We start from the raw sequence: 144179 nt of genomic DNA on the forward strand, positions 1-144179 counted from the left end.
CTTTCTAGACACAGCAGCCTCTCCTCCCTTCCCTCATAAGGCCATTTCCCCTTTGCTTGAAGATGTGGTGACTGCCTTGTCCCTCAGGTGCCCTACTGCCACCCTTCATTGTTTCAGACCAACACTTAGAGTCAGACCCACCTTGACAAAGCGGGTCGGGTACAAAGTCAGGTCTGTCAGAAAAGACTTACACAGCCAAAGGAACAGAAGATTGTTAATTTTCTCTGTAGCTGTGAAGAATACGTGTGGGAGATTCTGAAAGTCCCAAACCAGGAAGAGAAGAGCGTAGTTTCAAATGAGGCTGAATCTATTGACGTGGGTCCACTGGCCAGAACTTGTGGATTCTCTGAGCGAGCTCAAGCAGCTGGGAGTGGTTTCACTGTGTGTTTAGCTAGTCATCTGGAAACAGACGGAATTCGGTGTGGTAGGTGCTCAATGAAAAGGTAGGAGAAGCCAGAAATGAGCTCCCTGGGAGATGAGTTGGGAGGGTCCTGCAATGGGAACAGTTGCCATGTGGGTAGCAGAGACTTCAGAGTGGGCAGACCCAGAGACCTTTGGCAATAGCTAATTGATCACAGGGTGCCTTGGCCAAACAATGGGGCAGCTAAGAAAGATCCTACATCTGCTTTATTTGTATAACTGGGAAAAACAGTCCTTGAGGAGCCGGCCCAGTGGTGTAGTGGTTAAGGTAATGTGCTCTGCTTGAGTGGCCCCAGGTTCGCATGATACGTTGCGTGGTGGCGTTCCACATACAAAATAGAGGAAGCCTGGCACAGATATTAGCTCAGGGTGAATCTTTCTCACCAAAACAACAACAACAACCCTTGAGGCCACCATCCTAGACAGTCATGGCCACTGGTGAACGTAATTCATAGACCCAGAGCCTCTCAGAATGATTGGCGGTGCTGGTCCTGGGTTCAGTTCAGGAGGAATCCTGCGATAACATCACAAATAGAGACTGCAAATCTCCTTCTGAGTCTTCACCAAATGGCCTGTCGATAATACTTAGGAAATTGTGCACTGGAAAGGTAAATAGACCTTTCTGGGAGTATTGACACTGGTTATAGGCGAAAGCAACTCCCCGACCTAACCTTAGATGGGGCTTTCAGGAGTCACATGACCAATGGAGCTTTCATCCTGGGTTTGCCTCACGCTAGGTCCCTGGGACCACAAACCTTCTATGGTCATCCTTCCAGTAGCTAAGTGTAAAATTGACATGAATATCCTCCCACCTGGCAGAATCCCCACACTGGCTTTCTGATCTGTAGAGGAAGAACTATTATGTTAGGATTAGACAAAGGGAAGCCCCTGCCAAAATAGTAAACCCAAAGCAATTCTGCCTCGCTGAGTCGAATCACAGAGCTTGGTGCAACCAGAAAAGATTAACAAGATGTAAGAGTGGTGATTTCTGTGACATTCCCATTTAACTCCTCCGTTTGGTCAGTGCAGAAGATGGCGGGGCTTTGGAAGATGACAGTGGATCATTCAGGATGATTCCGTGTATTCAGCAGGGGCCCTTCAGTGCAGCTCGTGTTCCAGAGGTGGTCTCCATACTGGAACAAATCTGTGCACCTCCTAGAACCATATTTTACCTTCTTTTATTTTTTTTAAAGATTTTATTTTTCCTTTTTCTCCCCAAAGCCTCCCGGTACATAGTTGCACATTCTTATTGTGGGTCCTTCTAGTTGCGGCACGTGGGCCCCGTCTCAGCATGGCTTGATGAGCGGTGCCATGTCCATACCCAGGATTCAAACTGGCAAAACCCTGGGCTGCTGCAGCAGAGCGTGTGAACCTAACACCTCGGCCACGAGGCCGGCCCCTACCTTCTATTAAATTTCACTTGAGATTTCTTCTTTGACTTATGCGTTATTTAGAAGTGTGTTGTTGTTTAGTCTCCACATATTTTGTTATTTGCCCGGTTGTCTTTCTATTATTTATTTCTAATTTAATTCCATTGTGGTCTGAGAGGAGACACTGTATGCCTTCTCTTCTTCTAAGTTTCTTAAGGTGTGTTTTATGGCCCAGAATGTGGTTTATCTTGGTGAATGTTTCATGTGAGCTTGAGAAGTGATTCGCTTTTAATAGTCCAGTCGACAATGTTTTATTTTAAACCTGTTAAGCTAAGTTCCCTGTAATATAAATCACAACAATAGTACCAGATCTGGTAATGTTTAAAAAAATATGGCATCCACTCACGTCATAAAAGTAGAAGTACATTGTAAAAGCAATACCCAGGAATGAAAAATGTTACCCAAATGCTGCCTATAACAGTTATTTAGTGATCTGACATTGTGTACTACAAACCAAGTTTTCTAGTTATCTATGTGTATAGTAGATATCTTATCTTAAATTCTACTTTTGAATAAAATGCACGCTTCAACAAATTCACTAAGACCAGTCGTGCTATAGATACTTAAGACTGAAGTTAAGGAATAGAACTATTAAAATAAAACTCCTAAGCACATTCATTAAGATCACCAACAGGGGAAAATCAGTTTTGTTTCCTAAAATGTTCCTGAGGTTTGGGGACAAAAGCCTTCACTAGCGTGGTCACTAGAGTGGTCACTAGCGTGGTCACTAGCGTGCTTTGAGTTGGAGGTTGATTTAGATATCAGTGTTGACTCCCCTCACCCGCCCCTCAAAAACTCAGCAAGAACTGAGGTTCTCCAAAGCCAAAAGGTGAACTGTGCACCAATTTCTTACACAACCAAAAAAATTAAAAAACCCAAGAGAAAACTTATACTTATAAATACATACTTTTACAAAAGTAACTTTTCCAACCAGAAGACAAAAAATCAAATCCAAGGCTTTGGAAGCAGGAAGCCTATAATTAACAGGAACTAAAAACTGAGTGGTTGCTTATGGCCTCTGCTATTTGGCAAATGGTGCTTTCAGTTCCATTAGTTTTGGTCCAAAGCTGCCATCACGTTTTCAGTGAGTGTTTACTGTCAATATTCTGTTGGCACTATAAGGAGCAGGCCAATGCTACCCTCAGTATTTATAGGGAAGCCATAGTTGCTCCCGGACAGGCTGTGTGGGGTAGGCCAGTGTTCACAGCACTTCCCGATACACCAGATGCCAGGAAGAAGATTGGGTAAGAGAGAAGAAATAATGTCAGGAAAAGGTGAGATTCGGTCTCTCTGATTGATATCCCTTTGTTGAGCCTTTAGAAAAATCGTCAAGCTGACTTGGGCTTCCTTGTACGCAATCCTCATAAATCAATTACTGCATGAGAAATGTTTGCACAGGCTTTCTGTGAGTTTTTAAAAAACCCCATAAATCCATAAATGGTGGCATTCATTTCTCTAACTTATTGTGAACATTCCTCCTAACAGGATAAATCCCACAGTTACATTTGTTATGGTGTTTGTCCTCATTAGAATCAGACAGCATAGCATATTAAGTCATATTGCAAACGGAAACGAACAAGCCCTTTCTCCTCCCTTCCCCTACTTCCTTTTCTCAAGCTAGAGTGTTTCCATTAAACCGTGAAACCTATAACGAATTTATAGAAACTGCGTTAAAGCAGTGGTGATAAAACGAAACTGCCAATAAGAAAGTTATAACAAAACCAGCTGCCACTTGAAATGCCCCTTTGTGATCTTCGGTCCTGGAACAGTGTGAGCTAAGCACTTGATTTTATCCTGGGAGTCACTATGCAGACATGAAACAAACAAGGAAGGAGGGGCATGGGGAAAGGAAGGGAAGGGAGACGGAGACGGAGAGAGAGATGAAGTGGAAAAAAATTTCACATGCAACAAACTTCACAAAACAGAAACAGAAGTTTCAGAAAATAGACTGAAAAACATTTTACCCATATAAAATGGGTAAACATACTACAAACATACAGATAGCCAACAGGTACATGAAAAGGTGCTCAACATCACTAATGCAAATGAAAACCAAAATGAAATCTCACTTCGCACCTGTTGGAATGACTAGTATCAAAAAGACAAGAAATAACGAGTGTTGGTGAGGATGTGGAGGAAAGGGAACCCCTGTGCACTGTTGGTGGGAATGCAAACTGGTGCAGCTGCTATGGAAAACAGTACGGAGGTTCCTCAAAAAATTAAAAATAGAACTGCCATATGATCCAGCAATCCTGCTTCTGGAAGTTTACAAAGCAAACAAAAACACTAACTCGAAAAGATGTCTGTACCCCCGTGTTCATTGCAGCACTATTTACAACAGCCAAGGCATGAAAACAACCTGTGTCCATCCATGGATGAATGGATAAAGATGTGGTGTGTGTGTATATATATATATGTACACACACACAATGCACATCATTCAGCCATTAAAATGGAGGATATCCTGCCATTTGTCACACCACGGATGGACTTGAGGGCACGCTCAATGAAATAACTCAGAGGAGAAAGACAAGTACTATATGATCTCACTTATGTGTGGAATCTAAAAAACCCCCAAACTGAACTCATTGATATGGAGAATAGATTCATGGTTGCTAGAGGTGGGGGGTGGAGGGTGGGTAAAATGGGTGAAGGTTGTCAAATGGTACAAACTTCCAGTTATAAAATAAATAAGTAATGGGGATGTAATGTACAACGTGGTGACTTTAGTTAACAATACTGTATTGTATAACTGAAAGTTGCTAAGAGTAAATCTGAGAAGTTCTCATCACAAGAAAAACAATGTGTAGCTATGTCAGATGATGGATGTTAACTAGGTTATTGTGGTGATAATTTCACAGTATATACATATATTGAATCATTATGTTGTATATCTGAGACTAACATAATGTTATGTCAATTATATCTCAATAAAAACAGAAGAAAACAAACATACTACAGGATATTTCAATAACCCACAAGAGCACACTGTCAATCCTCAAAGTATCTTTGGAAACATTAAAAATATAGTGTCCATGAGGATAGGGTTGAACAATTTGTTTTTTAAATATAAATTTGTAAAAGCTCTTTATGTATGACAGATATTAACCCATTATCTGTCATTCACATTGCGAATAATTTTCCCCAATCTATTCTTTGTCTACTTTGTATTGTTTTGGTACCTTTCCCTCACAAAAATGTTACTTTTTTAATATAGGTAGTAGGTTATGTTGAATTCTGTTTTTTATAGCTTTTGGGTTTCTCATTTTGATTAAAATAGTTTCTTCAGCGCGCAAGTTAAACACATAGTCTCCTAAATTTTCCTCTAGAACTTAGTTTTTTTCTTCTGTCTTTGATTTAATTTGCTTTAAAATTTAATATAAGACAAAGATCTAACTTTATTTCCTGCAATGTGGACAGTCAGTTGTGTTATTAAATAAACCATTCTTTCATCTGAATTAAATTCCACTTCTATTGTATATTAAATGGATTTATTTCTGGCTTTTCCATTTTGTTTCATGGATCTGTTGCTTATTCTTATGGCAACACTATAGTGTTTGGATTGCAATAGCTTTATAGCATATCTTAGTATATGACAAAGTGAGCCTTCTCACAATTTTCTAGTACATTCTTAAACATTTATTCATCTACAGGAACTTTAAGGTAATTGTATCTATTCAAAAAAAAAAATTCAACCCTGTTGGGATCTTAATTAAAACTGTATTAAATGTATACATTAATTTTGGGGGACTTGACTTTTTTTTGTTGCAAAAATCTTTATACTCAAGAACTTGACACATCCTTTCCATTTATTTACATCTTGCTTTATGCCCTTGAATAAAGTCTTATAGATTTCCTCATACAAGATATGTTCTTTCTTATTAAATTTGTTCCTAAATATTTTTCTACTTGAGTTTCTATTGTGAATGGAACACTTCTTCCAACTTCTTTTTCTAGCTGTTTATTTCTAGAATGGAGATAATTATTTGTTTTATATTATATCCAGCCCACCTTATCAAGGCCTCTCATTAGTATAGTAGTTTTCTTTTCCCTACTAGCATCATTGAATTTTCTAATTATACAACAATTTAGTTGGCAAAAATTGGGACATTAAACTTTTTTCTATTGTTTATGCCAAGAATTTCTTTTTATTTTTTGCCTTATTACACTAGCTAAAACTCCCAAAACAATGTTGAAATAATAATGGCAATAGCGAGCATCTCTGTCCTGTTTCTGATTTCAATAAAAATAGCCTGAATATTTTATTATTGAGAATGTGATATGTTACAGTCTATTCTCTTATTTTTTTGGAGAAACATAGTGTGCATACAAAAGTGTGGAAAAGACATACACACACAATTAAAGGACAACAATAAAAGAACATCCATGTATCCACTACCCAGCTTAGGAAATTGAACGTCACGTACTTTAGAAATGCCTAGATGCCCCTCACCAATTGCACACACTGCTTTCTTTCATAACTGCTATCCTGAATTTTATATCAGTAATCACCTTGATTTTCTTTATGGCATTATGAGACATATATGGAATCTGAACCAAAATATTGTTTAGCCTTTAAAAATTCATACGAATGGAGTAGTGCTGTATGTATTTCTCTGTGAATTGCTTCATATCCTCCATATTACCCTACTTCCTGATTTTAAGATGTGAAAGATCATGTTCTACCATCTCGCACCAGTACAAAAATCCCTTCCATTACTGTCTTATTTCTTCCACAAAGTGTCCAGAAATGAGCCCAGGGGTTACCATCCCAGCTTCTCACATCACTCCACCTACTGACGCAAGATGCAGTGTTGAAGGCACGTCCTTCCCATTGATAGTGATCACTGCCAATACCTCCATGAGTATGTTGCCAAATCTCAGTTCTGGGGGACCTCTCCTCCTTTTTCTAAAGTAACTGCAGTGTCTAGTGTCTCCAGTATAGGAGTTTCCCCTCCAACAATGGGTAGTTCTCCAGCATGCTTGACTACTGGGGTTGAGCCCGCTTACACCCCAATTGATCCTCCTAATGCCACCATCACAGGGATCCTCCCCACTAGCACAGATCTGACAAGCACACAAAGACCCGACAGGTGTTCCATCCTGCCTGCCAGTGTCACTGATGGGATATTTTTTCCTCTTCAATTATTTTTTTATCGAGTTCCTAATAGTTTACATCAATGTGAAATTTCAGTTGTATATTATTTCTTGACTTTCACCAATAGGTGCTCCCTTTCACCCCCAGTGCCCCCCAACCCCCGGTAACCATTGAACTGCTATCTTTGTCCAAGTACTTGTTTATATTCCACATATGAGTGAAATCATATGGTGTTTGTCTTTCGCAGTCTGGCTTATTTCGCTTAGCCTAATTCCTTCTAGGTCCTTCCATGTTATTTTGGGATGATTTTGTCTTTTTTTATGGCTGAGTAGTATTCCATTGTATATATACACCACATCTTCTTTATCCAATCATCGGTCAATGAGCACTTGGGTTGCTTCCATGTCTTGGCTATTGTGAATAGTGCTGCAATGAACATAGGGGTGCATATGTTACTTTGGGTTGTTGATTTCAAATTGTTTGGGTGGATACCCAGTAGTGGGATAGCTGGGTCATATGGTAGGCCTGTTTTCAGTTTTTTGAGGAATCTCCATACTGTTCTCCATAGTGATGGCACCAGTTTGCATTCCCACGAGCAGTGTGTGAGGGTTCCCTTCTCTCCACACCCTCTCCAACATTTGTTGTTTTTAGTCTTAGTGATTATAGCCATTTTAACAGGCGTAAGGTGGTGTCTTAGTGTAGTTTTGATTTGCATTTCCCTGATGATTAGTGATGTTGAACATCTTTTCATGTGTTTATTGGCCATCTGTATATCTTCTTTGGAAAAATGTCTGTTCATCTCCTCTGCCCACTTTTTGATTGGGTTGTTTGCTTTTTTATTGTTCATTTGTGTGAATTCCTTATATATTATGGAGATTAACCCCTTGTCAGATATATCATTTGCAAATATTTTCTCCCAAGTGGTGGGTTGTCTCTTGGTTTTGATCCTAGGTTCTTTTGCATTGTAGAAGCTCTTTAGTCTGATGAATTCGTACTTGTTTATTTTTTCTTTTGTTTCCCTTGCTGAGAGGACATGGTGTTTGAAAAGACCCTTTTTAGTTAGATGTCAAAGAGCGTACTGCCAATATTATCTTCCAGGAGTTTTATAGTTTCAGGTCGTATCTTCAAGTCTTTGATTCATTTTGAGTTTATTTTTGTGTATGCCATGAGGTAGTGGTCTACCTTCATTCTTTTGCATGTAGCTGTCCAATTTTCCCAACATGATTTATTGAAGAGACTGTCTTTTCTCCTTTGTATGTTCTTGGCACCCTTGTCGACGATTAACTGTCCATAGAAGCGTGGTTTTATTTCTGGGCTTTCAGTTCTGTTCCATTGATCTGTGTGCCTGTTCTTGTGGCAGTACCACGCCTTTTTGATTACTATGGCTTTGTAGTACATTTTGAAGTCAGGGATTGTGATACCTCCAGCTTTGTCCTTTTTTCTCAGGATTGCCTTAGCAATTTGGGCTCTTTGATTGCCCCATATGAATTTTAGGATTCTTTGCTCTATTTCCGTGAAGAATGTCATTGGGATTAAGATAGGGATTGCCTTGAATCTGTAGATTGCTTTGGGTAGTATGGAAATTTTAACTAGGTTTATTCTTCCAATCCATGAGCAAGGAATCGCTTTCCACTGATGGGATCTTGATGAGCATAAACCATAACCACTGCTGGGATCCCAGCTGTGGTAGGTTGTGTTATTGCTCAACATACATACATATTTGCTTTCCCTCCCTGTGGCGAATTATAGCTCCCTGCCCCAATGATATCAAGCTTGGTGTCAGACTTGTGGTGCTTCTCCTGATGAAGAATTTTACATCCATGTCTTGTCCAACTCAGGGTCAATCATGTGACTTGCTTTGGCCAACAAAAGGTGGTTGGAAGGGACACATGTCATCTCTGGAAAGAAGCATTAAGAGCCAGCTCATGGTTTTGCCATCTGTCATTTCTCACTGCCATGAGACTGGCAATGTCCCAGATAGGAGGTGCTTCATCAGCCTGGGTCACCCAGTGAAGATGACATAGAGGAGAGCATGGATCTTGATATGGGCAACTGGCATGAATGAGAAATAAACTTCTACTGTTGTAAGCTACTGAGCCTGTAGGATTGTTTGTTACCTCAGTATAACCTGACATCCCCTGACTGACATACCAAATGTCATTGACTTCCACTTGTCCCAAAGCCAAGTATGAGCCATCATGCACATTGTCGTCCCCTACCCTACTCACCATGACTTCAGAGGCAGCTCTAGTCAACAGCTCAACTCTTACCACCTGACAGCATCAGTGACAACTGAACCACAATTCAGATCATGATACAGCGGAGAGGATGACGAGCACACTGGCCTAATGTTTGCAGCCTCCCCTGACTCATTCCTATTCCCTGGCCTTGTCTTCAACATGTTGTCCTTAATCCTTGACATTTGGGGGATGGTCCCAGACTGTGCTTTCCTGGATTCACATCTTCCCCCAGGTACCTGTGACAATGGTGGAACCTTGGAGAGAAGGCAGTGCTCTTCCTTGTCCCCCCACGAAGCCCACTTTAATGTCACCTGGCCTGTGGAGTGAGGTGCTGGGAAAGCACCCAGTGGTGGGTATCACTGATGATTGGGCCAACCTCTCCATCCTCAGTCCCCAGTCGTCCCACCTCTGCCCCTTTCTTCCCCCTAGCAGCCCTCTTGCCCATCTCAAACTTGAGCTGGGACCACATTCATTTCTGGAGCCACCTCTTGGTCTTGGCTGTCCGTGGATAGCCTACAGAAAGGCTGTATCTGACACTTACAGCAGTGGTTTCCAGCCCCAATGTAGCACAGTGGGGTAAGCAGCTGAGGTGCTTGCTGCTGTCTCCTTCCATCCCCTTCAGCTTCGCCATGAAGATGGACCCCCATGTGGGGGTGGGGCATTCTTGGACAGCAGCAAGAGGACTCCAGCAGTCTTAGCTTGACCATCTCCTCCCTGAGCAAGGTGAGGCCTCCCCTGGCTCTGGAGGCAAAGAGGCCACTGCCCTAGTTCGGAATGCAAAGGTATTACCTTCCCCTCCTCATTCTGGGCAGGCATTGAAATGACTGTAATACCTGCCACTAAAACATAATTAAGTGCCGTGGGAGAGGTATTAAGTGCTATTAAATTTCAGATGTGGGAGAGGTCACTTCCTGATCGCACAGGGCTTCTTGGTGGAGGAGAGAAAGGAGCAAAGCAGTAAAGGATGGTAGGATTTTCACAGGCTGAGAGAAAGAGAATGGGAGATGCAGGGGGCCTTCCTGGTATAGCAAACAGCTCAGGTAAAGGCTTGCAGGTAGGAAAGCCTGAGGCGAGGAGGCCTGTTGGCAGGAGCAGAAGGAAGTTTGGGCAGTAGAGGGAGATGACGTTAAAAAAGCAGATGGAGAGGAATCAAAGATCTGAAGTTGCCTTGGGATCCATCTTCCCAGGAGCCAGGTGTCCATTACCACAGGAGTCCATTCACATCTGTGTCCCCAGCACTGTGACTGGCATTTCGTGCTTTGTTTCCAGCATCTTGGTCAGCCCTGGTGCTTGACCACATAGCCCCAGTCCCACAGAGACTCCTCTGAAAAACAACAACAAAGCTCTTTCAAAGCAAATATTTTAATGCTGTGTCAACTGGTCCAATGTGTTAAGCAATCAAAGTGGAGGACCACAAGAATGGCCCAGCCCTCTGTTGGCGCTCTCTCCTGAGCCGCACCTGCTATGTCACTTTCTGGCTCTGGGCTCCACCTCCTCTGGATGCTTTATCTTTTGATTCCTTTGTCCACTTCCCCAGCTTGACCACACACCCTCTGAGGCCAGGGCAGTACGATGTATCCCCCAGATGGCTGAGCATCTTTTCATCTGGTTCTTGGCATTTCCTACATTTTCTTTGGGGAAATGTCTATTCAAGTCCTTTGTCCATTTTTGAACTGGGTTGTCTGCTTATTTGTTGTTGAGTTTTAGGAGTTCTCTATATATTCAGGACATTCATCCCTTTTCAGATATATGCTTTGCAAATATTTTCTCCTATTCTCTGGGTTGCCTTTTTATTCTCCTGTTAGTGTCTTCTGATACACAAATTTTAAAAATTTTCATGAAGTCCAGTTTCTTTAGTTTTTCTTTTGTTACCTATGTCTTTGATGTCATATCCAAGAAATCATTGCCAAATCCAATGTCATGAAGCTTTTGCCCCATGTTTTCTAAAAGAGTTTTGTTGTTTGAGGACCTTGATCCAGTTTGAGTTAATTTTTGTATATGGTGTTAGGCAAGGGTTCAACTTCATTCTTTGCATGTAGATATCCAGTTTTCTCAGTACTACTTGTTGAAAAGACTATTCTTTCCCCAGCAAATGATCTTGCCAGACTTGTCAAAAATCGTTTGACCATATATATGAGGGTTTATTTCTGGGCTCTCTATTCCATCGCTCTATGTATCTGTTTCTGCCAGGACCACACTGTTTTGATGACTGTGGCTTTGTAGTAAGTTTTGAAATGAGGGAGTGTGAGTCCTCCAGTTTTGATCTTGTTTTTCAGGATTCATTTGGCTATTCAGAATCCCTTCACATTCCATATGAATTTTAGCATGGGTTTTTCTATTTCTGCAAAAAATCTCATTGCATTTTGATGGGGACTGCAGTGAATGTGTAGATCGCTTTGTGTAGTATTGACATTTCAACAATATTAGGTCTTCCAATCTGTGAACATGGGATATGTTTCCATTTATTATGTGTTTTAAAATTTCTTTCAGTAGTGTTTTGTATTTCTTCTTGTACAAGTCTTTCACCTCTTTGGTTAATCCAATTCCTAAATATTTTATTCTTTTCAATGTTATTGTAAATGAAATTGTTTTTATAATTTCCTTTTCAGTTGGTTCATTATTAGTGTACAGAAATGCAACGATATTTTTTTGTGTTGACTTTGTACCCTGCTACTTTGCTGAATTCATATAGTAGTTTTTTTTTTTTAAAGATTTTATTTTTTTCCTTTTTCTCCCCAAAGCCCCCCAGTACATAGTTGTATATTCTTCGTTGTGGGTCCTTCTAGTTGTGGCATGTGGGACGCTGCCTCAGCATGGTCTGATGAACAGTGCCATGTCTGCGCCCAGGATTCGAACCAACGAAACACTGGGCCGCCTGCAGCAGAGCGCGCGAACTTAACCACTCGGCCAAGGGGCCAGCCCCCATATAGTAGTTTTAACAGCTTTTTGTGGAATCTTAGAGTTTTCTACATGTAACATCATATATAATATGTATAATATATGATACATATTAATTATGCTATATTATCTATTACTACAAACAGAGATAATTTTACTTCTTTCTTTCCAATTTGGATGTCTTTGACTTCTTTTTCTTGCCTAATTTCTCTGGCTAGAACTTCCAGTACTCTGTTGACTAGAAGTGGTGAAAGGCATCCTTGTCTTGTTCCTGATCTTAGAGGAAACACTTTCAGTCTTTCACCACTGAGTATGATGTTTGCTGTGGTTTTTCTGTATGGTTTTTATTACGTTGGGGTATTTTCCTTCCATTCCTAATTGTTGATTGTTTTTATCCCGGAAGGGTGTTGAATTTTGTCCAGTGCTTTTTCTCGATTTCATCAATTGAGATGATCAGGTGTTTTTTTTCCCTTCATTCTGTTGCTGTGGCGTATTACATTGGTCAATTTTTGTATGTTGAACCGTTCCTGCACTCCAGGGGTAGTTTTCTTCTCTTGTATTGTCTTTGGTATCAGGGTAATACTGGCCTCACAGAATGAGTTAGTAAGTGCTCTCTCCTATTCAATTTTTTTGGAAAAGTTTAAGAAGGATTGATATTAGTTCTTATTTAAATGTGAAATCATCAGGTATAAGAGTTTTCTTTGTTGGGAGATTTTTGATTACTCATCCAATCTCTTTACTAGTCATAGGTCTCCTCAGATTTTCTTTTTTCTTTTGTTTTTATAAAGATTTTAGTTTTTTCCTTTTTCTCCCCAAAGTCCCCCAGTACATAGTTGTGTATTCTTCGTTGTGGGTCCTTCTAGTTGTGGCATGTGGGATGCTGCCTCAGCATGGTGTGATGAGCAGTGCCATGTCCGCGCCCAGGATTCGAACCAACGAAACACTGGGCCACCTTCAGCGGAGCTAGCGAACGTAACCACACGGCCACAGGGCCAGCCCCAAGATTTTCTATTCACAGTTTCACCTAGGTAGGTTCTGAGTATCTAGAAATTTGTCCATTTCATCTACGTTGTCCAATTTGCTGATATACAGTTGTTCATAAAATTCTTATAAATCCTTTTCATTTCTGTAATATCAGTAGTCATGTCCCCAGTTTCTGATTTTAGTAATTTCAGTCTTGTCTCTCTCTTCTTTTTCTGAGTAAGATTTGCCCTGAGTTAGCATCTATTACCAATCTTCCTCTTTTTGTCTGTGAGCTGCCGCCACAGCACCGCCACTGACAGATCAGTGGTGTGGGGTCGCACCTGGGAGTGAACCTGGGCCGCCAAAGTGGAGTGCACCGAACTTGACCACCAGGCCACTGGAGATGCCCATTGTTTCCATTTGTTTTCAGTCCATTTAGCTAAAGGCTTGTCAATTTTGTTGATTTTTCCAAAGAACCAACTATTGGTTTTGTTGATTTTCTCTATTGTTTTTCTATTTTCTATTTCATTTACTCTGCTCTAATCTTTATTATTTCCTTCCTTCGGCTAGCTTTGGATTTAGCTTGTTCTTTTTATTTGTTTTTTCTAGTTCTTTAAGTTGTAAAGTTAGGTTGTTGATTTAAGATATTTCTTATTTTTAATGAGTTCATAGCTATAAATTTGTTCTTTAGCACCACATTTGCTGCGTCCCCTAAGTTTTGGTACATTGTCTTTTTGTTTTCGTCTATCAGTATTTTCTGAGTTTCCCTTGTGATTTCTTCTTTGATCCACTGGGTGCTTAAAAGTGTATTGTTTAATCAGGATCAGGTGGGATTCATACCAGGGACACAGGGATAGTTCAACATCCGCAAATCAATCAATGTGATACACCACATCAACAAACTGAGGAATAAAAACCACATGATCATCTCAATAGATGCAGAGAAGGCATTTGACAAGATCCAACAGCCATTTATGATAAAAACTCTGAACAAAATGGGCATAGAAGGGAACTACCTCAACATAATAAAGGCCATATACGACAAACACATAGCCAACATCATACTCAATGGGCAAAAACTGAACCCCATCCCCCTGAAAACAGGAATGAGACAAGGATGCCCTCTATCACCACTCTTATTTAACATGGTACTGGAGGTCCTGGCCAGAGCAATCAGGCAAGAAAAAGGAATAAAAGGAATCCAAATATGGAGGGAAGAAGTGAAACTCTTGCTGTTTGCAGACGACATGATCTTATATATAGAAAACCCCAAAGAATCCATTGGAAAACTCTTAGAAGTAATCAACAACTACAGCAAAGTTGCGGGGTATAAAATCAATTTGCATAAATTAGTAGCATTTCTATACTCCAGTAATGAACCAACAGAAAAAGAACTCAAGAATACAATACCATTCACAATCGCAACAAAAAGAATAAAATACCTTGGGGTAAATTTAACTAAGGAAGTGAAGGACCTATATAATGAAAATTACAAGGCCTTTCTGAGAGAATTGGATGACGACATAAGGAGATGGAAAGACATTCCATGTACATGGATTGGAAGAATAAACATAGTTAAAATGTCCATTCTACCTAAAGCAATCTACAGATTCAACGCCATCCCAATCAGAATCCCAATGACATTCTTTACAGAATTAGAACAAAGAATCCTAAAATTCATATGGGGCAACAAAAGACCCCGAATTTCTAAAGCAATCCTGAGAAAAAAGAACAAAACGGGAGGCATCACAATCCCTGACTTCAAAACATACTACAAAGCTACAGTAATCAAAACAGCATGGTACTGGTACAAAAACAGGTGCACAGATCAATGGAACAGAATTGAAAGCCCAGAAATAAAACCACACATCTATGGACAGCTTATCTTTGACAAAGGAGCTGAGGGCATACAATGGAGAAAAGAAAGTCTTTTCAACAAATGGTGCTGGGAAAACTGGACAACCACATGTAAAAGAATGAAAATTGACCATTCTTTTTCACCATTCACCAAAATAAACTCAAAATGGATTAAAGACCTAAAGGTGAGACCTGAAACCATAAGGCTTCTAGAAGAAAACGTAGGCAGTACACTCTTTGACATCAGTATTAAAAGGATCTTTTCGGACACCATGCCTTCTCAGAGAAGGGAAACAATAGAAAGAATAAACAAATGGGACGTCATCAGATTAAAGAGCTTCTTCAAGGCAAATGAAAACAGGATTGAAACAAAAAAACAACCCACTAACTGGGAAAAAATATTTGCAAGTCATATATCTGACAAAGGCTTAATATCCATAATATATAAAGAACTCTCGCAACTCAACCACAAAACATCAAACAACCCAATCAAAAAATGGGCTGGAGACATGAACAGACATTTCTCCAAAGAAGATATACTGATGGCCAATAGGCACATGAAAAGATGCTCATCATCGCTGATCATCAGGGAAATGCAAATCAAAACTACACTAAGATATCACCTTACACCCGTTAGAATGACAAAAATATCTAAAACTAATAGCAACAAATGTTGGAGAGGTTGTGGAGAAAAAGGAACCCTCCTACACTGCTGGTGGGAATGCAAACTGGTGCAGCCACTATGGAAAACAGTATGGAGATTCCTCAAAAAACTAAAAATAGAACTACCATACGATCCAGCCATCCCACTACTGGGTATTTATCCAAAGAGCCTGAAGTCAGCAATCCCAAAAGTCCTGTGCACCCCAATGTTTATTGCAGCACTGTTTACAATAGCCAAGACGTGGAAGCAACCTAAGTGTCCAGCAACAGACGAACGGATAAAGAAGATGTGGTACATATATACAATGGAATACTACTCAGCTGCAAAACAGAACAAAATCATTCCATTTGCAATAACATGGATGGACCTTGAGAGAATTATGTTAAGTGAAATAAGACAGCGAGAGAAAGATAATCTGTGTATGACTCCACTCATATGAGGAATTTAAAATTATGGACCAAGAACAGTTTAGTGGGTACCAGGGGAAAGGTGGGGTGGGGGGTGGGAACAAAGGGTGAAGTGGTGCACCTACAACATGACTGACAAACATTAATGTACAACTGAAATTTCACAAGATTGTAACCTATCAATAACTCAAAAAAAAAAAAAAGAAAAAAAGTGTATTGTTTAATTTCCACAATTTTTTGAATTTTTCTGCTTTTCTTTTTGTCAGTAATTTATAACTTCATCCTGTTGTGGTTAAAGAAGATACTCTGCATGATATCTATCTTTTAAAGATTTTATTTTTTCCTTTTTCTCCCCAAAGCCCCTCCGGTACATAGTTGTATATTCTTCGTTGTGGGTCCTTCTAGTTGTGGCATGTGGGACTCTGCCTCAGCATGGTTTGATGAGCTGTGCCATGTCCGCGCCCAGGATTCGAACCAACGAAACACATGGCCACCTGCAGCGGAGTGCGTGAACTTAACCACTCAGCCACGGGGCCAGGCCCAATATCTATCTTTTAAATTTTACTGAGACTTAATTTGTGGCCTAAGAAATGGCCTATCCTGGAAATGTCCCCTGTGCACTTGAGGAGAACGTGTATGCTGTTGTTGGGGAGAGTGTTCTGGACGCGTGTATCAGGTCTAGTCAGTGTACTGTGTTGTTGAAGTCTTCCGTTTCCTTATTTATCTTCTGTCTGGTTCTATCCATCATCGTAAGTAGGGTATTGAAGTCTCCAACTATTGCTGTAGAACTGTCTATTTGTCTCTTCAATTCTGTCAGTTTTTGCTTCCTATAGTTTTCTGGTCATTAGGTGCATAAATGTTAATAATTGCTATATCTCCTTGCTGTATTGAACCTTTTATTTTTTATTGAGGTAACATTGGTTTATGACATTATATAAATTTCAGGTGTACATCATATTTTGACTTCTGTGTTGAAACTTTTATTAATATATATAATGCCCTTGTTTGTCTCTTGTAATCTTTTTTGATTTAAATTCTATTTTGTCTAGGATTAGTATAGACACTCCTGCTTTCTTTTGGTTACTATTTGCATGGAATCCTTTTCCATCCTTTCACTTTCAGCCTGTTTGTGTCTTTGAATCTCAAGTGAGTCTCTTGTAGACGGTATATACCTGGATCATGTGTTTTATCCATTCTGCTAATCTCTGTCTCTTGGTTAGAGAGTTTTATCAATTTACATTTAAAGTAATTAATGATAAGGAGGGGCTTATTTCTGTCATTGTTGTTTTTGCTCTCTATATGCTGCAGAGCTTACTTGTCCCTAATTTCCTGCATTGCTGAATTTTTTTGTGTGTGTTTAGTTGATATATTTCTTTATTCCTCATCTGCTCAGTGTGGTAATATGACCTTCCCAGACCACCTAGGACTTGTGAGAATGTGGTGTAATGAAACTTAAACACCAATGATTGGAGTGAAAAAGGATTTTTTTGGTAGCAAAATGTTTAAATTGCTTCTTAATTTCCTTTTCTGTATATTTTACAGCTATCTTTTTTCTGTTTATTTACCATAAATTTACATCTAACATCCTAAAGTGATAACACTCTCATTTGAATTTATACCAGCCTAACTTCGATCACATTCAAAAACACTGCTCTTTTACAGGTCCCTCCCCACCTCTTTTCCGTTGTTGATATCACAAAATTACATCTTTATACATTGTGTGCCACAAAACATAAACTAAAATTTCTTTTAAATGCATGTCTCTTAAATTATGTAGAAAAGATTTGGAGTTTCAAACCACAGTTACAGTAATACTAGTTTTTACCTTTAAAGAAAAAACGCCAATTACGAGTGTATCAGTTTCTTAAATCATGTAGAAACCAAAAAGTAGTTACAAACGATTGTCACAATAATGCTAGCTTTTATAATCGCCCAAGTATCTACATTTATTGAGATCTTTATTATTCCATATAGCTTCGAGTTACTCTCTATTGTCCTTTCACTTCACCTTGCAGGAATCCTTTGAGCGTTTCCTGCAGGGCAGGTCTAGTGGTCACTAACTTCCTCAGCTTTTGTTTATCTGGGAATGTCTTAGTTTCTCCCTTACATTCAAAGAACAGTTTTGCTAGATGTAGGAATCTTGGTTGATGGTGTTTTCCTTTTAACCCTTTGACTCTGTTAGCCCACTGTCTTCTAGCCTCCAATGTTTCTGATGAGAAATCTGCTGATGATCTTATGGAGGACATCTTATGTGTGACAATTGGCTTCTCTCTTGCTACTTTCAAGATTCTCTCTTTGGATTTGGCTGTTGAAATTTTGATTATGGTGTGTCTCAGTGTGGGTCTCTTTGAGTTTATCTTGTTTGGAGTTTGTTGAGCTTCTTGGATGTTTATATTCCTGTCTTTCATCAAATTTGGGAAGTTTTCACCAGTATTTCTTCAAATATTCTCGCTGCCCATTCTCTCTTTCCTCTTCTGGGACTTCCACAATATGTATCTTGGTCTGCTTGATGGTGTCCCACAGGTCCCTTAGGCTCTGCTCACTTTTCTTCAATGTTTTTTTCTTCCTTTTTCTCAGACTCAGTAATTCCCATTGTCCTATCTTCAAGTTTGAAGATCCTTTCTTCTGCCTGCTCAAATCTGCCTTTGACTCCCTCTAGTGAATTTTTTATTTCAGTTATTGGACTGTTCAGCTCCAGAATTTCTTCCTGATTTCTCTTTAGGTTTTCTTTCTCTTTATTGATATTTCCATTTTGTTCACACACCATTTTCTGGACTCTCCTCACTTCTTCCTGTAGTTCTTTGAGCATCTTTAAGTCAGTTGTTCTAATGTCTTTGTCTAGTATATCTGCCATTAGGTTTTCTTCCGGGACAGTTTCTGTTGATTTATGTTTTTTCCTTGAATAAACAGTACTTTTCTGTTTCTTTGCATGCTTTGTGATTTTTTGTTGAACACTGAACCTTTGAATCTAATAGTGTGGTAATTCTGGAAATCAGATTCTCGTCCTTCCCCAGGGTTTGCTGTTTTCTGTTATTGCTTTTGTTTATTTATTTATTTGACTATTGCAGCCCGTCTGTGTGCCAAAGAGCAGCATGACGTGTAAACGAAGGTCTTCTCGGGTCTTTTCTAAACCTTTCTCTGGGCATGCACAGTCACTTCTAATTTTCCCTATATATGTGGTTGTTTTGAATCTTCTAGTCTTTAATGTCTTACTCCCAAAAAGGGAAAATGCAAAAAAATGAAAGGGGCGAAGGGCACTGGCCCTTTAAATGCTCCAGAAGTCCTTTCAGGGGGAGGGGCAGGGTCTTGAAAGAATGTGGGAGAGCTGCAGTAACAATGGCTCTGTGCCTCTTCTCCTGCACCTTCCTGAGCAGAAGCGGCACTCACTGATCAGAGCACAGATTCCTGATATTTGAGCACATGGTCCATAGTGCCAGCCTAGCTCCTACAAGCAGTGTGCAAGCTGCTCCAGGAATACACGCAACGCTGCAGGCCATGTGGCTCTGGGTGTTGGACGGGTAGCTGCTACTGTGCTACAAGCCAAAGATGACCAAAATTAATTGCAGTTTACCATCCAGGTCTTCCACTGGAAGTTGCAAGCCTTCAACAGACTCTTAGAACCTGAAACTGTTACAGTAGACAGATTCCGCCAGTGCAATTGTTGTCTGGGTGGGAGGATGGACTCCTGGTGTGTCCTACTGGGCCAGATTCCCAGAATCCTCCTCTGAGTTATTTTTTAATTACCTTCAAACGCATAATATATTCTCCAAGTTGTTAAAGATAAACCAAGAAAGACACTTGTTAATGTGGTAAGAACAAATTTTAATCAGTAAGATACTATTACAGTAGGGAAAAGAGTCCAGTGTGAACTGAAGGCCACTTGGATTTGCACAGAGGTGATTGGGCATTTTAAATGGAGAGTGAGGGAGGAGGGAGGGGGGCGAGCAGGGGCTCAGGAGAGTCAGGGAGGTGAAAAATTACAAAAAGAGGAGGGGTTTTGGTGTGAAACCCATCTGGGCTTGCTAAGTGGCACTTATCAAAATTAGGTTCCCATCCCTCCACAGAGGCTGGGAGATGGGCCCCATCTTCATGTGTTGCTGGAACAGACAGTGAGTTCTCTTGCACCCTTGAGTTTTCTCAGGCAGGCACTTTAAGGGGGGCTGTGGTCATCCTGGAGGTGAGGTTTTGAGCTGTTAGAAACCTTGTTAGTGTTTGTTCAAGTCTTTATAGACCAAGGTTGAGGCCTGTTTGCGAAGAGGGCTCAGAGAGCCTGGCTAGAGTTTGGTCAAGGACAGAATCTTCGTTAAAGTAAAAAGTAAAAACTACAGATAGAGCTCAAGTTCCCTGACCATCATTCCAGTGCGTCTCTGAGCTATCCTTACCCCTGTTGTTGGGGTAGGTGAGCCTCTTTCCAAATTTTGAATGCACTTGCATATGTGTGTGTGTGTGTGTCTGTGTGTGTGTATTTACAGGAAATGTATATGTTGTGGGCTTTAACAAAACTGTGTCTACTGGTTTCCTTCAATAAGACATTCTGAAAGTCTTTCCACCATGGTATCATTTTGATTTGAGCATGGTAGCCTATAGGGTGATTTTTCCATAGTCGTTCTAGTTTCCTATTAACAGTTATTTGGGTTGTTTCAAACTCTATTGGAATTGCAATAAACTGGACGGCAGTTAACATCCTCATGAATGCCTCCTTGAAGTGCTTCTTGAACACAGAGATGGAACAGTGGAATTACTGCGTCCTTGAGAGTGTATTTAAAATTTTAATAGATGCCACCAAATTGCCTTTTTAAAGCCCAACCCACTTACACTCCCACCAGCTGGATAAGGAGTGTTTATTCTTCACACCTTTCCCAACACTGGAAGGATTCAAATGTCCTAATAGTTGCTAATCTGCTGGGTCAAAGCTAGTCATTCAATTGATTGTTTCCATTGACCATCCATATTTTTCTTTTCTGGGACCTGGCCCAAATCCTCAGATATTAAAATGACTTCTGATTGAATTCTTCCAGAAAGCATTGCTCCCACGGCTTTGATATGGGGTCACAGCCCCAGAGCTGTGCTAAGGGCAGGATGGAGAGAGGGAAGAGCAGAGGCAGTGAAGGAGAGAAAGGTTCCACCTCTCTCCTCTGCGGCTGGGATTGAAATGAAGGAGAGGCTGTGAGAGGTGGCCCCAGACTTCAGAGTCCAAGGTCTTGGCCAAGTGTAACCTCCATCCAGTTTTGCTAGCTCTTGGTTGGGGGCAGAGGAGGGGAAGGGCAGGGTCCTGGAAACTGCTCCGAGTGGGCCAGGCAGGCTGGGGGATGGGCCACCAGCAGCTCTCTCCATCTGACACCCCCTGGGCTTGTCCTACCTTCTCTGTGTCTTCCCTCCCCACACCAATGAAGTCAGACATAGGGAGAAGGGGGGAAGAGGGGTGCGGTGGGGCGGTGCACAGGTGACGCTGTGCGTAACCCCCACACCCAGCAGGGTAGATAACCACGACTTCCAGTTTGGGCTGGGTGCTGCTGCGCACACCGTGGCTGGCTCCCTGCTGCTGTCCCCTGTGCTGACGTCTGCTCGGCTCTCAGCCACCACTGTACCAGGCCCATGCAGCTGCTCGGGCTCCTTGGCCTCCTCTGGATGCTCACAGCCTCTCCTGGGACCAGAGGTGAGGGGGTGAGGTACACGGAGAGCTGGAGAGACCCTCCTGATGTTCCAGGGCAGGAGTGTCGGGGGTGGCTCCGAGGCCTAAGGGGAGACTGAGGAGGGGTCTCTCAGACCTCTGTGTGCACAGAGAAGTGACGTGGGGGAGGAGAGGGAAGCTGGGTCCAGCTGGTCCCGCTCTCCGCCCAGCACCCAGCAGGTTGCAGGCGTTGGCTCTCTCGCATCAGGACAGTGGGTGAACCCTCTTTCTGGAAGAGTGCTCTTCCCACTTTGGTTCAGTTTTCTGAGCCTCCCTCCTCTTCTGCTGTCCCACTTCCTCCAGCCTCGGTGCTCCCTCCACCCTGGATTCTGTTTCTCCCTTTATTTCCACCAGTGCTGCCCTCCTGAGAGTCCCAGCCTCTGCCTCTGGGGCGACCTCTTCTCCCTGGGGCCTCTTCGCCTTTGGTCCTGGTGCCCCCTCCTCCAGCTCTGCCCTGTCTCCCAGCCCCCAGCCGGTCACGTTTCTGGGTACAGCTGTCATTGGCAGGGCCGGGGTGGGGAGATCCGGATTACTCCGAAAGGGTGGATCTGAGACCACCCAGTGGGTGTGGGTTCCCAGGCCTTCTCTCTCCTGCCCCTTGGAAACCCTGCAATTCCTCTTCACTCGCCTTCCCTCTGCCTCCCCGTGTCTGCTCCTGACCCCCAATCCTAGACCTTCCAAACCCAGAGGCCCACAGTCCACACCCTCTCACTTGCCTCCAGGGCCACCTCCTGGCTCCAAGGGCTCTTGCCCAGCCATCTTCATAATCTCCGCCCCTCCACCTCCATAACACCCCCACCCTGGCTGAGAAGTGAAACCCCAGCTCTCAGAGGGAAGAGGTGCTGGGTCAAGGTGAGGAGGAGGCTGACACTGAGTGGGCAGGAGGTGTCGGGGCTCCCTGCTTACAACCGCTGTGGCTCCCGAGTCATCCCGGCCACTCCCTCCCCGCTTTCAGAGATCTCTGACCCTCACTCTTACCATCTGTAATATGTCTACAGAGCAACAGATGTCTATCTGTAAACTAATAACCCTGTGGATGAAACAGAGTAGGTGATAGAAAATATGTCTATTTTTATTATTAATATTGATAAACCTTATGGGATTCATGCTTGCCTTCCGAGGCACCACTTTCTGGAAGTTTCCTTGTCTGTCCTGTCCCTCAGCCTGTCACTGTGGTCCTCTCTCCTTGTTCCCAGTCTCAGTAGAGTCTGGGCTTCAATCTCTGTTTTCCACTTTGCTGTTCTCTATGCCGGCTTCCCCAGTCTGACCCCTGGTCTCCTGGGGTCCATGATGTGTCCCCACCCCAGCCCGGCCTTAGCTGGGTTCTCTTGTCAATGAGGAGCGTCAGCCCAGACAGCAAGGGTCAGAGGGAGAGGGGCAGAGGTGGGCCAAAGGGTGTGGGCAGAGAGCCAGCAGAGCAACGACTTTGGGCAGCTGGTGGAGGAGAGGGCAGGGAGCAGGGGAAGGGAAGAGCACGTGTGCCAGAAGCAAGGGATGGGGTGGCGAGCAGAGGAGGCAGGAGCCTCAGCTGAACCCACATGCTCAGCCCAGGCCATCCTGGGGCTGGAAGGTCGGTCACTCAGACAAGGTGCGCAAGGGACCGAGGCACCCCCACTCCCCTTTGAGAGACAGTGGAGTGCGTCGAGGAGTGGACAGATGTTGGCCTTCAGAATCTGAAAGGCCCCAAAACCAAACTGCCCGTGATGGGGAATAAGTGATGGAACTTCCTACCTTTTGTGATACGTATCTGGAAAATGGGGTGGGAGTAAGCTTGGTGGTGTTCTATGGGGTGTGAAAAACCTTTGTGGTATTATGGAGACAACGCAACCTAGAAATGAATTCCTGTCTCCTACCAACACTACAGGAACTTTGCCCATGGCCACAGCCAACTGTACTGACCTTTTACCCAAAGGAGGAGTACCCAACACTGCCCTGAGCAGATCCTCACATTCGAAAGGCACAGGAGCGTGGCCAGTCATCACACACAAAATCACTTTGCCCGCTCCCAGGAGGACGGAAAACAAACCTATGAATCTGACCACATCTCCTTACATGAAACCCATTTCTGAAACATTGCTGCAATCTCCAAAAACCTACGCAACCAGCAAAGTCACATCCACACTAGCTGCCTCCAGCCCCTCGGCGGCCCCCACGCACGCGGTCCCTTCATCCCCCGCCAGCCTACGTACAGAAACCACGCCCGGTGGCACCACCACCTCAGCCACGACGCCCCCTCTGCCGCACACGCTCACCAGCACCCCTCGCCCCCCTTCTCCGTCCCCCTCCACCACTATTCCGGCCACGTCCGCAGGCTCCTCTCCCGGCACCACGCACCCAGAGGGCAGCACCCCGCCTGCAAGCAGCACCCTCACCCGGCGCACAACCGCGGGATCCACCCCGCCACCCACTCCCACCCATGCCTACCCGACCTCCACCCCCGCCACGGGACCACCCTCCTCCACCGCAGCCACCACGCACACAGGCAGCCCGACCGACACCACCTCTCACGCCCCATCCACCTGGAGAACCACACTGCCTCCTACCCCCGCCCTGCCTCCAGAGGCTCTCACGACAGCCCTCACTGCTCCTGCCCCCGTCACGTCCTCCCTCGCTCCCACCAACACCAATGCCGTCTCCTCCCCACCGTCCCCCACCTCGCCTCCTCCGGTGACCTCCAGCACCTTCGCGCCACCCACCGCTCCGCCTGTGTCCTCTCCGCCTCCCCCGGCCACGGGACCCGTCTCCACTTTGGCCACCCTCGCTCCCCCTCCTTCCGCCCCGCTTACCACGCTGCCTGCCACCCACGCCACGTCCACCCCTGCCGCTGCCTCTGCCTCTGCCTCTGCCCCTGGCCCTGGCACTGTCAGCCCGGCCAGCACCTCTGAGAGCAAGGCTCCCGCTGACACGTCCAGCCCGGCCCCCTCCGTCACGGCCCCGGCCCCCACGGCCTCCACTCCACACACAGCCAGGGCCGCTCCCACGAGCATGGGCACCACGCCCGCCCCTGCAACACCACACAGCCCGCCCGGGGCCTCTTCCTCCACCCTCTACTCCACAGCCAGCGCCACCACATCAGCAGGAAGCCCGCCTCCGCCGACCTCCCACACCGCGCAGGCATCCACAGTCCTCGCCCCGTCCTCAGCGGTCAGTACAGGCCACCCGACCACACCACCGGCCACCATCACCCCCACCTCCGCGCCGACCACCGGTGCCTTGGCCGCCACCACCCACCTCACCTCCACACTCGCTGCCTCCAGCCCCTCGGCGGCCCCCACGCACGCGGTCCCTTCATCCCCCGCCAGCCTACGTACAGAAACCACGCCCGGTGGCACCACCACCTCTGCCACGACGGCCCCTCTGCCGCCCACGCTCACCAGCACCCCTCGCCCCCCTTCTCCGTCCCCCTCCACCACTATTCCGGCCACGTCCGCAGGCTCCTCTCCCGGCACCACGCACCCAGAGGGCAGCACCCCGCCTGCAAGCAGCACCCTCACCCGGAGCACAACCGCGGGATCCACCCCGCCACCCACTCCCACCCATGCCTACCCGACCTCCACCCCCGCCACGGGACCACCCTCCTCCACCGCAGCCACCACGCACACAGGCAGCCCGACCGACACCACCTCTCACGCCCCATCCACCTGGAGAACCACACTGCCTCCTACCCCCGCCCTGCCTCCAGAGGCTCTCACGACAGCCCTCACTGCTCCTGCCCCCGTCACGTCCTCCCTCGCTCCCACCAACACCAATGCCGTCTCCTCCCCACCGTCCCCCTCCTCGCCTGCTCCGGTGACCTCCAGCACCTTCGCGCCACCCACCGCTCCGCCTGTGTCCTCTCCGCCTCCCCCGGCCATGGGACCCGTCTCCACTTTGGCCACCCTCGCTCCCCCTCCTTCCGCCCCGCTTACCACGCTGCCTGCCACCCACGCCACGTCCACCCCTGCCGCTGCCTCTGCCTCTGCCTCTGCCTCTGCCTCTGCCCCTGGCCCTGGCACTGTCAGCCCGGCCAGCACCTCTGAGAGCACCGCTCCCGCTGACACTTCCAGCCCGGCCCCCTCCGTGACGGCCCCGGCCCCCACGGCCTCCACTCCAAACACAGCCACGGCCGCTCCCACGAGCATGGGCACCACGCCCGCCCCTGCAACACCACACAGCCCGCCCGGGGCCTCTTCCTCCACCCTCTACTCCACAGCCAGCGCCACCACATCGGCAGGAAGCCCGCCTCCGCCGACCTCCCACACCGCGCAGGCATCCACAGTCCTCGCCCCGTCCTCAGCGGTCAGTACAGGCCACCCGACCACACCACCGGCCACCATCACCCCCACCTCCGCGCCGACCACCGGTGCCTTGGCCGCCACCACCCACCTCACCTCCACACTCGCTGCCTCCAGCCCCTCGGCGGCCCCCACGCACGCGGTCCCTTCATCCCCCGCCAGCCTACGTACAGAAACCACGCCCGGTGGCACCACCACCTCTGCCACGACGCCCCCTCTGCCGCCCACGCTCACCAGCACCCCTCGCCCCCCTTCTCCGTCCCCCTCCACCACTATTCCGGCCACGTCCGCAGGCTCCTCTCCCGGCACCACGCACCCAGAGGGCAGCACCCCGCCTGCAAGCAGCACCCTCACCCGGAGCACAACCGCGGGATCCAACCCGCCACCCACTCCCACCCATGCCTACCCGACCTCCACCCCCGCCACGGGACCACCCTCCTCCACCGCAGCCACCACGCACACAGGCAGCCCGACTGACACCACCTCTCACGCCCCATCCACCTGGAGAACCACACTGCCTCCTACCCCCGCCCGGCCTCCAGAGGCTCTCACGACAGCCCTCACTGCTCCTGCCCCCGTCACGTCCTCCCTCGCTCCCACCAACACCAATGCCGTCTCCTCCCCACTGTCCCCCACCTCACCTCCTCCGGTGACCTCCAGCACCTTCGCACCACCCACCGCTCCACCTGTGTCCTCTCCGCCTCCCCCGGCCACGGGACCCGTCTCCACTTTGGCCACCCTCGCTCCCCCTCCTTCCGCCCCGCTTACCACGCTGCCTGCCACCCACGCCACGTCCACCCCTGCCTCTGCCTCTGCCTCTGCCTCTGCCTCGGCCCCTGGCCCTGGCACTGTCAGCCCGGCCAGCACCTCTGAGAGCACCGCTCCCGCTGACACTTCCAGCCCGGCCCCCTCCGTGACGGCCCCTGCCCCCACGGCCTCCACTCCACACACAGCCACGGCCGCTCCCACGAGCATGGGCACCACGCCCGCCCCTGCAACACCACACAGCCCGCCCGGGGCCTCTTCCTCCACCCTCTACTCCACAGCCAGCGCCACCACATCGGCAGGAAGCCCGCCTCCGCCGACCTCCCACACCGCGCAGGCATCCACAGTCCTCGCCCCGTCCTCAGCGGTCAGTACAGGCCGCCCGACCACACCACCGGCCACCATCACCCCCACCTCCGCGCCGACCACCGGTGCCTTGGCCGCCACCACCCACCTCACCTCCATACTCGCTGCCTCCAGCCCCTCGGCGGCCCCCACGCACGCGGTCCCTTCATCCCCCGCCAGCCTACGTACAGAAACCACGCCCGGTGGCACCACCACCTCTGCCACGACGCCCCCTCTGCCGCCCACGCTCACCAGCACCCCTCGCCCCCCTTCTCCGTCCCCCTCCACCACTATTCCGGCCACGTCCGCAGGCTCCTCTCCCGGCACCACGCACCCAGAGGGCAGCACCCCGCCTGCAAGCAGCACCCTCACCCGGCGCACAACCGCGGGATCCACCCCGCCACCCACTCCCACCCATGCCTACCCGACCTCCACCCCCGCCACGGGACCACCCTCCTCCACCGCAGCCACCACGCACACAGGCAGCCCGACTGACACCACCTCTCACGCCCCATCCACCTGGAGAACCACACTGCCTCCTACCCCCGCCCGGCCTCCAGAGGCTCTCACGACAGCCCTCACTGCTCCTGCCCCCGTCACGTCCTCCCTCGCTCCCACCAACACCAATGCCGTCTCCTCCCCACTGTCCCCCACCTCACCTCCTCCGGTGACCTCCAGCACCTTCGCACCACCCACCGCTCCACCTGTGTCCTCTCCGCCTCCCCCGGCCACGGGACCCGTCTCCACTTTGGCCACCCTCGCTCCCCCTCCTTCCGCCCCGCTTACCACGCTGCCTGCCACCCACGCCACGTCCACCCCTGCCGCTGCCTCTGCCTCTGCCTCTGCCTCTGCCTCTGCCCCTGGCCCTCGCACTGTCAGCCCGGCCAGCACCTCTGAGAGCACCGCTCCCGCTGACACTTCCAGCCCGGCCCCCTCCGTGACGGCCCCTGCCCCCACGGCCTCCACTCCACACACAGCCACGGCCGCTCCCACGAGCATGGGCACCACGCCCGCCCCTGCAACACCACACAGCCCGCCCGGGGCCTCTTCCTCCACCCTCTACTCCACAGCCAGCGCCACCACATCGGCAGGAAGCCCGCCTCCGCCGACCTCCCACACCGCGCAGGCATCCACAGTCCTCGCCCCGTCCTCAGCGGTCAGTACAGGCCACCCGACCACACCACCGGCCACCATCACCCCCACCTCCGCGCCGACCACCGGTGCCTTGGCCGCCACCACCCACCTCACCTCCACACTCGCTGCCTCCAGCCCCTCGGCGGTCCCCACGCACGCGGTCCCTTCATCCCCCGCCAGCCTACGTACAGAAACCACGCCCGGTGGCACCACCACCTCTGCCACGACGCCCCCTCTGCCGCCCACGCTCACCAGCACCCCTCGCCCCCCTTCACCGTCCCCCTCCACCAGTATTCCGGCCACGTCCGCAGGCTCCTCTCCCGGCACCACGCACCCAGAGGGCAGCACCCCGCCTGCAAGCAGCACCCTCACCCGGCGCACAACCGCGGGATCCACCCCGCCACCCACTCCCACCCATGCCTACCCGACCTCCACCCCCGCCACGGGACCACCCTCCTCCACCGCAGCCACCATGCACACAGGCAGCCCGACCGACACCACCTCTCACGCCCCATCCACCTGGAGAACCACACTGCCTCCTACCCCCGCCCTGCCTCCAGAGGCTCTCACGACAGCCCTCACTGCTCCTGCCCCTGTCACGTCCTCCCTCGCTCCCACCAACACCAATGCCGTCCCCTCCCCACCGTCCCCCACCTCGCCTCCTCCGGTGACCTCCAGCACCTTCGCACCACCCACCGCTCCGCCTGTGTCCTCTCCGCCTCCCCCGGCCACGGGACCCGTCTCCACTTTGGCCACCCTCGCTCCCCCTCCTTCCGCCCCGCTTACCACGATGCCTGCCACCAACGCCACGTCCACCCCTGCCGCTGCCTCTGCCTCTGCCTCTGCCCCTGGCCCTGGCACTGTCAGCCCGGCCAGCACCTCTGAGAGCACCGCTCCCGCTGACACTTCCAGCCCGGCCCCCTCCGTGACGGCCCCTGCCCCCACGGCCTCCACTCCACACACAGCCACGGCCGCTCCCACGAGCATGGGCACCACGCCCGCCCCTGCAACACCACACAGCCCGCCCGGGGCCTCTTCCTCCACCCTCTACTCCACAGCCAGCGCCACCACATCGGCAGGAAGCCCGCCTCCGCCGACCTCCCACACCGCGCAGGCATCCACAGTCCTCGCCCCGTCCTCAGCGGTCAGTACAGGCCACCCGACCACACCACCGGCCACCATCACCCCCACCTCCGCGCCGACCACCGGTGCCTTGGCCGCCACCACCCACCTCACCTCCACACTCGCTGCCTCCAGCCCCTCGGCGGCCCCCACGCACGCGGTCCCTTCATCCCCCGCCAGCCTACGTACAGAAACCACGCCCGGTGGCAGCACCACCTCTGCCACGACGCCCCCTCTGCCGCCCACGCTCACCAGCACCCCTCGCCCCCCTTCTCCGTCCCCCTCCACCAGTATTCCGGCCACGTCCGCAGGCTCCTCTCCCGGCACCACGCACCCAGTGGGCAGCACCCCGCCTGCAAGCAGCACCCTTACCCGGCGCACAACCGCGGGATCCACCCCGCCACCCACTCCCACCCATGCCTACCCGACCTCCACCCCCGCCACGGGACCACCCTCCTCCACCGCAGCCACCACGCACACAGGCAGCCCGACCGACACCACCTCTCACACCCCATCCACCTGGAGAACCACACTGCCTCCTACCCCCGCCCTGCCTCCAGAGGCTCTCACGACAGCCCTCACTGCTCCTGCCCCCGTCACGTCCTCCCTCGCTCCCACCAACACCAATGCCGTCTCCTCCCCACTGTCCCCCACCTCGCCTCCTCCGGTGACCTCCAGCACCTTCGCACCACCCACCGCTCCGCCTGTGTCCTCTCCGCCTCCCCCGGCCACGGGACCCGTCTCCACTTTGGCCACCCTCGCTCCCCCTCCTTCCGCCCCGCTTACCACGCTGCCTGCCATCCACGCCACGTCCACCCCTGCCTCTGCCTCTGCCTCTGCCTCTGCCTCTGCCCCTGGCCCTGGCACTGTCAGCCCGGCCAGCACCTCTGAGAGCACCGCTCCCGCTGACACTTCCAGCCCGGCCCCCTCCGTGACGGCCCCGGCCCCCACGGCCTCCACTCCAAACACAGCCACGGCCGCTCCCACGAGCATGGGCACCACGCCCGCCCCTGCAACACCACACAGCCCACCCGGGGCCTCTTCCTCCACCCTCTACTCCACAGCCAGGGCCACCACATCGGCAGGAAGCCCGCCTCCGCCGACCTCCCACACCGCGCAGGCATCCACAGTCCTCGCCCCGTCCTCAGCGGTCAGTACAGGCCACCCGACCACACCACCGGCCACCATCACCCCCACCTCCGCGCCGACCACCGGTGCCTTGGCCGCCACCACCCACCTCACCTCCACACTCGCTGCCTCCAGCCCCTCGGCGGCCCCCACGCACGCGGTCCCTTCATCCCCCGCCAGCCTACGTACAGAAACCACGCCCGGTGGCACCACCACCTCTGCCATGACGCCCCCTCTGCCGCCCACGCTCACCAGCACCCCCCGCCCCCCTTCACCGTCCCCCTCCACCAGTATTCCGGCCACGTCCGCAGGCTCCTCTCCCGGCACCACGCACCCAGTGGGCAGCACCCCGCCTGCAAGCAGCACCCTTACCCGGCGCACAACCGCGGGATCCACCCCGCCACCCACTCCCACCCATGCCTACCCGACCTCCACCCCCGCCACGGGACCACCCTCCTCCACCGCAGCCACCACGCACACAGGCAGCCCGACCGACACCACCTCTCACACCCCATCCACCTGGAGAACCACACTGCCTCCTACCCCCGCCCTGCCTCCAGAGGCTCTCACGACAGCCCTCACTGCTCCTGCCCCCGTCACGTCCTCCCTCGCTCCCACCAACACCAATGCCGTCTCCTCCCCACTGTCCCCCACCTCGCCTCCTCCGGTGACCTCCAGCACCTTCGCACCACCCACCGCTCCGCCTGTGTCCTCTCCGCCTCCCCCGGCCACGGGACCCGTCTCCACTTTGGCCACCCTCGCTCCCCCTCCTTCCGCCCCGCTTACCACGCTGCCTGCCATCCACGCCACGTCCACCCCTGCCTCTGCCTCTGCCTCTGCCTCTGCCTCTGCCCCTGGCCCTGGCACTGTCAGCCCGGCCAGCACCTCTGAGAGCACCGCTCCCGCTGACACTTCCAGCCCGGCCCCCTCCGTGACGGCCCCGGCCCCCACGGCCTCCACTCCAAACACAGCCACGGCCGCTCCCACGAGCATGGGCACCACGCCCGCCCCTGCAACACCACACAGCCCGCCCGGGGCCTCTTCCTCCACCCTCTACTCCACAGCCAGCGCCACCACATCGGCAGGAAGCCCGCCTCCGCCGACCTCCCACAACGCGCAGGCATCCACAGTCCTCGCCCCGTCCTCAGCGGTCAGTACAGGCCACCCGACCACACCACCGGCCTCCATCACCCCCACCTCCGCGCCGACCACCGGTGCCTTGGCCGCCACGACCCACCTCACCTCCACACTCGCTGCCTCCAGCCCCTCGGCGGTCCCCACGCACGCGGTCCCTTCATCCCCCGCCAGCCTACGTACAGAAACCACGCCCGGTGGCAGCACCACCTCTGCCACGACGCCCCCTCTGCCGCCCACGCTCACCAGCACCCCTCGCCCCCCTTCTCCGTCCCCCTCCACCACTATTCCGGCCACGTCCGCAGGCTCCTCTCCCGGCACCACGCACCCAGTGGGCAGCACCCCGCCTGCAAGCAGCACCCTTACCCGGCGCACAACCGCGGGATCCACCCCGCCACCCACTCCCACCCATGCCTACCCGACCTCCACCCCCGCCACGGGACCACCCTCCTCCACCGCAGCCACCACGCACACAGGCAGCCCGACCGACACCACCTCTCACACCCCATCCACCTGGAGAACCACACTGCCTCCTACCCCCGCCCTGCCTCCAGAGGCTCTCACGACAGCCCTCACTGCTCCTGCCCCCGTCACGTCCTCCCTCGCTCCCACCAACACCAATGCCGTCTCCTCCCCACTGTCCCCCACCTCGCCTCCTCCGGTGACCTCCAGCACCTTCGCACCACCCACCGCTCCGCCTGTGTCCTCTCCGCCTCCCCCGGCCACGGGACCCGTCTCCACTTTGGCCACCCTCGCTCCCCCTCCTTCCGCCCCGCTTACCACGCTGCCTGCCACCCACGCCACGTCCACCCCTGCCGCTGCCTCTGCCTCTGCCTCTGCCTCTGCCTCTGCCCCTGGCCCTGGCACTGTCAGCCCGGCCAGCACCTCTGAGAGCACCGCTCCCGCTGACACTTCCAGCCCGGCCCCCTCCGTCACGGCCCCTGCCCCCACGGCCTCCACTCCACACACAGCCACGGCCGCTCCCACGAGCATGGGCACCACGCCCGCCCCTGCAACACCACACAGCCCGCCCGGGGCCTCTTCCTCCACCCTCTACTCCACAGCCAGCGCCACCACATCGGCAGGAAGCCCGCCTCCGCCGACCTCCCACAACGCGCAGGCATCCACAGTCCTCGCCCCGTCCTCAGCGGTCAGTACAGGCCACCCGACCACACCACCGGCCTCCATCACCCCCACCTCCGCGCCGACCACCGGTGCCTTGGCCGCCACGACCCACCTCACCTCCACACTCGCTGCCTCCAGCCCCTCGGCGGTCCCCACGCACGCGGTCCCTTCATCCCCCGCCAGCCTACGTACAGAAACCACGCCCGGTGGCACCACCACCTCTGCCACGACGCCCCCTCTGCCGCCCACGCTCACCAGCACCCCTCGCCCCCCTTCACCGTCCCCCTCCACCAGTATTCCGGCCACGTCCGCAGGCTCCTCTCCCGGCACCACGCACCCAGAGGGCAGCACCCCGCCTGCAAGCAGCACCCTCACCCGGCGCACAACCGCGGGATCCACCCCGCCACCCACTCCCACCCATGCCTACCCGACCTCCACCCCCGCCACGGGACCACCCTCCTCCACCGCAGCCACCACGCACACAGGCAGCCCGACCGACACCACCTCTCACGCCCCATCCACCTGGAGAACCACACTGCCTCCTACCCCCGCCCTGCCTCCAGAGGCTCTCACGACAGCCCTCACTGCTCCTGCCCCCGTCACGTCCTCCCTCGCTCCCACCAACACCAATGCCGTCTCCTCCCCACCGTCCCCCACCTCGCCTCCTCCGGTGAACTCCAGCACCTTCGCGCCACCCACCGCTCCGCCTGTGTCCTCTCCGCCTCCCCCGGCCACGGGACCCGTCTCCACTTTGGCCACCCTCGCTCCCCCTCCTTCCGCCCCGCTTACCACGCTGCCTGCCACCCACGCCACGTCCACCCCTGCCGCTGCCTCTGCCTCTGCCTCTGCCCCTGGCCCTGGCACTGTCAGCCCGGCCAGCACCTCTGAGAGCACCGCTCCCGCTGACACTTCCAGCCCGGCCCCCTCCGTGACGGCCCCTGCCCCCACGGCCTCCACTCCACACACAGCCACGGCCGCTCCCACGAGCATGGGCACCACGCCCGCCCCTGCAACACCACACAGCCCGCCCGGGGCCTCTTCCTCCACCCTCTACTCCACAGCCAGCGCCACCACATCGGCAGGAAGCCCGCCTCCGCCGACCTCCCACACCGCGCAGGCATCCACAGTCCTCGCCCCGTCCTCAGCGGTCAGTACAGGCCACCCGACCACACCACCGGCCTCCATCACCCCCACCTCCGCGCCGACCACCGGTGCCTTGGCCGCCACCACCCACCTCACCTCCACACTCGCTGCCTCCAGCCCCTCGGCGGTCCCCACGCACGCGGTCCCTTCATCCCCCGCCAGCCTACGTACAGAAACCACGCCCGGTGGCACCACCACCTCTGCCACGACGCCCCCTCTGCCGCCCACGCTCACCAGCACCCCTCGCCCCCCTTCACCGTCCCCCTCCACCAGTATTCCGGCCACGTCCGCAGGCTCCTCTCCCGGCACCACGCACCCAGAGGGCAGCACCCCGCCTGCAAGCAGCACCCTCACCCGGCGCACAACCGCGGGATCCACCCCGCCACCCACTCCCACCCATGCCTACCCGACCTCCACCCCCGCCACGGGACCACCCTCCTCCACCGCAGCCACCACGCACACAGGCAGCCCGACCGACACCACCTCTCACGCCCCAACCACCTGGAGAACCACACTGCCTCCTACCCCCGCCCTGCCTCCAGAGGCTCTCACGACAGCCCTCACTGCTCCTGCCCCCGTCACGTCCTCCCTCGCTCCCACCAACACCAATGCCGTCTCCTCCCCACCGTCCCCCACCTCGCCTCCTCCGGTGACCTCCAGCACCTTCGCACCACCCACCGCTCCGCCTGTGTCCTCTCCGCCTCCCCCGGCCACGGGACCCGTCTCCACTTTGGCCACCCTCGCTCCCCCTCCTTCCGCCCCGCTTACCACGATGCCTGCCACTAACGCCACGTCCACCCCTGCCGCTGCCTCTGCCTCTGCCTCTGCCCCTGGCCCTGGCACTGTCAGCCCGGCCAGCACCTCTGAGAGCACCGCTCCCGCTGACACTTCCAGCCCGGCCCCCTCCGTCACGGCCCCTGCCCCCACGGCCTCCACTCCACACACAGCCACGGCCGCTCCCACGAGCATGGGCACCACGCCCGCCCCTGCAACACCACACAGCCCGCCCGGGGCCTCTTCCTCCACCCTCTACTCCACAGCCAGCGCCACCACATCGGCAGGAAGCCCGCCTCCGCCGACCTCCCACACCGCGCAGGCATCCACAGTCCTCGCCCCGTCCTCAGCGGTCAGTACAGGCCACCCGACCACACCACCGGCCTCCATCACCCCCACCTCCGCGCCGACCACCGGTGCCTTGGCCGCCACCACCCACCTCACCTCCACACTCGCTGCCTCCAGCCCCTCGGCGGTCCCCACGCACGCGGTCCCTTCATCCCCCGCCAGCCTACGTACAGAAACCACGCCCGGTGGCACCACCACCTCTGCCACGACGCCCCCTCTGCCGCCCACGCTCACCAGCACCCCTTGCCCCCCTTCACCGTCCCCCTCCACCAGTATTCCGGCGACGTCCGCAGGCTCCTCTCCCGGCACCACGCACCCAGAGGGCAGCACCCCGCCTGCAAGCAGCACCCTCACCCGGCGCACAACCGCGGGATCCACCCCGCCACCCACTCCCACCCATGCCTACCCGACCTCCACCCCCGCCACGGGACCACCCTCCTCCACCGCAGCCACCACGCACACAGGCAGCCCGACCGACACCACCTCTCACGCCCCATCCACCTGGAGAACCACACTGCCTCCTACCCCCGCCCTGCCTGCAGAGGCTCTCACGACAGCCCTCACTGCTCCTGCCCCTGTCACGTCCTCCCTCGCTCCCACCAACACCAATGCCGTCTCCTCCCCACCGTCCCCCACCTCGCCTCCTCCGGTGACCTCCAGCACCTTCGCACCACCCACCGCTCCGCCTGTGTCCTCTCCGCCTCCCCCGGCCACGGGACCCGTCTCCACTTTGGCCACCCTCGCTCCCCCTCCTTCCGCCCCGCTTACCACGATGCCTGCCACAAACGCCACGTCCACCCCTGCCGCTGCCTCTGCCTCTGCCTCTGCCCCTGGCCCTGGCACTGTCAGCCCGGCCAGCACCTCTGAGAGCACCGCTCCCGCTGACACTTCCAGCCCGGCCCCCTCCGTGACGGCCCCGGCCCCCACGGCCTCCACTCCAAACACAGCCACGGCCGCTCCCACGAGCATGGGCACCACGCCCGCCCCTGCAACACCACACAGCCCACCCGGGGCCTCTTCCTCCACCCTCTACTCCACAGCCAGCGCCACCACATCGGCAGGAAGCCCGCCTCCGCCGACCTCACACACCGCGCAGGCATCCACAGTCCTCGCCCCGTCCTCAGCGGTCAGTACAGGCCACCCGACCACACCACCGGCCACCATCACCCCCACCTCCGCGCCGACCACCGGTGCCTTGGCCGCCACCACCCACCTCACCTCCACACTCGCTGCCTCCAGCCCCTCGGCGGCCCCCACGCACGCGGTCCCTTCATCCCCCGCCAGCCTACGTACAGAAACCACGCCCGGTGGCACCACCACCTCTGCCATGACGCCCCCTCTGCCGCCCACGCTCACCAGCACCCCTTGCCCCCCTTCACCGTCCCCCTCCACCAGTATTCCGGCCACGTCCGCAGGCTCCTCTCCCGGCACCACGCACCCAGAGGGCAGCACCCCGCCTGCAAGCAGCACCCTCACCCGGCGCACAACCGCGGGATCCACCCCGCCACCCACTCCCACCCATGCCTACCCGACCTCCACCCCCGCCACGGGACCACCCTCCTCCACCGCAGCCACCACGCACACAGGCAGCCCGACCGACACCACCTCTCACGCCCCATCCACCTGGAGAACCACACTGCCTCCTACCCCCGCCCTGCCTGCAGAGGCTCTCACGACAGCCCTCACTGCTCCTGCCCCTGTCACGTCCTCCCTCGCTCCCACCAACACCAATGCCGTCTCCTCCCCACCGTCCCCCACCTCGCCTCCTCCGGTGACCTCCAGCACCTTCGCACCACCCACCGCTCCGCCTGTGTCCTCTCCGCCTCCCCCGGCCACGGGACCCGTCTCCACTTTGGCCACCCTCGCTCCCCCTCCTTCCGCCCCGCTTACCACGATGCCTGCCACTAACGCCACGTCCACCCCTGCCGCTGCCTCTGCCTCTGCCTCTGCCCCTGGCCCTGGCACTGTCAGCCCGGCCAGCACCTCTGAGAGCACCGCTCCCGCTGACACTTCCAGCCCGGCCCCCTCCGTCACGGCCCCTGCCCCCACGGCCTCCACTCCACACACAGCCACGGCCGCTCCCACGAGCATGGGCACCACGCCCGCCCCTGCAACACCACACAGCCCTCCCGGGGCCTCTTCCTCCACCCTCTACTCCACAGCCAGCGCCACCACATCGGCAGGAAGCCCGCCTCCGCCGACCTCCCACAACGCGCAGGCATCCACAGTCCTCGCCCCGTCCTCAGCGGTCAGTACAGGCCACCCGACCACACCACCGGCCTCCATCACCCCCACCTCCGCGCCGACCACCGGTGCCTTGGCCGCCACCACCCACCTCACCTCCACACTCGCTGCCTCCAGCCCCTCGGCGGTCCCCACGCACGCGGTCCCTTCATCCCCCGCCAGCCTACGTACAGAAACCACGCCCGGTGGCACCACCACCTCTGCCACGACGCCCCCTCTGCCGCACACGCTCACCAGCACCCCTCGCCCCCCTTCACCGTCCCCCTCCACCAGTATTCCGGCCACGTCCGCAGGCTCCTCTCCCGGCACCACGCACCCAGAGGGCAGCACCCCGCCTGCAAGCAGCACCCTCACCCGGCGCACAACCGCGGGATCCACCCCGCCACCCACTCCCACCCATGCCTACCCGACCTCCACCCCCGCCACGGGACCACCCTCCTCCACCGCAGCCACCACGCACACAGGCAGCCCGACCGACACCACCTCTCACTCCCCAACCACCTGGAGAACCACACTGCCTCCTACCCCCGACCTGCCTCCAGAGGCTCTCACGACAGCCCTCACTGCTCCTGCCCCCGTCACGTCCTCCCTCGCTCCCACCAACACCAATGCCGTCTCCTCCCCACCGTCCCCCACCTCGCCTCCTCCGGTGAACTCCAGCACCTTCGCGCCACCCACCGCTCCGCCTGTGTCCTCTCCGCCTCCCCCGGCCACGGGACCCGTCTCCACTTTGGCCACCCTCGCTCCCCCTCCTTCCGCCCCGCTTACCACGCTGCCTGCCACCCACGCCACGTCCACCCCTGCCGCTGCCTCTGCCTCTGCCTCTGCCCCTGGCCCTGGCACTGTCAGCCCGGCCAGCACCTCTGAGAGCACCGCTCCCGCTGACACTTCCAGCCCGGCCCCCTCCGTGACGGCCCCTGCCCCCACGGCCTCCACTCCACACACAGCCACGGCCGCTCCCACGAGCATGGGCAGCACGCCCGCCCCTGCAACACCACACAGCCCGCCCGGGGCCTCTTCCTCCACCCTCTACTCCACAGCCAGCGCCACCACATCGGCAGGAAGCCCGCCTCCGCCGACCTCCCACACCGCGCAGGCATCCACAGTCCTCGCCCCGTCCTCAGCGGTCAGTACAGGCCACCCGACCACACCACCGGCCTCCATCACCCCCACCTCCGCGCCGACCACCGGTGCCTTGGCCGCCACCACCCACCTCACCTCCACACTCGCTGCCTCCAGCCCCTCGGCGGTCCCCACGCACGCGGTCCCTTCATCCCCCGCCAGCCTACGTACAGAAACCACGCCCGGTGGCACCACCACCTCTGCCACGACGCCCCCTCTGCCGCCCACGCGCACCAGCACCCCTCGCCCCTCTTCTCCGTCCCCCTCCACCACTATTCCGGCCACGTCCGCAGGCTCCTCTCCCGGCACCACGCACCCAGAGGGCAGCACCCCGCCTGCAAGCAGCACCCTCACCCGGCGCACAACCGCGGGATCCACCCCGCCACCCACTCCCACCCATGCCTACCCGACCTCCACCCCCGCCACGGGACCACCCTCCTCCACCGCAGCCACCACGCACACAGGCAGCCCGACCGACACCACCTCTCACTCCCCAACCACCTGGAGAACCACACTGCCTCCTACCCCCGACCTGCCTCCAGAGGCTCTCACGACAGCCCTCACTGCTCCTGCCCCCGTCACGTCCTCCCTCGCTCCCACCAACACCAATGCCGTCTCCTCCCCACCGTCCCCCACCTCGCCTCCTCCGGTGACCTCCAGCACCTTCGCACCACCCACCGCTCCGCCTGTGTCCTCTCCGCCTCCCCCGGCCACGGGACCCGTCTCCACTTTGGCCACCCTCGCTCCCCCTCCTTCCGCCCCGCTTACCACGATGCCTGCCACTAACGCCACGTCCACCCCTGCCGCTGCCTCTGCCTCTGCCTCTGCCCCTGGCCCTGGCACTGTCAGCCCGGCCAGCACCTCTGAGAGCACCGCTCCCGCTGACACTTCCAGCCCGGCCCCCTCCGTCACGGCCCCTGCCCCCACGGCCTCCACTCCACACACAGCCACGGCCGCTCCCACGAGCATGGGCACCACGCCCGCCCCTGCAACACCACACAGCCCGCCCGGGGCCTCTTCCTCCACCCTCTACTCCACAGCCAGCGCCACCACATCGGCAGGAAGCCCGCCTCCGCCGACCTCACACACCGCGCAGGCATCCACAGTCCTCGCCCCGTCCTCAGCGGTCAGTACAGGCCACCCGACCACACCACCGGACACCATCACCCCCACCTCCGCGCCGACCACCGGTGCCTTGGCCGCCACCACCCACCTCACCTCCATACTCGCTGCCTCCAGCCCCTCGGCGGCCCCCACGCACGCGGTCCCTTCATCCGCCGCCAGCCTACGTACAGAAACCACGCCCGGTGGCACCACCACCTCTGCCACGACGCCCCCTCTGCCGCCCACGCTCACCAGCACCCCTCGCCCCTCTTCTCCGTCCCCCTCCACCACTATTCCGGCCACGTCCGCAGGCTCCTCTCCCGGCACCACGCACCCAGAGGGCAGCACCCCGCATGCAAGCAGCACCCTCACCCGGCGCACAACCGCGGGATCCACCCCGCCACCCACTCCCACCCATGCCTACCCGACCTCCACCCCCGCCACGGGACCACCCTCCTCCACCACAGCCACCACGCACACAGGCAGCCCGACCGACACCACCTCTCACGCCCCATCCACCTGGAGAACCACACTGCCTCCTACCCCCGCCCTGCCTCCAGAGGCTCTCACGACAGCCCTCACTGCTCCTGCCCCCGTCACGTCCTCCCTCGCTCCCACCAACACCAATGCCATCTCCTCCCCACCGTCCCCCACCTCGCCTCCTCCGGTGACCTCCAGCACCTTCGCGCCACCCACCGCTCCGCCTGTGTCCTCTCCGCCTCCCCCGGCCACGGGACCCGTCTCCACTTTGGCCACCCTCGCTCCCCCTCCTTCCGCCCCGCTTACCACGCTGCCTGCCACCCACGCCACGTCCACCCCTGCCGCTGCCTCTGCCTCTGCCTCTGCCTCTGCCTCTGCCCCTGGCCCTGGCACTGTCAGCCCGGCCAGCACCTCTGAGAGCACCGCTCCCGCTGACACTTCCAGCCCGGCCCCCTCCGTCACGGCCCCTGCCCCCACGGCCTCCACTCCACACACAGCCACGGCCGCTCCCACGAGCATGGGCACCACGCCCGCCCCTGCAACACCACACAGCCCGCCCGGGGCCTCTTCCTCCACCCTCTACTCCACAGCCAGCGCCACCACATCGGCAGGAAGCCCGCCTCCGCCGACCTCCCACACCGCGCAGGCATCCACAGTCCTCGCCCAGTCCTCAGCGGTCAGTACAGGCCACCCGACCACACCACCGGCCACCATCACCCCCACCTCCGCGCCGACCACCGGTGCCTTGGCCGCCACCACCCACCTCACCTCCATACTCGCTGCCTCCAGCCCCTCGGCGGCCCCCACGCACGCGGTCCCTTCATCCGCCGCCAGCCTACGTACAGAAACCACGCCCGGTGGCACCACCACCTCTGCCACGACGCCCCCTCTGCCGCCCACGCTCACCAGCACCCCTCGCCCCTCTTCTCCGTCCCCCTCCACCACTATTCCGGCCACGTCCGCAGGCTCCTCTCCCGGCACCACGCACCCAGAGGGCAGCACCCCGCATGCAAGCAGCACCCTCACCCGGCGCACAACCGCGGGATCCACCCCGCCACCCACTCCCACCCATGCCTACCCGACCTCCACCCCCGCCACGGGACCACCCTCCTCCACCGCAGCCACCACGCACACAGGCAGCCCGACCGACACCACCTCTCACGCCCCATCCACCTGGAGAACCACACTGCCTCCTACCCCCGCCCTGCCTCCAGAGGCTCTCACGACAGCCCTCACTGCTCCTGCCCCCGTCACGTCCTCCCTCGCTCCCACCAACACCAATGCCGTCTCCTCCCCACCGTCCCCCACCTCGCCTCCTCCGGTGACCTCCAGCACCTTCGCACCACCCACCGCTCCGCCTGTGTCCTCTACGCCTCCCCCGGCCACGGGACCCGTCTCCACTTTGGCCACCCTCGCTCCCCCTCCTTCCGCCCCGCTTACCACGCTGCCTGCCACCCACGCCACGTCCACCCCTGCCGCTGCCTCTGCCTCTGCCTCTGCCTCTGCCTCTGCCCCTGGCCCTGGCACTGTCAGCCCGGCCAGCACCTCTGAGAGCACCGCTCCCGCTGACACGTCCAGCCCGGCCCCCTCCGTCACGGCCCCTGCCCCCACGGCCTCCACTCCACACACAGCCACGGCCGCTCCCACGAGCATGGGCACCACGCCCGCCCCTGCAACACCACACAGCCCGCCCGGGGCCCTTTCCTCCACCCTCTACTCCACAGCCAGCGCCACCACATCGGCAGGAAGCCCGCCTCCGCCGACCTCCCACACCGCGCAGGCATCCACAGTCCTCGCCCAGTCCTCAGCGGTCAGTACAGGCCACCCGACCACACCACCGGCCACCATCACCCCCACCTCCGCGCCGACCACCGGTGCCTTGGCCGCCACCACCCACCTCACCTCCACACTCGCTGCCTCCAGCCCCTCGGCGGCCCCCACGCACGCGGTCCCTTCATCCCCCGCCAGCCTACGTACAGAAACCACGCCCGGTGGCACCACCACCTCTGCCACGACGCCCCCTCTGCCGCCCACGCTCACCAGCACCCCTCGCCCCCCTTCTCCGTCCCCCTCCACCACTATTCCGGCCACGTCCGCAGGCTCCTCTCCCGGCACCACGCACCCAGAGGGCAGCACCCCGCCTGCAAGCAGCACCCTTACCCGGCGCACAACCGCGGGATCCACCCCGCCACCCACTCCCACCCATGCCTACCCGACCTCCACCCCCGCCACGGGACCACCCTCCTCCACCGCAGCCACCACGCACACAGGCAGCCCGACCGACACCACCTCTCACGCCCCATCCACCTGGAGAACCACACTGCCTCCTACCCCCGCCCTGCCTCCAGAGGCTCTCACGACAGCCCTCACTGCTCCTGCCCCCGTCACGTCCTCCCTCGCTCCCACCAACACCAATGCCGTCTCCTCCCCACCGTCCCCCACCTCGCCTCCTCCGGTGAACTCCAGCACCTTCGCGCCACCCACCGCTCCGCCTGTGTCCTCTCCGCCTCCCCCGGCCACGGGACCCGTCTCCACTTTGGCCACCCTCGCTCCCCCTCCTTCCGCCCCGCTTACCACGCTGCCTGCCACCCACGCCACGTCCACCCCTGCCGCTGCCTCTGCCTCTGCCTCTGCCTCTGCCTCTGCCCCTGGCCCTGGCACTGTCAGCCCGGCCAGCACCTCTGAGAGCACCGCTCCCGCTGACACTTCCAGCCCGGCCCCCTCCGTCACGGCCCCTGCCCCCACGGCCTCCACTCCACACACAGCCACGGCCGCTCCCACGAGCATGGGCACCACGCCCGCCCCTGCAACACCACACAGCCCGCCCGGGGCCTCTTCCTCCACCCTCTACTCCACAGCCAGCGCCACCACATCGGCAGGAAGCCCGCCTCCGCCGACCTCCCACACCGCGCAGGCATCCACAGTCCTCGCCCCGTCCTCAGCGGTCAGTACAGGCCACCCGACCACACCACCGGCCTCCATCACCCCCACCTCCGCGCCGACCACCGGTGCCTTGGCCGCCACCACCCACCTCACCTCCACACTCGCTGCCTCCAGCCCCTCGGCGGTCCCCACGCACGCGGTCCCTTCATCCCCCGCCAGCCTACGTACAGAAACCACGCCCGGTGGCACCACCACCTCTGCCACGACGCCCCCTCTGCCGCCCACGCTCACCAGCACCCCTCGCCCCCCTTCACCGTCCCCCTCCACCAGTATTCCGGCCACGTCCGCAGGCTCCTCTCCCGGCACCACGCACCCAGAGGGCAGCACCCCGCCTGCAAGCAGCACCCTCACCCGGCGCACAACCGCGGGATCCACCCCGCCACCCACTCCCACCCATGCCTACCCGACCTCCACCCCCGCCACGGGACCACCCTCCTCCACCGCAGCCACCACGCACACAGGCAGCCCGACCGACACCACCTCTCACGCCCCATCCACCTGGAGAACCACACTGCCTCCTACCCCCGCCCTGCCTCCAGAGGCTCTCACGACAGCCCTCACTGCTCCTGCCCCCGTCACGTCCTCCCTCGCTCCCACCAACACCAATGCCGTCTCCTCCCCACCGTCCCCCACCTCGCCTCCTCCGGTGACCTCCAGCACCTTCGCACCACCCACCGCTCCGCCTGTGTCCTCTCCGCCTCCCCCGGCCACGGGACCCGTCTCCACTTTGGCCACCCTCGCTCCCCCTCCTTCCGCCCCGCTTACCACGATGCCTGCCACCCACGCCACGTCCACCCCTGCCGCTGCCTGTGCCTCTGCCTCTGCCCCTGGCCCTGGCACTGTCAGCCCGGCCAGCACCTCTGAGAGCACCGCTCCCGCTGACACTTCCAGCCCGGCCCCCTCCGTCACGGCCCCTGCCCCCACGGCCTCCACTCCACACACAGCCACGGCCGCTCCCACGAGCATGGGCACCACGCCCGCCCCTGCAACACCACACAGCCCGCCCGGGGCCTCTTCCTCCACCCTCTACTCCACAGCCAGCGCCACCACATCGGCAGGAAGCCCGCCTCCGCCGACCTCCCACACCGCGCAGGCATCCACAGTCCTCGCCCCGTCCTCAGCGGTCAGTACAGGCCACCCGAGCACACCACCGGCCACCATCACCCCCACCTCCGCGCCGACCACCGGTGCCTTGGCCGCCACCACCCACCTCACCTCCACACTCGCTGTCTCCAGCCCCTCGGCGGCCCCCACGCACGCGGTCCCTTCATCCCCCGCCAGCCTACGTACAGAAACCACGCCCGGTGGCACCACCACCTCTGCCACGACGCCCCCTCTGCCGCCCACGCTCACCAGCACCCCTCGCCCCCCTTCTCCGTCCCCCTCCACCACTATTCCGGCCACGTCCGCAGGCTCCTCTCCCGGCACCACGCACCCAGAGGGCAGCACCCCGCCTGCAAGCAGCACCCTCACCCGGCGCACAATCGCGGGATCCACCCCGCCACCCACTCCCACCCATGCCTACCCGACCTCCACCCCCGCCACGGGACCACCCTCCTCCACCGCAGCCACCACGCACACAGGCAGCCCGACCGACACCACCTCTCACGCCCCATCCACCTGGAGAACCACACTGCCTCCTACCCCCGCCCTGCCTCCAGAGGCTCTCACGACAGCCCTCACTGCTCCTGCCCCCGTCACGTCCTCCCTCGCTCCCACCAACACCAATGCCGTCTCCTCCCCACCGTCCCCCACCTCGCCTCCTCCGGTGACCTCCAGCACCTTCGCGCCACCCACCGCTCCGCCTGTGTCCTCTCCGCCTCCCCCGGCCACGGGACCCGTCTCCACTTTGGCCACCCTCGCTCCCCCTCCTTCCGCCCCGCTTACCACGCTGCCTGCCACCCACGCCACGTCCACCCCTGCCTCTGCCTCTGCCTCTGCCTATGCCTCTGACCCTGGCCCTGGCACTGTCAGCCCGGCCAGCACCTCTGAGAGCACCGCTCCCGCTGACACGTCCAGCCCGGGCCCCTCCGTCACGGCCCCGGCCACCACGGCCACCACTCCACACACAGCCACGGCCGCTCCCACGAGCATGGGCACCACGCCCGCCCCTGCAACACCACACAGCCCGCCCGGGGCCTCTTCCTCCACCCTCTACTCCACAGCCAGCGCCACCACATCGGCAGGAAGCCCGCCTCCGCCGACCTCCCACACCGCGCAGGCATCCACAGTCCTCGCCCCGTCCTCAGCGGTCAGTACAGGCCACCCGACCACACCACCGGCCACCATCACCCCCACCTCCGCGCCGACCACCGGTGCCTTGGCCGCCACCACCCACCTCACCTCCACACTCGCTGTCTCCAGCCCCTCGGCGGCCCCCACGCACGCGGTCCCTTCATCCCCCGCCAGCCTACGTACAGAAACCACGCCCGGTGGCACCACCACCTCTGCCACGACGCCCCCTCTGCCGCCCACGCTCACCAGCACCCCTCGCCCCTCTTCTCCGTCCCCCTCCACCACTATTCCGGCCACGTCCGCAGGCTCCTCTCCCGGCACCACGCACCCAGAGGGCAGCACCCCGCCTGCAAGCAGCACCCTCACCCGGCGCACAACCGCGGGATCCACCCCGCCACCCACTCCCACCCATGCCTACCCGACCTCCACCCCCGCCACGGGACCACCCTCCTCCACCGCAGCCACCACGCACACAGGCAGCCCGACCGACACCACCTCTCACGCCCCATCCACCTGGAGAACCACACTGCCTCCTACCCCCGCCCTGCCTCCAGAGGCTCTCACGACAGCCCTCACTGCTCCTGCCCCCGACACGTCCTCCCTCGCTCCCACCAACAACAATGCCGTCTCCTCCCCACCGTCCCCCACCTCGCCTCCTCCGGTGAACTCCAGCACCTTCGCGCCACCCACCGCTCCGCCTGTGTCCTCTCCGCCTCCCCCGGCCACGGGACCCATCTCCACTTTGGCCACCCTCGCTCCCCCTCCTTCCGCCCCGCTTACCACGCTGCCTGCCACCCATGCCACGTCCACCCCTGCCTCTGCCTCTGCCTCTGCCTCTGCCTCGGCCCCTGGCCCTGGCACTGTCAGCCCAGCCAGCACCTCTGAGAGCACCGCTCCCGCTGACACTTCCAGCCCGGCCCCCTCCGTGACGGCCCCTGCCCCCACGGCCTCCACTCCACACACAGCCACGGCCGCTCCCACGAGCATGGGCACCACGCCCGCCCCTGCAACACCACACAGCCCGCCCGGGGCCTCTTCCTCCACCCTCTACTCCACAGCCAGCGCCACCACATCGGCAGGAAGCCCGCCTCCGCCGACCTCCCACACCGCGCAGGCATCCACAGTCCTCGCCCCGTCCTCAGCGGTCAGTACAGGCCACCCGACCACACCACCGGCCACCATCACCCCCACCTCCGCGCCGACCACCGGTGCCTTGGCCGCCACCACCCACCTCACCTCCATACTCGCTGCCTCCAGCCCCTCGGCGGCCCCCACGCACGCGGTCCCTTCATCCCCCGCCAGCCTACGTACAGAAACCACGCCCGGTGGCACCACCACCTCTGCCACGACGCCCCCTCTGCCGCCCACGCTCACCAGCACCCCTCGCCCCTCTTCTCCGTCCCCCTCCACCACTATTCCGGCCACGTCCGCAGGCTCCTCTCCCGGCACCACGCACCCAGAGGGCAGCACCCCGCATGCAAGCAGCACCCTCACCCGGCGCACAACCGCGGGATCCACCCCGCCACCCACTCCCACCCATGCCTACCCGACCTCCACCCCCGCCACGGGACCACCCTCCTCCACCGCAGCCACCACGCACACAGGCAGCCCGACCGACACCACCTCTCACGCCCCATCCACCTGGAGAACCACACTGCCTCCTACCCCCGCCCTGCCTCCAGAGGCTCTCACGACAGCCCTCACTGCTCCTGCCCCTGTCACGTCCTCCCTCGCTCCCACCAACACCAATGCCGTCTCCTCCCCACCGTCCCCCACCTCGCCTCCTCCGGTGACCTCCAGCACCTTCGCGCCACCCACCGCTCCGCCTGTGTCCTCTCCGCCTCCCCCGGCCACGGGACCCGTCTCCACTTTGGCCACCCTCGCTCCCCCTCCTTCCGCCCCGCTTACCACGCTGCCTGCCACCCACGCCACGTCCACCCCTGCCTCTGCCTCTGCCTCTGCCTCTGCCTCTGCCTCTGCCCCTGGCCCTGGCACTGTCAGCCCGGCCAGCACCTCTGAGAGCACCGCTCCCGCTGACACTTCCAGCCCGGCCCCCTCCGTCACGGCCCCTGCCCCCACGGCCTCCACTCCACACACAGCCACGGCCGCTCCCACGAGCATGGGCACCACGCCCGCCCCTGCAACACCACACAGCCCGCCCGGGGCCTCTTCCTCCACCCTCTACTCCACAGCCAGCGCCACCACATCGGCAGGAAGCCCGCCTCCGCCGACCTCCCACACCGCGCAGGCATCCACAGTCCTCGCCCCGTCCTCAGCGGTCAGTACAGGCCACCCGAGCACACCACCGGCCACCATCACCCCCACCTCCGCGCCGACCACCGGTGCCTTGGCCGCCACCACCCACCTCACCTCCACACTCGCTGTCTCCAGCCCCTCGGCGGCCCCCACGCACGCGGTCCCTTCATCCCCCGCCAGCCTACGTACAGAAACCACGCCCGGTGGCACCACCACCTCTGCCACGACGCCCCCTCTGCCGCCCACGCTCACCAGCACCCCTCGCCCCCCTTCTCCGTCCCCCTCCACCACTATTCCGGCCACGTCCGCAGGCTCCTCTCCCGGCACCACGCACCCAGAGGGCAGCACCCCGCCTGCAAGCAGCACCCTCACCCGGCGCACAACCGCGGGATCCACCCCGCCACCCACTCCCACCCATGCCTACCCGACCTCCACCCCCGCCACGGGACCACCCTCCTCCACCGCAGCCACCACGCACACAGGCAGCCCGACCGACACCACCTCTCACGCCCCATCCACCTGGAGAACCACACTGCCTCCTACCCCCGCCCTGCCTCCAGAGGCTCTCACGACAGCCCTCACTGCTCCTGCCCCTGTCACGTCCTCCCTCGCTCCCACCAACACCAATGCCGTCTCCTCCCCACCGTCCCCCACCTCGCCTCCTCCGGTGACCTCCAGCACCTTCGCGCCACCCACCGCTCCGCCTGTGTCCTCTCCGCCTCCCCCGGCCACGGGACCCGTCTCCACTTTGGCCACCCTCGCTCCCCCTCCTTCCGCCCCGCTTACCACGCTGCCTGCCACCCACGCCACGTCCACCCCTGCCTCTGCCTCTGCCTCTGCCTATGCCTCTGACCCTGGCCCTGGCACTGTCAGCCCGGCCAGCACCTCTGAGAGCACCGCTCCCGCTGACACGTCCAGCCCGGGCCCCTCCGTCACGGCCCCGGCCACCACGGCCACCACTCCACACACAGCCACGGCCGCTCCCACGAGCATGGGCACCACGCCCGCCCCTGCAACACCACACAGCCCGCCCGGGGCCTCTTCCTCCACCCTCTACTCCACAGCCAGCGCCACCACATCGGCAGGAAGCCCGCCTCCGCCGACCTCCCACACCGCGCAGGCATCCACAGTCCTCGCCCCGTCCTCAGCGGTCAGTACAGGCCACCCGACCACACCACCGGCCACCATCACCCCCACCTCCGCGCCGACCACCGGTGCCTTGGCCGCCACCACCCACCTCACCTCCACACTCGCTGCCTCCAGACCCTCGGCGGCCCCCACGCACGCGGTCCCTTCATCCCCCGCCAGCCTACGTACAGAAACCACGCCCGGTGGCACCACCACCTCTGCCACGACGCCCCCTCTGCCGCCCACGCTCACCAGCACCCCTCGCCCCCCTTCTCCGTCCCCCTCCACCACTATTCCGGCCACTTCCGCAGGCTCCTCTCCCGGCACCACGCACCCAGAGGGCAGCACCCCGCCTGCAAGCAGCACCCTCACCCGGCGCACAACCGCGGGATCCACCCCGCCACCCACTCCCACCCATGCCTACCCGACCTCCACCCCCGCCACGGGACCACCCTCCTCCACCGCAGCCACCACGCACACAGGCAGCCCGACCGACACCACCTCTCACGCCCCATCCACCTGGAGAACCACACTGCCTCCTACCCCCGCCCTGCCTCCAGAGGCTCTCACGACAGCCCTCACTGCTCCTGCCCCCGACACGTCCTCCCTCGCTCCCACCAACAACAATGCCGTCTCCTCCCCACCGTCCCCCACCTCGCCTCCTCCGGTGAACTCCAGCACCTTCGCGCCACCCACCGCTCCGCCTGTGTCCTCTCCGCCTCCCCCGGCCACGGGACCCATCTCCACTTTGGCCACCCTCGCTCCCCCTCCTTCCGCCCCGCTTACCACGCTGCCTGCCACCCATGCCACGTCCACCCCTGCCTCTGCCTCTGCCTCTGCCTCTGCCTCGGCCCCTGGCCCTGGCACTGTCAGCCCGGCCAGCACCTCTGAGAGCACCGCTCCCGCTGACACTTCCAGCCCGGCCCCCTCCGTGACGGCCCCTGCCCCCACGGCCTCCACTCCACACACAGCCACGGCCGCTCCCACGAGCATGGGCACCACGCCCGCCCCTGCAACACCACACAGCCCGCCCGGGGCCTCTTCCTCCACCCTCTACTCCACAGCCAGCGCCACCACATCGGCAGGAAGCCCGCCTCCGCCGACCTCCCACACCGCGCAGGCATCCACAGTCCTCGCCCCGTCCTCAGCGGTCAGTACAGGCCACCCGACCACACCACCGGCCACCATCACCCCCACCTCCGCGCCGACCACCGGTGCCTTGGCCGCCACCACCCACCTCACCTCCATACTCGCTGCCTCCAGCCCCTCGGCGGCCCCCACGCACGCGGTCCCTTCATCCCCCGCCAGCCTACGTACAGAAACCACGCCCGGTGGCACCACCACCTCTGCCACGACGCCCCCTCTGCCGCCCACGCTCACCAGCACCCCTCGCCCCTCTTCTCCGTCCCCCTCCACCACTATTCCGGCCACGTCCGCAGGCTCCTCTCCCGGCACCACGCACCCAGAGGGCAGCACCCCGCATGCAAGCAGCACCCTCACCCGGCGCACAACCGCGGGATCCACCCCGCCACCCACTCCCACCCATGCCTACCCGACCTCCACCCCCGCCACGGGACCACCCTCCTCCACCGCAGCCACCACGCACACAGGCAGCCCGACCGACACCACCTCTCACGCCCCATCCACCTGGAGAACCACACTGCCTCCTACCCCCGCCCTGCCTCCAGAGGCTCTCACGACAGCCCTCACTGCTCCTGCCCCTGTCACGTCCTCCCTCGCTCCCACCAACACCAATGCCGTCTCCTCCCCACCGTCCCCCACCTCGCCTCCTCCGGTGACCTCCAGCACCTTCGCGCCACCCACCGCTCCGCCTGTGTCCTCTCCGCCTCCCCCGGCCACGGGACCCGTCTCCACTTTGGCCACCCTCGCTCCCCCTCCTTCCGCCCCGCTTACCACGCTGCCTGCCACCCACGCCACGTCCACCCCTGCCTCTGCCTCTGCCTCTGCCTATGCCTCTGACCCTGGCCCTGGCACTGTCAGCCCGGCCAGCACCTCTGAGAGCACCGCTCCCGCTGACACGTCCAGCCCGGGCCCCTCCGTCACGGCCCCGGCCACCACGGCCACCACTCCACACACAGCCACGGCCGCTCCCACGAGCATGGGCACCACGCCCGCCCCTGCAACACCACACAGCCCGCCCGGGGCCTCTTCCTCCACCCTCTACTCCACAGCCAGCGCCACCACATCGGCAGGAAGCCCGCCTCCGCCGACCTCCCACACCGCGCAGGCATCCACAGTCCTCGCCCCGTCCTCAGCGGTCAGTACAGGCCACCCGACCACACCACCGGCCACCATCACCCCCACCTCCGCGCCGACCACCGGTGCCTTGGCCGCCACCACCCACCTCACCTCCACACTCGCTGCCTCCAGCCCCTCGGCGGCCCCCACGCACGCGGTCCCTTCATCCCCCGCCAGCCTACGTACAGAAACCACGCCCGGTGGCACCACCACCTCTGCCACGACGCCCCCTCTGCCGCCCACGCTCACCAGCACCCCTCGCCCCTCTTCTCCGTCCCCCTCCACCACTATTCCGGCCACGTCCGCAGGCTCCTCTCCCGGCACCACGCACCCAGAGGGCAGCACCCCGCATGCAAGCAGCACCCTCACCCGGCACACAACCGCGGGATCCACCCCGCCACCCACTCCCACCCATGCCTACCCGACCTCCACCCCCGCCACGGGACCACCCTCCTCCACCGCAGCCACCACGCACACAGGCAGCCCGACCGACACCACCTCTCACGCCCCATCCACCTGGAGAACCACACTGCCTCCTACCCCCGCCCTGCCTCCAGAGGCTCTCACGACAGCCCTCACTGCTCCTGCCCCCGACACGTCCTCCCTCGCTCCCACCAACAACAATGCCGTCTCCTCCCCACCGTCCCCCACCTCGCCTCCTCCGGTGAACTCCAGCACCTTCGCGCCACCCACCGCTCCGCCTGTGTCCTCTCCGCCTCCCCCGGCCACGGGACCCATCTCCACTTTGGCCACCCTCGCTCCCCCTCCTTCCGCCCCGCTTACCACGCTGCCTGCCACCCACGCCACGTCCACCCCTGCCTCTGCCTCTGCCTCTGCCTCTGCCTCGGCCCCTGGCCCTGGCACTGTCAGCCCGGCCAGCACCTCTGAGAGCACCGCTCCCGCTGACACTTCCAGCCCGGCCCCCTCCGTGACGGCCCCTGCCCCCACGGCCTCCACTCCACACACAGCCACGGCCGCTCCCACGAGCATGGGCACCACGCCCGCCCCTGCAACACCACACAGCCCGCCCGGGGCCTCTTCCTCCACCCTCTACTCCACAGCCAGCGCCACCACATCGGCAGGAAGCCCGCCTCCGCCGACCTCCCACACCGCGCAGGCATCCACAGTCCTCGCCCCGTCCTCAGCGGTCAGTACAGGCCACCCGACCACACCACCGGCCACCATCACCCCCACCTCCGCGCCGACCACCGGTGCCTTGGCCGCCACCACCCACCTCACCTCCATACTCGCTGCCTCCAGCCCCTCGGCGGCCCCCACGCACGCGGTCCCTTCATCCCCCGCCAGCCTACGTACAGAAACCACGCCCGGTGGCACCACCACCTCTGCCACGACGCCCCCTCTGCCGCCCACGCTCACCAGCACCCCTCGCCCCTCTTCTCCGTCCCCCTCCACCACTATTCCGGCCACGTCCGCAGGCTCCTCTCCCGGCACCACGCACCCAGAGGGCAGCACCCCGCATGCAAGCAGCACCCTCACCCGGCACACAACCGCGGGATCCACCCCGCCACCCACTCCCACCCATGCCTACCCGACCTCCACCCCCGCCACGGGACCACCCTCCTCCACCGCAGCCACCACGCACACAGGCAGCCCGACCGACACCACCTCTCACGCCCCATCCACCTGGAGAACCACACTGCCTCCTACCCCCGCCCTGCCTCCAGAGGCTCTCACGACAGCCCTCACTGCTCCTGCCCCTGTCACGTCCTCCCTCGCTCCCACCAACACCAATGCCGTCTCCTCCCCACCGTCCCCCACCTCGCCTCCTCCGGTGACCTCCAGCACCTTCGCGCCACCCACCGCTCCGCCTGTGTCCTCTCCGCCTCCCCCGGCCACGGGACCCGTCTCCACTTTGGCCACCCTCGCTCCCCCTCCTTCCGCCCCGCTTACCACGCTGCCTGCCACCCACGCCACGTCCACCCCTGCCTCTGCCTCTGCCTCTGCCTCTGCCTCTGCCTCTGCCCCTGGCCCTGGCACTGTCAGCCCGGCCAGCACCTCTGAGAGCACCGCTCCCGCTGACACGTCCAGCCCGGGCCCCTCCGTCACGGCCCCGGCCACCACGGCCACCACTCCACACACAGCCACGGCCGCTCCCACGAGCATGGGCACCACGCCCGCCCCTGCAACACCACACAGCCCGCCCGGGGCCTCTTCCTCCACCCTCTACTCCACAGCCAGCGCCACCACATCGGCAGGAAGCCCGCCTCCGCCGACCTCCCACACCGCGCAGGCATCCACAGTCCTCGCCCCGTCCTCAGCGGTCAGTACAGGCCACCCGACCACACCACCGGCCACCATCACCCCCACCTCCGCGCCGACCACCGGTGCCTTGGCCGCCACCACCCACCTCACCTCCACACTCGCTGCCTCCAGCCCCTCGGCGGCCCCCACGCACGCGGTCCCTTCATCCCCCGCCAGCCTACGTACAGAAACCACGCCTGGTGGCACCACCACCTCTGCCACGACGCCCCCTCTGCCGCCCACGCTCACCAGCACCCCTCGACCCCCTTCTCCGTCCCCATCCACCACTATTCCGGCCACGTCCGCAGGCTCCTCTCCCGGCACCACGCACCCAGAGGGCAGCACCCCGCCTGCAAGCAGCACCCTCACCCGGCGCACAACCGCGGGATCCACCCCGCCACCCACTCCCACCCATGCCTACCCGACCTCCACCCCCGCCACGGGACCACCCTCCTCCACCGCAGCCACCACGCACACAGGCAGCCCGACCGACACCACCTCTCACGCCCCATCCACCTGGAGAACCACACTGCCTCCTACCCCCGCCCTGCCTCCAGAGGCTCTCACGACAGCCCTCACTGCTCCTGCCCCCGTCACGTCCTCCCTCGCTCCCACCAACACCAATGCCGTCTCCTCCCCACCGTCCCCCACCTCGCCTCCTCCGGTGAACTCCAGCACCTTCGCGCCACCCACCGCTCCGCCTGTGTCCTCTCCGCCTCCCCCAGCCACGGGACCCGTCTCCACTTTGGCCACCCTCGCTCCCCCTCCTTCCGCCCCGCTTACCACGCTGCCTGCCACCCACGCCACGTCCACCCCTGCCTCTGCCTCTGCCTCTGCCTCTGCCTCAGCCCCTGGCCCTGGCACTGTCAGCCCGGCCAGCACCTCTGAGAGCACCGCTCCCGCTGACACTTCCAGCCCGGCCCCCTCCGTGACGGCCCCTGCCCCCACGGCCTCCACTCCACACACAGCCACGGCCGCTCCCACGAGCATGGGCACCACGCCCGCCCCTGCAACACCACACAGCCCGCCCGGGGCCTCTTCCTCCACCCTCTACTCCACAGCCAGCGCCACCACATCGGCAGGAAGCCCGCCTCCGCCGACCTCCCACACCGCGCAGGCATCCACAGTCCTCGCCCCGTCCTCAGCGGTCAGTACAGGCCACCCGACCACACCACCAGCCTCCATCACCCCCACCTCCGCGCCGACCACCGGTGCCTTGGCCGCCACCACCCACCTCACCTCCACACTCGCTGCCTCCAGCCCCTCGGCGGCCCCCACGCACGCGGTCCCTTCATCCCCCGCCAGCCTACGTACAGAAACCACGCCTGGTGGCACCACCACCTCTGCCACGACGCCCCCTCTGCCGCCCACGCTCACCAGCACCCCTCGACCCCCTTCTCCGTCCCCATCCACCACTATTCCGGCCACGTCCGCAGGCTCCTCTCCCGGCACCACGCACCCAGAGGGCAGCACCCCGCCTGCAAGCAGCACCCTCACCCGGCGCACAACCGCGGGATCCACCCCGCCACCCTCTACCACCCATGCCTACCCGACCTCCACCCCCGCCACGGGACCACCCTCCTCCACCGCAGCCACCACGCACACAGGCAGCCCGACCGACACCACCTCTCACGCCCCATCCACCTGGAGAACCACACTGCCTCCTACCCCCGCCCTGCCTCCAGAGGCTCTCACGACAGCCCTCACTGCTCCTGCCCCAGTCACGTCCTCCCTCGCTCCCACCAACACCAATGCCGTCTCCTCCCCACCGTCCCCCACCTCGCCTCCTCCGGTGACCTCCAGCACCTTTGCGCCACCCAGCGCTCCGCCTGTGTCCTCTCCGCCTCCCCCGGCCACGGGACCCGTCTCCACTTTGGCCACCCTCGCTCCCCCTCCTTCCGCCCCGCTTACCACGCTGCCTGCCACCCACGCCACGTCCACCCCTGCTGCTGCCTCTGCCTCTGCCTCTGCCTCTGCCCCTGGCCCTGGCACTGTCAGCCCGGCCAGCACCTCTGAGAGCACCGCTCCCGCTGACACTTCCAGCCCGGCCCCCTCCGTGACGGCCCCTGCCCCCACGGCCTCCACTCCACACACAGCGACTGCCGCTCCCCCGAGCATGGTCACCACGCCCGCCCCTGCAACACCACACAGCCCGCCCGGGGCCTCTTCCTCCACCCTCTACTCCACAGCCAGCGCCACCACATCGGCAGGAAGCCCGCCTCTGCCGACCTCCCACACCGCGCAGGCATCCACAGTCCTCGCCCCGTCCTCAGCGGTCAGTACAGGCCACCCGACCACACCACCGGCCACCATCACCCCCACCTCCGCGCCGACCACCGGTGCCTTGGCCGCCACCACCCACCTCACCTCCACACTCGCTGCCTCCAGCCCCTCGGCGGCCCCCACGCACGCGGTCCCTTCATCCCCCGCCAGCCTACGTACAGAAACCACGCCCGGTGGCACCACCACCTCTGCCACGACGCCCCCTCTGCCGCCCACGCTCACCAGCACCCCTCGCCCCCCTTCTCCGTCCCCCTCCACCACTATGCCGGCCTCGTCCGCAGGCTGCTCTCCCGGCACCACGCACCCAGAGGGCAGCACCCCGCCTGCAAGCAGCACCCTCACCCGGCGCACAACCGCGGGATCCACCCCGCCACCCTCTACCACCCATGCCTACCCGACCTCCACCCCCGCCACGGGACCACCCTCCTCCACCGCAGCCACCACGCACACAGGCAGCCCGACCGACACCACCTCTCACGCCCCATCCACCCGGAGAACCACACTGCCTCCTACCCCCGCCCTGCCTCCAGAGGCTCTCACGACAGCCCTCACTGCTCCTGCCCCCGTCACGTCCTCCCTCGCTCCCACCAACACCAATGCCGTCTCCTCCCCACCGTCCCCCACCTCGCCTCCTCCGGTGACCTCCAGCACCTTCGCGCCACCCACCGCTCCGCCTGTGTCCTCTCCGCCTCCCCCGGCCACGGGACCCGTCTCCACTTTGGCCACCCTCGCTCCCCCTCCTTCCACCCCGCTTACCACGCTGCCTGCCACCCACGCCACGTCCACCCCTGCCGCTGCCTCTGCCTCTGCCTCTGCCTCTGCCTCTGCCCCTGGCCCTGGCACTGTCAGCCCGGCCAGCACCTCTGAGAGCACCGCTCCCGCTGACACTTCCAGCCCGGCCCCCTCCGTCACGGCCCCTGCCCCCACGGCCTCCACTCCACACACAGCCACGGCCGCTCCCACGAGCATGGGCACCACGCCCGCCCCTGCAACACCACACAGCCCGCCCGGGGCCTCTTCCTCCACCCTCTACTCCACAGCCAGCGCCACCACATCGGCAGGAAGCCCGCCTCCGCCGACCTCCCACAACGCGCAGGCATCCACAGTCCTCGCCCCGTCCTCAGCGGTCAGTACAGGCCACCCGACCACACCACCAGCCTCCATCACCCCCACCTCCGCGCCGACCATCGGTGCCTTGGCCGCCACCACCCACCTCACCTCCACACTCGCTGCCTCCAGCCCCTCGGCGGCCCCCACGCACGCGGTCCCTTCATCCCCCGCCAGCCTACGTACAGAAACCACGCCCGGTGGCACCACCACCTCTGCCACGACGCCCCCTCTGCCGCCCACGCTCACCAGCACCCCTCGCCCCCCTTCACCGTCCCCCTCCACCAGTATTCCGGCCACGTCCGCAGGCTCCTCTCCCGGCACCACGCACCCAGAGGGCAGCACCCCGCCTGCAAGCAGCACCCTCACCCGGCGCACAACCGCGGGATCCACCCCGCCACCCACTCCCACCCATGCCTACCCGACCTCCACCCCCGCCACGGGACCACCCTCCTCCACCGCAGCCACCACGCTCACAGGCAGCCCGACCGACACCACCTCTCACGCCCCATCCACCTGGAGAACCACACTGCCTCCTACCCCCGCCCTGCCTCCAGAGGCTCTCACGACAGCCCTCACTGCTCCTGCCCCCGTCACGTCCTCCCTCGCTCCCACCAACACCAATGCCGTCTCCTTCCCACCGTCCCCCACCTCGCCTCCTCCGGTGACCTCCAGCACCTTCGCACCACCCACCGCTCCGCCTGTGTCCTCTCCGCCTCCCCCGGCCACGGGACCCGTCTCCACTTTGGCCACCCTCGCTCCCCCTCCTTCCGCCCCGCTTACCACGATGCCTGCCACCAACGCCACGTCCACCCCTGCCGCTGCCTCTGCCTCTGCCTCTGCCCCTGGCCCTGGCACTGTCAGCCCGGCCAGCACCTCTGAGAGCACCGCTCCCGCTGACACTTCCAGCCCGGCCCCCTCCGTCACGGCCCCTGCCCCCACGGCCTCCACTCCACACACAGCCACGGCCGCTCCCACGAGCATGGGCACCACGCCCGCCCCTGCAACACCACACAGCCCGCCCGGGGCCTCTTCCTCCACCCTCTACTCCACAGCCAGCGCCACCACATCGGCAGGAAGCCCGCCTCCGCCGACCTCCCACACCGCGCAGGCATCCACAGTCCTCGCCCCGTCCTCAGCGGTCAGTACAGGCCACCCGACCACACCACCGGCCACCATCACCCCCACCTCCGCGCCGACCACCGGTGCCTTGGCCGCCACCACCCACCTCACCTCCACACTCGCTGCCTCCAGCCCCTCGGCGGCCCCCACGCACGCGGTCCCTTCATCCCCCGCCAGCCTACGTACAGAAACCACGCCCGGTGGCACCACCACCTCTGCCACGACGCCCCCTCTGCCGCCCACGCTCACCAGCACCCCTCGCCCCCCTTCTCTGTCCCCCTCCACCACTATTCCGGCCACGTCCGCAGGCTCCTCTCCCGGCACCACGCACCCAGAGGGCAGCACCCCGCCTGCAAGCAGCACCCTCACCCGGCGCACAACCGCGGGATCCACCCCGCCACCCACTCCCACCCATGCCTACCCGACCTCCACCCCCGCCACGGGACCACCCTCCTCCACCGCAGCCACCACGCACACAGGCAGCCCGACCGACACCACCTCTCACGCCCCATCCACCTGGAGAACCACACTGCCTCCTACCCCCGCCCTGCCTCCAGAGGCTCTCACGACAGCCCTCACTGCTCCTGCCCCTGTCACGTCCTCCCTCGCTCCCACCAACACCAATGCCGTCTCCTCCCCACCGTCCCCCACCTCGCCTCCTCCGGTGACCTCCAGCACCTTCGCGCCACCCACCGCTCCGCCTGTGTCCTCTCCGCCTCCCCCGGCCACGGGACCCGTCTCCACTTTGGCCACCCTCGCTCCCCCTCCTTCCGCCCCGCTTACCACGCTGCCTGCCACCCACGCCACGTCCACCCCTGCCTCTGCCTCTGCCTCTGCCTCTGCCTCTGCCCCTGGCCCTGGCACTGTCAGCCCGGCCAGCACCTCTGAGAGCACCGCTCCCGCTGACACGTCCAGCCCGGCCCTCTCCGTCACGGCCCCGGCCACCACGGCCTCCACTCCACACACAGCCACGGCCGCTCCCACGAGCATTGGCACCACGCCCGCCCCTGCAACACCACACAGCCCGCCCGGGGCCTCTTCCTCCACCCTCTACTCCACAGCCAGCGCCACCACATCGGCAGGAAGCCCGCCTCCGCCGACCTCCCACACCGCGCAGGCATCCACAGTCCTCGCCCCGTCCTCAGCGGTCAGTACAGGCCACCCGACCACACCACCGGCCACCATCACCCCCAACTCTGCGCCGACCACCGGTGGCTTGGCCGCCACCACCCACCTCACCTCCACACTCGCTGCCTCCAGCCCCTCGGCGGCCCCCACGCACGCGGTCCCTTCATCCCCCGCCAGCCTACGTACAGAAACCACGCCCGGTGGCACCACCACCTCTGCCACGACGCCCCCTCTGCCGCCCACGCTCACCAGCACCCCTCGCCCCCCTTCTCTGTCCCCCTCCACCACTATTCCGGCCACGTCCGCAGGCTCCTCTCCCGGCACCACGCACCCAGAGGGCAGCACCCCGCCTGCAAGCAGCACCCTCACCCGGCGCACAACCGCGGGATCCACCCCGCCACCCTCTACCACCCATGCCTACCCGACCTCCACCCCCGCCACGGGACCACCCTCCTCCACCGCAGCCACCACGCACACAGGCAGCCCGACCGACACCACCTCTCACGCCCCATCCACCTGGAGAACCACACTGCCTCCTACCCCCGCCCTGCCTCCAGAGGCTCTCACGACAGCCCTCACTGATACTGCCCCCGTCACGTCCTCCCTCGCTCCCACCAACACCAATGCCGTCTCCTCCCCACCGTCCCCCACCTCGCCTCCTCCGGTGACCTCCAGCACCTTCGCAGAACCCACCGCTCCACCTGTGTCCTCTCCGCCTCCCCCGGCCACGGGACCCGTCTCCACTTTGGCCACCCTCGCTCCCCCTCCTTCCGCCCCGCTTACCACGCTGCCTGCCACCCACGCCACGTCCACCCCTGCCGCTGCCTCTGCCTCTGCCTCTGCCTCTGCCTCTGCCTCTGCCCCTGGCCCTGGCACTGTCAGCCCGGCCAGCACCTCTGAGAGCACCGCTCCCGCTGACACTTCCAGCCCGGCCCCCTCCGTGACGGCCCCTGCCCCCACGGCCTCCACTCCACACACAGCGACGGCCGCTCCCACGAGCATGGGCACCACGCCCGGCCCTGCAACACCACACAGCCCGCCCGGGGCCACTTCCTCCACCCTCTACTCCACAGCCAGCGCCACCACATCGGCAGGAAGCCCGCCTCCGCCGACCTCCCACACCGCGCAGGCATCCACAGTCCTCGCCCCGTCCTCAGCGGTCAGTACAGGCCACCCGACCACACCACCGGCCACCATCACCCCCACCTCCGCGCCGACCACCGGTGCCTTGGCCGCCACCACCCACCTCACCTCCACACTCGCTGCCTCCAGCCCCTCGGCGGCCCCCACGCACGCGGTCCCTTCATCCCCCGCCAGCCTACGTACAGAAACCACGCCCGGTGGCACCACCACCTCTGCCACGACGCCCCCTCTGCCGCCCACGCTCACCAGCACCCCTCGCCCCCCTTCTCCGTCCCCCTCCACCACTATGCCGGCCTCGTCCGCAGGCTCCTCTCCCGGCACCACGCACCCAGAGGGCAGCACCCCGCCTGCAAGCAGCACCCTCACCCGGCGCACAACCGCGGGATCCACCCCGCCACCCTCTACCACCCATGCCTACCCGACCTCCACCCCCGCCACGGGACCACCCTCCTCCACCGCAGCCACCACGCACACAGGCAGCCCGACCGACACCACCTCTCACGCCCCATCCACCTGGAGAACCACACTGCCTCCTACCCCCGCCCTGCCTCCAGAGGCTCTCACGACAGCCCTCACTGCTCCTGCCCCCGTCACGTCCTCCCTCGCTCCCACCAACACCAATGCCGTCTCCTCCCCACCGTCCCCCACCTCGCCTCCTCCGGTGACCTCCAGCACCTTTGCGCCACCCAGCGCTCCGCCTGTGTCCTCTCCGCCTCCCCCGGCCACGGGACCCGTCTCCACTTTGGCCACCCTCGCTCCCCCTCCTTCCGCCCCGCTTACCACGCTGCCTGCCACCCACGCCACGTCCACCCCTGCCGCTGCCTCTGCCTCTGCCTCTGCCTCTGCCCCTGGCCCTGGCACTGTCAGCCCGGCCAGCACCTCTGAGAGCACCGCTCCCGCTGACACTTCCAGCCCGGCCCCCTCCGTGACGGCCCCTGCCCCCACGGCCTCCACTCCACACACAGCGACGGCCGCTCCCACGAGCATGGTCACCACGCCCGCCCCTGCAACACCACACAGCCCGCCCGGGGCCTCTTCCTCCACCCTCTACTCCACAGCCAGCGCCACCACATCGGCAGGAAGCCCGCCTCCGCCGACCTCCCACACCGCGCAGGCATCCACAGTCCTCGCCCCGTCCTCAGCGGTCAGTACAGGCCACCCGACCACACCACCGGCCACCATCACCCCCAACTCTGCGCCGACCACCGGTGCCTTGGCCGCCACCACCCACCTCACCTCCACACTCGCTGCCTCCAGCCCCTCGGCGGCCCCCACGCACGCGGTCCCTTCATCCCCCGCCAGCCTACGTACAGAAACCACGCCCGGTGGCACCACCACCTCTGCCACGACGCCCCCTCTGCCGCCCACGCTCACCAGCACCCCTCGCCCCCCTTCTCCGTCCCCCTCCACCACTATTCCGGCCACGTCCGCAGGCTCCTCTCCCGGCACCACGCACCCAGAGGGCAGCACCCCGCCTGCAAGCAGCACCCTCACCCGGCGCACAACCGCGGGATCCACCCCGCCACCCTCTACCACCCATGCCTACCCGACCTCCACCCCCGCCACGGGACCACCCTCCTCCACCGCAGCCACCACGCACACAGGCAGCCCGACCGACACCACCTCTCACGCCCCATCCACCTGGAGAACCACACTGCCTCCTACCCCCGCCCTGCCTCCAGAGGCTCTCACGACAGCCCTCACTGCTACTGCCCCCGTCACGTCCTCCCTCGCTCCCACCAACACCAATGCCGTCTCCTCCCCACCGTCCCCCACCTCGCCTCCTCCGGTGACCTCCAGCACCTTCGCAGAACCCACCGCTCCACCTGTGTCCTCTCCGCCTCCCCCGGCCACGGGACCCGTCTCCACTTTGGCCACCCTCGCTCCCCCTCCTTCCGCCCCGCTTACCACGCTGCCTGCCACCCACGCCACGTCCACCCCTGCCGCTGCCTCTGCCTCTGCCTCTGCCTCTGCCTCTGCCCCTGGCCCTGGCACTGTCAGCCCGGCCAGCACCTCTGAGAGCACCGCTCCCGCTGACACTTCCAGCCCGGCCCCCTCCGTGACGGCCCCTGCCCCCACGGCCTCCACTCCACACACAGCGACGGCCGCTCCCACGAGCATGGGCACCACGCCCGGCCCTGCAACACCAGACAGCCCGCCCGGGGCCTCTTCCTCCACCCTCTACTCCACAGCCAGCGCCACCACATCGGCAGGAAGCCCGCCTCCGCCGACCTCCCACACCGCGCAGGCATCCACAGTCCTCGCCCCGTCCTCAGCGGTCAGTACAGGCCACCCGACCACACCACCGGCCACCATCACCCCCACCTCCGCGCCGACCACCGGTGCCTTGGCCGCCACCACCCACCTCACCTCCACACTCGCTGCCTCCAGCCCCTCGGCGGCCCCCACGCACGCGGTCCCTTCATCCCCCGCCAGCCTACGTACAGAAACCACGCCCGGTGGCACCACCACCTCTGCCACGACGCCCCCTCTGCCGCCCACGCTCACCAGCACCCCTCGCCCCCCTTCTCCGTCCCCCTCCACCACTATGCCGGCCTCGTCCGCAGGCTCCTCTCCCGGCACCACGCACCCAGAGGGCAGCACCCCGCCTGCAAGCAGCACCCTCACCCGGCGCACAACCGCGGGATCCACCCCGCCACCCTCTACCACCCATGCCTACCCGACCTCCACCCCCGCCACGGGACCACCCTCCTCCACCGCAGCCACCACGCACACAGGCAGCCCGACCGACACCACCTCTCACGCCCCATCCACCTGGAGAACCACACTGCCTCCTACCCCCGCCCTGCCTCCAGAGGCTCTCACGACAGCCCTCACTGCTCCTGCCCCCGTCACGTCCTCCCTCGCTCCCACCAACACCAATGCCGTCTCCTCCCCACCGTCCCCCACCTCGCCTCCTCCGGTGACCTCCAGCACCTTTGCGCCACCCAGCGCTCCGCCTGTGTCCTCTCCGCCTCCCCCGGCCACGGGACCCGTCTCCACTTTGGCCACCCTCGCTCCCCCTCCTTCCGCCCCGCTTACCACGCTGCCTGCCACCCACGCCACGTCCACCCCTGCCGCTGCCTCTTCCTCTGCCTCTGCCTCTGCCCCTGGCCCTGGCACTGTCAGCCCGGCCAGCACCTCTGAGAGCACCGCTCCCGCTGACACTTCCAGCCCGGCCCCCTCCGTGACGGCCCCTGCCCCCACGGCCTCCACTCCACACACAGCGACGGCCGCTCCCACGAGCATGGTCACCACGCCCGCCCCTGCAACACCACACAGCCCGCCCGGGGCCTCTTCCTCCACCCTCTACTCCACAGCCAGCGCCACCACATCGGCAGGAAGCCCGCCTCCGCCGACCTCCCACACCGCGCAGGCATCCACAGTCCTCGCCCCGTCCTCAGCGGTCAGTACAGGCCACCCGACCACACCACCGGCCACCATCACCCCCACCTCCGCGCCGACCACCGGTGCCTTGGCCGCCACCACCCACCTCACCTCCACACTCGCTGCCTCCAGCCCCTCGGCGGCCCCCACGCACGCGGTCCCTTCATCCCCCGCCAGCCTACGTACAGAAACCACGCCCGGTGGCACCACCACCTCTGCCACGACGCCCCCTCTGCCGCCCACGCTCACCAGCACCCCTCGCCCCCCTTCTCCGTCCCCCTCCACCACTATTCCGGCCACGTCCGCAGGCTCCTCTCCCGGCACCACGCACCCAGAGGGCAGCACCCTGCCTGCAAGCAGCACCCTCACCCGGCGCACAACCGCGGGATCCACCCCGCCACCCTCTACCACCCATGCCTACCCGACCTCCACCCCCGCCACGGGACCACCCTCCTCCACCGCAGCCACCACGCACACAGGCAGCCCGACCGACACCACCTCTCACGCCCCATCCACCTGGAGAACCACACTGCCTCCTACCCCCGCCCTGCCTCCAGAGGCTCTCACGACAGCCCTCACTGCTCCTGCCCCCGTCACGTCCTCCCTCGCTCCCACCAACACCAATGCCGTCTCCTCCCCACCGTCCCCCACCTCGCCTCCTCCGGTGACCTCCAGCACCTTTGTGCCACCCACCGCTCCGCCTGTGTCCTCTCCGCCTCCCCCGGCCACGGGACCCTTCTCCACTTTGGCCACCCTCGCTCCCCATCCTTCCGCCCCGCTTACCACGCTGCCTGCCACCCACGCCACGTCCACCCCTGCCTCTGCCTCTGCCTCTGCCCCTGGGCCTGGCACTGTCAGCCCGGCCAGCATCTCTGAGAGCACCGCTCCCGCTGACACGTCCAGCCCGGCCCCCTCCGTCACGGCCCCGGCCACCACGGCCTCCACTCCACACACAGCCACAGCCGCTCCCACGAGCATGGGCACCACGCCCGCCCCTGCAACACCACACAGCCCGCCCGGGGCCTCTTCCTCCACCCTCTACTTCACAGCCAGCGCCACCACATCGGCAGGAAGCCCGCCTCCGCCGACCTCCCACACCGCGCAGGCATCCACAGTCCTCGCCCCGTCCTCAGCGGTCAGTACAGGCCACCCGACCACACCACCGGCCACCATCACCCCCACCTCCGCGCCGACCACCGGTGCCTTGGCCGCCACCACCCACCTCACCTCCACACTCGCTGCCTCCAGCCCCTCGGCGGCCCCCACGCACGCGGTCCCTTCATCCCCCGCCAGCCTACGTACAGAAACCACGCCCGGTGGCACCACCACCTCTGCCACGACGCCCCCTCTGCCGCCCACGCTCACCAGCACCCCTCGCCCCCCTTCTCCGTCCCCCTCCACCACTATGCCGGCCTCGTCCGCAGGCTCCTCTCCCGGCACCACGCACCCAGAGGGCAGCACCCCGCCTGCAAGCAGCACCCTCACCCGGCGCACAACCGCGGGATCCACCCCGCCACCCTCTACCACCCATGCCTACCCGACCTCCACCCCCGCCACGGGACCACCCTCCTCCACCGCAGCCACCACGCACACAGGCAGCCCGACCGACACCACCTCTCACGCCCCATCCACCTGGAGAACCACACTGCCTCCTACCCCCGCCCTGCCTCCAGAGGCTCTCACGACAGCCCTCACTGCTCCTGCCCCCGTCACGTCCTCCCTCGCTCCCACCAACACCAATGCCGTCTCCTCCCCACCGTCCCCCACCTCGCCTCCTCCGGTGACCTCCAGCACCTTTGCGCCACCCAGCGCTCCGCCTGTGTCCTCTCCGCCTCCCCCGGCCACGGGACCCGTCTCCACTTTGGCCACCCTCGCTCCCCCTCCTTCCGCCCCGCTTACCACGCTGCCTGCCACCCACGCCACGTCCACCCCTGCCGCTGCCTCTGCCTCTGCCTCTGCCTCTGCCCCTGGCCCTGGCACTGTCAGCCCGGCCAGCACCTCTGAGAGCACCGCTCCCGCTGACACTTCCAGCCCGGCCCCCTCCGTGACGGCCCCTGCCCCCACGGCCTCCACTCCACACACAGCGACGGCCGCTCCCACGAGCATGGTCACCACGCCCGCCCCTGCAACACCACACAGCCCGCCCGGGGCCTCTTCCTCCACCCTCTACTCCACAGCCAGCGCCACCACATCGGCAGGAAGCCCGCCTCCGCCGACCTCCCACACCGCGCAGGCATCCACAGTCCTCGCCCCGTCCTCAGCGGTCAGTACAGGCCACCCGACCACACCACCGGCCACCATCACCCCCAACTCTGCGCCGACCACCGGTGCCTTGGCCGCCACCACCCACCTCACCTCCACACTCGCTGCCTCCAGCCCCTCGGCGGCCCCCACGCACGCGGTCCCTTCATCCCCCGCCAGCCTACGTACAGAAACCACGCCCGGTGGCACCACCACCTCTGCCACGACGCCCCCTCTGCCGCCCACGCTCACCAGCACCCCTCGCCCCCCTTCTCCGTCCCCCTCCACCACTATTCCGGCCACGTCCGCAGGCTCCTCTCCCGGCACCACGCACCCAGAGGGCAGCACCCCGCCTGCAAGCAGCACCCTCACCCGGCGCACAACCGCGGGATCCACCCCGCCACCCTCTACCACCCATGCCTACCCGACCTCCACCCCCGCCACGGGACCACCCTCCTCCACCGCAGCCACCACGCACACAGGCAGCCCGACCGACACCACCTCTCACGCCCCATCCACCTGGAGAACCACACTGCCTCCTACCCCCGCCCTGCCTCCAGAGGCTCTCACGACAGCCCTCACTGCTACTGCCCCCGTCACGTCCTCCCTCGCTCCCACCAACACCAATGCCGTCTCCTCCCCACCGTCCCCCACCTCGCCTCCTCCGGTGACCTCCAGCACCTTCGCAGAACCCACCGCTCCACCTGTGTCCTCTCCGCCTCCCCCGGCCACGGGACCCGTCTCCACTTTGGCCACCCTCGCTCCCCCTCCTTCCGCCCCGCTTACCACGCTGCCTGCCACCCACGCCACGTCCACCCCTGCCGCTGCCTCTGCCTCTGCCTCTGCCTCTGCCTCTGCCCCTGGCCCTGGCACTGTCAGCCCGGCCAGCACCTCTGAGAGCACCGCTCCCGCTGACACTTCCAGCCCGGCCCCCTCCGTGACGGCCCCTGCCCCCACGGCCTCCACTCCACACACAGCGACGGCCGCTCCCACGAGCATGGGCACCACGCCCGGCCCTGCAACACCAGACAGCCCGCCCGGGGCCTCTTCCTCCACCCTCTACTCCACAGCCAGCGCCACCACATCGGCAGGAAGCCCGCCTCCGCCGACCTCCCACACCGCGCAGGCATCCACAGTCCTCGCCCCGTCCTCAGCGGTCAGTACAGGCCACCCGACCACACCACCGGCCACCATCACCCCCACCTCCGCGCCGACCACCGGTGCCTTGGCCGCCACCACCCACCTCACCTCCACACTCGCTGCCTCCAGCCCCTCGGCGGCCCCCATGCACGCGGTCCCTTCATCCCCCGCCAGCCTACGTACAGAAACCACGCCCGGTGGCACCACCACCTCTGCCATGACGCCCCCTCTGCCGCCCACGCTCACCAGCACCCCTCGCCCCCCTTCTCCGTCCCCCTCCACCACTATGCCGGCCTCGTCCGCAGGCTCCTCTCCCGGCACCACGCACCCAGAGGGCAGCACCCCGCCTGCAAGCAGCACCCTCACCCGGCGCACAACCGCGGGATCCACCCCGCCACCCTCTACCACCCATGCCTACCCGACCTCCACCCCCGCCACGGGACCACCCTCCTCCACCGCAGCCACCACGCACACAGGCAGCCCGACCGACACCACCTCTCACGCCCCATCCACCTGGAGAACCACACTGCCTCCTACCCCCGCCCTGCCTCCAGAGGCTCTCACGACAGCCCTCACTGCTCCTGCCCCCGTCACGTCCTCCCTCGCTCCCACCAACACCAATGCCGTCTCCTCCCCACCGTCCCCCACCTCGCCTCCTCCGGTGACCTCCAGCACCTTTGCGCCACCCAGCGCTCCGCCTGTGTCCTCTCCGCCTCCCCCGGCCACGGGACCCGTCTCCACTTTGGCCACCCTCGCTCCCCCTCCTTCCGCCCCGCTTACCACGCTGCCTGCCACCCACGCCACGTCCACCCCTGCCGCTGCCTCTTCCTCTGCCTCTGCCTCTGCCCCTGGCCCTGGCACTGTCAGCCCGGCCAGCACCTCTGAGAGCACCGCTCCCGCTGACACTTCCAGCCCGGCCCCCTCCGTGACGGCCCCTGCCCCCACGGCCTCCACTCCACACACAGCGACGGCCGCTCCCACGAGCATGGTCACCACGCCCGCCCCTGCAACACCACACAGCCCGCCCGGGGCCTCTTCCTCCACCCTCTACTCCACAGCCAGCGCCACCACATCGGCAGGAAGCCCGCCTCCGCCGACCTCCCACACCGCGCAGGCATCCACAGTCCTCGCCCCGTCCTCAGCGGTCAGTACAGGCCACCCGACCACACCACCGGCCACCATCACCCCCACCTCCGCGCCGACCACCGGTGCCTTGGCCGCCACCACCCACCTCACCTCCACACTCGCTGCCTCCAGCCCCTCGGCGGCCCCCACGCACGCGGTCCCTTCATCCCCCGCCAGCCTACGTACAGAAACCACGCCCGGTGGCACCACCACCTCTGCCACGACGCCCCCTCTGCCGCCCACGCTCACCAGCACCCCTCGCCCCCCTTCTCCGTCCCCCTCCACCACTATTCCGGCCACGTCCGCAGGCTCCTCTCCCGGCACCACGCACCCAGAGGGCAGCACCCCGCCTGCAAGCAGCACCCTCACCCGGCGCACAACCGCGGGATCCACCCCGCCACCCTCTACCACCCATGCCTACCCGACCTCCACCCCCGCCACGGGACCACCCTCCTCCACCGCAGCCACCACGCACACAGGCAGCCCGACCGACACCACCTCTCACGCCCCATCCACCTGGAGAACCACACTGCCTCCTACCCCCGCCCTGCCTCCAGAGGCTCTCACGACAGCCCTCACTGCTCCTTCCCCCGTCACGTCCTCCCTCGCTCCCACCAACACCAATGCCCTCTCCTCCCCACCGTCCCCCACCTCGCCTCCTCCGGTGACCTCCAGCACCTTCGCGCCACCCAGCGCTCCGCCTGTGTCCTCTCCGCCTCCCCCGGCCACGGGACCCGTCTCCACTTTGGCCACCCTCGCTCCCCCTCCTTCCGCCCCGCTTACCACGCTGCCTGCCACCCACGCCACGTCCACCCCTGCCTCTGCCTCTGCCTCTGCCCCTGGCCCTGGCACTGTCAGCCCGGCCAGCACCTCTGAGAGCACCGCTCCCGCTGACACTTCCAGCCCGGCCCCCTCCGTCACGGCCCCGGCCCCCACGGCCTCCACTCCACACACAGCCACGGCCGCTCCCACGAGCATGGGCACCACGCCCGCCCCTGCAACACCACACAGCCCGCCCGGGGCCTCTTCCTCCACTCTCTACTCTACAGCCAGTGCCACCACATCGGCAGGAAGCCCGCCTCCGCCGACCTCCCACACCGCGCAGGCATCCACAGTCCTCGCCCCGTCCTCAGCGGTCAGTACAGGCCACCCGACCACACCACCGGCCACCATCACCCCCACCTCCGCGCCGACCACCGGTGCCTTGGCCGCCACCACCCACCTCACCTCCACACTCGCTGCCTCCAGCCCATCGGCGGCCCCCATGCACGCGGTGCCTTCATCCCCCGCCAGCCTACGTACAGAAACCACGCCCGGTGGCACCACCACCTCTGCCACGATGCCCCCTCTGCCGCCCACGCTCACCAGCACCCCTCGCCCCCCTTCTCCGTCCCCGTACACCACTATTCCGGCCACGTCCGCAGGCTCATCTCCCGGCACTATGCACCCAGAGGGCGGCACCCCGCCTGCAAGCAGCACCCTCACCTGGCGCACAACCGCGGGATCCACCCCGCCACCCACTCCCACCCATGCCTACCCCACCTCCACTCCCGCCACGGGACCACCCTCCTCCACCGCAGCCACCACGCACCCAGGCAGCCCGACCGACACCACCTCTCACGCCCCATCCACCTGGAGAACCACACTGCCTCCTACCTCCGCCCTGCCTCCAGAGGCTCTCACGACAGCCCTCACTGCTCCTGCCCCCGTCACGTCCTCCCTCGCTCCCACCAACACCAATGCCATCTCCTCCCCACCCTCCCCCACCTCGCCTCCTCCGGTGACCTCCAGCACCTTCGCGCCACCCACCGCTCCGCTTGTGTCCTCTCCGCCTCTCCCAGCTATGGGATCCGTCTCCACCTTAACCACCTTCGTCGTCTCTTCCAACGATATGAGACTGCCTGCCCCCTCTCCTCTTGTTGACACACCTGGTATCTCTTACAGATACTTTTTGAAAACACCCGTGTCGTCAACATCACTGATATCTTCTCGCATGTCCCCCACAGAATCTTACTCTAGTTTTAGTATGCACAGAAATACCATAACCACATCTCCTAGTACCGTTATGCTTTCTTCAGCATCTACAATATTTCCGCCTCCTACTGTATCTTCTAGCAGAGTAACTGCAGTCCTCACCACTAGCCCTCTTCCTCCATCTGCACATTTCTCCCGTACAGAAATTCCAAGGTCTTCTTTTCTCTCTGCTTTTTCGAATCCGTCTGTGTCTGCTACTACAAGCTCTTCTACATCCACGTCTCCTTTCACCCCTTTTCTTAGTGAAACTGCCATTACTCCTACCATTTTTACTTCTTCCACCACCACATATCCACAGCACATATCACTTACAACAGTGTCTGCTTCTTCCACTTCTCCACGTGTGGAGACTGATCCGAGTAGTGAAGTTACCTTTACGCCCACCGTCTCATTATCAGTCCTTCCCTCTCCCACTGAGAAGTTCACCCTTCCTGAATCCAGCAGTATGATTATTGCCTTTCCTACACATATGGACACTTCTACGTCAGTTCTTGAGCCTGGCCCCACCAATGTCATAAGTGATGCTTCTAGTTCTATCAGCACTGGGACTGTCCCTGTCAACACAGTTTCAACAAGCATACAAAGACCCCCTAGGGGGACTTCGATGAGCACCAACTCTGTAACCACGCCACATACGCCTGGCTTCACTAGCCTCCTACTGACCACCAAAGCAAGCAGCAGCTTTCGAATTGCTGTGATGCCTTCAAGCAAGTTGACCGGCCACGCCTCACTCACCACCCAGCCTCCAAGAACATTGGCAACTACCCCTCAGACTCCTACCACCCTTACGTCGCCACAGACAACTTGGACTACTACTCAGATGACCACCCCCCCAGGTTGGACCTCCTGTCTACCTGTTCCCTCTCTTCCCTCCCCTGCCCAATTCCTGTGTCACCAAGGTCAGGCCCTGTCCTGAACTTCCCTTTCTTCCTGTTCTGCCCAGGCACCTGTGAGAATGGTGGCACCTGGATTCAGGGGCTCTGCCTCTGTCCCCCGGGGTTCTCTGGGGACCACTGTCAGCGCCAGGACAGCATGTGCCAGAACGAGGGTCAATGGGATGGCCTCAGGTGTATCTGTCCCAGCACCTTCCATGGCACCCACTGTGAGTTTGTCATGGAACAGATGGATTTAGGTGAGTTACCAGGTCCTGCCCTCTGCACTGTGTTCTGCGTGTCACCGAGTCTCCCTGGGCCCAGCCCTGTGGTCTGTGTGGAGGCACCCACCCCATTATGCCCAAGTCCTCCATTCCTGCTTTCGCTCCCATGCACTCTTCCACCCCATGTCTCCTCTCGACCCTCACATTCATGCGTGGCTGGGACCACATTCCTGGTCGGTGTTGCTTGGAGCTGTAATTTTTTTTAATTGCAGCTGTCACAAATTACCACAAACTTCACAACTGTAACAACACAAATGTCTCATCTTACAGTTCTCCAGATTAGAATCTGACATGGTCTTGCTGGGCTAAATCAAGGTGTCGGCAGGGCTGTGCTCCTTTCTGGAGTCTCTGGGAAAGAATCCACTTCTGTGCCCTTTCCAGGCTCTGGTGCCTCCCACATTCCTTGTCTCAAGCTTCCCTCTCTCCTTCTTCAAAGCCGGCAGCATTGCATCTCTGTGCCTTTCTCTTCTAGTCATGTCTTCACCTGACTCATTCTGACTCTTTTTGCCTCTGTCTTCCACTGTTAAGGACCCTCGTGATTACATTGGGTCCACCTGGGTGGACATTCATTTGCCCATAGTCCACATTAATTTTCCCAAATTAACGTCAGCCGATCAGCAATCTTCATTCCACCTGAACCTTGATTCCTCCCGTATCTAGCAGAAGATATTCACAGGTTCTGGGGAGTGAGACCTAGGTATCGGTGGGGGCCATTATTCGCCTCCCACTGCGGCAGACAACGAGAGCACCCTGACTTCCATTCTTTCCCTCTTCTTGGGACAAGTCATCCCAGAATTCCCAACTTCTCCATCCTCCCCTTCAGTCAGTCCTCGGGAACACGGAGAGGGTGCATGGGAGGAGCCTCCAGGCGGGCTGGTGGGGGTGACGTCAGACAGGAAGGATGGTGAAGTGACCAGAGCAGGGCATGCCGTGTGCAGAAACTGTGGACGCTGAAGTGGGCATGGAGGTGGCTGTCGACCAGGAGTTCTCCCCGGATCTCCATGACAACACTTCCAAGGCCTACAAGGATTTCAGCGACACTTTCCGCAGTCAGGTGAGGGCGAAGGGGTAGGGAACTCAAAGGTCCTCCCCTGGTTGCCCTCAGCTCTGGAGGTTCAGACGTGAGCCAGCAATTTTTCACATTTCAGATGCAGAAGATTTACCAAAAGGTGCAGGGGTTCAAGGACGTGGAGATCCTGTCTCTGAGGTAGGAGACCCTTCTGAAGCTGTGGAGGCAGAGTGAGGTGGGGGAAGGGGGCATAAAGAAAGGCTGGAGAAGCCATCCCTTGGTTTTGGAATCATCAGACTTCATAAAGGGAGGGGTGGAGGGAGTGTGGGGACTTTAGTGATCACTTTCTGGAGCCATTTCTCTGAAGGAGGGCACCACCCCTCCTCTCTAAGCAAGTCGGAAGGAGAGAGATTGCATGGAACATGTAGGGAAGTGGTACCTGAGGGCTGGAGGGAAGTCTGGTGTCTGGACTGTAGCTGGTCTCATTCTGGCTGGCACCTGGTCTGCTGAGTGGGTCAGCATGAGCGAGGCAGAGAACCCAGGAGGGCCTGGTTTGGTAATGGCTTGAGGCAACGCAAAGGAATGCCAATCATTCCTAGTCCTGCCTTCCCAGGCTGACGACGTCAGGGATGCTGGCAGCCCCTTCTGAAAATAACGTGCCAGGGATCCCAACTCGTTGCCTTTGCCCCCTTCCCCTCTACACATGAGCACCTATGGTTGGCCCTGGATGTGCCATTCTAGAACTTCTGTGCCCCAGGCCTGGGAGGCCTGTAAGGCCCCTAACTTCTTGACCCCTTCAGGAATGGCAGCATCGTGGTGGACTATGTGGTCCTGCTGGAGTTGCCCTTCAGCTCCCAGCTGGAGACAAACTATGAGATGGTGAAGATGGCCCTGAAAGGCGAGCTTCAGAATGTCAGCCAGGATGTGGACAGCTGCCAGAAAAACCAGAGTGAGCCAAGGCTGGGGGCCTTGGGCTGGAGGGAGGGGTCATGGTCACAGCCAACATCCCAGCTTACTCCAGCACAGACAGGGGCCTCCTGGGCTCAGGTAGCAGCCTTGTGGTACCTCTGGCAGGTTGGGAGAAGAGGCACAGGTTCACAGCCAACTGGGTCAAGGATGGGGCTAAGGAGGGGTTTGCCAGAACTTGGGTGCTGGGGAAGAACCCCCCTGACATTCTGCTCAAGGTCTCCAGGATGGCTGAGGACCCCCGATTATTTGGGGAAGATGAGCCCTGTCTGCCCCTCCCCATGCCTGCCCTGCTTCCCTGGCCTGGACCCCTTGACCCACCCCAATTCCACCTGTGTCTCTGTGCCCCAGACCTGTGTTTTAAGCCTGACTCCATCACAGTGAACAACGACACCAGGACGGAGATGACCCCACAAGGTGAGGAGAGGGACACAGGACTGAGTGGCCCCAGGGACATCGGCCCGCTGAAATTCTCTGGGGAGAAGGGGAGACCTTTTGGGGAGGCAAGTGATGTCTTGCTGGCCCTGTTAACAGCTTCCACCTGAGCACTGGCAGGCAGGGTGAGGAGAGGGTGAGAGTCCTGGGGGTCTTCCTTGGCCACTTCGGATCCCACGGTCTACCCCACGACACCCCACCCTCGGAAATGGAGTCCTCCCCATCCATTTTCAGAGTCCCCGTAACCAGGCTCCTGAGTAGTCTCTCTGCAACCCCCTCTTCTCGCCACAGCCATCTGCCGTCGGGCCGCTCCCGAGGGCTATGAGGATTACTACTTCCCCTTGGAGGAGGAGAATCGGCTCCGCTGTGTCACCAACTGCACGTCAGACGTGGAAGGCGCCATCGACTGTAACCAGGGCCAGTGCTTTGTGCAGAAGACTGGTCCTGAATGCCGGTGAGGCCCCGTCCACACGTGCGCGCCCCGCCCACTCGCCCTGTGCGGAGCCCCGCCCCGCTGCCAGCCCTGGCTGGGTCCAGTTGAGCCAGCTGACAGGGCTGGGGAGGTGGCGGGGTCTGTGACCTGTGATCCACTCTCCAGCTGCTTCTCCACGGACACGCACTGGTTCTTGGGTCCACGCTGCGAGGTGGCCGTCCAGTGGAGGGCGCTGGTCGGGGGCCTGGCCGGGGCCGGGGCGCTGCTGCTGCTGCTGCTGCTGGCGCTGAGCCTTTTCTGCAGGCGCTGGAGGAGGAGGGGCGGCCGAGGAGGAGCCCGGTGAGCAACCTGGGGGTGGGGGTGAGGGCGGCAGAGGGGTCACAGACGCGAAGGCCCTGCCTTGACGCCGCGGTGTCCCCACCCAGGTCCTGGGACGATGACAAGAAATGCTTCGAGATCTGGGATGAGGACACCGCGGGGACTTTTTCCAACTTGGGCTTCCAGGATGACCGACATTGTGAGTGTTGCCTCCTGGGGAAGTGGGGCAGGGGCTTCCCTGGGTACCACAGCAGCCTGGGCAGGACCGGATGACCTTCCCTGGCCAGGACAGACACATACCTCCTGCCAGGCCGCTGGTGTCGCCTCTTCCCCGTGCCCCTCCTGAGGAGGCCAGGTCCTGCACAGGCTGTCCTGGCAGGGCACGTGGGGGCACAGAAGCCCCCTGAAGCCCTGCCTGCCTCGTGTTTCTTCCCTCTCCCTCTTCTACTCTCCCCTCCTCTTTTCTCACTCTCCAGTCAAGGATGAAAACTTCCAGGTGGCCTTGGAGAAGGTGGACACCAATGTGAGGGTGAGAGGGCAAAGGGGGGATGGTAAGTTCTCCCAGGTCCAGCTCCAGATGCCCCACCCGCCCACCAGAGCCGGCGGCTGGGCTGGGGCCAGGAGGCAGTGACCTGCCAGCCAGCCTGAGCAGGGTGGCTCTGTTCTGACTCCCTCTCATGTGCTCTGTGGCAGGTGCACACCCAGACACCTGAGATGGACTTGTCCTCGATGTGAACCCTGCCCTACCCTATCCACCTGCCCTGGACAGCGGGAAGGAAGCATCTGCTCTGCATCCATTTCAAGAGATGGTCAGGGACTCGTGCAGCTCAGCCTCCTGGAATCCTGGGCAAAATTAGACCATCCCCAGACCGGCACCCTCTCAACTTGGATGAAACCCACCTGCAGACCCAGGTCAAATCCAGGATCTTCCACTGTGGCACCTTGGGCAACTCAGTAGCTTCTCTGAACTTGTAAAATGTGTATAGCATACTTGTCCTTATACCTTGAACAGTCATTGTGCAAACCAGATGTGGCCACTCAGACCTCTGTCCCAATGCACCTTCCTGTGTCAGCCCTCATCTTATGTGGCCTCTCTCAGATCCCCAGTCCCCACATCCTTTGCCCATCTCAGGCCTCAGTCTCTAGTTCCCTGTGCGCATCCCTACCACCTGCCCCCCAACACCTGTCACCAGCCATCAGCCCATCCCTGCCTCCTACCCTCTGCTAAGGTGACTCTCTACGGCACCCCTACCCCCATTCCTTATATCTTCTCCCCCTCTAAACCCACTTCTTAATCACGCCTCTCCCCTATCCAGCTCCCAGCCCTACATCTCTCCCCATTTATGTTTTCTCCCCTTACCCATCCTTGTTCCTTCCACCCTAAATCCTTAACCCCCATCCCAGCATCCCAGTCCTAAGTCCTTCCCTGCCCCACCCCTGTCCCTATGCCCACTGCCACTTAGGACCCCTAGCTGGCACTCCCCAGGCCCTAGTTCCCCCTTCTCAGTCTCCATCCCTTCCTCTCCCACAAGGGCCCTGGATGCCCGTGGGTGGGGGTGGGAGATGTGGGTTTCTCCAGGTCCTCCAGGTTGAGGGGAAGTGGGACCCTGAGGTGAGGAAACTCCCTCAGCCCCCTCCTCCTCCTTTCCTAACTCCCTCTCCTCCCTTACTGCCTCACCCCCCCCCCCCCTTCCCACCTCCTTCCGCGCTCCTCCTCTCCCTTCCTTTCCCAGGTCTCACCCCATCCCTGCAGTAACCTCTCAGCCCAGAAGCCCTCAGCCTCCTTCACAGGAAGGTCTCATTTGGGGACAGGAAGTCTGCGAGTCTCCAATTCTCCCATGTGAACACAATATAGCATTTATTGTAAATGATGCTGCTCTGTGTCTTTCTCTGTCTCACTTGCTGGTGTCTCCGCTTGGTTGAGAACAGGGACATCCAGAAGAGCTGTTGCGGGGGGCCTGGGAGCCCCGTTTCTCGCAGCGAGGAAGGGAGGGGTCTGTGGGCAGCTCTCAGGGACCATTGCTGTCTTCATAGGGAGCATAGAGATTGGGGGGCCCAGATTCTTAGGGAGTGGGTGGGGTCAGGAGAGTCTCTTGATCGGCAGAAGGTGGAGCCCTCTTGGGTTTGTCATCCGTGCCCTTCCCCCTTGACGTCAGGAGCTCAGGGCTGGGTCAGGGAGTTGGGTGGCCCAGGCTGGGTCAGCTGCCATTTGCACTGATGGGTAAGCTGGGCCTCCCCAAAGACCTTCACCTCCCCAGGCCCGGAGGTCAGACACACGCTTGCAGCAGGGCCTGCATGCCCAGGCTTTGGGCTCTCCTGGTCCCACTGTTGTGGGCAGCCAGGCCTGCCAGGCTCGAGCTGAAGGAGGTTGGGGCCGATGGAGTGAGGTTCTTCGGGTGGGAATTTGGGAAAGGCCCCTGGGACCTTTGCCCAGGACAAGAAAGGAACTGGCAGTGGCCAGGGAGGAGACCAGGATCATAAAGCCTCTGGTGTGGGCCCCACCCAGGAGAAGGGCTGGTGGTCTGAGGCCCAGGGCAAGGCACTGGAAATTTGGCATGTGGCAGCTTGAGCCGGATGATGGGGAAGGAAGTCTGGAAGAAAGTGGGCCTCTGGGGGTTGTCGGTGGGGGCGGAGGGTCCTTCCCTCAGCCTGGCCTGTTGCTGGCTGCTCCTTCCAGGGCTCTTTCACCCCTCCCTCCATCGTCACCCTCTCCCTGTTATTTCTTGGCCCTGGCTTCTTGGAAGCCAGCTTTCACACACTTACAACTCCAGCCGCTTGTCCCTCCCTCTTGCCCTGCCCCACCCATGGCTCAGGCTTCCGCTGGAGAGACTGGCTGAATGGCGGTCAGCTCTCTTGGAGTTAGAGGGGAGGAGGGTTGACAGGCTGCCCTTTGACTAATTCCCATTGGTCATCATGTGCCACCCACCAAGCCCTATTGCTGTACTCCCACCCTGGGGCAGGCACTGTACTTCCCAAGGCAAAAGTCTCCAGGGTCCTGTTTATAGCTGATCCCTCCCTGGAAGATGCTCATTTCTTTGTCCCTCTTGATGAGGGAAGACCCTGTAACCAGGCCCCACTCCCTGATAGATGCTGGTGATCCGGATCCTGCCACTGGCTCTCTGTCTCAGGGTCCGTGCCACAGCGACAACTCCGACGACAGTTGAGTGAGACCTGGCCCTGCCATCCCTGTGTGTGCTGGCCTCAGGCAGGGCTGCAGGTGGCTGGCCTCTGCCCTTATCTCCCTCCCTTTGCAGAGAACGGGGCTTCCAAAGGGCTGGACACCCAGGCCGTGACCCCTGCCTGCCTTTGGGGCGCTAAAGTGGTCACCCTGGACCTGCAGGTGCAGATGAAGGGGCATGGCTTGTGGTTGTGCAATTGGTGGCCTATACCAAGCCCCTGGCTGAGGGCCGAGTGGGGCTGGAATTTACACCCTGGCTCTCCAGAGGGAAGCTGGGCTTTTTCTACACCTAGATGGCGCTCTCTGCCTGCCCTCACCCTGCAGGTTGCTCTTCCTAGAGGGCTGGGCCTGTCCACACCTCACAGAAGTACTATCCAGGCTGCAGCCCTGACTGGGGAGGGAAGGAGTCGGGGGCGTCCGGTAGCTTCCCCACGTCTTGGGGGAGAGCCTCCCTAGTTAGAAATGGCTGAGGACTGAGGGGGAGACACAGGCTCGGGGGTCCTTCTGGAACCTTGCCACGGTCGTTTCTATGGGAAGGGACTGGTTACAGTGCAGAACAGACTTTCGGTCCTCTCCCCAAGGACAGGGAAGAGCCCAGGGATGCAGAGGGCAGGGTGGTTGTGGGGGCAAGGGGCATGGGGCAGCGAGCCCCAGGTCCCAGGTAAAGAGGGAGCTTAGTTGAAGGACCTGCAGGTGTGTGGGGAGGCGTGGTAAGTGTGCAGGGGCTTGAGGGTGGGGGTCTCTGGCATTCTGCAGGTTGGGCCATGATGTAACTCGTCAGGGAATGTAGGCCCTTAGAGGCCCCCTCAGCCCGCCATGCCCCGTCATGCCTCCTTCCCCCATCCAGGCATTTTGGGGGTGCAGCAGCGCAGGCTGGAGTCACTGAGGGAAGAGGATCAGGGCTGGGGGTGTGACTTGTGTGGTTTTAGGGACATTATGAAAGTATGTTAATTACACATATATTAGCTTTAGGGTGATATACAGAGACTAGGAAGCTATGGGCAAGGGTCAACCTTTCGAAGGGTGTTCCCTGTCCCTGGTCCCGGGCAGACTCCTGGCCTCTCCCTGACCAGGTTATCTGAGGAGAGAGTTGGTGGTGGTTATGATGATGGTGGTGAAGGACGTAACAGTCAGCAAGACTCTGTGTGCCCACCACATGTAATTGGCAGCTACCCACACAAGCAAAGACGCCTGTTCCTAAAGCGGTTATGAATGCCTAGAAAAGATAATGTTGACATAGGTGAACCCATTAGCCTGCAGGAGTCCAAAAGCAACTCTATGATAAGTGCAGAGAGCTGTCAGGAGGGGGCGAGGCCAGGGCCCTTCCAGGGGACTCCAGAAGGTCTCTTGACAGCCAGAGGCCCCTGCCCCCACTTGCAGATAGGGCTCTGCTACGTACAAAGGCATTGCACAACAGGAAGCCCATAGGACCCTCCCAAGGAAGATTGTGTAAGGAAGTGAAAGTGGTCAGGAAATTGAAACTCAAGAGGGTGAGTGACCTACTGGGGCCACACAGCAAACAATAAACATGACCTCACCCATTTGGCACTGGGTTTGTGCTGCTCTGTCTCTGCACGAGAGGACCTCAGCCCTCTGTGACGCCACCACTCCCTGCAGGTGTTCTGAGTCCCCAGGGAGGGGTTCAGATGTGGGGTCAGAGACCACCAGGGCATCTGTGGTTTTCCTTGTTGCAGATCTGCAGCCTCCTCTGGGTGGGTATTCCGTTTCACTGGGAGGAGTGATGGGGCTTTGGACAACAAACCGTAGGGAGAAGGAATACCAGCCTGGGAAGGTAGACAAACATTCACAGGGCCACGCAGGGGACCCAAGGAGGAGAAATGCCCTGAAGGTGAGGGGGTGGATGCCTGGTGGGTGTGAGGTTTGGTGGGGAAAGCGTGGTGGTGAGGGAGCATCTTTATATATCACGTAGGATGTTTTGGCTGCAAGTTATGGAAATTGTGACTCAAACTGGTTAAACGTTAAGGATTTGTATTATCTTATAAAAAGTCCGGAGACAGATCAGCCTCTAGGAATGAGAAAGTCAGTAGCTCAATGACGTCATCAAGAGCCCAGGTTCTTACCAATTCTCTTCTCGGCCTACCTCAGGCTGAAAGTAGGGAATCGAGCAGAATTGGAAGGTCCAGAGCAACAGGAGAGATAATCCTTCCTGTGTCTCTTTCTTAGATGCTAGGGACTCTTTCCCGGGAGCCCCTAGCAGATTTTCCCTCACTGTCTTGTTGATCAGAATGGTGTCGTTCACCCATTTGGCGTTGGCAGGGGGATGGGATCGCGCTGATTGCCTTCGACTACGCAGGATCTACCCATAGCGCTGGGATGGGGTCACTCTTCCCTGACTCATACTGACTATGGGAACAAAAAAGGAGTGTGTTAGAATGGAAAAAGGGCAGAGGATAGATGTTCAATAAGCAACCAACAACCCGCTACTGGGATTTTTTTTGTCAACACAAAATTTTCCCCAGTACCCTCATTCTAGGAACTCCATACACAAGTGATATGGCCACCACTCCCAATATCTCTAGTGCATGGACAATTTCCACAACGATCATCAATATTGCTTATACTTTCTCAACACTTAAACAATATTTCGTACTATCACCACCTCTACTAAAATTCCTAGGATGATTACTTAACAGACTAGTTTTTCTGATTTTTCTCTAATAAAACATACCTATCAGGTAATCTGTTGCTTTTGGCTGGCAAGTATAGAAATATCCAATCTCATTTGGGGAAATCTTAAGATAGGTGGAATCCCAGCTTCACCTCCCATGATGGAAGCTGGATGGAGGCATCGAGTTCCCCTTCGGGTTCTCTGGCAGTTAGAACATGGGCTTGTGATCTAAGCTTGACCAGTGAGATATTTGAATGTGGAATGAGTGTTGCATAAAGCATGGAATTATTTAGAAATTCATTCTGACGATGGTGGTAAGAGGTGGCAGTGGCGTCTTGTGTCTTGGTGCAGTGCTGACTGTGGCATCAGTGTCCAAGGCTGGCACTGGTGGTGGCACTGGTCGTGGGTGAAGCAACCAAATAGACTTTAACCATTGCGTGATTTAACTGTAGTCCTGGCCACGTAAATTCCCTGGGCTACTTATTAACATCCCAATAAACGTATTTCCTGCTTCTGTTCTTTGCAACCAAGAACGCTGTCTTGTGTAGAAACTGGAGCCAGTGAGTGAGTTGTAGACAACAGTCCCTCAAGAAATGGAAGAATCTGGGATTAGTTGTCTGGCTTAGTGTGGCTGAAGACATTAGAGACCCAGTTAGTAAATAGTAAGGCGTAGAATTAGTATCATGCAGTAATAGAAACAGCTACTTCAATGATCATCTGTGGTCCCTGGGAATAAAGTGCCCACTCAAGGCAAGATTTCTGGGGACAAAGTGGTCATAATAAATGAATGGCAACAAGAACATGAGCGAACATGGGGGTTGGGGTGACTGCTTCCAACAGAACAATGCAGCCTGAGGAAGGAAAAGGACAAACTCAAATCTTGACTCAAGGCATGGATTGAAACTCAGAGACCCTGTTACTTCATCTCTTGAGCCTCCTTACTGAGAGCCAAAGTTCAAAAACAGAGTTTATCCCATGTTTACCAAAGCACAGTGTCAGCTGAAGTTTGTTGTTTTGCCGGCTGTCTTATGTGAAAGTTAGGGTGCCGATGGGGAACGAATGGGACTCTGAGAACTGCAATGAGAGAATGTAGAGGATTCAACTGTTTCCCCTCCCCTATTCCCTCTGAGCCCTCCTTTCTAGACACAGCAGCCTCTCCTCCCTTCCCTCATAAGGCCATTTCCCCTTTGCTTGAAGATGTGGTGACTGCCTTGTCCCTCAGGTGCCCTACTGCCACCCTTCATCGTTTCAGACCAACACTTAGAGTCAGACCCACCTTGACAAAGCGGGTCGGGTACAAAGTCAGGTCTGTCAGAGAAGACTTACACAGCCAAAGGAACCGAAGATTGTTAATTTTCTCTGTAGCTGTGAAGAATATGTGTGGGAGATTCTGAAAGTCCCAAACCAAGAACAGAAGAGCGTAGTTTCAAATGAGGCTGAATCTATTGATGTGGGTCCACTGGCCAGAACTTGTGGATTCTCTGAGCGAGCTCAAGCAGCTGGGAGTGGTTTCACTGTGTGTTTAGCTAGTCATTTGGAAACAGACGGATTTTGGTGTGGTAGGTGCTCAATGAAAAGGTAGGAGAAGCCAGAAATGAGCTCCCTGGGAGATGAGTTGGGAGGGTCCTGCAATGGGAACAGTTGCCATGTGGGTAGCAGAGACTTCAGAGTGGGCAGACCCAGAGACCTTTGACAATGGCTAATTGATCACAGGGTGCCTTGGCCCAAACAATGGGGGAAGCTAAGGAAGATCCTACATCTGCTTTATTTGTATAACTGGGAAAAACAATCCTTGAGGAGCAGGCCCAGTGGTGTAGTGGTTAAGGTAATGTGCTCTGCTTGAGCGGCCCCAGGTTCGCATGATACATTGCTTCTCAAGCCGTGCTGTGGTGGCGTTCCACATACAAAATAGAGGAAGCCTGGCACAGATATTAGCTCAGGGTGAATCTTCCTCACCAAAACAACAACAACAACAGCAACAACAACAACAACAAACACCCTTGAGGCCACCATCCTAGACAGTCATGGCCACTGGTGAACGGAATTCATAGACCCAGAGCCTCTCAGAATGATTGGTGGTGCTGGTGCTGGGTTCAGTTCAGGAGGAATCCTGCGACAACATCACAAATAGCGACTGCAAATCTCCCTCTGAGCCTTCATTGAAGGGCCTGTTGATAATACTTAGGAAATTGTGCGCTGGAAAGGTAAATACTCAGACCTTTCTGGGAGTATTGACACTGGTTATAGGCGAAAGCAACTCCCCGACCTAACCTTAGATGGGGCTTTCAGGAGTCATATGACCAATGGAGCTTTCATCCTGGGTTTGCCTCACGCTAGGTCCCTGGGACCACAGACCTTCTATGGTCATCCTTCCAGTAGCTAAGTGTAAAATTGACATGAATATCCTCCCACCTGGCGGAATCCCCACACTAGCTTTGTGGTCTGTAGAGGAAATACTATTATGTTAGGATTAGACCAAAGGAAACACCTTCCCCCTGCCAAAATAGTAAACCCAAAGCAATTCTGCCTCGCTGAGTCGAATCACAGAGGTTGGTGCAACCAGAAAAGATTAACAAGATGTAAGAGTGGTGATTTCTGTGACATTCCCATGTAACTCCTCCGTTTAGTCAGTGCAGAAGATGGCGGGGCTTTGGAAGATGACAGTGGATCATTCAGGATGATTCCGTGTATTCAGGAGGTGCCCTTAAATGCAGCTCATGTTCCAGAGTTGGTCTCCATACTGCATCAAATCCATGTACGTCCCTCCCCTTCTAGTCTCTTCATTCAACCTTTTTTCCTCAACTCCAGTAATTGATGTTCATGACTAGATAATGTATCTTTGTGGACTTCTCTCCAAACTTTTCCAATGTACATCGAAATCTAACACATTCTTCTTCTTCTTCTTTTTTTTGCTGAGGAAGATGTGTCCTGAGCTAACTTCCGTTGTCGATCTTCCTCTTTTTGTTTGAGGAAGATTTGCCTTGAGCTAACATCTGTGCCAATCTTCCTCTATTTTGTATGTGGGTCTCTGCCACAGCATGACCACCAAGGAATGGTGTAGGTCCTCGCCTGGGAACTGAACCCAGGCCACCAAAGCAGAGTATGCCGAACTTAACCACTAGGGCACAGGGCTGGCCCCTGACACATTCTTCTTAGTAGCTGCATAATATTTTGTTGTGTGATCCTTCCACGATTTATTCAACCATTCTCTTTTTGATTTGGCTTCATTTTTTGATTCGTTAATCACTACAAACAAGGATATAATAAATAGGTTTGTACAGAAGTCCCCTTTTGTCTTTCTACAGAAGTACATTGTTGCTTTTATTTCTACAGAATAGAGTCCCAGAGGCGAGAGAGGAGTAGTGAAGGGTATGGCTGATTTTTGTTTTATTTTATTTTTATTCTAATTGCCAGATGTATTTTAGCAAAAGCTGAAAAATTCGTTTTTCTCTGCCAGCCATATATGGCAGTAACTTTTCCTCCAAATTCTCTCCAATAGGCGTTGTTATGCTCTTCTGCAGTTTGCCAGTCTGATGGTATAAAGTGATTTTTTTACTGTTACTTTAGCTGGCATTTCTCTTCTACCAGGAAGCTGAGCCATCACCTATGTTTATTGACAACTCAAATTCCCCCTGTCAATTACTTATTCATACCTTCTACCCATTTTCCTAATGGGTTATCCTCCCTCTTTCCGCCCTCCCCTCCACTGTGAGTGCAGGAACACTATATTTATTAATGAGTAATTAATTTTTAGCAATATATGTTCAGAATATATCACAATGCTGGTTACAAACATACACAGTATGGTTTAATGGGCAATAGAAGTTTGTGAGAAATCCTGTATCAAGTGTTATTCCTGATGTAACAAAGAACTATCCTCAAAAATCTATGAATGATCTTGGCTTTACAGATTGATATTTTTCCACTTGAGTTTGTACTGTGAATGGAACACTTCTTCCAACTTGTTTTTCTAGCTTGTTATTTCTAGAATGGAGAAAATTATTTGTTTTATATTACATCCAGCCCCTTTATCAAGGCCTCTCATTAATATGGTAGTTCTGTTTTCCCCACTAGCATCAGTGAATTTTCTAATTATACAACAATTTCATTGGCAAAAATTGGGACATTAAACTTTTTTCTACTGTTTATGCTAAGAATTTCTTTTTAGTTTTTGCCTTATTACTTTAGCTAAAATTCTCAAAACAATGTTGAAATAATAATGGCAATAGTGAGCATCTCTGTCTTGTTTTTGATTTCAATAAAAATAGCTTGAGTATTTGATTATTTAGAATGTGTTATGTTACAGCCTATTCTCTTAAATTATTTTCTTGAGGAACATATTATACATACAAAAGTGTGAAAAACACACACACACAATTAAAGGATAACAATAAATGAACATCCATGTACCCACTACCCAGCTTAGGAAATTGAACGTCACGTACTTTAGAAATGCCTAGATGCCCCCCACCAATTGCATACACTGCTTTCTTTCATAACTGCTATCCTGAATTTTATATCAGTAAGTACCTTGATTTTCTTTATGGCATTATGAGACATACATGGAATCTGAACCAAAATATTGTTTAGCCTTTAAAAATTCATATCAATGGAGAAGTGCTGTATGTATTCCTCTGTGAATTGCTTCATATCCTCCATACTACCCTATTTCTTGATTTTACGATGTGAAAGATCATGCTCTACCATCTCGCACCAGTACAAAAATCCCTTCCATTACTGTCTTATTTCTTCCACAAAGCGTCCAGAAATGAGCCCAGTTGTTACCATCCTGGCTTCTCACATCACTCCACCTACCGACGCAGGATGCAGTGTTGAAGGCACGTCCTTCCCATTGATAGCGATCACTGCCAATACCTCCGTGGTATGTTGCCAAATCTCAGTTCTGGAGGACCTCTCCTCCCTTTTCTAACATAACTGCAGTGTCTAGTGTCTCCAGAATAGGAGTTTCCCCTCCAACAATGGGTAGTTCTCCAGCATGCTTGATTACTGGGGTTGAACCCGCCAACACCCCAATTGATCCTCCTAATGCCACCCTCACGGGGATCCTCCCCACTAGCACAGCTCTGACAAGCACACAAAGACCTGACATGTGTTCCATCCTGCCTGCCACTGTCACTGAATTGGATCTTGACGAGCATAACTCATAACGACTACTGGGATCCCAGCTGTGGTAGGTTGTGTTATTGCTCAACATACACATATGCTTTCCCTCCCTGCAGCAAATTATACCTCCCCGCCCCACTGATGTCCAGCTTGGTGTCAGACACGTGGTGCCTCTCCCTGATGAAGAATTTTACATCCCTGTCTTGTCCAACTCAAAGTCAACCATGTGACTTGCTCTAGCCAACAAAAGGTGGTTGGAAGAGACACATGTCATCTCAGGAAAGAAGCATTAAGAGCCAGCTCATGGTTTTGCCATCTGTCATTTCTCACTGCCATGAGACTGGCATTGTCCCAGATAGGAGGTGCTTCATCAGCCTGGGTCACCCAGTGAAGATGACATAGAGGAGAGCATGGACGCTGAGATGGGCAAGTGGCATGAATGAGAAATAAACCTCTACTGTTGTAAGCTACTGAGCCTTTAGGATTGTTTGTTACCTCAGCATAACCTGACATCTCCTGACTGACATACTGAACGTCATTGACTTCCACTTGTCCCAAAGCCAAATATCAGGCTTTTGTCTGCCATCATGCACATTGACGTCTACTACCCCACTCACCATGACGTCAGAGACAGCTCTAGCCAGCACCTCGACTCTCACCACCTGACACCATGAGTGACAACTGAACCACAGTTCAGATCATGATACAGCGGAGAGGGTGATGAGCACACTGGCCTAATGTTCTCAGCCTCCCCTGAGTCATTTCTATTCCCTTACCTTGTCTTCAACACATTGTCCTTAATCCTTGACCTTTGGGGGATGGTCCCAGACTGTGCTTTCCTGGATTCACATCTTCCCCAAGTACCTGTGACAATGGTGGGACCTTGGAGAGAAGCCGGGGCTCTTCACTGTCCCCCCATGAAGCCCACTTTAATGTCACCTGGCCTGTGGAGTGAGGTGCTGGGAAGAGGCCGAGTGGTGGGTGTCACTGATCATTGGGCCAACCTCTCCATCCTCAGGCCCGAGTCCTACCACCTCTGCCCCTTTCTTCCCCCTAGCAACCCTCTTGCCCATCTCAAAGTCAGGCTGTGACCGCATTCATTTCTGGAGCCACCTCTTGGTCTCAGCTGTACGTGGATAGCCTACAGAAAGGCTGTATCTGACACTTACAGCAGTGCTTCCCAGCCCCAATGTAGCACAGTGGGGTAAGCAGCTGAGGTGCTTGCTGCTGTCTCCTTCCATCCCATCCAGCTTCCCCACGAAGGTGGACCCCAACATGGGGGTGGGGCATACTTGGACAGCAGCAAGAGGACTCCAGCAATCTTAGCTTGACCATCTCCTCCCTGAGCAGGGTGAGGCCTCGCCTTGCTCTGGAGGCAAAGCGGCCACTGCCCTAGTTCAGAGTGCAAAGGTATTACCTTCCCCTCCCTGTTCTGGGCAGGCATCGAAATGACTGTAACACCTGCCGGTAAATCATAAATAAGCGCTGTGGGAGAGGTGTTGGTCTTAAACTGTATTAAATTTCAGAAGTGGGAGAGGTCACTTCCTGATCACAGAGGGCTTCTTGGTGGAGGAAAGGAGCAAAGCAGTAAAGGATGGGTATGATTTTTACAGGCTGAGAGAAAGAGAAAGGGAGATGTAGAGGGCCTTCCCAGTGTAGCAAACAGCTCAGGCAAAGGCCCGGAGGTAGGAAAGCCTGAGGCGAGGAAGCCTGTTGGCAGGAGCAGCAGGAAGTTTGGGCAGTAGAGGGAGATGATGTTGAAAAAGCAGATGGAGAGGAATCAGGGATCTGAAGTTGCCTTGGGATCCATCTTCCCAGGACCCAGGTGTCCAATGCCACAGGAGTCCTTACACATCTGTGTCCCCAGCACTGTGACTGGCATTTCGTGCTTTGTTTCCAGCATCTTGGTCAGTCCTGGTGTTTGACCACATAGCCCCAGTCCCACAGAGACTCCTCTGAAAAACAACAAAGCTCTTTGAAAGCGAATGATTTAATGCTGTGTCAACTGGTCCAATGTGTTAAGAAATCAAAGTGGAGGACCACAAGAATGGCCCAGGCCTCTGTTGGCTCCCTCTTGAGCCAAACCTGCTGTGTCGCTTTCTGGCTCTGGGCTCCACCTCCTCTGGACGCTTTGTCTTTTGATTCCTTTGTCCACTTCCCCAACTTGACCACAAACCCTCTGAGGCCAGGGCAGTACGATGTATCCCCCAGATGGCTGAGCATATTTTCATCTGCTTCTTGGCATTTCCTACGTTTTCTTTGGGGAAATGTCTATTCAAGTCCTCTGTCCATTTTTGAACTGAGTTGTCTGCTTATTTGTTGTTGAGTTTTAGGAGTTCTCTATATATTTGGGACATTCATCCCTTTTCAGGTATATGCTTTGCAAATATTTTCTCCCATTCTCTGGGTTGCCTTTTTACTCTGCTGATAGTCTCTTCTGATACACAAATTTAAAAAATTTTCATGAAGTCCTGCTTCTTTAGTTTTTCTTTTGTTACCTATGTCTTTGATGTCATATCCAAGAAATCATTGCCAAATCCAATGTCGTGAAGCTTTTGCTCCATGTTTTCTATAAGAGTTTTGTTGTTTGAGGTCCTTGATCCAGTTTGAGTTAATTTTTGTATATGGTCTTAGGCAAGGGTTCAACTTCATTCTTTGCATGTAGATATCCAGTTTTCTCAGTACTACTCGTCGAAAAGACTATTCTTTCCCCAGCGAATGATCTTGCCAGTCTTGTCAAAAATCGTTTGACCATATATATGAGGGTTTATTTCTGGGCTCTCTATTCCATTGCTCTATGTATCTGTTTATGCCAGGACCACACTGTTTTGATGACTGTGGCTTTGTAGTAAGTTTTGAAATGAGGGAGTGTGAGTCCTCCAGTTTTGATCTTGTTTTTCAGGATTCATTTGGCTATTCAGAGTCCCTTCATATTCCATTTGAATTTTAGCATGGGTTTTTCTGCTTCTGTAAAAAATGTCATTGCATTTTGATGGGGACTGCAGGGAATGTGTAGATCGCTTTGTTTAGTATTGACATTTCAACAATATTAGGTCTTCCAATCTGTGAACATGGGATATGTTTCCATTTATTATGTGTTTTAAAATTTCTTTCAGTAGTGTTTTGTGTTTCTTCTTGTACAAGTCTTTCACCTCTTTGGTTAAGTTAATTCCTAAATATTTTATTCTTTTCAATGTTATTGTCAATGAAATTGTTTTTATAATTTCCTTTTCACTTGGTTCATTATTAGTGTATAGAAATGCAACTGATATGTTTTTGTGTTGACTTTGTATCCTGCTACTTTGTTGAATTCATGTAGTACTTTTAACAGCTTTTTGTGGGATCTTTAGAGTTTTCTACATGTAACATCATATATAATGTGTATAATATATGATATATATTAATTATCCTATATTATCTATTATTATATATTACTACAAACAGAGATAATTTTAATTCTTTCTTTCCAATTTGGATGTCTTTGATTTCTTTATCTTGCCTAATTTCTCTGGCTAGAACTTCCAGTACTCTGTTGACTAGAAGTGGTGAAAGGCATCCTTGTCTTGTTCCTGATCTTAGAGGAAACACTTTCAGTCTTTCACCACTGAGTATGATGTTTGCTGTGGTTTTTCTGTATGGTTTTTATTACGTTGGGGTATTTTCCTTCCATTCCTAATTGTTGATTGTTTTTATCCTGGAAGGGTGTTGAATTTTGTCCAGTGCTTTTTCTCGATTTCATCAGTTGAGATGATCAGGTGTTGTTTTCCCCTTCATTCTGTTGCTGTGGCGTATTACATTGGTCAATTTTCATATGTTGAACCGTTCCTGTGTTCCAGGGATAAATCCCACTTGGCCATGGTGTATTATCCTTTTAATACGCTGCTGAATTCTGTTTGCTAGTACTTTTTGAGGATTTTTGCATCAGTGTTCCTGAGGGATATTGGTCTGTAGTTTTCTTCTCCTGTATTGTCTTTGGTATCAGGGTGATACTGGCCTCACAGAATGAGTTAGTAAGTGTTCTCTCCTATTCAATTTTTTGGGAAGAGTTTAAGAAGGATTGATATTAGTGTTTATTTAAATGTGAAAGCATCAGGTGTACGAGTTTTCTCTGTTGGGAGATTTTTGATTACTCATTCAATCTTTTTACTGGTTTTAGGTCTATTCAGTCTTAGTATTCACGATTTGACCCAGGTAGGTTCTAAGTATCTAAAGATTTGTCCATTTCATCTAGGTTACCCAATTTGCTGATATACAGTTATTCATAGTATTCTCATAAATCCTTTTTGTTCGTGTAAAATCAGTTCTCTTGTTTCCACTTTCTGATTTTAGTAATTTGAGTCTTTTCTCTTTTTTTTTTTCTGAGGAGGATTTGCCCTGAGTTAACATCTATTACCAATCTTCCTCTTTTTGTATGTGAGCTACCACCACAGCATGGCCGCTGACAGACCAGTGGTGTGGGGTCGCACCTGGGAAGTGAACCTTGGTTGCCGAAGTGGAGTGCACCGACCTTAACCACCAGGCCACTGGAGCTGCCCATTCTCTCCATTTGTTTTCAGTCCATTTAGCTAAAGGCTTGTCAATTTTCTTGATCTTTCCAAAGAACCAACTATTGGTTTTGTTGATTTTCTCTGTTGTTTTTCTATTTTCTATTTCATTTACTCTGCTCTAATCTTTATCATTTCCTTCCTTCGGCTAGCTTTGGATTTAGCTTGTTCTTTTTTTTTCTAGTTCCTTGAGTCGTAAAGTTATGTTATTGATTTAAGATATTTCTTATTTTCAATGAGTTCATAGCTATGAATTTGTTCTTTAGCACCACATTTGATGCATTCCATAAGTTTTGGTATGTTTTGTTTTTGTTTTCATTTGTCTATCAGTATTTTCTGATTTCCCTGGTGATTTCTTCTTTGATGCATTGGTTGCTTAAAAGTGTATTGCTTAATTTCCACAATTTTTTGAATTTTCCTGGTTTTCCTTCTGTCATTAATTTGTAACTCCATCCTGTCATGGTTAGAGAAGATACTCTGTATGATATCTGTCTTTTAAATTTTACTGAGACTTAATTTGTGGCCTAAGAAATGGCCTATCCTGGAAATGTCCCCTGTGCACTTGAGGAGAACGTGTGTGCTGTTGTTGGGGAGAGTGTTCTGGACGCGTGTATCAGGTCTAGTCAGTGTACTGTGTTGTTGAAGTCTTCCGTTTCCTTATTTATCTTCTGTCTGGTTCTATCCATTATCGTGAGTAGGGTATTGAAGTCTCCAACTATTGCTGTAGAACTGTCTATTTGTCTCTTCAATTCTGTCAGTTTTTGCTTCCTATAGTTTTCTGGCCTGTCATTAGGTGCATAAATGTTAATAACTGCTATATCTCCTTGCTGTATTGAACCTTTTATTTTTTATTGAGGTAACATTGGTTTATGATATTATATAAATTTCAGGTGTACATCCTTATGTTTCAATTTCTGTTGATACTTTATTACTATATAACGTCCTTCTTTGTCTCTTGTAATCATTTTTGATTAAATTCTATTTTGTCTAGGATTAGTATAGACACTCCTGCTTTCCTTTGGTTACTATTTGCATGGACTCCTTTTCCATCCTTTCACTTTCAGCCTGTTTGTGTCTTTGTATTTCACGTGAGTCTCTTGTAGGTGAGATATACTGGGAGCATGTGTTTTATCCATTCTGCTAATCTGTCTTTTGATTAGAGAGTTTTATCCATTTACATTTAAAGTAATTAATGATAAGGAGGGACTTAATTCTGTCATTGTGCTTTTTGTCTTCTATATGCTGTATAGCTTACTTGTCCTTCATTTCCTGCATTACTGAATTTTTTGTGTGTTTTGTTGCGATATTTATTTATTCCTCATCTGGTTAGTGTGGTAATATGACTTTCCCAGACCACCCAGGACTTGTGAGAATGTGGTGTAACAGAATTTTAATCACCAAGTATGGGAGTGAAAAAAGATTTTTTGTGGTGAAATGCTTAAATTCCTTCTTAATTTCCTTTGTTTATATTTTACAGTTATTTTTTCTGTTTATTTACCATAAATTTACATTTAACATCCTAAAGTTATAACACTCTAATCTGAATTTATACTGGCTTAACTTTGATAACATACAAAAACGCTGTGGTTTTACAAGTCTGTCCCAACACCTTTTCCATTGTTGATATCACAAAATTACATCTTTAAACATTGTGTGCCCCAAAACATAAACTAAAATTTCTTTGAAATGTATTAGTTTCTTAAATTATGTATAAAAGATTTGGAGTTTCAAACCAAAGTTCCAGTAATACTACATTTTATATTTAAAGAAAAATATCCAATTACGAGTGTATCAGTCTCTTGAATCATGTAGAAACCAAAAAGTAGTTACAAACCATTGTCACAATAATGCTAGCTTTTATAATTGCCCATGTATTCACATTTACTGAGATCTTTATTATTCCACATGGCTTTGGGTTACTCTCTATTGTCCTTTCACTTCACCTTGCAGGAATCCTTTGAGCGTTTCCTGCAGGGCAGGTCTAGTGGTCACTAACTTCCTCAGCGTTTGTTTATCTTGGAATGTCTTAGTTTCTCCCTTACATTCAAAGAACAGTTTTGCTAGATGTAGGAATCTTGGTTGATGGTGTTTTCCTTTTAACCCTTTGACTCTATTAGCCCACTGTCTTCTAGCCTCCAATGTTTCTGATGAGAAATCTGCTGATGATCTTATTGAGGACATCTTATGTGTGACAATTGGCTTCTCTCTTGCTACTTTCAAGATTCTCTCTTTGGATTTGGCTTTTGAAATTTTGGTTATGGTGCGTCTCAGTGTGGGTACTTTGACTTCATCTTATTTGGAATTTGTTGAGCTTCTTGGATGTTTATATTCCTGTCTTTCATCAAATTTGGGAAGTTTTCACCAGTATCTTTTCAAATATTCTCGCTGCCCATTCTCTCTTTCCTCTTCTGGGACTTCCACAATATGTGTGCTGGTCTGCTTGATGGTGTCCCACAGGACCCTTAGGCTCTGCTCTCTTTTCTTCAATGTTTTTTTCTTCCTTTTTCTCAGACTCAGTAATTCCCATTGTCCTATCTTCAAGTTTGAAGATCCTTTCTTCTGCCTGCTGCAATCTGCCTTTGAATCCCTCTAGTGAATTTCTAATTTCAGTTATTGGACTGTTCAGCTCCAGAATTTCTTCTTGGTTTCTCTTTAGGTTTTCTCTTTTTTGAGGAAGATTACCCCTGAGCTAACTACTGCCTGTTCTCCTCTTTTTGCTGAGGAAGCCTGGCCCTGAGCTAACACCGTGCCCATCTTCCTCTACTTTATATGTGGGACTCCTACCACAGCATGGCTTCTGCCAAATGGTGCCATATGCACACCTGGATTCCAAACTGGCGAACCCCAGGCTGCCAAGAAGTGGAACGTGTGAACTTAGCCACTGCACCACTGAGCTGGGCCCTCTCTCTAGGTTTTCTGTCTCTCTGTTGATATTTCCATTTTGTTCACACACCATTTTCTGGACTCTCCTCACTTCTTCCTGTAGTTCTTTGAGCATCTTTAAGTCAGTTGTTCTAACGTCTTTGTCTAGTATATCTACCACTGGGTTTTCTTCAGGGACAATTTCTGTTGATTTATGTTTTTTCCTTGTATTAACAATACTTTCCTGTTTCATTGCATGCTTTGTGAGTTTTTATTGAACACTGAACCTTTGAATCTAATAGTGTTGTAATTCTGGAAATCAGATTCTCACCCTTCTCCAGGGTTTGCTGTGAATGCTTTTGTTTATTTATTTATTTATTTGACTTTTGCAGCCTGTCTGTGTGCCAAAGAGCAGCATGACGTGTAAACGAAGGTCTTCTCAGGTCTTTTCTAATCCTCTCCCTGGGCATGCACAGTCACTTCTAATTTTCCCTATATATGTGGTTGTTTTGAATCTCCTAGTCTTTAATGTCTTACTCCCAAAAAGGTGAAAAAGAAAATAATGAAAGGGGGGAAGGTCACTGGTCCTTTAAATGCTGGGGAAGTAATTTCAGGGGGAGGGTCTTGAAAGAATGTGGGAGAGCTGCAATAACAATGGCTCTGTGCCTCTTCTCCTGCACCTTCCTGAGCAGAAGCGGCACTCACTGATCAGAGCACAGATTCCTGATATTTGAGCACATGGTCCATTGTGCCAGCCTAGCTCCTACAAGCAGTGTGCAAGCTGCTCCAGGAATACACGCAACGCTGCCGGCCATGTGGCTGTGGGTGTGGGACGGGTAGCTGCTACTGTGCTACAAGCCGAAGATGACCAAAATTAATTGCAGTTTACCATCCAGGTCTTCCACTGGAAGTTGCAAGCCTTCAACAGACTCTTAGAACCTGAAACTGTTACAGTAGACAGATTCCGCCAGTGCAATTGTTGTCTGGGTGGGAGGATGGACTCCTGGTGTGTCCTACTGGTCCAGATTCCCAGAATCCTCCTCTGAGTTGTTCTTTAATTACCTTCAAATGCATAATATATTCTCCAAGTTATCAAAGAAAACCAAGAAAGACACTCGTTAATGTGGTAACAACAGATTTTAATCAGTAAGATACTATTACAGTAGGGAAAAGAGTCCAGTGTGAATTGAAGGCCACTTTGATTTGCACAGAGGTGACTGGGCATTTTAAAGGGAGAGTGAGGGAGGAGGGAGGGGGCGAGCAGGGGCTCAGGAGAGTCAGGGAGGTGAAAAATTACAAAAAGAGGAGGGGTTTTGGTGTGAAACCCATCTGGGCTTGCTAAGTGGCACTTATCAAAATTAGGTTCCCATCCCTCCAGAGAGGCTAGGAGATGGGCCCCATCTTCAGGTGTTGCTGGAACAGACAGTGAGTTCTCTTGGCAGCCTTGAGTTTTCTCAGGCAGGCACTTTAAGGGGGCTGTGGTCATCCTGGAGGTGCAGTCTTGAGCTATTAGAAACCTTGTTAGTGTTTGTTCAAGTCTTTATAGACCAAGGTTGAGGCCTAGTTGAGAAGTAAAAACTACAGATGGAGCTCAAGTTCCCTGACCATCATTCCCGTGCGTCTCTGAGCTACCCTCACCCCTGTTGTTGGGGTAGGTGAGCCTCTTTCCAAATTTTGAATGCTCTCACATATGCGTGCGTGTGTGTGTGTCTAGGTGTGTGTCTGTGTATTCACGTGAAATGTATATGTTGTGTGCTTTAACAAAACTGTGTCTACTGGTTTCATTCAATAAGACATTCTGACAATCTTTTCATGATGGTAGCATTCTTTTTGATTCAAGCATGGTAGTCCACAACGTGAATTTTCCATAGACATTCTAGTTTCCGATTAAGGGTTATTTGGGTTGTTTCCAATCTCTATTGCGATTGCAACAAAGTGGATGGCAATTAACATCTTCATGAATGCCTCCTGGAAGTGCTTCTTGAACACAGAGATGGAATAGTAGAATTATCGGTCCCTGAGTGTGAATTATAAATTTTTATAGATGCCACCAAATTGCCTTTTTAAAGCACGAACCACTTAGACTTCCACCAGATGGATAAGGAGTCTTTATTTTTGCCATCTTTCCCAGCACTGGATGGATTCAAATGTCCTAATAGTTGCTAATCTGCTGGGTCAAAGCTAGTCATTCAATTGATTGTTTCCATTGACCATCTGTATTTTTCTTTTCTGGGACCTGGCCCAAATCCTCAGGTATTGAAATGACTTCTGATTGAATTCTCCCAGAAAGCATTGCTCCCTTGGCATTGATATGGGGTCACAGCTCCAGAGCTGTGCTAAGGGCAGGATGGAGAGAGGGAAGAGCAGAGGCAGTGAAGGAGAGCAAGGTTCCACCTCCCTCCCCTGCAGCTGGGATTGAAATGAAGGAGAGGCTGTGAGAGGTGGCCCCAGACTCCAGAGTCCAAGGTCTTGGCCAAGTGTATCCTCCATCCAGTTTTGGTAGCTCTTGGTTGGGGGCAGAGGAGGGGAAGGGCAGGGTCCTGGAAACTGCTCCGAGTGGGCCAGGCAGGCTGGGGGATGGGCCACCAGCAGCTCTCTCCATCTGACACCCCCTGGGCTTGTCCTACCTTCTCTGTGTCTTCCCTTCCCACACCAATGAAGTCAGACATAGGGAGAAGGGGGGAAGAGAGGTGCAGTGGGATGGTACACAGGTGACACTGTGCTTAACCCCCACACCCAGCAGGGTCTACACCACAACTTCCAGTTTGGGCTGGGTGCTGCTGCGCACACCGTGGCTGGCTCCCTGCTGCTGTCCCCTGTGCTGACATCTGCTCAGCCCCCAGCCACCACTGTACCAGGCCCATGCAGCTGCTCCGGCTCCTTGGCCTCCTCTGGATGCTCACAGCCTCTGCAGTGACTACAGGTGAGTGGGTGAGGTACGGGGAGAGCTGGAGAGACCCTCCTGATGTTCCAGGGCAGGAGTGTCAGGGGTGGCTCCAAGGCCTAAGGGGAGACTGAGGAGGGGTCTCTCAGAGCTCTGTGTGCACAGAGAACTGACGCATGGGAGCCGAGGGGAGCTGGGTCCAGCTGGTGCCGCTCTCCGCCCAGCACCCAGCAGGTTGCAGGCGTCGGCTCTCTCACATCAGGACAGTGGGTGAACCCTCTTTCTGGAAGAGTGCTCTTCCCACTTTGGTTCAGTTTTCTGAGCCTCCCTCCTCTTCTGCTGTCCCACTTCCTCCAGCCTCGGTGCTCCCTCCACCCTGGATTCTGTTTCTCCCTTTATTTCCACCAGTGCTGCCCTCCTGAGAGTCCCAGCCTCTGCCTCTGGGGCGACCTCTTCTCCCTGGGGCCTCTTCGCCTTTGATCCTGGTGCCCCCTCCTCCAGTCTGCTCTGTCTCCAGCCCCCAGCAGGCGATGTTTCTGGGTACAGCTCTCATTGGGAGGGCCGGGGTGGGGACATCCGGATTACTCCAAAAGGGTGGGTCTGAGACCACCCAGTGGGTGTGGGTTCCCAGGCCTTCTCTCTCCTGCCCCTTCGAAACCCTGCAATTCCTTTTCACTCACCTTCCCTCTGCCTATACATGTCTGCTCCTGACCCCCAATCCTAGACCTTCCAAACCCAGAGGCCCATGGTCCACCCTCTCACTTGCCTCCAGGGCCACCTCCTGGCTCCAAGGGTTCTTGCCCAGCCATCTTCATAATCTCCGCCCCTCCACCTCCATAACACCCCCACCCTGGCTGGGAAGTGAAACCCCAGCAATCAGAGTGAAGAGGTGCTGGGTCCAGGTGAGGAGGAGGCTGACACTGAGTGGGCAGGAGGTGTCGGGGCTCCCTGCTTACAACCGCTGTGGCTCCCGAGTCATCCCTGCCACTCCCTCCCCACGTTCCAAGATCTCCAACCCTCACTCTTACCACCTGTAATATATCTACAGAGCGACAGATGCCTATCTCTAAACTAATAACCCTGTGGATGAAACAGAGTAGGTGATAGAAAATATGTCTATTTTTTTTTTAAGATTTTATTTTTTCCTTTTTCTCCCCAAAGCTCCCCAGTACATAGTTGTATATTCTTTGTTGTGTGTCGTTCTAGTTGTGGCACGTGGGACGCCGCCCCAGCGTGGTTTAATGAGCAGTGCCATGTCCGCGCCCAGGATTCGAACCAACGAAACACTGGGCCACCTGCAGCGGAGCGCGCGAACTTAACCACTCGGCCATGGGGCCAGTCCCGAAAATATGTCTATTTTTATTATTAATATTGCTAAACCTTATGGGATTCATGCCTGCCTGCCGAGGCACCTCTTTCTGGAAGTTTCCTTGTCTGTCCTGTCCCTCAGCCTGTCACTGTGGTCCTCTCTCCTTGTCCCCAGTCTCAGTAGAGTCTGGGCTTCAATCTCTGTTTTTCCCTTTGCCGTTCTATATGCCGGTTTCCCAGTCTGACCCCTAGTCTCCCGGGGTCCATGATGTGTCCCCACCCCCAGCCCAGCCTTAGGTGGGTTCTCTCATTGATGAGGAGTGTCAGCCCAGACAGCAAGGGTCAGAGGGAGGGGGGCAGAGGTGGGCCAAAGGGTGTGGGCAGAGAGCCAGCAGAGCAACGACTTTGGGCAGCTGGTGGAGGAGAGGGCAGGGAGCAGGGGAAGGGAAGAGCACGTGTGCCAGGAGCAAGGGATGGGGTGGCGAGCGGAGGGGGCAGAAGCCTCAGCTGAACCCACATGCTCAGCCCAGGCCATCTTGGGGCTGGAAGGTGGGTTACTCAGACAAAGTGCGCAAGGGACTGAGGCACCACCGCTCCCCTTGGAGAGACTGCCTCGAGGAGTGGACAGATGTTGGCCTTCAGAACCTGAAAGACCCCAAAACGAAACTGCCTGTGATGGGGAATAAGTGATGGAAATTCCTACCTTTTGTGATACGTATCTGGAAAATCGCATGGGAATAACCTTTGTGGTGTTATGGTGACAAAATGACCTACAAATGAATTCCTCTCTTCTACCACCAATACAGGCACTTTACCCATGGCCACAGCCACCTCTACTGAGCTTTCCTCCAGGGCAGAAGCACCCAAAACTGCCTTCAGTGTCACCACAACCTTGCCATGACACCTAGCATGTCACCTATGCTCACGAGCACATGTCCCACTCCATCTCCTTCCTCTCAACCAGTGTTCCAGGTAAATTTGCAGTCTCCTCTTCCACGGCTGCCAGCAGTCCACGGACGAGGCGGACAGAGGGTAGCACCTCATCTCTAAGGAGCATGACTACACTGCCCACAGCCACAGGATCCACCCAGAACACTCTACCACCCATACATCCACGACCTCCACCACCATGGGACCACTTTCCTTCACTGCAGGCAAGATGCAAACAGCCAAGACAACTGACACAACCACTCATGCTACAACCACCGGGAAAATCACCCTTATGTCCACCAGTGACCTTCCTACAAAGGCTCCCACCACAGGCACCACTGCACCTCCCCCAATCACATCATCCATCACTCCCATGAATGTCACCTCTACTCCGAAATCCACCACCTTTACCCCAGTGATCACCAATATTGGGACATCACCCACGAGTGTGCTTCACTCATCTCCGCCTGCCTCAACCACAGAACCTGCCTCCAGTTTCACCACCATCACTATCCCTCCATCCACCCTGGTTACCACACTGCCTCCAATCCATGCCAAGTCCACCCTGACATCTCCCACTACCACTGTCACCCGGGCCACAACTAAAAGCCCCACTCCCACTCACACTTTGACCCATGCCATCTCGATGACAGTCACTTTCCCCACTCCCTCAGCTCCTGACACGGCCACGACTTCTACCTCAGACAGGGTAACAACACCCACCCTGACAACACTATACACTAATTCAGAGAGCACTCTTCAAACCTCCAATCCACAGGAAGCACAACCAAGTCAGCCATAACCCCTTCATGTCCTACCACCGATACAAAACAGACATCCACAGTCACAACACCGGTGGTCTTCTATTAGTACAGGTATCCAAACCACAACACTGAACAACCATCACCACCAAGTCTGTGGGCACCACTGGCACCTTGAGCTCCACAACTGACCTCACCTCCACATTCACTGCCTCCAGCCCATCGGCATCACCCACTTCCACTGTCCCTTCATCCTCCACCTCACTCAATACAGAAACTACCTTCAGTGTCACCACAACCTCTGCCAGGACACCTAGTCTGTCGCCTATGCTCACGAGCACGCATCCCACTCCATCTCCCTTCCTCTCAGCCAGTGTTCCAGGGACATCCTGAGGTTCCTCTTCCACGTAGAACAGCAGTCCAGGAACGAGACGGACAGAGGGTAGCGCCTCATCTGAAACCATCACAATTACACTGCCTGCAATAGCAGGATCCACTCTGGAACCCGCTGTCACCCATACGTATATGACTTACATCACCTGGGTACCACCTGCCTCCTCTGCAGCCATGACTCAAACAGGCAAGATGATCGATACAACTGCTCAAGCCACCGCCACCGAGAAAACCACCCTTATGCCTACCAGTGACCTTCCTACACAGGCTCCCACCAGAGGCACCACTGCACCTCCCCCTATCATATCATCCATCACACCCACGAATGTCGTCTCTTCTCCCGCATCCACCACCTCTACCCCAGTGACCACCAACATCCTGACATCACCCACAAGTGTGCTTCACTCATCTCCACCTGCCTCAACCACACAACCTGTCTCCACTTTCACCACCATCACTACCCCTCCACCCACCCTGGTTACCACATCGCCTCCAACCCATGCCACATCCACTCTGAGATCTCCCAATACCACTGTCACCCGGGCCACAAGTGAAAGCACCACTCTTCCTGACACTTTGATCCCTGCCACCTCAATCACAGTCACTTCCCCCACTCCCTCTGCTCCTGACACGGCGACGACTTCTACTTCAGACATGGTACCAACTCTCATCCTGACAACACTATACACCACTTCAGAGACCACGTCTTCAAACCACCCGATCCACAGGAATCACAACCACGTCTGCAGTAACACCTTCGCACCCTACCTCTGATGCCAAACTGACATCCCCAGTCACCAGCCCATCTTCTTTTAGTACAGGTATCCCAACCACAACACTGACAACCATCAGCTCCATGTCTGTGGGCACCACTGGCTTTTTTTTTTAATTTTTAATTTTTTTAAAAAGATTTTATTTTTTTCCTTTTTCTTCCCAAAGCCCCCCGGTACATAGTTGTATATTCTTAGTTGTGGGTCCTTCTAGTTGTGGCATGTGGGATGCCACCTCAGCATGGCCAGATGAGCAGTGCCATGCTTGCGCCCAGGATTCGAACCAGCGAAACACCAGGCCGCCGCATCGAAGCACGCGAACTTAACCACTCCGCCACAAGGCCGGCTCCCTGGCTTCTTGACCATTACAACCACATTCACCTCCACATTCACAGCCTCCAGCACATCGGCATCACCCACTTCCACTGTCCTTTCATCCCTCACCTCCCACAATACAGAAATGACCTTCAGTGTCACCACAACCTCTGCCGTGACACCTAGCATGTCGCCTATGCTCACTTGCACGCATCCCACTCCATCTCTCTCCCTCTCAACATGTGTTCCAGGTACATCTGCAGGATCCTCTTCCTCATTTCCCAGTAGTCCAAGGACAAGGCAGACAGAAGGTACCACCTCATCTGCAAGGAGCACAATTACACTGCCTATACCCACAGGATCCACCCCGGAACCCCCTATACTATTTCCACGGCCAGGGTAATGCCCTCCTCCGCTGCAGCCATGACTCAAACAGGCAAGATGACCAATACAACCGATCATGCCACCTCCACCAAGAAAACCACGCTTATGCCTACCAGTGACCTTCGTACACAAGCTCTCACCAGAGGCACCACTACACCTCCCCTGTGACATCATCCATCACTCTCATGATTGTCGTCTCTTCCCCAACATCCACCACCTCTACTCTGGTGACCACCAACATGTGCACACCACCCACGAGTGCACTTTTGTCAACTCTGCCTGCCCCAACCACAGAACCAGTCTCCACGTTGACCACCATCACTACCTCTCCATCCACCCTGGTTACCACACTGCCTCCATGCCACACCACATCCACCCTGACATCTCCCACTACCACTGTCACATGGAGCACAAATGAAAGCACCACTCCCACTGACACTTTGACCCCTGCCAAATCAATCACAGTCACTTCCCCCACTTCCTCAGCTGTGGACACGGCCATGACTTCTACCTCACACATTGTAAAAACACTCACCCTGACAACACTACCCACTACCTCAGAGGCCACTTCTTCAAACCTCCCGTCCACAGGAAACACAACCACATCTGCGGTAACCCCATCGTGCCCTCTCTCTGATACCAAACACAAACCCACAGCACAACCATATCTTCTGTTAGCACTGGTATCCCAACAACAACATCCACCATCACCCACATGTCTTTGGGCACTACTGGCTCCTGGACCACCGTAAGTGACCTCACCTCTACATTCACTTTCTCCAATATGTTGACGTCACCCACTTCCACTGTCCATTCATCCTCCACCTCACACAGTACAGAAACGACCTTCAGTGTCACCATCACTTCTGACACAACACCTAGCATATCACCTATGCTCACGAGCACACATCCCACTCCATCTCCCTCCCTCTCAAGAAGTGTTCCAGGTACATCTGCAGGCTCCTCTTCCACATCTACCCTTAGTCCGGGGATAACGCTACGGAAGATATCACCTCATCTGCAAGTAGCACAATTACACTGCGTACAACCACAGGATCAACCCCGGTACACACTATGACCCATACGTTCACAACCTCAACAACCATGGGATCACACTCCTCCACTCCACCCACGATGCAAACAGCCAAGACGACCTACACAACCGCTCATGCCACAACCACCAGGAAAATCACCCTTATGCCCACCAGTGACCTTCTCACACAAGCTCCCAATACAGGCACCACTGCTCTTCCCCCGTTTACGTCATCAGTCACTCCCACGAATGTCGTCTCTTCACCAACATCCACCACCTCTACCCCCATGATCATCAACATCCTGACACCACCCATGAGTGTGCTTATATCATCTCCACCTCCCCCAACCACAGAACCAGACTTCCCTTTGACCACCAGCAATATCCGTCCATCCACCCTTGTTACTACACTGCCCACAACCCATGCCACATCCCCCCTGACATCTCCCACTACCTCTGTCACCCTGGCCATAACTGGAAGTAGCACTCCCACTGACACCTCACCCCCTGCCACCTTGGTCACTGGTAATTCTGCCAGTGCCTCAACTACAGACTTAGACACTACTGCTACTGTACGCGTTCTAACAACAGCCACCTCGACAATACCACAGATTCCTTCTAGTGTTTCTCCCACACCATCCTCCTCTGCTTTGAATACACGTACAAATGCCATAAGTACCCCTTCAGTACCATCATCCTTTCTTCTGCCTGCACAGCAAAAACATCCTCTACTCTGTCTTCCAGCAGAGTAAGTTCAGAGTTCACCCCTAGCTCTCTTCCTCCATCCCCTGCCCATCACCAGTACAGAAAATACAAGGTCTTCTCCCGTCACCACTTTTTCTACTCCCTCTTTGTCTGCTACTACAAGCTTTTCTACACCCCAGACTCCTGTGATCCCTATTCTTACCGAAACAACCATCACTCCTACTATCTTTAGTTCTTCCACCGCCCCATGTCCAGAAAGTATATCAGTTACGACAGTGCCTGCTTCTTCCACTACTCCATGTGTGGAAATGGATCCAACTCATGAAGTTACCTTTACGCCCACCATCTCATTATCAGTCATTCCCTCTACCACTGAGAAGGTCACCCTTCCTGGACCCACCAGTATGACTACTGTCTTTCCTACACCTCTGGACACTTCTACTTCAGTTCTCGAAACTGGTCCCACCAACCTCATAAGTGATGCTCCTAGTTCTATCAGCACTGGGACTGTCCCCGTCAACACAGTTTTGACAAGCACACAAAGACCCCCTGCTGGGACTTGGATGAGCACCAACTCTGTGACCATGCAAGTACGTCTGGCTTCACTAGCCTCCCACAGACCACCAAACCAAGCAGCAGCGTTCCAACTGCTGTGACCTCTTCAAGCAACTTGACTGGCTCCACCTCACCCACTACCCAGACTCCAAGAACACTGGCAACCACCCCTCAAACTGCTACCACCCTTAGATCACCAAGTACAGCTTCCACCACTACTCAGATGACCACAACTTCGAGCACTGCTCAGGTGAACACCACCCCAGGTTGGACCTCCTACCTCCATGTTCCCTCTCCTGCTAAATTCCTGTGTCATCAAGGTCAGGCCCTATCGTGAACTTCCCTTTCTTCTCATGCTGCCCAGGCACCTGTGAGAATGATGGCACATGGATTCAGGACTGCTGCCTCTGACCCCTGGGGTTCTCTGGAACTGCTGTCAGCGCCAGGGCAGCATGTGACAGTACGAGGGTCAATGGGATGGCCTCAGGAGTGTCTGCCCCAGCACCTTCTATGGATTCCACTGCGAGTTTGCCGTGGAACAGATGGATTTGGGTGAGTTTCCGGGGCCCTGTCCTCTGCACTGTCTCCTGGCTGTCACTGACTCTCCCTGGGCCCAGCCCTGTGGTCCGTGTGGAGGCACCCATGCCGTAATGCCCACATCCTCCATTCCTGCCTTCGCTCTCATGCCCTCTGCTAACCCACACCTCCTCTCCACCATCACCTTCATGTGTGGCTGGGAACACACTCCTGGTTGGGGTTGCTTGGAGCTGTAATTGTTTTTAATTGCTGCTGTCACAAATTACCACAAACTTCGCAACTGTAACAACACAAATGTCTCATCTTACAGTTCTCCAGATTAGAATCTGACATGGTCTTGCTGGGCTAAATCAAGGTGTCGGCAGGGCTGTGCTCCTTTCTGGAGTCTCTGGGAAAGAATCCATTTCTGTGCCCTTTCCAGGCTCTGGTGCCTCCCACCTTCCTTGTCTCAAGCTCCCCTCTCTCCATCTTCAAAGCCAGCAGCATTGCATCTCTGTGCCTTTCTCTTCTAGTCATGTCTTCACCTGACTCATTCTGACTCTTTTTGCCTCTGTCTTCCACTGTTAAGGACCCTCGTGATTACATTGGGTCCACCTGGGTGGACATTCATTTGCCCATAGTCCACATTAATTTTCCCAAATTAACGTCAGCCGATCAGCAATCTTCATTCCACCTGAACCTTGATTCCTCCCGTATCTAGCAGAAGATATTCACAGGTTCTGGGGAGTGAGACCTAGGTATCGGTGGGGGCCATTATTCGCCTCCCACTGCGGCAGACAACGAGAGCACCCTGACTTCCATTCTTTCCCTCTTCTTGGGACAAGTCATCCCAGAATTCCTACCTTTCTCCCTCCTGCTCTTCAATCAGTCCTTGGGAACACGGAGAGGGTGCATGGGAGGAGCCTTCAGGTCAGGGTGGTGGGGGTGATGTCAGACAGGAAGGATGGTGAAGTGACCAGAGCAGGGCATGCCGTGTGCAGAAACTGTGGACGCTGAAGTGGGCATGGAGGTGGCTGTCGACCAGGAGTTCTTCCCGGATCTCCATGACAACACTTCCAAGGCCTACAAGGATATCAGCAGCATCTTCCGCAGTCAGGTGAGGGCGAAGGGGTAGGGAACTCAAAGGTCCTCCCCTGGTTGCCCTCAGCTCTGGAGGTTCAGACGTGAGCCAGCAATTTTTCACATTTCAGATGCAGAAGATTTACCAAAAGGTGCAGGGGTTCAAGGACGTGGAGATCCTGTCTCTGAGGTAGGAGACCCTTCTGAGGCTGTGGAGACAGAGTGAGGTGGGGGAAGGGGGCATAAAGAAAGGCTGGAGAAGCCATCCCTTGGTTTTGGAATCATCAGACTTCATAAAGGGAGGGGTGGAGGGAGTGTGGGGAATTTAGTGATCACTTTCTGGAGCCATTTCTCTGAAGGAGGGCACCACCCCTCCTCTCTAAGCAAGTCGGAAGGAGAGAGATTGCATGGAACATGTAGGGAAGTGGTACCTGAGGGCTGGAGGGAAGTCTGGTGTCTGGACTGTAGCTGGTCTCATTCTGGCTGGCACCTGGTCTGCTGAGTGGGTCAGCATGAGCGAGGCAGAGAACCCAGGAGGGCCTGGTTTGGTAATGGCTTGAGGCAACGCAAAGGAATGCCAATCATTCCTAGTCCTGCCTTCCCAGGCTGACGACGTCAGGGGTGCTGGCAGCCCCTTCTGAAAATAACGTGCCTGGAATCCCAACTCGTTGCCCTTGCCCCCTTCCCCTCTACACCTGCGCACCTATGGTTGGCCCTGGATGTGCCCTTCTAGAACGTCTGTGCCCCAGGCCTGGGAGGCCTGTAAGGCCCCTAACTTCTTGACCCCTTCAGGAATGGCAGCATTGTGGTGGACTATGTGGTCCTGCTGGAGTTGCCCTTCAGCTCCCATCTGGAGACAAACTATGAGACGGTGAAGACGGTCCTGAAAGGCGAGCTTCAGAATGTCAGCCAGGATGTGGACAGCTGCCAGAAAAACCAGAGTGAGCCAAGGCTGGGGGCCTTGGGCTGGAGGGAGGGGTCATGGTCACAGCCAACATCCCAGCTTACTCCAGCTCAGACAGGGGCCTCCTGGGCTCAGGTGGCAGCCCTGTGGTACCTCTGGCAGGTTGGGAGAAGAGGCACAGGTTCACAGCCAACTGGGTCTAGGATGGGGCTAAGGAGGGGTTTGTCAGAACCTGGGTGCTGGGGAAGAGCCCCCCTGACATTCTGCTCAAGGTCTCCAGGATGGCTGAGGACCCCGGATTATTTGGGGAAGATGAGCCCTTTCTGCCCTCCCCCATGCCTGCCCTGCTTCCCTGGCCCGGACCCCTTGACCCACCCCAATTCCACCTGTGCCTCTGTGCCCCAGACCTGTGTTTTAAGCCTGACTGCATCACTGTGAGAAAGGACACCAGGACGGAGCTGATCCAGCAAGGTGAATGGGGGACAAAGGACTGAGTGGCCCCAGGGGGCCATGACCCCTCTCCCCAGGGACATCTGCTCACTGAAATTCTCTGGGGAGGAGGGGAGAACCTTTGGGGAGGCAAGTGATGTCTTCCTGGCCCTTATTATCAGCTTCCACCTGAGCACTGGGAGGCAGGGTGAGGAGACGGTGAGAGTCCTGGGGGCCTTCCTTGCCCACTTCAGATCCCATGGTCTACCCCACAACACCCCACCCTCGGAAATGGAGTCCTCCCCATCCATTTTCAGAATCCCCATAACCAGGCTCCTGGGTAGTCTCTCTGCAACCCCCTCTCCTCCCCACAGCCATCAGCCGTCGTGCTGCTGTCGAGGGCTATGAGGATTATTACTTCCCCTTGGAGGAGAAGCGGCTTTGCTCTGTCACCAACTGCACGTCAGATGTGGAAGGAGCCATTGACTGTAACCTGGGCCAGTGCTTTGTGCAGAAGAGCGGTCCCGAGTGCAGGCGAGGCCCTGCCCACACTTGGGAGCCCCGCGGACTCGCCCTATGGGGAGCCCCGCCCTGCTGCCAGCCCTGTCTGAGTCCAGTTGAGCGAGTTGACAGGGCTGGGTAGGGGAGGTGGCAGGGTCTGTGACCTGTAACCCCCTCCCCAGCTGCTTCTCCACAGACACGCACTGGTTCTGCGAGGTGGCCGTCCAGTGGAGGGCGCTGGTCGGAGGCCTGGCGGGGGCCTGGGCGCTGCTGATGGTGGAGCTGACCCTCTTCTTCAGGCACTGACTGGCAGAGGAGGGGCGGCCTAGGCGGAGCCCGGTCACCCTGGGAGTAGGGGTGAGGGCCGCACAAGGGTCACAGACGCGGAGGCCCTGCCCTGACGCTGCGGTGCCCCCACCCAGGTCCTTGGACGATGACAAGAAGTGGTTTGAGATCTGGGACGAGGACACCGCGGGGACTTTTTCCAACTTGGGCTTCCAGGATGACCGACCTTGTGAGTCCTGCCTCCTGGGCAAGTGGGGCAGGGGTTTCCCTGGGCATCACGGCAGCCTGGGCAATACCGGCTGACCTTCCCTGGACAGGACAGACACTTACCTCGTGCCAGGGCTCTGGCGTCGCCTCTTCCCCGTGCCCCTCCTGGGGAAGGCCAGGTCCTGTACAGGCTGACCCTGCAGGGCACGTTGGGGCACAGGAGCCCCCTGAAGCCCTGCCTCCCTCACATTTCTTCCCTCTCCCTCTTCTCTCCCCTCCTCTTTTCTCACTCTCTAGTCAGGGATGAAAATTTCCAGGTGGCCTTGGAGAAGGTGGACACCAATGTGAGGGTGAGAGGGCAAAGGGGGGATGGTAGGTTCTCCCAGGTCCAGCTCCAGATGCCCCACCTGCTCACCAGAGCAGGCGGCTGGGCTGGGACCAGGAGGCAGTGAACTCCCAGCCAGCCTGAGCGGGGTGGCTCCTGTTCTGACTCCCTCTCATGTGCTCTGTGGCAGGTGCACACCCAGAGACCTGAGGTGGACTTGTCCTCGATGTGAGCCCTGCCCTACTCTGTCCACCTGCCCTGGACAGCGGGAAGGAAGCATCTGCTCTGCATCCATTTCAAGAGATGGCCAAGGACGCGTGCAGCTCAGCCTCCTGGAATCCTGGGCAAAATCAGACTGTCCCCAGACCGGCACCCTCTGAACTTTGGTGAAACCCACCTGCAGACCCAGGTCAAATCCAGGATCTTCCACTGTGGGACCTTGGGCAACTCAGTAGCTTCTCTGAACTTGTAAAATGTGTATAGCATACTTGTCCTGATACCTTGAAGAGTCATTGTGCAAACCAGATGTGGTCGCTCAGACCTCTGTCCCAATGCACCTTCCTGTGTCAGCCCTCATCTTATGTGGCCTCTCTCAGATCCCCAGTCCCCACATCCTTTGCCCATCTCAGGCCTCAGTCTCTAGTTCCCTGTGCGCATCCCTACCACCTGCCCCTCAACACCTGTCGCCAGCCATCAGCCCATCCCTGCCTCCTACCCTTTGCTAAAGTAACTCCCTGGGGGACCCTTCCCGCATTGCTTATATCTTCTCCCCGTCTAAACCCCCTTCTTAAATTACTCCCCTATCCAGCTCCCAGTCCTACATCTCTCCCTGTTTCTGTTTTCTCCACTTCCCCATCCTTGTCCCCTCCACCCTAAATCCTTAACCCCCATCCCAGTGTCCCAGTCCTAAGTCCTCCTCCCTCTCCCTGACCCCTGTCCCTATGCCCTCTGCCACTTAGGACCACTAGCTGGTACTCCCCAGACCTTAGTTTCCCCTTCTGTTGCTCCATCCTTTCCTCTCCCCCAAGGGCCCTGGATCCCCGTGGGTGGGGGTGGGATGTGGGGTGTGGATTTCTCCAGGTCCTCAAGGATGAGGGGAAGTGGGACCCTGAGGTGAGGAAGCTCCCTCAGCCCCCTCCTCCTCCTTTCCTAACTCCCTCTCCTTCCTTACTGCCTCACCTCCCTTTCCCACCCCCTTGCCAGCTCCTCCTCTCCCTTCCTCTCTTGGGTCTCACCCCATCCCTGCAGTAACCTCTCAGCCCAGAAGCCCTCAGCCTCCTTCGCAGGAAGGTCTCATTTGGGGACAGGAAGTCTGCAATCCTCCAATTCTCCCATGTGAACACAATATAGCATTTATTGTAAACAATGCTGCTCTGTGTCTTTCTTCGTCTCACTTGCTGGTGTCTCCGCTAGGTTGAGAACAGGGACATCCAGAGGAGCTGTTGCGGGGGGCCCGGGAGCACCTGTTTCTCGCAGCGAGGAAGGGAGGGGTCTGTGGGCAGCTCTCAGGGACCATTGCTGTCTTCACAGGGAGCATAGAGATTGGGGGGCCCAGATTTTTAGGGAGTGGGTGGGGTCAGGAGAGACTGTTGACTGGCAGAAGGTGAAGCCCTCTTGGGTTTGTCATCCTTGCCCCTCCCCCTTGACGTCAGGAGCTCAGGGCTGGGTCAGGGAGGTGGGTGGCCCAGGCTGGGTCAGCTGCCATTTGTGCTGATGGGTAAGCTGGGCCTCCCCAAAGACCTTCACCTCCCCGGGTCCCGGGGTCAGACACACACGGGCAGAAGGGCCTGCATGCCCAGGCTTTGGGTTCTCCTCTTCCCACTGTAGTTGGCAGCCAGGCCTGTCAGGCGGGAGCTGAAGGAGGTTGGGGCCGATGGAGTGAGGTTCTTTGGGTGGGAGTTTGGGAAAGGCCCCTGGGACCTTTGCCCATGACAGGAATGGAACTGGCAGTGGCCAGGGAGGAGACCAGGATCATAAAGGCTCAGGTGTGAGCCCCACCCAGGAGAAGGGCTGGTGGTCCGAGGCCCAGGGCAAGGCACTGGAAATTTGGCATGTGGCAGCTTGAGATGGATGATGGGAAGGGAAGTCTGGAAGAAAGAGGGGCCTCCGAGGAGGCTGGGTGGGGGCGGAGTGTCCTTCCCTCAGCCTGGCCTGTCGGTGACTGCTCCTTCCAGGGCTCTTTCACCCCTCCCTCCATCGTCACCGTCTCCCTAGTTCTTCTTGGCCCTGGCTTCTTGGCAGCCAGCTGTCACACACTTACAACTCCAGCCGCCTGTCCCTCCCTCTTGCCCTGCCCCACCCATGGCTCAGGCTTCCGCTGGAGAGACCCTGGCTGAAGGGCGGTCAGCTCTCCTGGAGTTAGAGGGGAGGAAGGTTGACAGGTTGCCCTTTGACCAATTCCCATTGGTCGTCATGCGCCACCCACCAAGCCCCATTGCTGTACCCCCACCCTGGGCCAGGCGCTGTCCTTCCCAAGGCAAAGGTCTCCAGGGTCCTTTTTATAGCTGATCCCTCCCTGGGAGGTGCTCATTTCTTGATCCCTCCTGATGAGGAAGACCCTGCAGCCAGGCCTGCACTCTCTGGTAGATGCTGGTGTTCCAGATCCTGCCACTGGCTCTCTGGCTTGGGGTGACTGCTACAGTGACAACGCCGACGACAGGTGAGTGAGACCTGGCCCTGCCGTCCCTGTGTGTGCTGGCCTCAGGCAGGGCTTCAGGTGGCTGGCCTCTGTCCTTATCTCCCTCCCTTTGCAGAGAACAGGGCTTTCAAAGGGCTGGACACCCAGGCTGTGACACCTTCCTGCCTTTGGGGCGCTAAAGGGGTCACCCTAGACCTGCAGGTGCAGAGGAAGGGGCATGGCTTGTGGTTGTGCAGTTGATGGCTTATACCAAGGCTCTGGCCGAAGGCCGAGTGGGGCTGGAATTTACCCCCCGATTCTCCAGGTGGAGGGGGTGCTTTTTCTTCACCTAGATGGTGCGCTCTGGCTGCCCTCACCCTGCAGGTTGCTCTGCCTAGAGGGCTGGGCCTGTCCACACCTCACGGAAGTACTATCCAGGCTGTAGCCCTGACTGGGGAGGGAAGGCATCTGGGGCGTCCGGCAGCTTCCCCATTTCTTGGAGGAGAGCCTCCCTAGTTAGAAATGGCTGAGGACTGAGGGGGAGACACAGGCTCGGGGGTCCTTCTGGAACCTTGCCACGGTCGTTTCTATGGGAAGGGACTGGTTACAGTGCAGAACAGACTTTCGGTCCTCTCCCCAAGGACAGGGAAGAGCCCGGGGATGCAGAGGGCAGGGTGGCCAGGGGGGCAAGGGGCATGGGGCAGCGAGCCCAAGGCCCCAGGTGAAGAGGCAGCACTCAGTTGAACGGCCTGCAGGTGTGTGGGGAGGAGTGGTAAGTGGGCAGGGGCATGGAGGTGGTGGTCTGTGGCGTGCTGCATGGCGGGCTATGAGGCAACCTGTCAGGGAACGTAGGCCGTTAGAGGCCCCTCAGCCCGCCATGCCCCGTCATGCCTCCTTCCCCCATCCAGGCATTTTGGGGGTGCAGCAGCGCAGGCTGGAGTCACTGAAGGAAGAAGATCAGGGCCGGGGGTGTGACGTGTGTGGCTTTAGGGACATTATGAAAGTACATTAATTACAGATATATTAGCATTAGGGTGATATACAGAGACTAGGAAGCTATGGGCAAGTGTCAACCTTTCAAAGGGTTTTCTCTGTCCCTGGTCCCGGGCAGACTCCTGGCCTCTCTCTGGCCAGGTTATCTGAGGAGAGGGTTGGTGGTGGTCATGATGATGGTGGTGAAGGACCAAACAGTCAGCAAGGGTTTGTGTCCCCCAGCACGTGTAATTGGAGCTACTCACCCAAGCAGGCCCGTTTTCCTAAAGCACTTGCAATTGCCTAGAAAAGATAATGTTGACACAGGTGAACCCATTAGCATGCAGGAATCCAAAAGCAACTCTATGATAAGTGCAGAGAGCTGTCAGGAGGGGGCGAGGCCAGGGCCCTTCCAGGGGACTCCAGAAGGTCTCTTGACAGCCAGAGGCCCCTGGCCCCACTTGCAGGAGGCTCTGCTATGTACAAGGGCGTTTCACAACAGGCAGCCCATAGGACCCTCCCAAGGAAGATTGTGTAAGGAAGTGAAAGTGGACAGGAAATTGAAGCTTAAGAGGGTGAGTGACCTACTGGCGTCACATTGCCAACAATTAACATGACCTCACCCCTTTGGCACTGGGTTGGTGCTGCCCTATCCCCACACGAGAGGACCTCAGCCCTCTGTGACGCCACCACCCCCTGCAGGTATTCTGGGTCCCCAGGAGGGGTTCAGATGTGGGGTCAGAGACCACAAGGGCATCTGTGGTTTTCCTTGTTGCGAATCTGCAGCCTCCTCTGGGTGGGTATTCCGTTTCACTGGGTAGACTGATGGTGTTTTGGACAAAAAACCATAGGGGGAAGGAATACCAGCCTGGGAAGGTAGACAAACACGCACAGCACTGTGCAGGGGACCTGAGGGGAGAAATGCCCTGAAGGTGAGGGGGTGGATGCCTGATGGGCATGAGGTTTTGTGGGGAAAGCCTGGCGGCGAGGGAGCGCCTTTGGGAAACAAGAGCATAAAAGCCAAGTGGTATTGGTGTTAAGTAGCCAAATGAACCCTATCTCACCTACAACTGTCTCCTTAGCTATATATCACTTAGGATGTTTTGGCTGCAAGTTATGGAAATTGTGACTCAAAGTGGTTAAACATTAAGGATTTGTATTATCTTATAAAAAGTCCGGAGACAGATCAGCCTCTAGGAATGAGAAAGTCAGTAGCTCAGAGATGTCATCAAGAGCCCAGGTTCTTACCAATTCTCTTCTCTGCCTAACTCAGGCTGAAAGTAGGGAATGGACCAGAATTGGAAGGTCCAGACCAACAAGAGAGATAATCCTTCCTGTGTCTCTTTCTTAGATGCTAGGGACTCTTTCCCGGGAGCCCCTAGCAGATTTTCCCTCACTGTCTTGTTGATTAGAATGGTGTCATTCACACATTGGGCATTGGTGGGGGATGGGATTGCTCTGATTGCCTTCGACTACACAGGATCTACCCATAGTGCTGGGACGGGGTCACATTCCCTGACTCATACTGACTATGGGAACAAAAAAGGAGTGTGTTAGAAAGGAAAAAGGGCAGAGGATAGATGTTCAATAAGTAACCAACAGCCCGCTACTGGGATTTTTTTGTTAACACCAAATTTTCCCCAGTACCCTCATTCTAGGAATTCCATACACAAGTGATATGGCCACCACTCCCAATATCTCTAGTGCATGGACAATTTCCACAACGATCATCAATATTGCTTATACTTTCTCAACACTTAAACAATATTTGGTACTATCACCACCTCTACTAAAATTCCTAGGATGATTACTTAACAGACTAGTTTTTATGATTTTTCTCTAATAGAACAGACCTATCAGGTAATCTGTTGCTTTTCGCTGCCAAGTATACAAATATCCAATCTCATTTGGGGAAATCTTAAGATGGTAGAATGCCAGCTTCACCTCCTATCACAGAAACTGGATGGAGGCATCGAGTTCCCCTTTTGCTTCTCTGGCAGCTAGAACGTGGGCTTGTGACCTAAGCTTGACCAGTGAGATATCTGAATGTGGAATGAGTATTGCATAAAGCAGGGAAATATTTAGAAATTCATTCTGACGATGGTGGTAAGAGGTGGCAGTGGCGTCTTGTGTCTTGGTGCAGTGGTGCTGGCTGTGGCATCAGTGTCCAAGGCTGATACTGGTGGTGGCGCTGGTGGCGGGTGAAGCAACCAACTAGACTTTAACCATTGCATGATTTAACTGTAGTCCTGGCCACGTAAATTCCCTGGGCTACTTATTAACATCCCAATAAACGTATTTCCTGCTTCTGTTCTTTGCAACCAAGAACACTGTCTTGTGTAGAAACTGGGCCAGTGAGTGAGTTGTAGACAACAGTCCCTCAGGAAATGGAAGAATCTGGGTTAGTTGTCTGGCTCACGGGGGCTGAAGACATTAGAAACCCAGTTAGTAAATAGTAAGGGGTAGAATTAGTATCATGAAATAATAGAAACAGCTACTTCAACGATCATCTGTGGTCCCTGGGAATAAAGTTCCTACTGAAAGCAAGATTTCTGGGGACAAAGTGGTCATAATAAAGGAATGGCACCAAGAACATGAATGAACATGGGGGTTTGGGTGACTGCTTCCAACAGAACAACGCAGCCTACAGGAGAAGGAAAAACTCAAATCTTGACTCAAGGCATGGATTGAAACTCAGAGACTCTGTTAGTTTGTCTCTTGAGCCTCCTTACTGAAGAGCCAAAGTTCAAAAACAGAGTTTATCCCATGTTTACCAAAGCACAGTGTCAGCTGAAGTTAGTCGTTTTGCCGGCTCTCTTATGTGAAAGTTAGGGTGCCGATGGGGAACGAATGGGACTCTGAGAACTGCAATGAGAGAATGTAGAGGATTCAACTGTTTCCCCTCCCCTATTCCCTCTGAGCCCTCCTTTCTAGACACAGCAGCCTCTCCTCCCTTCCCTCATAAGGCCATTTCCCCTTTGCTTGAAGATGTGGTGACTGCCTTGTCCCTCAGGTGCCCTACTGCCACCCTTCATTGTTTCAGACCAACACTTAGAGTCAGACCCACCTTGACAAAGCGGGTCGGGTACAAAGTCAGGTCTGTCAGAGAAGACTTACACAGCCAAAGGAACCGAAGATTGTTAATTTTCTCTGTAGCTGTGAAGAATATGTGTGGGAGATTCTGAAAGTCCCAAACCAAGAAGAGAAGAGCATAGCTTCAAATGAGGCTGAATCTATTGATGTGGGTCCACTGGCCAGAACTTGTGGATTCTCTGAGCGAGCTCAAGCAGCTGGGAGTAGTTTCACTGTGTGTTTAGCTGGTCATCTGGAAACAGACGGATTTTGGTGTGGTAGGTGCTCAATGAAAAGGTAGGAGAAGCCAGAAATGAGCTCCCTGGGAGATGAGTTGGGAGGGTCCTGCAATGGGAACAGTTGCCATGTGGGTAGCAGAGACTTCAGAGTGGGCAGACCCAGAGACCTTGGACAATGGCTAATTGCTCACAGGTTGCCTTGGCCCAAACAACGGGGAAGCTAAGGAAGATCCTACATCTGCTTTATTTGTATAACTGGGAAAAACAATCCTTGAGGAGCCGGCCCACTGGTGTAGTGGTTAATTTAATGCACTCTGCTTGAGCGGCCCCAGGTTCGCATGATACATTGCTTATCAAGCCATGCTGTGGTGGCGTCCCACATACAAAATAGAGTAAGCCTGGCACAGATGTTAGCTCAGGGTGAATGTTCCTCACCAAAACAACAGCAACAACAACAACAACAAACACCCTTGAGGCCACCATCCTAGACAGTCATGGCCACTGGTGAACGTAATTCATAGACCCAGAACCTCTCAGAATGATTGGTGGTGCTGGTGCTGGGTTCAGTTCAGGAGGAATCGTGCGATAACATCACAAATAGAGACTGCAAATCTCCCTCTGAGCCTTCATTGAAGGGCCTGTCGATAATACTTAGGAAATTGTGTGCTGGAAAGGTAAATACTCAGACCTTTCTGGGAGTATTGACACTGGTCATAGGCGAAAGCAACTCCCCGACCTAACCTTAGATGGGGCTTTCAGGAGTCATATGACCAATGGAGCTTTCATCCTGGGTTTGCCTCATGCTAGGTCCCTGGGACCACAAACCTTCTATGGTCATCCTTCCAGTAGCTAAGTGTAAAATTGACATGAATATCCTCCCACCTGGCGGAATCCCCACACTGGCTTTCTGATCTGCAGAGGAAGAACTATTCTGTTAGGATTAGACAAAGGGAAGCCCCTTCCCCCCACCAAAATAGTAAACCCAAAGCAATTCTGCCTCGCTGAGTCGAATCACAGAGGTTGGTGCAACCAGAAAAGATTAACAAGATGTAAGAGTGGTGATTTCTGTGACATTCCCATGTAACTCCTCCGTTTGGTCAGTGCAGAAGATTGCTGGGCTTTGGAAGATGACAGCGGATCATTTAGGATGATTCCGTGTATTCAGGAGGTGCCCTTAAATGCAGCTCATGTTCCAGAGTTGGTCTCCATACTGGAACAAATCCATGTACGTCCCTCCCCTTCTACTCTCTTCATTCAACCTTTTTTCCTCAACTCCAGTAGTTGATGTTCATGACTTGATAATGTATCTTTGTTGACTTCTCTCCAAACTTTTCCAATGTACGTTGAAATCTAACACATTCCTCTTCTTTTTTTTGCTGAGGAAGATGTGTCCTGAGCTAACATCCGTTGTCGACCTTCCTCGTTTTGTTTGAGGAAGATTTGCCTTGAGCTAACATCTGTGCCAATCTTCCTCTATTTTGTATGTGGGTCTCTACCACAGCACGGCCACCAATGAATGGTTTAGATCCTCTCCTGGGAACTGAACTCAGGCCACCGAAGCAGAGCATGCCGAACTTAACCACTAGGCAACCGAGCTGGCCCCTGACATATTCTTCTTAGTAGCTGCATAATATTTTATTGTGTGATCCTTCCACAATTTATTCAATCATTCTCTTTTTGATGTGCCTTCATTTTTTGATTCTTTAATCACTACAAAGAAAGATATAATAAACAGGTTTGTACAGAACCCCCCCCTTTTTTTTTTTACAGAAGTACATTGTTGCTTTTATTTCTACAGAATAGAGTCCCAGAGCTGAGAGAGGAGTGGTGAAGGGTATGGGTGATTTTTGTTTTATTTTATTTTTATTCTATTTGCCAGATGTATTCTAGCATTGCTGAAAAATTCGTATTTCTCTGCCAGCCATATATGGCAGTAACTTTTCCTGCAAATTCTCACCAATAGGCATTGTTAGGCACTTCTGCAGTTTGCCAGACTGATGGTATAAAGTGATTTGTTACTGTTATCTTAGTTGGCATTTCTCTGCTACCAGGAAGCTGAGCCATCGCCTATGTTTATTGACAATTCAAATTCCTCCTGTAAATTACTTATTCATAACCTCTGCCCATTTTCCTACTGGGTTATCCTTCTTCTTTCTGCCCTCCCCTCCACCGTGAGTGCAGGAACACTATATTTTTAAAGAGTAATTAATTTTTAGCAATATATGTACAGAATATATCACAGTGCTGGTTACAAACATACACAGTATGGTTTAATGGGCAATAGAAGTTTGTGAGAAATCCTGTATCAAGTGTTATTCCTGATGTAACAAAGAACTGACCTCAAAAACCTATGGATGATCATGGCTTTACAGATTGATATTTTTCCACTTGAGTTTCTATTGTGATTGGAACACTTCTTCCAACTTTTTTCTAGCTGGTTATTTCTAGAATGGAGAAAATTATTTGTTTTATATTACATCCAGCCCACCTTATCAAGGCCTCTCATTAATATAGTAGTTCTCTTTTCCCCACTAGCATCAGTGAATTTTCTAATTATACAACAATTTCATTGGCAAAAATTGGGACATTAAACTTTTCTCTATTGTGTATGCCAAGAACTTCTTTTTATTTTTTGCTTCATTACTCTAGCTAAAATTCCCAAAACAATGTTGAAATAATAATGGCAATAGTGAGCATCTCTGTCCTGTTTCTGATTTCATTAAAAATAGCTTGAGTATTTGATCACTTAGAATGTGATATGTTACAGCCTAGTCTCTTAAATTATTTTCTTGAGGAACATATTATACATACAAAAGTGTGAAAAACACACACACACAATTAAAGGATAACAATAAAAGAACATCCATGTACCCACTACCCAGCTTAGGAACTTGAACGTCACGTACTTTAGAAATGCCTAGATGCCCCTCACCAATTGCATACATTGCTTTCTTTCATAACTGCTATCCTGAATTTTATATCAGTAAGTACCTTGATTTTCTTTATGGCATTATGAGACATACATGGAATCTGAACGAAATTCTGTTTAGCCTTTAAAAAGTCATACAAATGGAGTAGTGCTGTATGTATTCCTCTGTGAATTGATTCATATCCTCCATATTACCCTATTTCCTGATTTTAAGATGTGAAAGATCATGTTCTACCATCTCCCACCAGTACCAAAATCCCTTCCATTACTGTCTTATCTCTTCCACAAAGTGTCCAGAAATGAGCCCAGTTGTTACCATCCCGGCTTCTCACATCCCTCCACCTACTGACGCAGGACGCAGTGTTGAAGGCACGTCCTTCTCATTGATAGTGATCACTGCCAATACCTCCATGAGTATGTTGCCAAATCTCAGTTCTGGGGGACCTCTCCTCCCTTTTCTAACCTAACTGCAGTGTCTAATGTCTCCAGTATAGGAGTTTTCCCTCCAACAATGGGTAGTCCTCCAGCATCCTTGACTACTGGGGTTGAGCCCGCCAACACCCCAATTGATCCTCCTAATGCCACCATCACGGGGATCCTCCCCACTAGCACAGCTCTGACAAGCACACAAAGACCTGACAGGTGCTCCATCCTGTCTGCCGCTGTCACTGAATTGGATCTTGATGAGCATAACTCATAACCACTGCTGGGATCCCAGCTGTGGTAGGTTGTGTTATTGTTCAACATACACATTTGCTTTCCCTCCCTGCAGCAAATTATACCTCCCCGCCCCACTGATGTCCAGCTTGGTGTCAGACACGTGGTGCCTCTCCCCAATGAAGAATTTTACATCCCTGTCCTGTCCAACTCAAGGTCAACCATGTGACTTGCTCTAGCCAACAAAAGGTGTTTGGAAGGGACACATGTCATCTCTGGAAAGAAGCATTAAGAGCCAGTTCATGGTTTACCATCTGTCATTTCTGACTGCCATGAGACTGGCAATGTCCCAGATAGGAGGTGCTTCATCAGCCTGGGTCACCCAGTGAAGATGACATAGAGGAGAGCATGGACGCTGAGATGGGCAAGTGGCATGAACGAGAAATAAACCTATACTGTTGTAAGCTACTGAGCCTTTAGGATTGTTTGTTACCTCAGCATAACCTGTTTGAGGTCTTAGATTTAGGTCCTTGATCCAGTTTGAGTTAATTTTTGTATATGGTCTTAGGCAAGGGTTCAACTTCATTCTTTGCATGTAGATATCCAGTTTTCTCAGTACTACTTGTTGAAAAGACTATTCTTTCCCCAGCGAATGATCTTGCCAGTCTTGTCAAAAATCGTTTGACCATATATATGAGGGTTTATTTCTGGGCTCTCTATTCTATCGCTCTATGTATCTGTTTATGCCAGGACCACACTGTTTTGATGACTGTGGCTTTGTAGTAAGTTTTGAAATGAGGGAGTGTGAGTCCTCCAGTTTTGATCTTGTTTTTCAGGATTCATTTGGCTATTCAGAATCCCTTCACATTCCATATGAATTTTAGCATGGGTTTTTCTTCTTTTTTTTAAAAGATTTTATTTTTTTCGTTTTTCTCCCCAAAGCTGCCCAGTACATAGTTGTATATTCTTCGTTGTGGGTCCTTCTAGTTGTGGCATGTGGGACGCTGCCTTAGCATGGCCTGACGAGCAGTGCCATGTCCGCGCCCAGGATTCAAACCAACGAAACACTGGGCCGCCTGCTGTAGAGCACGCAAACTCAACCACTCAGCCACGGGGCCAGCCCCATGGGTTTTTCTATTTCCGCAAAAAATGTCATTGCATTTTGATAGGGACTGCAGTGAATGTGTAGACCGCCTTGGGTAGTATTGATATTTGAACAATTTTAGGTCTTCCAATCTCTGAACATGGGATATGTTTCCATTTATTATGTGTTTTAAAATTTCTTTCAGTAATGTTTTGTCGTTCTTCTTGTACAAGTCGTTCAGCACTTTGGTTAAGTTAATTCCTAAATATCTTATTCTTTTCAATGCTATTGTTAAGAAATTGTTTTTATAATTTCCTTTTCAGTTGGTTCATTATTAGTGTATAGAAATGCAACTGATATTTTTTGTGTTGACTTTGTATCCTGCTACTTTGCTGAATTCATATAGTACTTTTAACAGCTTTTTGTGGAATCTTTAGAGTTTTCTACATGTAACATCATATATAATATGTATAATATATAATATATATTAATTATGCTATATTATCTATTATTATATATTATTACAAACAGAGATAATTTTAATTCTTTATTTCCAATTTGGATGTCTTTGACTTCTTTTTCTTGCCTAATTTCTCTGGCTAGAACTTCCAGTACTCTGTTGACTAGAAGTGGTGAAAGGCATCCTTGTCTTGTTCCTGATCTTAGAGGAAACACTTTAAGTCTTTCACCACTGAGTATGATGTTTGCTGTGGTTTTTCTGTATGGTTTTTATTATGTTGGGGTATTTTCCTTCCATTCCTACTTGTTGATTGTTTTTATCCTGGAAGGGTGTTGAATTTTGTCCAGTGCTTTTTCTCGATTTCATCAATTGAGGTGATCAGGTATTCTTTTCCCCTTCATTCTGTTGCTATGGTGTATTACATTGGTCAATTTTCATATGTTGAACCGTTCCTGCATTCCAGGGATAAATCCCACTTGGCCATGGTGTATTTTCCTTTTAATACGCTGCTGAATTCTGTTTGTTAGTACTTTTTGAGGATTTTTGCATCAGTGTTCCTGAGGGATATTGGTCTGTAGTTTTCTTCTCCTGTATTGTCTTTGGTATCAGGGTAATACTGGCCTCACAGAATGAGTTAGTAAGTGTTCTCTCCTATTCAATTCTTTGGAAGAGTTTACGAAGGATTGATATTAGTGTTTATTTAAACGTGAAAGCATCAGGTATGAGTTTTCTTTGTTGGGAGATTTTTGATTACTCATTCAATGTCTTTATTAGTTATAGGTCTATTCAGACTTTGTATTCAAAATTTTACCCAGTTAAGTTCTAGTATCTGAAAATTTGTCCATTTCATCTAGGTTATCCAATTAGCTGATATACATTTATTCATAGTATTCTCATAAATCCTTTTTATTTCTGTAAAATCAGTACTCTTGTTCCCACTTTCTGATTTTAGTAACTTGAGTCTTCTCTCTCTCTTTTTTTTTTTCTGATGAAGATTTGCCCTGAATTAGCATCTATTACCAATCTTCCTCTTTTTGTATGTGAGCTGCGCCACCGCATGGCCGCTGACAGACCAGTGGTGTGGGGTCACACCTGGGAAGTGAACCTGGGCTGCTGAAGTGGAGTGCACCAAACATAACCACCAGGCCACTGGAGCTGCCCATTCTCTCCATTTGTTTTCAGTCCATTTAGCTAAAGGCTTGTCAATTTTGTTGGTCTTTCCAAAGAATCAATTATTGGTTTTGTTGATTTTCTGTATTGTTTTTCTATTTTCTATTTCATTTACTCTGCTCTAATCTTTATTATTTCCTTCCTTCGGCTAACTTTGGATTTAGCTTGTTCTTATTTTTTTTTTCTAGTTCCTTAAGTCGTAAAGCTAGGTTGTTGATTTAAGATATTTCTTATTTTCAATGAGTTCATAGCTATGAATTTGTTCTTTAGCACCACATTTGATGCATTCCATAAGTTTTGGTATGTTGTGTTTTTGTTTTCATTTGTCTCTCAGTATTTTCTGATTTCCCTGGTGATTTCTTCTTTGATGCATTGGTTGCTTAAAAGTGTATTGCTTAATTTCCACAATTTTTTGAATTTTCCTGGTTTTCCTTCTGTCATTAATTTGTAACTCCATCCTGTCATGGTTAGAGAAGATACTCTGTATGATATCTGTCTTTTAAATTTTACTGAGACTTAATTTGTGGCCTAAGAAATGGCCTATCCTGGAAATGTCCCCTGTGCACTTGAGGAGAACGTGTATGCTGTTATTGGGGAGAGTGTTCTGGACGCGTGTATCAGGTCTAGTCAGTGTACTGTGTTGTTGAAGTCTTCCGTTTCCTTATTTATCTTCTGTCTGGTTCTATCCATTATCGTGAGTAGGGTATTGAAGTCTCCAACTATTGCTGTAGAACTGTGTATTTATCTCTTCAATTCTGTCAGTTTTCGCTTCCTATAGTTTTCTGGCCTGTCATTAGGTGCATAAATGTTAATAACTGCTATATCTCCTTGCTGTATTGAACCTTTTATTTTATTTTTTATTGAGCTAACATTTGTTTATGACATTATATAAATTTCAGGTGTACATCATATTTCGATTTCTGTGTTGAAACTTTTATTAATATATGTAATGTCGTTCTTTGTCTCTTGTAATCTTTTTTGATTTAAATTCTATTTTGTCTAGTATCAGTATAGACACTCCTCCTTTCTTTTGGTTACTGTTTGCATGGACTCCTTTTCCATCCTTTCACTTTCAGCCTGTTTGTGTCTTTGTATCTCAAGTGAGTCTCTTGCAGATGGTATATACCTGGATCATGTGTTTTATCCATTCTGCTAATCTCTGTCTCTTGCTTAGAGAGTTTTATCAATTAACACTTAAAGTCCTTAATGATAAGGAATGATTTTCTTCTGTCACTGTGCTTTTTGTGTTCTATGTGCTGTATAGCTTACTTGACCCTCATTTCCTGCATTACTGACTTTTTTTGTGTTTAGTTGGCATATTTCTTTATTCCTCATCTGCTCAGTGTGGTAATATGACTTGCCCAGACCACCTAGGAGTTGTGAGAATGTGGTGTAATGAAACTTAAACACCAATGATTGGTGTGAAAAAAGATCTTTTGTAGCAAAATGTTTAAATTCCTTCTTAATTTCCTTTCGTGTATATTTTACAGCTATTTTTTTTCTATTTATTTACCATGGGGATTACATTTAACATCCTAAAGTGATAACACTCTCATTTGAATTTATACCAGCCTAACTTCGATCACATTAAAAAACACAGCTCTTTTACAGGTCCCTCCCCACCTCTTTTCCGTTGTTGATATCACAAAATTACATCTTTATACACTGTGTGCCCCAAAACATAAACTAAAATTTCTTTTAAATGCATGTCTCTTAAATTGTGTAGAAAAGATCTGGAGTTTCAAACCACACTTACAGTAATACTAGTTTTTACATTTAAAGAAAAAACCCCAATTATGGGTGTATCAGCCTCTTAAATCATGTAGAAACCAAAAAGTAGTTACAAACCATTGTTACAATAATGCTAGCTTTTATAATTGCCCGTGTATTCACATTTACTGAGATCTTTATTATTCCATATGCTTCAAGTTACTCTCTATTGTCCTTTCACTTCACCTTGCAGAAATCCTTTGAGCATTTCTTGCAGGGCAGGTCTAGTGGTCACTAACTTCCTCAGCTTTTGTTTATCTGGGAATGTCTTAGTGTCTCCCTTACATTCAAAGAACAGTTTTGCTAGATGTAGGACTTTTGGTTGACAGTTTTTTCCTTTTATTTATTTATTTATTGAGTTAATGATAGGTTACAATCTTGTGAAATTTCAGTTGTACATTATTGTTTGTCAGTCGTGTTGTAGGTGCACCACTTTACCCTTTGTGCCCACCCCCCACCCCACCTTTCCCCTGGTAGCCACTAAACTGTTCTTAGTCCACATTTTTAAATTCCTCATATGAGTGGAGTCATACACAGATTATACTTCTCTAGCTGGCTTATTTCACTCAACATAATTCCCTCAAGGTCCATCCATGTTATTGCAAATGGAATGATTTTGTTCTGTTTTGCAGCTGAGTAGTGTTCCATTGTATTTATGTACCACATCTTCTTTATCCATTCGTCTGTTGATGGGCACTTAGGTTGCTTCCATGTCTTGGCTATTGTAAATAATGCTGCAATGAACATTGGGGTACATACGACTTTTGGGATTGCTGACTTCAAGCTCTTTGGATAAATACCCAGTAGTGGGATGGCTGGATCATATGGTAGTTCTATTTTTCATTTTTTGAGGAACCTCCATACTGTTTTCCATAGTGGCTGCACCAGTCTGCATTCCCACCAGCAGTGTATGAGGGTTCCTTTTTCTCCACAACCTCTCCAACATTTGTTACTATTAGTTTTAGATAGTTTTGTCATTCTAATAGGTGTAAGGTGATATCTTAGTGTAGTTTTGATTTGCATTTCCCTGATGATCAGCGATGATGAGCATCTTTTCATGTGCCTATTGGCCATCAGTATATCTTCTTTGGAGAAATGTCTGTTCATGTCTCCAGCCCATTTTTTGGTTGGGTTGTTTGATTTTTTGTTGTTGAGTTGTCAGAGTTCTTTATATATTATGGATATTAAGCCTTTGTCAGATATATGACTTGCAAATATTTTTTCCCAGTTAGTGGGTTGTTTTTTTGTTTCAATCCTGTTTTCCTTTGCCTTGAAGAAGCTCTTTAGTCTGATGAAGTCCCATTTGTTTATTCTTTCTATTGTTTCCCTTCTCTGAGAAGGCATGGTGTCTGAAAAGATCCTTTTACTACTGATGTCAAAGAGTGTACTACCTACGTTTTCTTCTAGAAGCCTTATGGTTTCAGGTCTCACCTTTAGGTCTTTGATCCATTTTGAGTTTATTTTGGTGAATGGTGAGAAAGATTGGTCAATTTTCATTCTTTTACATGTGCCTTTCCTGTTTTCCCAGCACCATTTGTTGAAAAGACTTTCTTTTCTCCATTGTATGCCCTCAGCTCCTTTGTCGAAGATAAGCTGTCCATAGATGTGTGGTTTTATTTCTGGGCTTTCAATTCTGTTCCATTGATCTGTGCACCTGTTTTTGTACCAGCACCATGCTGTTTTGATTACTGTAGCTTTGTAGTATGTTTTGAAGTCAGGGATTGTGATGCCTCCTGTTTTGTTCTTTTTTCTCAGGATTGCTTTAGAAATTCGGGGTCTTTTGTTGCCCCATATGAATTTTAGGATTCTTTTTTCTAATTCTGCAAAGAATGTCATTGGGACTCTGATTGGGATGGCATTGAATCTGTAGATTGCTTTAGGTAGAACAGACATTTTAACTATGTCTATTCTTCCAATCCATGTACATGGAATGTCTTTCCATCTCCTTATGTCGTCATCCAATTCTCTCAGAAAGGCCTTGTAATTTTCATTACATAGGTCCTTCACTTCCTTAGTTAAATTTACCCCAAGGTATTTTATTCTTTTTGTTGCGATTGTGAATGGTATTGTGTTCTTGAGTTCTTTTTCTGTTACTTCGTTATTGGAGTATAGAAATGCTACTGATTTATGCAAATCGATTTTGTACCCTGCAACTTTGCTGTAGTTGTTGATTACTTCTAAGAGTTTTCCAATGGATTCTTTGGGGTTTTCTATATATAAGATCATGTCGTCTGCAAACAGTGAGAGTTTCACTTCTTCCCTCCCTATTTGGATTCCTTTTATTCCTTTTTCTTGCCTGATTGCTCTGGCCAGGACCTCCAGTACTATGTTGAATAAGAGTGGTGATAGAGGGCATCCTTGTCTCATTCCTGTTTTCAGGGGGATGGCGTTCAGTTTTTGCCCATTGAGTATGATGTTGGCTGTGGGTTTGTCATATATGGCCTTTATTATGTTGAGGTAGTTTCCTTCTATGCCCATTTGTCCAGAGTTTTTATCATAAATGGCTGTTGGATCTTGTCAAATGCCTTCTCTGCATCTATTGAGATGATCATGTGGTTTTTATTCCTTAGTTTGTTGATGTGGTGTATCACGTTGATTGATTTGCGGATGTTGAACCATCCCTGAGTCCCTGGTATGAATCCCACCTGACCATGATGTATGATCCTTTTGATGAATTGCTGAATTCTGGTTGCCAAAATTTTGTTTAGAATTTTTCCATCTATGTTCATCAGTGATATTGGCCTATAGTTCTCTTTTCTCGTGGTGTCCTTGTCAGGTTTTGGTATCAGCGTGATGTTGGCCTCATAGAATGTGTTAGGAAGTGTTCCATCTTCCCTAATTTTTTGGAATAGCTTGAAAAGGATAGGTATTAAATCCTCTCTGAAAGTTTGGTGGAATTCCCCAGGAAAGCCATCCGGTCCTGGGGTTTTATTCTTTGGGATGTTTTTGATTGCTGTTTCAATCTCTTTCCTTGTGATTGGTCTGTTCAAATTGTCTGCCTCTTCTTGAGTGAGCTTTGGGAGATTGTAGGAATCCAAGAATTTATCCATTTCCTCTAGGTTATCCATTCTGTTGGCATATAGTTTTTCGTAGTATTCTCTCATAATCCGTTGTATTTCTGCAGAGTCTGTTATTTCTCTTCTTTCATTTCTCATTTTGTTTATTTGAGCTTTCTCCCTTTTTTCTTTGTAAGTCTGGCTAGGGGTTTGTCAATTTTATTTATCTTCTCAAAAAACCAGCTCTTTGTTTCATTGATCCTTTCTCCTTCCTTTTTCAATAGTATTTATTTCTGCTCTGATTTTTATTATTTCTCTCCTTCTGCTGACTTTGGGCTTTATTTGTTCTTTTTTCTCTAGTTCAGTTAGGTGTAGTTTAAGATTGCTTATTTGGGATTTTTCTTGTTTGTTAAGATGTGCCTGTATTGTGATGAATTTTCCTCTTAATACAGCTTTTGCTGTATCCCATATGAGTTGGTATAGCATGCTATCATTTTCATTTGTTTCCAGGTATTTTTTGGTTTCTTCTTTAATTTCTTCAATGATCCATTGCTTCTTCAGTAGTGTGTTGTTTAGTCTCCACATCTTCGTGCCTTTCTCAGCTTTTATCTTGTAATTAATTTCTAGCCTTATAGCATTATGATTGGAGAAGATGCTTGTTATTATTTCAATTTTTTAAAAATTTGTAGAGGCTTGCCTTGTTTCCCACCATATGGTCTATCCTTGAGAATATTCCATGTGCACTTGAGAAGAATGTGTATTCAGCTCTTTTAGGGTGAAGTGATCTATATATGTCTATTAAGTCCAATTGTTTTAGTTTTTCATTTAGCTCCACTATTTCCTTGTTGATTTTCTGTCTGGATGATCTGTCCATTGATGTGAGTGGGGTGTTGAGGTCCCCTACTATTATTGTGTTGTTTTTAACATCTTCCTTTAGGTCTGTTAATAGTTGCTTTCTGAATCTTGGTGCTCCTGTGTTGGGTGCATAGATATTTATAAGCGTTATTTCTTCTTGATGAAGTGTCCCTTTGATCATTACATATTGTCCCTCTGTGTCTCTCTTTACCTGTCTTATTTTGAAATCCACTTTGTCTGATATAAGAATTGCAACACCTGCCTTTTTTTTTCTTGCTATTAGCTTGAAGTATTGTCCTCCACCCCTTCACCCTGAGCCTGTGTTTGTCCTTGGGGCTGAGGTGTGTTTCTTGGAGGCAACAAATTGTTGGATCTTGTTCTTTAATCCATTTTGCCACTCTGTGTCTTTTTATTGGAGAGTTCAATCCGTTTACATTGAGAGTGAGTATTGACGCATGTGGACTTAAAGCTGTCAATCTGTTGCTCATTATCTTGTTTTCCTGTGTGCTTTAGCCTACCCATTTAATACTGCAATTTCTTATGTTGGGTTTCTTAAATTTTTCCTTATTTATGATTTGTGACTCTGTTCTGTATTTTATTTTAGTGTCTACCCTGAAGTTTGTATTTAGAATCTCATGTATAATATAGTCTATTCTCTGGTGGTCTCTTACTTACTTGACCAATACTGATTTAGACCCTTTGCTCTTCCCCTCCTAAATAATTATTTTCATTTCTTATTCCAACTCGTGTTATGAATTTGTAGTTAGAGTGATAAGATCGTCCTTGCTTTGGTAGTTTCCTTACCTTTACCCTAATGCTATGGTTGAATATTTGCTATCCTGTTCTGGTTCTATCCATCGGTCTCCCTAGTCTGTGGATTGTGACCCCTTTCTCCCTTTTTTCTTTTTTCAGGCATCAGAGCCTTCTTGAGGATTTCTTGTAGGGGAGGGCTTTTAGTTACAAATTCCCTTAACTTTTGTTTGCCTGGAAAAGATTTAATTTTTCCCTCATATCCGAAGGAAATTCTTGCTGGATAGAGTATTCTTGGCTGAAGATTTTTATCTTTTAAAGCTTTGAATATGTCATTCCATTCTCTCCTAGCTTGTAAGGTTTCTGTAGAGAAATCTGCTGAAAGTCTGATAGAGGCTCCTTTATAGGTTATTCTCTTCTTTTTTCTTATTTCCCTGAGTATTCTTTCTTTATCTTTCCTTCTTGCCAATTGTACTACTATGTGCCTTGCAGTAGGTCTTTTTACATTGACAAATCTAGGAGATCTTAAAGCTTCCTCTACACACATTTCTTCATCAATCCCTAGATTTGGGAAGTTCTCTTCAATAATTTCGTTAAGCACACTTTCTGCTCCATTTCCCTTTTCCACATTCTTGGGAATTCCTATGATCCTTAAGTTCTTACTCCTCATTGATTCCACTATCTCTCTGAGATTTTCCTCTTTTTTTTTTTTTAATTCTCAGTTCTCCTTTTTGTTCTGTCTGGAGCCATGCAGCCTGTCCATCTTCAATTATGTTAATTTGCTCTTCTATGGTGTCTACACGGGCATTCAGGGAATCCGTATTCTGTTTTATCTGGTCCATTGTGCTTTTCATGTCTAGTAATTCTGTTTGATTCTTCTTTATGATTTCAATCTCTTTTGTGAAGTAACTCCAGAACTCATTGGCTTGTTTCTCTATCTTTCTCTCTACCTCATTGAGTTTTTTGGTTATAGCTGCTGTGAACTTATTATCATTTAGTTTACCTAATTCCAAGTCCTCAGGACTTAATTCTATGTTTTTATTGTTTTCCTTCTGGTCTGGGGCTTTTATAAATTGCTGGATGGTAGAGGAGCGGTTTTTTCACATGGTGGTAGAATTCAGTTGCAGTTACAGCCTGTCGCCACTAGATGGGGGGTCGAGAGCCACGTGTTCTGAGCTCTCTGCCTTTGGGCAAGATGGCGGCGCCCAGAGGCTTTGCTGGGAGGGAGGGACTGCTATTCTCACCTGCTGGTCTGGATTCAGATCAGTTCTGTTCTCTGGTCTCCCAATGCCCTCGATTTATGAGGTCCCGTGCATGGAAGCTTTCCCCCGTCAGTGGGTCTCCACTGAACCAGCAGCAGGAGTCCTGGATGATCCCCCGGTTGTGCGGCCCCTCCCCTGCTCCTTCCCGGACTGCGCGGCAGCCATCGCAGACTCTAGGGGAGGGAGCGACATTCTCTCCTACCCCTTCCAGCACCTCCGAGGCCCTCAGCAAGGTTTATGATCTCCACCTTCTTGGTATTGTAGGTCTCTAACGTGTTGGCATTAGAATTATTCTCTGAAATTAAGTTTTTCCAATCCTTTATTGTATTTTGGAGGGGAGAGAATCCTAGGTCAGCTCATCCTGCCATTTTGCTCCACCCCTTCTCCCAGATTTTTCCTTTTAACCCTTTGACTCTGTTAGCCCACTGTCTTCTAGCCTCCAATGTTTCTGATGAGAAATCTGCTGATGATCTTATGGAGGACATCTTATGTGTGACAACTGGCTTCTCTCTTCCTACTTTCAAGATACTCTCTTTGGATTTGGCTGTTGAAATTTTGATTATGGTGTGTCTCAGTGTGGGTCTCTTTGACTTTATCTTGTTTGGAGTTTGTTGAGCTTCTTGGATGTTTATATTCCTGTCTTTCATCAAATTTGGGAAGTTTTCACCAGTATTTCTTCAAATATTCTCACTTCCCATTCTCTCTTTCCTCTTCTGGGACTTCCACAATATGTGTGTTGGTCTGCTTGATGGTGTCCCACAGGTCCCTTAGGCTCTGCTCACTTTTCTTCAATGTTGTTTTCTTCCTTTTTCTCAGACTCAGTAATTCCCATTGTCCTATCTTCAAGTTTGAAGATCCTTTCTTCTGCCTGCTCAAATCTGCCTTAGAATCCCTCTAGTGAATTTTTAACTTCAGTTATTGGACTGTTCAACTCCAGAATTTTTTCTTGGTTTCTCTTTAGGTTTTCTGTCTCTTTGTTGATATTTTCATTTTGTTCACACACCATTTTCTGGACTCTCCTCACTTCTTCCTGTAGTTCTTTGAGCATCTTTAAGTCAGTTGTTCTAACGTCTTTGTCTAGTATATCTACCATTAGGTTTTCTTCCAGGACAATTTCTGTTGATTTATGTTTTTCCCTTGAATGAACAATATCTTCCTGTTTCTTTGCATGCTTTGTGATTTTTTGTTGAACACTGAACCTTTGAATCTAATAGTGTGGTAATTCTGGAAATCAGATTCTCGTCCTTCCCCAGCGTTTGCTGTTTCCTGTTATTGCTTTTGTTTATTTTTGTATTTCACTATTGTAGCCTGTCTGTGTGCCAAAGAGCAGCATGACGTGTAAACGAAGGTCTTCTCAGCTCTTTTCTAATCCTTTCCCTGGGCATGCACAGTCACTTCTAATTTTCCCTATATATGTGGTTGTTTTGAATCTCCTAGTCTTTAATGTCTTACTCCCAAAACGTGAAAAAGAAAAAAAAGGAAAGTGGGGGAAGGGCACTGGCCCTTTAAATGCTCCAGAAGTCCTTTCAGGGGGAGGGGGAGGGTCTTGAAAGAATGTGGGAGAGCTGCAATAACAATGGCTCTGTGCCTCTTCTCCTGCACCTTCCTGAGCAGAAGCAGCACTCACTGATCAGAGCACAGATTCCTGATATTTGAGCACATGGTCCATTATGCCTAGCCTAGCTCCTACAAGCAGTGTGCAAGCTGCTCCAGGAACACACGCAATGCTGCAGGCCATGTGGCTGTGGGTGTGGGACGGGTAGCTGCTACTGTGCTACAAGCCAAAGATGACCAAAATTAATTGCAGTTTACCATCCAGGTCTTCCGCTGGAAGTTGCAAGCCTTCAACAGACTCTCAGACTCAAACTGTTACAGTAGACAGATTCTGCCAGTGCAATTGTTGTCTGGGTGGGAGGATGGACTCCTGGTGTGTCCTACTGTGCCAGATTCCCAGAATCCTACTCTGAGTTATTTTTTAATTATCTTCAAATACATAGTTAGTGACCAAGTTGTCAAAGATAAACCAAGAAAGACACTCGTTAATGTGGTAAGAACAGATTTTAATCAGTAAGATACTATTACCGTTGGGAAGAGAGTCCAGTGTGAACTGAAGGCCACTTTGACTTGCACAGAGGTGACTGGGCATTTTAAAGGGAGAGTGAGGGAGGAGGGAGGGGGGTGAGCAGGGGGTCAGTAGAGTCAGGGAGGTGAAAAATTACAAAAACAGGAGGGGTTTTGGTGTGAAACCCATCTGGGCTTGCTAAGTGGCACTTATCAAAATTAGGTTCCCATCCCTCCACAGAGGCTTGGAGATGGGCCCCATCTTCAGGTGTTGCTGGAACAGACAGTGAGTTCTCTCGGCAGCCTTTACTTTTTTCAGGCAGGCACTTTAAGGGGGACTGTGGTCATCCTGGAGGTATGGTTTTGAGCTGTTAGAAACCTTGTTAGTGTTTGTTCAAGTCTTTATAGACCAAGGTTGAGGTGTGTTTGAGAAGAGGGCTCAGAGGAGCCTGGCTAGAGTTTGGTCAAGGACAGAATCTTCGTCAAAGTAAAAAGTAAAAACTACAGATAGAGCTCAAGTTCCCTGACCATCATTCCTGTGCGTCTCTGAGCTATCCTTACCCCTGTTATTGGGGTAGGTGAGCCTCTTTCCAAATTTTGAATGCACTTGCATATGTGTGTGTGTGTGTGTCTGTGTGCATATGTGTATTCACAGGAAATATATATGTTGTGTGCTTTAACAAACCTGTGTCTACTGGCTTCATTCAATAAGACATTCTGAAAGTCTTTCCACCATGGTACCATTTTGATTTGAGCATGGTAGCCTATAGAGTGACTTTTCCATAGTCATTCTAGTTTCCTATTAACAGTCATCTGGGTTGTTTCCAATCTGTATTGGAATTTCAATAAACTGAACGGCACTTAACATCCTCATGAATGCCTCCTTGAAGTGCTTCTTGAACACAGAGAGGGAACAGTGGAATTACTGCGTCCTTGAGAGTGTATTTAAAATTTTAATAGATGCCACCCAATTGCCATTTTAAAGCCCAACCCACTTACTCTTCCATCAGCTGGATAAGGAGTCTTTATTCTTCACACCTTTCCCAACAGTGAATGGATTCAAATGTCCTAATAGTTGCTAATCTGCTGGGTCAAAGCTAGTCATTCAATTGATTGTTTCCATTGACCATCTGTATTTTTCTTTTCTGGGACCTGGCCCAAATCCTCAGGTATTGAAATGACTTCTGATTGAATTCTCCCATGCAGTATTGCTCACTCGGCATTGATATGGTGTCGCAGCTCCAGAGCTGTGCTAAGGGCTGGATGGAGAGAGGGAAGAGCCAAGGCAGTGAAAGACAGCAAGGTTCCACCTCCTTCCCCTGAAGCTGGGATTGAAATGAAGGAGAGGCTGTGAGAGGTGGCCCCAGACTCCAGAGTCCAAGGTCTTGGCCAAGTGTATCCTCCTTCCAGTTTTGGTAGCTCTTGGTTGGGGGCAGAGGAGGGGAAGGGCAGGGTCCTGGAAACTGCTCCGAGTGGGCCAGGCAGGCTGGGGGATGGGCCACCAGCAGCTCTCCCCATCTGACACCTCCAGGGCTTGTGCTACCTTCTCTGTGTCTTCCCTTCCCACACCAATGAAGTCAGACATAGGGAGAAGGGGGGAAGAGAGGTGCGGTGGGGCGCTACACAGGTGACACTGTGCTTAACCCCCACACCCAGCAGGGTAGACACCACAACTTCCAGTTTGGGCTGGGTGCTGCTGCGCACACCTTGGCTGGCTCCCTGCTGCTGTCCCCTGTGCTGATATCTGCTCGGCCTCCAGCCACCACTGCACCAGGCCCATGCAGCTGCTCAGGCTCCTCGGCCTCCTCTGGATGCTCACAGCCTCTCCTGGGACCAGAGGTGAGTGGGTGAGGTACGGGGAGAGCTGGAGAGACCCTCCTGATGTTCCAGGGCAGGAGTGTCGGGGGTGGCTCCGAGGCCTAATTGGAGATTGAGGAGGGGTCCCTCAGATCTCTGTGTGCACAAAGAACTGACGTGGGGGAGGAGAGGGGAGCTGGGTCCAGCAGGTGCTGCTCTCTGCCCAGCACCCAGCAGGTTGCAGGCGTCAGCTCTCTCGCATCAGGACAGTGGGTGAACCCTCTTTCTGGAAGAGTGCTCTTCCCACTTTGGTTCAGTTTTCTGAGCCTCCCACCTCTTCTGCTGTCCCACTTCCTCCAGCCTCGGTGCTCCCTCCACCCTGGATTCTGTTTCTCCCTTTATTTCCACCAGTGCTGCCCTCCTGAGAGTCCCAGCCTCTGCCCCTGGGCCGCCTTCTTCTCCCTGGGGCCTCTTCGAAGGCCTTTGGTCTTGGTGCCCCCTCCTCCAGCTCTGCCCTGTCTGCCAGCCCCCAGCCGGCCATGTTTCTGGGTACAGCTGTCATTGGCAGGGCCGAGGTGGGGAGATCCGGATTACTCCGTAAGGGTGGGTCTGAGACCACCCAGTGGGTGTGGGTTCCCAGGCCTTCTCTCTCCTGCCCCTTGGAAACCCTGCAATTCCTCTTCACTCGCCTTCCCTCTGCCTATACATGTCTGTTCCTGACCCCCAATCCTAGACCTTCCCACCCAGAGGCCCATGGTCCACCCTCTCACTTGCCTCCAGGGCAACCTCCTGGCTCCAAGGGCTCTTGCCCAGCCATCTTCATAATCTCCACCCCTCCACCTCCATAACACCCCCAGCCTGGCTGAGAAGTGAAACCCCAGCCATCAGAGCGAAGAGGTGCTGGGTACAGGTGAGGAAAAGGCTGACACTGAGTCAGCAGGATGTCTCGGGGCTCCCTGCTTACAACTGGTGTGGCTTCCTGAGTCATCCCCGTCACTCCCTCCCGGCATTCCGATATCCGACCCTCACTCTTACCACCTGTAATATATCTACAGAGCAACAGATGCCTATCTGTAAACTAATAACCCTGTGGCTGAAACAGAGTAGGTGATAGAAAATATGTCTATTTTTATTATTAATATTGCTAAAACTTACGGGATTCATGGTTGCCTGCCAAGGTATCTCTTTCTGGAAGTTTCCTTGTCTGTCCTGTCCCTCAGCCTGTCACTGTGGTTCTCTCTCCTTGTCCCCAGTCTCAGTAGAGTCTGGGCTTCAATCTCTGTTTTGCCTTTTGCTGTTCTCTATGCCGCCTTCCAGAGTCTGACCCCTTGTCTCCCAGGGTCCATGATGTGTCCCCACCCCAGCCCAGCCTTAGCTGGGTTCTCTCATCAATGAGGAGCGTCAGCCCAGACAGCAAGGGTCAGAGGGAGAGGGGCAGAGGTGGGCCAAAGGGTGTGGGCAGAGAGCCAGCAGAGCGGGCAGCTGGTGGAGGAGAGGGCAGAGGAAGGGAAGAGCACGTGTGCTAGGAGCAAGGGATGGGGTGGCGAGCGGAGGAGGCAGGAGCCTCAGCTGAACCCACATGCTCAGCAGAGGCCATCCTGGGGCTGAAAAGTCGGTCACTCAGACAAGGTGCGCAAGGGACCAAGGCAACCCCACTCCCCTTGGAGAGACTGCCTCAAGGAGTGGATAGATGTTGGCCTTCAGAACCTGAAACGCCCCAAACCCAAACTGCCTGTGATGGGGAATAAGTGATGGAAATTCCTACCTTTTGTGATATGTCTCTGGAAAATGGCGTGGGAATAACCTTTGTGGTGTTATGGTGACAAAATGACCTACAAATGAATTCCTCTCTTCTACCACCAATACAGGCACTTTATCCATGGCCACAACCACCTCTACTGAGCTTTCCTCCAGGGCAGAAGCATCCACCACTGCCTTCGGTGTCACCACAACCTATGCCATGACACCTAGTATGTCACCTATGCTCACGAGCACACGTCCCACTCCATCTTCTTCCCTGTCAACCAGTGTTCCAGGTACAACTGCAGTCTCCTCTTCCACATCTGCCAGCAGTCCACGGACGAGGCGGACTGAGGGCAGCACCTCATCTGCAACAGGCACGACAACATTGCGCACAACCACAGGAAACATGCCGGCACCCACTACCATCTATACATACACCACTTCCACCACCACGGTACCACCCTCCTCCACTCCAGCCCTGACACAAACAGGCAAGACGACCGACGTAACCACTCACGCGCCAACCACCGGGAAAACCACCCGTACACCCACCAGTGACGTTCCTACACAGGCTCCCACCACAGGTAGCACTGCACCTCCCCCAGTCACGTCATCGATCACTCCCACGACTGTCATGTCTTCTCCAACATCCACCACCTCTACCCCAGTGACCACCAACATATGGACATCACCCACGAGTGTGCTTCTGTCATCTCCACATGCCTCAACCACAGAACCAGTCCCCACTTTGACCACCATCACTACCCTTCCATCCACCCTGGTCACCACACTACCTCCAACCCTTGTCACGTCCACCCCAACATCTCTCACCCCCACTGTCACCCCAGCCACCAGTGAAAGCACCACTCCCACTGAAACTTCGATCCCTGCCATGTCGATCACAGTCACTCCCCCAACTCCCTCAGTTGCAGGCACGGATACGACTGCTCTGACTGGCAAGGTAACAACACCCACCCTGACAACACTACACACTACTTCAGGGGCCACTTCTTCAAACATCCAGTCCACAGGAAGCACAACGACATCTGCACTAACCCCATCGAAGCCTTGCTCTGATAGAGAACAGACATCCACAATCACAACCCCGTCTTCTGCTAGCACTGGTATCCCAACCACAACACTGACCACCATCAACCCCACATCTGTGAGCACCACTGGTTCCTTGACCACCACGACCAACCTCACCTCCACATTCAATGCCTCCAGCACGTCGGCATCCCCAACTTCCACTGTCCCTTCATCCTCCACATCACACAACATAGAAACGACCTTTAGTGTCAACACAAGCTCTGTGATGACACCTAGTATGTCACCTACGGTCATGAGCACGCATCCCACTCCATCTCCCTCCCTCTCAACCAGTGTTCCAGGTACATCTGCAGGCTCCTCTTCCACGGCTGCCAGCAGTCTGGGGACGACACAGACAGAGGGTAGCACCTCCCTTGCAAGCAGCACAAACACACTGAGCACGACTGCAAAATCAACCCCAGCACCCACTACAACCCATACATTCACGATGTTCACCACCATGGGACTACCCTACTACACTCCAGCCATGACACAAACAGCCAGGACAACCATCACAACTGCTCACGCCACAACCACCTGGAAAACCACCATTACTCCTATCAGTGACTTACCTACACAGGCTCCCACCACAGGGACCACTGTACCTTCCCCAATCACATCATCCATCACTCCCACGAATGTCATCTCATCCCCAACATTCACCAGATCTACCCCAGTGACCATCACCACTGGGACATCACCCACGAGTGTGCTTCTGTCAACTCGGCCTGCCACAACAACAGGACCAGCCTCCACCTTGAACACAATCAGTACCCCTCCATCAACCAAGGTTACCACACTGACTCCAACCCACACCACGTCCACCCTGACATCTCCCACTACCACTGTCACCCTGGCCACAGCTGAAGGCACCATTCCCACTGACACTTTGACCCATGCCATCTCGATGACAGTCACTTTCCCTACTCCCTCAGCTCCTGACAGGGCCACGACTTCTACCTCAGACACAGTAACAACACCCACTCTGACAACAATATATACTAATTCAGAGAGCACTTCTTCAAACCTCCAATCCACAGGAAGCACAACCAAGTCAGCCATAACCCCTTCACGCCCCACCACTGATACAAAACAGACACCCACAGTCACACCATCTTCTATTAGTACAGGTACCCACACAGCATCACTGACAATCATCACCACCAAGTCTGTGGGCCCCACAGGCTCCTTGAGCACAACAACCGACCCCAAATCCACATTCAATGCCTCCAGCACGTCGGCATCACCTACTTCCACTGTCCCTTCAACAACCACCTCACACAATACAGAAATGACCTTCAGTGTCAAAACAACGTCTGCCAGGACACCTAACATGTCACCTATGCACACGAGCAGGCATCCCACTCCATCTCCCTCTCTCTCGACCAGTGTTCTGAGTACATCTGGGGGTTCCACTTCCACATCTGCCAGCAGTCCGGGGACGACACAGACTGAGGGTAGCAACTCATCTGCAAGCAGCACACGTACACTGGGCACAAGCGCAGGGACTACCCCGGTACCCACTACCACCCATATGATCACAACCTCGACCACAATAGGACCACCATCCTCCACTGCAGCCACGACACAAAGAGGCAAGTCGACCGACAAAACTGGTCATGCAAGAACCACCGGGAAAACCACCCTTACGCATATCAGTGACCTTCTGACTCAGGCTACTAACACCAGCACCACTGCACCTCCCCCAATCACGTCATCCATCACACCCATGAAGGTCGTGTCTTCTCCAACATCCACCACCTCTACCCCAGCGACAACAAACATCCAGACATCACCCACGAGTGTGCATCAGTCATTTCCACCTGCCTCAACCACAGAACCTGCCCCCACTTTCACCACCTTCACTACCCCTCCACCCACCCTGCTTACCACACCGCTTCCGCCCCACACCACATCCACCCCGAGATCTCCCACTACCACTGTCACCCGGGCCACAAGTGAAAGCTCCACTCCCACTGACACTTCAACCCCTGCCACCTCGATCACAGTCACTTCCCCCACTCCCTCAGCTCCTCACACGGCGACGACTCCTACCTCAGACCCGGTAACGGCACCCACCCTCACAATACTATACACCACTTCAGAGACCGTGTCTTCAAACACCCCATCCACAGAAAGCACAACCACGGCTGCAGCAACACCTTCGCACCCTACCTCTGGAACCAGACTGACATCCACAGTCACAGCTCCGTCTTCTATTAGTACACGCATCCCAACCACAACACTGACAACCACCACCCCCACGTCGGTGGGCACCACTGGCCCCTTGACCACCACGAGCGAATTCACCTCCACATTAACTGCCTCCAGCACGTCCTCCTCCCCCACCTTCCCCTCCTCTTCATCGCCCACCTCCCACAGTGCGGAAACCAGCACAACCTCCGCCACAACGCCTAGCGTGTCGCCTACGCTCACGACCACGCACACCCCTCCACCTCCCTCCCTCTCGACCAGTGTTCCAGGTACATCTGCAGGCTCCCCTTCCACGTCTGCCAGCAGTCCGGGGACCATGCAGACTGAGGGTAGCACCTCATCTGCAAGCAGCACACGTACACTGGGCACAAGCGCGCGGACCACCCCGGCACCCACCACCACCCACACGGTCACAACCTCGAACACCACGGCAACACCCTCCTCCACTGCAGCCACCACACACACAGGCACGTCAACCTACACAACCGCTCATGCCACGACCACTGGGAACATCACCCTTACGCCCACCAGTGACCTTCCTAAACACACTGCCACCACAGGCACCACCGCACCTCCCCCTATCACGTCATTCATCACACCCACGAATGTCGTGTCTTCGACAACCAACATCCAGACATCACCCACGAGTGTGCATCAGTCATTTCCACCTGCCTCAACCACAGAACCTGCCCCCACTTTCACCACCTTCACTACCCCTCCACCCACCATGCCTACCACACCGCTTCCGCCCCACACCACATCCACCCCGAGATCTCCCACTACCACTGTCACCCGGGCCACAAGTGAAAGCTCCACTCCCACTGACACTTCAACCCCTGCCACCTCGATCACAGTCACTTCCCCCACTCCCTCAGCTCCTCACATGGCGACGACTCCTACCTCAGACATGGTAACGGCACCCACCCTCACAGTACTATACACCACTTCAGAGACCGCGTCTTCAAACATCCCATCCACAGGAAGCACAACCACGGCTGCAGCAACACCTTCGCACCCTACCTCTGGAACCAGACTGACATCCAAGGTCACAGCCCCGTCTTCTATTAGTACACGCATCCCAACCACAACACTGACAACCACCACCCCCACGTCGGTGGGCACCACTGGCCCCTTGACCACCACGAGCGAATTCACCTCCACATTAACTGCCTCCAGCACGTCCTCCTCCCCCACCTTCCCCTCCTCTTCATCGCCCACCTCCCACAATGCGGAAACAAGCTCAACCTCTGCCACAACGCCTAGCATGTCGCCTACGCTCACGACCACGCACACCCCTCCACCTCCCTCCCTCTCGACCAGTGCTCCAGGTACATCTGCAGGCTCCCCTTCCATGTCTGCCAGCAGTCTGGGGACCATGCAGACTGAGGGTAGCACCTCATCTGCAAGCAGCACACGTACACTGGGCACAAGCGCACGGACCACCCCTGCACCCACCACCACCCACACGGTCACAACCTCGACCACCACGGCAACACCCTCCTCCACTGCAGCCACCACACACACAGGCACGTCAACCTACACAACCGCTCATGCCACGACCACTGGGAACATCACCCTTACGCCCACCAGTGACCTTCCTAAACACACTGCCACCACAGGCACCACCGCACCTCCGCCTATCACGTCATTCATCACACCCACGAATGTCGTGTCTTCGACAACCAACATCCAGACATCACCCACGAGTGTGCATCAGTCATTTCCACCTGCCTCAACCACAGAACCTGCCCCCACTTTCACCACCTTCACTACCCCTCCACCCACCCTGCTTACCACACCGCTTCCGCCCCACACCACATCCACCCCGAGATCTCCCACTACCACTGTCACCCGGGCCACAAGTGAAAGCTCCACTCCCACTGACACTTCAACCCCTGCCACCTCGATCACAGTCACTTCCCCCACTCCCTCAGCTCCTCACACGGCGACGACTCCTACCTCAGACCCGGTAACGGCACCCACCCTCACAATACTATACACCACTTCAGAGACCGTGTCTTCAAACACCCCATCCACAGAAAGCACAACCACGGCTGCAGCAACACCTTCGCACCCTACCTCTGGAACCAGACTGACATCCACAGTCACAGCCCCGTCTTCTATTAGTACACGCATCCCAACCACAACACTGACAACCACCACCCCCACGTCGGTGGGCACCACTGGCCCCTTGACCACCACGAGCGAATTCACCTCCACATTAACTGCCTCCAGCACGTCCTCCTCCCCCACCTTCCCCTCCTCTTCATCGCCCACCTCCCACAATGCGGAAACAAGCTCAACCTCTGCCACAACGCCTAGCATGTCGCCTACGCTCACGACCACGCACACCCCTCCACCTCCCTCCCTCTCGACCAGTGCTCCAGGTACATCTGCAGGCTCCCCTTCCACGTCTGCCAGCAGTCCGGGGACCATGCCGACTGAGGGTAGCACCTCATCTGCAAGCAGCACACGTACACTGGGCACAAGCGCACGGACCACCCCTGCACCCACCACCACCCACACGGTCACAACCTCGACCACCACGGCAACACCCTCCTCCACTGCAGCCACCACACACACAGGCACGTCAACCTACACAACCGCTCATGCCACGACCACTGGGAACATCACCCTTACGCCCACCAGTGACCTTCCTAAACACACTGCCACCACAGGCACCACCGCACCTCCCCCTATCACGTCATTCATCACACCCACGAATGTCGTGTCTTCGACAACCAACATCCAGACATCACCCACGAGTGTGCATCAGTCATTTCCACCTGCCTCAACCACAGAACCTGCCCCCACTTTCACCACCTTCACTACCCCTCCACCCACCCTGCTTACCACACCGCTTCCGCCCCACACCACATCCACCCCGAGATCTCCCACTACCACTGTCACCCGGGCCACAAGTGAAAGCTCCACTCCCACTGACACTTCAACCCCTGCCACCTCGATCACAGTCACTTCCCCCACTCCCTCAGCTCCTCACACGGCGACGACTCCTACCTCAGACCCGGTAACGGCACCCACCCTCACAATACTATACACCACTTCAGAGACCGTGTCTTCAAACACCCCATCCACAGAAAGCACAACCACGGCTGCAGCAACACCTTCGCACCCTACCTCTGGAACCAGACTGACATCCACAGTCACAGCCCCGTCTTCTATTAGTACACGCATCCCAACCACAACACTGACAACCACCACCCCCACGTCGGTGGGCACCACTGGCCCCTTGACCACCACGAGCGAATTCACCTCCACATTAACTGCCTCCAGCACGTCCTCCTCCCCCACCTTCCCCTCCTCTTCATCGCCCACCTCCCACAATGCGGAAACAAGCTCAACCTCTGCCACAACGCCTAGCATGTCGCCTACGCTCACGACCACGCACACCCCTCCACCTCCCTCCCTCTCGACCAGTGCTCCAGGTACATCTGCAGGCTCCCCTTCCACGTCTGCCAGCAGTCCGGGGACCATGCAGACTGAGGGTAGCACCTCATCTGCAAGCAGCACACGTACACTGGGCACAAGCGCACGGACCACCCCTGCACCCACCACCACCCACACGGTCACAACCTCGACCACCACGGCAACACCCTCCTCCACTGCAGCCACCACACACACAGGCACGTCAACCTACACAACCGCTCATGCCACGACCACTGGGAACATCACCCTTACGCCCACCAGTGACCTTCCTAAACACACTGCCACCACAGGCACCACCGCACCTCCCCCTATCACGTCATTCATCACACCCACGAATGTCGTGTCTTCGACAACCAACATCCAGACATCACCCACGAGTGTGCATCAGTCATTTCCACCTGCCTCAACCACAGAACCTGCCCCCACTTTCACCACCTTCACTACCCCTCCACCCACCCTGCTTACCACACCGCTTCCGCCCCACACCACATCCACCCCGAGATCTCCCACTACCACTGTCACCCGGGCCACAAGTGAAAGCTCCACTCCCACTGACACTTCAACCCCTGCCACCTCGATCACAGTCACTTCCCCCACTCCCTCAGCTCCTCACACGGCGACGACTCCTACCTCAGACCCGGTAACGGCACCCACCCTCACAATACTATACACCACTTCAGAGACCGTGTCTTCAAACACCCCATCCACAGAAAGCACAACCACGGCTGCAGCAACACCTTCGCACCCTACCTCTGGAACCAGACTGACATCCACAGTCACAGCCCCGTCTTCTATTAGTACACGCATCCCAACCACAACACTGATAACCACCACCCCCACGTCGGTGGGCACCACTGGCCCCTTGACCACCCCCAGCGAGTTCACCTCCACATTAACTGCCTCCAGCACATCCTCCTCCCCCACCTTCCCCTCCTCTTCATCGCCCACCTCCCACAATGCGGAAACAAGCTCAACCTCCACAACACCTAGCATGTCACTTATGCTCACGAGCACGCATTCCCCTCCACCTCCCTCCCTCTCGACCAGTGTTCCAGGTACATCTGCAGGCTCCCCTTCCACGTCTGCCAGCAGTCTGGGGACCACGCAGACTGAGGGTAGCACCTCATCTGCAAACAGCACACGTACACTTGGCACAAGCGTGAGGAACACCCCGGCACCCACCACCACCCACACGGTCACAACCTCGACCACCACGGGAACACCCTCCTCCAGTGCAGCCACCACACACACAGGCACGTCGACCTACACAACCACTCATGCCACGACCACTGGGAACATCACCCTTACGCCCACCAGTGACCTTGTTACACACACTGCCACCACAGGCACCACTGCACCTCCCCCTATCACGTCGTCCATCACACCCACAAATGTCGTGTCTTCTCCAACATCCACCACCTCTACCCCAGCGACCACCAACGTCGACACATCACCCACGAGTGTGCTTCAGTCGTCTCCGCCTGCCCCAACCACAGAACCTGTCTCCAATTTCATCACCATCACTGCCCCTCCACCAACCCTGCTTCCCACACTGCCTCCAAGCCACGCCACATCCACCCCGAGATCTCCCACTACCACTGTCACCCAGGCTACACGTGAAAGCACCATTCCCACAGACACTTCAACCTCTGTCACCTCGATCACAGTCACTTCCCCTATTCCCTCTGCTTCTCACACAGTGATGACTTCTACCTCAGAAATGGTAACAACACCCACCCTCACAACGCTGTACACCACTTCGGAGACCTCTTCTTCAAACACCCGATCCACAGGAAGGACAACCACGTCTGCAGTAACTCCTTTGCACCCTACCTCTGGTACCAGACTGACATCCACAGTCACAACCCCGTCTTCTATTAGTAAACGTATCCCAACCACAACACTGACAACCACCACCCCCACCTCAGTGGGCACCACTAGCTCATGGAGAACTGTAAGTGATCTCACCTCTACATTCACTTTCTCCAGTACGTTGGCATCACCCATTTCCACTGTCCCTTCATCACCCACCTCACGCAATACAGAAAGAACCTTCAGTGTCACCACCACTTCTGCCACAACCCCTAGTATGTCACCTATGGTCATGAGCACGCAGCCCAGTTCATCTCCCTCCCTCACAACAAGTATTCCAGGTACTTCTGCAGGCTCCTCCACATCTACCCTTAGTCCGGGGACGATGCAGATGGAAAATATAACCTCATCTGCAAGCAGCACAATTACACTGAGCACATCTACAGGATCAACCCTGGTACCCACTATGACCCATAACTTCACCTCCTCCACCACCACAGGACCACCTTCCTCCACTCCAGCCACGATGCACACAGCCACAATGACCCACAGAACTGCTCATGCCACAACCACTGGAAGAATCACCCTTAAGCCCACCAGTTACCTTCTCACACAAGCTCCCACTACAGGCACCACTGCACTTCCCCCTCTTACGCCATCAGTCACTCCCACGAATGTCGTCTCTTCACCAACATCCACCACCTCTACCCCCATGATCATCAACAATATGACATCACACACAAATGAGCTTATATCATCTCCACCTCCCCCAACCACAGACCCAGACTTCCCTTTGACCGCCAGCACTACCCGTCCATCCATCCTGGTTACCACGCTGCCCACAACCCATGCCACATCCCCCCTGACATCTTCCACTACCACTGTCACCCTGGCCACAGCTGAAAGTAGCACTCCCACTGACACCTCACCCCCTGCCACCTTGGTCACTGGTAATTCTGCCAGTGCCTCAACTACAGACTTAGACACTACTGCTACTGTACGCGTTCTAACAACAGCCACCTCGACAACACCACAGATTCCTTCTAGTGTTTCTCCCACACCATCCTCTTCTAACTTGAATACGCGTACAAATGCCATAAGTACCCCCTTCAGTACCATCATCCTTTCTTCCGCCTCCACAGTAAAAACATCCTCTACTCTGTCTTCCAGCAGAGTAAGTTCAGAGTTCACCCCTAGCTCTCTTCCTCCATCCCCGCCCACCTCCAGTACAGAAAATACAAGGTCTTCTCCCGTCACCACTTTTTCTACTCCCTCTTTGTCTGCTACTACAAGCTTTTCTACACCCCAGTCTCCTGTGATCCCTATTCTTACCGAAACAACCATCACTCCTACTATCTTTAGTTCTTCCACTGCCCCATGTCCAGAAAGTATATCAGTTACGACAGTGCCTGCTTCTTCCACTACTCCATGTGTGGAAATGGATCCAACTCATGAAGTTACCTTTACACCCAGCATCTCATTATCAGTCATTCCCTCTACCACTGAGAAGGTCACCCTTCCTGGACCCACCAGTATGACTACTGTCTTTCCTACACCAATGGACACTTATACTTCGATTCTCGAAACTGGTCCCACTAACCTCATAAGTGATGCTCCTAGTTCTATCAGCATTGGGACTGTCCCCATCAACACAGTTTTGACAAGCACACAAAGACCCCCTGGTGGGACTTGGATGAGCACCAACTCTGTAAGTACGCCACGTACGCCTGGCTTCGCTAGCCTCCCACTGACCACCGAACCAAGCAGCAGCATTCCAACTGCCGTGACAACTTCAAACAACTTGACTGGCTCCACCTCACCCACTACCCACACTCCAAGAACACTGGTGACCACCCCTCAAACTCCCAGCACCCTTATGTCACCAAGGACAACTTCTTCCACTACTCAGATGACCACAACTTTGAGCACTGCTCGGATAAACACCACCCCAGGTTGGACCTCCTACCTCCCTGTTCCCTCTCCTACTAAATTCCTGTGTCATCAAGGTCAGGCCCCATCGTGAACTTCCCTTTCTTCTCATGCTGCCCAGGCACCTGTGAGAATGATGGCACCTGGATTCAGGACCACTGCCTCTGTCCCCCGGGGTTCTCTGGGGACCACTGTGAGCGCCAGGACAGTGTTTGCCAGAACGGGGGTAGATGGGATGGCCTCAAGTGTGTCTGCCCCAGCACCTTCTATGGCATCCGCTGTCAGTTTGCGGTAGAACAGATGGATTTGGGTGAGTTTCCGGGGCCCTGTCCTCTGCACTGTCTCCTGGCTGTCACTGACTCTCCCTGGGCCCAGCCCTGTGGTCCGTGTGGAGGCACCCATGCCATAGTGCCCACATCCTCCATTCCTGTCTTCGCTCTCATACCCTCTGCTACCCCACACCCCCTCTCCACCATCACCTTCACACGCGGCTGGGGCCACACTCCTGGTCAGGGTTGCTTGGAGCTGTAATTGTTTTTAATTGCTGCTGTCACAAATTACCACAAACTTCGCAACTGTAACAACACAAATGTCTCATCTTACAGTTCTCCAGATTAGAATCTGACATGGTC

The 144179-nt window shown here is 55.0% G+C and overlaps 5 protein-coding genes across 7 annotated transcripts in view; all 5 read left to right on the forward strand.

Moving 5' to 3' along the window:
- The first annotated feature begins 21121 nt into the window (after positions 1–21121).
- LOC139040160 (mucin-3A-like) lies at positions 21122–75871 on the forward strand. Of its 2 annotated transcripts, XM_070484368.1 has the most exons (12): positions 21475–21633; positions 70335–70519; positions 70627–70815; positions 71778–71893; positions 71988–72046; positions 72649–72797; positions 73166–73231; positions 73541–73703; positions 73848–74021; positions 74108–74199; positions 74477–74529; positions 74694–75871. In XM_070484368.1, the coding sequence occupies exons 2-12, from the start codon at positions 70381–70383 to the stop codon at positions 74733–74735; spliced, it is 1242 nt and encodes a 413-aa protein (XP_070340469.1). In that variant the 5' UTR covers positions 21475–21633; positions 70335–70380; the 3' UTR covers positions 74736–75871. The 2 variants fall into 2 exon arrangements, with proteins under 2 accessions (XP_070340470.1, XP_070340469.1); XM_070484369.1 differs by lacking the exon at positions 70335–70519 and having other exon boundaries at positions 21122–21633.
- On the forward strand, positions 23701–47087 carry LOC139040239 (pneumococcal serine-rich repeat protein-like). The gene is made up of 2 exons (XM_070485371.1): positions 23701–46857; positions 47070–47087. The coding sequence occupies exons 1-2, from the start codon at positions 23701–23703 to the stop codon at positions 47085–47087; spliced, it is 23175 nt and encodes a 7724-aa protein (XP_070341472.1).
- On the forward strand, positions 47188–69514 carry LOC139040240 (pneumococcal serine-rich repeat protein-like). The gene is made up of 2 exons (XM_070485372.1): positions 47188–69429; positions 69491–69514. Exons 1-2 carry the CDS (start codon positions 47188–47190, stop codon positions 69512–69514), a joined length of 22266 nt encoding a protein of 7421 aa, XP_070341473.1.
- Positions 75872–100797: 24926 nt separating the features above from the next.
- On the forward strand, positions 100798–106393 carry LOC106839350 (mucin-3A-like). The gene is given in 11 exon segments (XM_070485390.1): positions 100798–100830; positions 101495–101595; positions 101918–102402; positions 102405–102535; positions 102837–102927; positions 103893–104008; positions 104103–104161; positions 104764–104912; positions 105281–105346; positions 105679–105838; positions 105988–106393. Coding segments are annotated over 11 exon segments (1797 nt in total).
- A 2543-nt stretch (positions 106394–108936) lies between these two features.
- Positions 108937–144179, forward strand: part of LOC106839349 (mucin-3A-like) — a 40009-nt gene continuing 4766 nt past the window's right edge. Inside the window, exons 1-5 of one of the 2 annotated variants that reach the window (XM_014854010.3) lie at positions 108956–109281; positions 131176–131355; positions 133182–133349; positions 141507–143570; positions 143669–143857. In XM_014854010.3, coding sequence (XP_014709496.3) covers positions 131295–131355; positions 133182–133349; positions 141507–143570; positions 143669–143857 — 2482 coding nt within the window. In that variant the 5' untranslated portion in view covers positions 108956–109281; positions 131176–131294. Of the gene's footprint in view, positions 109282–131175; positions 131356–133181; positions 133350–141506; positions 143571–143668; positions 143858–144179 lie in introns of both variants that reach the window. The other variant, XM_070484370.1, reaches the window with a different exon arrangement.

This window comes from Equus asinus, chromosome 14 (assembly GCF_041296235.1).
Source record: "Equus asinus isolate D_3611 breed Donkey chromosome 14, EquAss-T2T_v2, whole genome shotgun sequence".
Taxonomy (NCBI): Eukaryota; Metazoa; Chordata; class Mammalia; order Perissodactyla; family Equidae; genus Equus; species Equus asinus.

Excerpts from the sequence above, each read along its gene's own strand:
- LOC139040240 (XM_070485372.1), top strand. The coding sequence starts at position 47,188 with ATGGGCACCACGCCCGCCCCTGCAACACCACACAGCCCGCCCGGGGCC. Across the intron at positions 69,430-69,490 it reads CCCCCACCTCGCCTCCTCCG|CTATGGGATCCGTCTCCACC; the intron begins GTGACCTCCAGC and ends CGCCTCTCCCAG.
- LOC139040160 (XM_070484368.1), top strand. The coding sequence starts at position 70,381 with ATGCCTTCAAGCAAGTTGACCGGCCACGCCTCACTCACCACCCAGCCT. Across the intron at positions 70,816-71,777 it reads CATGGAACAGATGGATTTAG|AAACTGTGGACGCTGAAGTG; the intron begins GTGAGTTACCAG and ends TGCCGTGTGCAG. Across the intron at positions 72,047-72,648 it reads GTGGAGATCCTGTCTCTGAG|GAATGGCAGCATCGTGGTGG; the intron begins GTAGGAGACCCT and ends TGACCCCTTCAG.
- LOC139040239 (XM_070485371.1), top strand. The coding sequence starts at position 23,701 with ATGAAACCCATTTCTGAAACATTGCTGCAATCTCCAAAAACCTACGCA.